The following is a 144,179-nucleotide window of genomic DNA, read 5'->3' as shown; positions in this document are numbered from 1 at the left end:
TTGGGCGATATTGGAAAAGTATCACACAAATATAGGGAGATATATCATGTGATATTGGAAAGTATGGCATGACAGTAGCAAGTTCTATCATATGATATTGAGAAAGTATCACATGGTTTCTATGTAAAAACCTGCTCGAGCAAACATCAACCATTTTTGGACTTGTCGGATGAGTTTTGAAGGGTGTTTTGGATACCTTATTGGGTTGTGCCCCTTCATAGGTCTTGATAGTTTGATGATTAGGTGTTTCTTGTTTGTTAACTTCCAGAGCTAGTTATTGTTGCATTGTTAATTAGTGACGCTTGGAGATTATTAGTTGATTGGATTGTTTGGTTGAGTCTTCCACTGTGATCTTTGTGATCAATTGCATGTTGATGTTGCAAGTATACATGCTTAATACCTTTTAAAAAAATGTACTGACTTTTATTTGTCCTTTTTCCAAAGATATTTGGGTAGGGCATTACATTTCTACTCCCTCCTCTCCACATGAAAGTAAGGTCGGGTAGTGACAAGTCCAAAAGAGAAACACTAGAGGAGGTCAGAAAGTTGATGTGGGTATTAAGGTTAAGCAAGGGAGACCCCCCATTAGAAGCATGAGGAAAAAGAAGATGGCAAGGCATATTGCTAGTAGTAGGCAATCAACATTGGATAGCTCTTCAAAAGGTAAGAAATGAAGTTTTTTTAATGGAATACGAGAGGGCTAAATGGTCCTTAGAAATAGTTTGCTCTTAAAGAAATAATTGCATTGTTGAAAATTGGTCTTCTCCTTCTCCACGAAGTTAAATGTCTTCATTGGCTTTCTCTAAATTGGTAGAAAGAATATAGCTTGGAGATATTTCTAATTAAAATGAAGTTGATGGTGCTTAAGGGGGTGTGGCTACTCTATGGAACCCTAGGGTTGTTTTTGGGAATTTTTTAATGAAGAATAAAAGTTTTATTGTTACTGAACATTTTTATAGAAATACTAATTGGTGTATATTAAATATTTACACTCCCACTAAGGAATACTTTTTACTTGGGAAGCAATCTCTAATTTTATGACTAATAATAGGGGTAAGAAGTTCTTATGCATGGGTCATTTTAACTCCCCACTTTTCCCTTCTAAGAAGCTAGGAGGTGTGAATAGTTTCACATAAAGCATGAAGGATTTGGCATATTTTATAATCAAAATGATCTTATAGATGTGTATATGCAAGGGACCCCCTTTACCTGGTCAACTAATAGGAAAGGAGAAGACCTAATAAAAGTCAAACTAGATAGACACCTTGTTTTAGAAGACAGACAACATCTAATAACATCTACTTTGACATCCCTTCCAAGGACTGTTTCAGATCACTCACCAATATTGTTTAACAGGTCTGATGGTCTTTTTAGTGATATGAAGTCATTTCGATATAAGATAATGTGGAAAACACACCCTGACTTTAGACAATGTGCTAAAGAGTGGTGGGACATTACGATAGAAGGAATTGCTATGTATAGGTTGGCTGCAAAATTGGAGAATGTGAAGAGGAATACCATAAGATAGAGTAAAACCTCTTTTGGAAATATCTTTAAAAAGAAGGGGGAAATTGAGGTAAAATTGGATGAGCTCCAAAATGCTATGGCAGGGGGGGATGATTATGATGAAACATTGGAGGAAGAAGAAGATTATAGGTCACAATACAAAGAAATCACATCAAAAGAGCATATGTATTGGAAGCAAAGATCTAGAATCCAATGGATTATGGAAGGGGATAAGAATGCCACTTTCTTTCATAGAGTGGCTTCAAAGTATAAGAAATGAAATGCTATTATATCTCTACAAGTAAAAAATATAAAGACTATCACAAATTAAGATGATCTTGGGAGATAGGTTGACACCTTCTTCTCTAAAGCCTATATTGGTTGGTATAGGAATGTGGATGTGGCAAAAGAAAGAATCTTATTCAAGCCCTACCAAGTGTGTTGAAGGAGGAGGATAACTAGTTCATAAATAGTCTTGTTATGGAGGAAGAAGTGAGGAGGGCAATGTTCTCAATGAAATCCTATAAGGCCCCGAGACCATATGGGTTCCCACTTTCTTTTTTCCAACACTTCTGGGAGACTGTCAAGGACATACCATGGGTTGTAAGGGATTTCTTTAGAATGGGTAAGATATTAATGAGGATTAATAATACTTACATTGTCCTTACATTGTCCTTGTTTGCAAGGTTTTGGATCCAAAGATGCTGATTTCAAACCCATTAGTTTATGTAATACAAAAAGTGTTCTCTAAGATACCAATGAACAAACTTAAACCTTCATTGGGAAACTTCATTGGCTCCCCCCAGAAGGGATTTTCTTTAGGAAGATGTGTTCTGGATGCTGTACTAACCACACATGAAGTGATCCACTTGATGAAAAGAGTAGAGTCCCTGGTGATGAGCATTACTTAACACATATTTTATTTTTGTTTTTAATGATCTAAAATATATCTTTTGAATGATAATATGTGTAATTGATAAGCTTTATATGCACTTATACTTAGATTATTGACATTTAAAGTTGTTTTTGAACTAATAAATTAATATTGATATTTGAATGATAATGCATATTTTTCCTTATCTATTATTGAATAAATCTTGTGAATTTGTGTCATTACTATGAATATTTCATGTTTTATCATTTATGAGGTGATTAAAAATTCGTAGACAGTTGTTTTTGAAAATGGTGAACTTTGTGGATATGAAGTTCAAGTAATGGAAGCATGAATTCCAAAATTGAAGGGAACAGCTGGACCAACTGAATGAAATCATAGTTTTATGAGTAATTGATACACATCTTAATGTGTTTTAAACATTTGATCTACTTTTTTCTTCTACTTCATTGTTGTAATGGCATAACTTCTAGTTCTATCCTTTCTAGTCATCGATCTTAAACATCTGGAGCTATAGTTTTTGAATTACAAATAAAGAATATTCACTATAAATATTCCATTGCTACTTTGTTTTAGGGGGCAACTGTAGTACTCTATTTTTAGCAATAGGAAGTTGGTTAAGAATGTCAGTTTAGGAAGTTATTTTGCAATCTATGGTGTTTGTTTTGTAGTTAGTGAGTTGTTATTTTGATTTCAAGATTCAAGCCTAGATAATTGAAGAAATAATTTGGATCTTATTCATGTGTTTTGAATTCATTTGCAATTGGAAATAGTGTGCACACATTTTTGAATATGGATACTAAGGTAGTTTCTATGGATGTATTCCTTGAAGTTTATCATTTTCAATTCAATATCATAGGGATTCTTCCTATTCTTATTAATTCAAAATGGGTTAAAGTAGGAATAGTTCTTGTTCGTGCAATTTCTAGAGTTATAAATATAGTTAAGAATTGAATCACATATGTTAGATAGATTATTTAGATTGAATTATCATTTTGAATTTGTTAGGAATTAGAAGTACCATTTCTTTGTTGACATGCTAGACTAGGAAGTTTTCAAAGAATGTTGTTTCAAACAAGTTAATTTAGATATAGTCTAAAGAATCCTCACTGTTACTCTTAAATATTTGAAATTTAAGGGGATGTATGTACAAGTTCATTCTAGGGTCACAATTGAGGATAAGAAAAATCTTTAGAAATTATGTTAGAGTTAGACTAGATTAGAAGAGCTCCAAATTGCTCCAGATAACTTCAAAGTACCAAGTCAGTCACTAGCTTTAGTACGAAACTCCCCAATCATTGAGCCTTAGTCATTCACTAGCTTTAGTACAAAACTCCCTAATCATTGAGCCTTGTCAAATGATCCTTATAGAATATAGTCTTCTACACACCCAGGTCGACATTGGAATTAAAACTAAATGGTGCAATTTGACAATGCAACGACATTGCACATCACCGGGTATATTGGCCCTCAAATTTGACATTTCCAAAGCTTATGATAGGTTTGACTGAGCTTTTTTTAATGAAGTCCTTGAGAGGATAATCTTTAGTAATAAAGTTATTGGGATGATTAAAACTATGATATAAATTTTCAATTGTTCTATTCTTGTCCATAGGACTCCTTGGGGATCCTTTAATGTTGGTAGTGGTCTTAGGTAGGAGGACCCCATATCACCCTATCTTTTCGTCATGGTTTCTGAAGTTATGAGTAGATCTTTCTCAAGAATGGAAATTTATAGAATTTATTGGGAGTTAAAGCTATCACCTCCTTACCTCCAAAATTCATACAAATTTTTATGGATGATACTTTCTTATATGGTTTCTCTCTAGTGGCTAATGCTAAGGTTTGGTGCAATCTATTGGATCATTATGCTCCTCCTTCAGGACAACATATAAACTTTAGCAAGAGTAAGATATATTTCTTTAACATAGATCAAAACCTTCAGTTGCGTATAAATAATATATTAGGTTGTGAGTTTGCTAGTCTTCTTGATACCTACCTCATTGTTCTGTTGATGTTGAAGGAAGTCTCCAACCAATATTGGAATACTATAGTTGAGAGAATGCATAATAAATTAGTTTGTTGGAAGGATATGTTATTGAGTAGCACAATGGCAAGCTATAATTAGTTACTATATCTCTACAAGGGGTGCCATTGTACTTTCTCTCTCTTTTCAAAATATCCCAAGGAATGGAGGAGAAACTAGAAAAACTTCAAAGAAACTTCTTATGGACTGTGAATGAAGAAAGAAATAGACTTATTCTTGTCAATTGGGAGATGGTGTGCAAACTTAGAGACAAAGGAAGTTTTCAAATTAGAAAGATTGTGGATCTTAATAAAGCTCTAATTCTTTCGAATATTGAGTGGATATCGGTTGAGAATTATGATAGATGGTCTAGAATTATGAAGGCAAAGTGTCTTGGCAATGTCCCCTATGTGTATTGCTTCATCAAGAATGACTAGCCATTGGATTCCAAAATATGGAATAAAGTGATGAAAAATATTAAACTTCTTAGATAAGATAAGATAATTAAATTATTAATGTCCAACAAAAGACCACAACATGGGTCTATGGGGTTGGAAGCTTACAACCAATAAGATAGCAAACAAATGGGGCACCAAACAGTGTCCACAAAATAACAAACACGATAAATGAAGAAGAGAGCATCAGATATCACAAAAAGGATTAGGTATCCATCCTTAAAGGGAAAATATCCAACAACAACTGATATGGATGGTGGCTACCAGGAGCCCTGTGGTGTCACTAAGTGCTATGAGAGGAGTGTCATTGGTGAAGAGGTCCACTGTTGGGTCTCACTAATCTGAAATGGCCAGTGTTAAGGAAACTACACGGTCACTTCACACCCCGAGACAGAGCTAAGTGTGAGAAGAAGGTTATGATAAATTGTGGATGGATCTAGGTCATGGGGAATGATAGTTGTAAAGTGTGGTTGCAAAGCTATAAGGACTCACAAAGATAGAGCACAATGCAATGCTGATATGTGTACTTGAAGAAATCTGAGAGGGATCTACATTCTCTAAATAGACAATAAAATCTCCCTCTAATCTCATAGTATATGGGGCATCTAAAAAAGAAATGGGTCTTAGATTCTACCTTCGCTAAGGTACAAAGTCTACAAACCTGATCCTCTCTATCAATATGGTGATCGACTTGGAGTTGATGCAAGCCCACCCTAAAATAACCAAGGGAGATATGAAGGACATGTCTCCAATGTCTGTGTAAGTAGTTAGGGCATACAATAATCTCATCCTAAATATCTAAGAAGTGCTCGATGTAGAATGCCATCCTTAGATGTAGACCCTCAAGAGGATCAACCCAGGTTCAGATAATATATTGCTTGTAGATGTCAAGTCTGACATATCTATTCAACTCCTGCCGAGAGAAGAGGAGATGAGTAGGAGTGTCCAATGAGAACTAGTAGGAAGGGAGATGATCAATATCAATCCAACCGATCTCAGTAGGATAATAGGCTGAGCATACCAACAACGAGCTCTAGTGGCTGGATTGGAGTCTACAATAGCAACTAAAGAGCAGTAGGCTAAGTAAGGGTATCTGTGTTGGCCTTCAATCGAGTTTGCAAAGCCATGTAGACAGTGTAGAAACCTGATCAAGTCAAAGATGTCTACCAGTCTAAATGGTTGGGCTCCAAACTTAGCCAAAATAACACTGTGGGGGGTAGATCTACGACATGTAATAATCTGATGAAGGACCAGAGTCTGGGTATGCTTGATTATGGCCCAATCCAAGTCCAAAAGGGAAGGCCCCTGTACCACCAAACCATAGAGCACTATGGATATTACTAAGGAATCCAGGAGGGATAGCTTAGTTGATGTGTCCTGAAAGTGGTGTCTGAAGCATTGTCTCTCAAGCATAGCAAGGGAACCCAACACTTTGCTGATTCGAGGTTGCATGGTTGATCTTAAGCTAAAAAAGGATCTATAAAACTTAACTGCAAGGTATGTGTAAGATGATGTAATCTCAACTTCCCGACCCTGAAAGTGAGAATGGAGATGTGAGGTCTTTAGACCATTGAAGACTATAACACGAGTCTTCTCTAGGTTCCTAACTAGTTGTCTCATGTCACAAAAAGATGCAAGTCTATCCAGAATCCTCTATAGACCCTCAAGAGAAGAAGCAAAAAGAACCACATCGTCAGCAAAGAGAAGGATGAAGATCAATACCAGTTGTAGATGATAGTCTTCACTAGGAATCGAGGAGTCACTAAGAAAGGCCTCTAACTCATCAATGTTGATCTTGAACAAGGTGGATGAGAGAAGGTAGCCCTGCTTCACCCCAATGGAGCTTTGGATAGGGTCAGAGAGGCCCTCGTTGGTCTTGAGTCTACCTACCACTGTCTCATATAACCTCATGATAGTCTTTAGTAAGATCTTTGAAATACCAATACCTCCAAGTCTCTAAAAAAGGGTTGCCCCAAGGATGGAATCAAAAGCCTTACAAAAATCCACAAAAAAATAATAGACTTTCTTCAAGTGGTGTCGAGCCTCCTTGATAATAGCCCGTAGTGTCAAGATATGATCCATGGTCTGGTAGTCTGCCCTAAAGCCTACTTGGCCCTTAGCCCTACAATTTCTCCTATCAAGCTCACTAGATAAAAAAGTATTCAACGTTGTTGCATAAAGTTTGGAAAATGTATGCCCAATCATGGCGGTCCTATAGTTTCTGGGATCGAAAGCCAACTAAGACTTATGGATCGGGTAAATAACATGTCTCGACCATGAGTCCAAAAAACCAAAACAAACCACTCTATTAAAGAGTGTAAAGAGATAAGGGAATATGATCATGGTAGCCTAAAAACCCTCCTCATCAACTGCCTTGCTGCATCTCATAATTCTGATGGCCTTGTAAATGTTGGAGGTGTAGAACAAGTGACAATGGGGGGTGGGATGGGAAGGGGAGTGAGCTCACTCTGGATGTCATAGAGCATGGAGACATGGGAGGCAAGGAGGTGAAGGTCGAGGTGGATTGTGGTTGGGGATGCCAAGGGAACATGATGCGTCAAAATATCTTGGGACAATGTATAAGCATGTCGCGGAGAGATTTGCACTGTGAAGGAATAAATAACTGCTTCTTATGGTGAAGAAAGTGTTTGTAAGAGAGTTTTATGTTGGTAAAAGTGGGGGAATGAGTATTGAAAGCCTAGCACAAGGAGCAATGAAAATTTTTACAGGTATCATCAAACCACTAGTTCATGGGAAAAGTATTCCGTCAAGCAGATCTAGGGGTGCGAGGAATGGAGTGGTGGGGCATAAAGAGAGAGTAGACTCCCAAATCATGATGGCAAGTGAGTGAAACATGGTGGACACCTCACTGTGATCTGTGAAGCTAGTGAGACAGAGGAATCTTCTTAGATGAAAGATGAAGAGGTCTTGATCACTCTCATCAAAATAGAAATAGGTATGGGGGTGGATCTAAGAAGGGGGGTTAGAGATGGGTAGTAGAGGGTGAGAAGAAACATAGACTGAAAGGCTAAGGAAAGAATGATCAACCAAGGGAAGACAAGAGATGGTAAAGTTGTGGATGGAGAGGAGAAGAAAAGAAAAAATGAGGATTTGGTCAACCACACTCGTACCCCCACTATGAGGCCAACACATAAAAAGATTAGAGATCGGGAAGCAAAAGAGGCCATTTAGAATTACTAGGTCAAAGGACTCATAGAGCTGGAGAAGGTGGTGACCATAGCAAGAAAGAGGCCCATTGTTATCCTCAAACAAGTGGTGAAGCCCCATACTAGTAGGATCATTCTCTGTAGTACAAATCAAGTCGGACCCACAGTCATACTAGGGGGTCTAGAGATCTCTAGTTGATGCATTAAAATCTCCTAAGATGTGTCACCCATAGCCCCAAACTTGGAGATGCTCTTGCATAGGTCTATAAAAGGGTTCTCGTCCTCAAAACTATGCATGGCATAAAGTGAGGAAGATGACAAAAAGTAGAAAAAAGCAATGAAGATATCTCTTTGATGGTGGCTGGTGCCTTCAACATGGATCTACATAAATATGGCATAAGTTTTAGAAAGAACCAATGTGGCAGTACTGAACATATCATCTCTAATTGAACATGCAATCCCATAAGAACCACATACTCCTCCGGAAGCACAGACCTCCTCTCTAGAAACTGAAAGCCATTAATACCCTGTGTAACTTAGAAGGGGTCGTGTGAGACTCTCATTAGTCTTGGTAACAACCAAAAAATTAGTAGACCCAACTGCATCATGAAGTAAGCCCGACAAAGACCACAGGACCATTTCCATTCCAATAGTTGACAAGAAGAGAGCCAATGGGGGGCTTACGCCTGCCCAACTATTGGTGATCAAACCATCATTTGGCTTGGGCACGTCTCACTTCCCAACCACTAGGAGGCGAGTCACGAATAACTGCTTTTAGATTCCTTATAACTACCCATTTCTCGTTATGCCTTGCCTCCACAATGAGACTCCTAGAGTGCTTTAGTTCAACTACCTATGATTTTGTGAGGTCCTTGTCAAGAAATATCTTAGTGGGAAGAGGGAAGAGCTTCTTATTTTCCCTGAGGGCTTGTAATCGATCGACCATTGAGAGAAACCTAAGAAAAGGGGTGTCATTGTGTCCAAACCATGCTCTATCTTATGTAATATTTAAAATACCCAGTTGCTCACTAAGAAATGAGTAGCCTGCAAGGAGAGGGTCAATGGAGGATAGAGGAAGACCTCTAGCCCAAAGCTTGAGTTCCTGGAAGCACCTAACCTGATCTTTTTCCAACTTCTCTTGGACAATTTTTTTGACCTCAAGAAAAGGTGTAGTGCTGGAGTTATTGCAAGTAGAAGCCTGACATTTAATGCTGCTCTATTTTAGTCAAGGTTTGGAAAGGTTTAGAGAAAATTTGCATTGGTTGTTTGGGAAAGGCAATAAAATAAGGTTTTGAACGGATAACTAATTAGGAGGAAAGCCTCTTTCCTATAGAAAATCTACTCATCTGGAGGTGATCTTAAAGAAGATTTTTTGGGAGAAAGTGATTATTTTACTAGAAAAAGAAAATAGAGAAGCATCCTAGAGGTTGTCCCTAACCACTTAAGATCTCTAGTTGATGAACTGATGGCAATTTTGGATTCTAATAGGGTCACTTAGTTCCTAGGAGAAGATAAGTTTTTTTAGATAAAACGACTAATGGGAATTTCTCTATCAAGTATGCTTATTGTATGTTGCTTGATAGAGATCAAACTACCCCTTACTGTGGAAAGGTTTGGAATAATCAACTTATCCCCAAAGTGACTTTTTTTTTGGTCGACAACTTTACATGGAAAATACTCATTATTGATAACCTAATAAAAAGAGTGCTTCAAATCCCTGATAGATGTTATCTTTGTAAAAAATAGGAATGGAGTATACAAAAACATATTCCTTCAATGTCTTTTTGCTTTAGGAATATGGAAATCTATGCTACAAAAGTTTCCTGTGGAGTGGGTCTTTCAAAATAATCTGTAATCATTTATTTTATGTTGGGATTGCCCCTTCTTACATCCTTTGATCAGACTGATGTGGAAGATGATTCCTCCTCATGTGTGTTGGGGAGTTTGGAAAGAGAGGAACAATAAGATCTTCCTTGATGTGGAGAACAAGGAAGAATTGGTGTTTAACATTATTTTTAAGTTGTCAAAGGAGAATTTTGAAAACAACAAGTGGAAGATCCCTCAAGTCCCTCCATTAGTAAATGACTAGAAGATCTTTATGCAGTGGAAACTCATGGAGTCCTTTCATAGGTATGACAATCCAAGTACTCTAGCAAGGAGAAATACTAACTAAAATCCACTATCCATCCCAAGGTGAATCTAAAATTTGATGATGTTGCTAGGAATGGATGATCTATAGGTAGAGGTATTGTTAGGGACTTAGCTCTATCTGGGTAACTTAGGTCATATTTTAAACAATGTGGAGGAAGCTATGACACTCTTTTGGAAGCTAAAGTTGATTGTCAGCTTAGGGTGGAAGCATGTCAACCTAGAAGGTGAGTCAATATTGGTGGTAGAAAACATTAAAAGGAGGTATGGATTCAAGTTGATCAATAAATAAAATCATGGGAGATATTTAGAACCTCCTCACAAAGTTAGATGGTTATGATTTACAATACACTAATAAGGAGAAAAATGCAGTGGTTGATTCCATGGTGAGCTATGAGTTGCATGTCCAAAGTCTACAGTGTTAGAGGCAGATGGATTCCCTCCCAATTGAGGCTCGAGACCTTATTAAAATGGAGAAAAATATTAAACCAAGGGAATGATAAATAATTTAAAAAATGTTTCTTACTATTGGCTTATGTGGGTAGTTCTTAGATTAAGCACAACATTTTTTGAACTTGCATTTAAACCACAAAGTGATTGAAGGGTGGAATATTAATGATGATATGGGGAATTGGAAAATGTACTCTATTGTCATGATGAGATTTAATGGATGGGCAACAAAAAGATTACAGGTGGTTTTTTCAGAAGAAGAAATGGTAGGAGAATTAATTAACTACTCATTAACCTTTCAACCTTCTTTATTAAGCACAATCTTTAGAGGCGTGGTTGTGATTCAAGCAATGACACAAAATTCAGTACAAATGTGTCTACCTTTCATCAAAGGGACAATTTTTTTAGATGCAAGTCCTATCATAATTATAATAGCTTGTATATTTATTTTAACTTCATTACATGGAAAATAATGAGAAATTTATTTCTAAGGTATAAAAGAGATAGTAGGGGCATTTCTAAAATTGGTAGCCTAGATTTTTTAGAGAATTTTGATTAGAACTCTGAAATGGGTAGTGACATGGTGCGCATTTAGCCATCCAAGATTGAAGACTATGCATGAAAAACCAATACTTGGATGGGTTTATATGAGGGAGGCCTGGTTCCTTTCATGGAAGCCATGGTAGGGTATGATGATAATGTGTTTCCATAGTTCGTTGATTCTTGCAAGGACATGCGGGTCACCATTAATGTCATCTCCTTCCATGTGAAAAAGGAGATTATTTCTATAGATATTGGTTTATCTATGGATGGTCAGAAGTGGAATAAGGTTATGAAGGTCACTAATAAAAAGAGTCTAAATAGATTCTTCTAAAAAGATGAAGAGTCTAGATCCATGAGCATAATATCACACAAGAATTTATCAAAGTAGTTACCAATCTTGAATTTCACAATACATTCCTCACTCACCAATAACTTACGCTCATCCTCGATCCATGAAACATGATAGGGGTTAGGGTGTCTCAGCTTCTACAATTGCAACTTTGTAACCAACTCTTCTAACCCCAAATTCAATGAACTGCCACTATCAATAATCACTTGCAACATTTTCCTACCATCTTGTATATGGTTTTGAAAAGACTCCTTGGAATAGGTTCCTCATCATCTCTATCATTCCACAAAGTTTTGCTTACCATCATTTTTTCTCCAACCTCATATCCACTTAGTAGACATATAGATTATCCATAAATCAAATTCTACTACTACTACCTTTATGTTTCTTTCTAGAATTATTACATTCAAATTATTACATTCAAAGGCTCTATGACCTTCACCACATTTGAAATAAGTACCACAAAAATCTCGTCTTCCATAACTAGCTCGATAAGAAATACCTCTCCCTCGGTAAGAACTATCACCTTTCCATTTGATTTTCCTTTCTCATCACCTTTCCATTTGGATTTTTCCTCATCTTGTACAATACTGTCATATTTGGTACTTTCTCCATAAGATCTGCCTTTGCCTCTAGGAAATCTTTCACCACTACCTCTTTGTCTTTGTTCATGCTTCTTTGTAAATATCTCCTTATCTTTCAAGAAAAATTGATATGCTTCTTCAACATTATCGTATTTCACAAAACTGATCTCATCTTGAATTGTTGTTTGAGAAAACCATTCAAATATCTAGGCACTTTCTCTACCTTATCATCAACATGTCCATATCTATAGTCCAATCTATAGAAATCCTCAGTATACCCATTTACACTCATGTCCTCATTTCTTAAACTTTGCATCTTCCTTAACAAATTCACTTGGTAATCAATGGGGAGAAACTTCTTCATTTTGTTCACCATCTTCAAACAGGTTCCAATCATCTCTTTTCTTTTTCCTTGCCTATCAATCTACAAATTTTCCCACCAAAGTGAAGCGTGACCTTTCAATTTAGTAATTGTTAATTCTACCTTCCTATTTTTAGGATTGCCTTCAAATTCAAATAATTTCTCCATCTCATAAATCTAGTCAAATAAATCATTGGTGTTCAATCTTCCATCATAGCTTTTAACTTCAACAACAGGATTTGAACATGCCCTAGTCAAAACTCTTAATAATATATCTTAATCCTCTTCAACTTCAGGTTCCAGATTAGGCTCCAAGTGCTCCTTAATCATCACTCACGTCATCAAGATATACTCCACTTCTTTGTGTTGTATCAATAGTATCTAGTCTAACTACAATTTATCTCAACATATCCATAATCACATTATCAAAATTTCCTCTACCTCAAACCATTTTGACAATAGGTTTTTGCAAGATCATAACCCTCTGCAAGTTATAGGTCATGCTCAGATCTGCCACCCTATAACCAAATTAACTAGGGTTCTCCACGATCTAATTCTCACAAACAACCTTGGCTCTAATACCACCTATTGCAAGGTGGGGGAATATATTAGGACTAAATGGCATGCCAAACAATCAACTTGCCTCACATCTAGATAACACAACAAAAGCAACACACAAAGAGACAATGCCATAACAGAGAGGGAAGCAAAATGTTTTATTCCTCTTGAAAGATGGTTCTTTTAGATCGAAACTAAGACTTTATTTATACTCACCAAAATAGCTTACAAAAGATTCTAGATCACCATATGAAGAAGGTTGACCAAATAACGGTCTATGCACATCCCAATGATCGATCCAATACATTAAATGTCTAACAGAAATTAAACACATAAGTCAGCTCTCAAATAAGAACCAAATAGACAACTCAGTGAAAGACAATATCTAACAACAAAAACAAACTCACCAAGGTACTCAATGAATACAAAACAGGAACACTCAATAATAGAAGAGCCCAAACAACTCAACAAATGAAGACAAGAACATATCCATCGAGAAAATAATGACAAAGTCACCGAGTAGGGTCACAAGCATAATCGAGCAGGATAGCAAAGCAACCCAAGATGCTCTTGCATCAATATATAAATTCCATTTTTGTTATGGGGCATTCTCCATCTAACCTTTCATCTGATTAGCCCTTAGGTTGATCCCTTACTTAAGTTCTACTATGATTCATAGTTGATCCAGTAGATCATATATGACATCAATGTCTATGATTTGGATACACATTACTTCGTTAGGTCTTTCCTGCTGATTTTTCCTATATCCTTTAATTTTGTTTTAGGTTTCTATAAAATCCTTCTTCTTGACCAAGATCAGAGTTAGTAATATAGATAAACTAAGATTAAATGTACTTGATATTACTTTGTGGGTTTTTAGGTGTTAAATATAATAAGCTAAATGATTTATTCTTCATTAATATGCAGATAACATAAACAAAAGATATTCCATAATACATATTTCAAAACATAAATACCTATATCCTGCAAATCAAACAAATAATACCAACAAAGTATGGATTCCCCAAATTATAGAACCAAGATAATGTAAAGGTATACTTGATAAAGGTCTACATGTATGTAAATATATTTAGGTCTCTAGTACCTAAGTTGTCAGATTATAGTATAAATATTATATTAGTTCTTTAAAAATAAGATGAGTGTCAGCCACTAAGTTGGCTAGTTTATTAGCTAATTCATTCCCTTCTCTATAAATATGACCTATTTTAACATTTCTAAAGAATTCAAAAAGTTCAAGACTGATTTCTAATTTAGAATTTAGAATATAATTTGGAGTTTCTCTTGCTCTTATCACATTAATAATAATGAGTGAATCACCTTCTATCTCTAAGTTAGGAAACCCTTAATTACTACAAACCTTGAGATCTCTATAAGAGATTGAATTCCAATTGTTGTTAGATTCTATTCCTATAGGTTTTATGAATTTTACTAATATGTTTCCTTGACTATTGTATATAATACCTCTATACCCAGCTATACCTAGATTCCCTTTCGATGCCCATCAAATTTTAATTTAATCCAACCTTCTTGAGGGGGAGTCCATTTACAGTTTTCTCTAGAAGTTTTACTTGTTTTACCCCCTTTGGCTACCAATTTTGAGACTTTAAGCCCAAACCATTCTTTCTTGATTTGTTCATCCCACCAAGAAAAGCATCCTTCAATTTTTTTTCTATTTATTACCCTATTTTTCATTACCTCTACTATCCTTGCTTCCATTTTATTGATAAGAAAAGGAATTTTCATCCTCATTCCTTTGAATAATCTTATATTGTCTTTCTATAATTCCTAGGCACTATTGAGGGATATATTCTCCAAATGATATTATAAAAAGAGTAACTACATGGATTAGGCCATGTTTTAAGGAAATTGGTGAGTTGTTGTAGATTTTTTTAATTTCCATCTTAACTTTTGTTGAACCCACTACCAACATTTTTTTGAGAAGGGGCATTGCCAAAGAAGATGGTCCACATCTTCTTCATTGTTTTGAGGGCCCTTCAAAACTAACCTTCATGAACTAGTTTGTAGTTAAATTCATATTTTGCATTGTTTCCCATTGGAATAAGCATGTCTTTTGCAAACAACTTTTATCCCAGCAGAGATGTATAGAGAGTTCTAGGTTTCCTGTAGGTATTTCTATGTAATGCTTAAGAGTGTCCCTCTAAGGTCTTTGAGGATGTTTTTAACTCTTTGATATTTAATTTTTTGTTATAATGGGATATATTCTCCCCGAGAGCCTTCCCAAAATAGTGTTGAATTGTCCCTTCCTACTCCCCAACTTATATTTTCTAATATAATATTTTGACACTCTAGCAGGAAGTTCCACACTTTGCAGCCCTTAGGAGGATTCTTTTTTTCTTAATTTACTTGTTGGATCATTAGGATACATATATTTATTATAGATAATCCTTTCCCATTTCTTATTATGTTCCTTATATAAACCTCATAATAGTTTGGCCCCTAGTGCCAACTTTTGCAAACCTATATCCTTCAACCCCACCTCTCCTTGATTGTGTGGTTGGCAGATTCTATCCCATGTAATAAGAGCAAATTTACATTGATAGATTGGAACAACTAACAAAAATGCCTTAGTCATTGTTGCTCATCTTGTGCTGGAGAGCCATTCTCCTTTCCAATTATTTATCCTCCAATCTAGATAAATATTGTATCCTAAGATTGAGAGGAATGGGCCCTTTTTCTATAGTAATATATGGATCTATACAAGGGAAACAATCTTTATTCAATTCTAATACCCGACAAAGTCTAGTTTCTAACCTTATTGGGTGTTTCAAAAGAAAATTTCAGATTTTTCTCCATTAACTTTTTTCCCAAATTTTCTCTGGTACCAATTGAGAATGATTTTGTATTCATTGGCTTCTAAAATATCACTTTAAGTTGGGAGTATGGTATCATCTAAAAATTGATGATGGTATCATCCCACTTAGGCCTATAGTGGACACCATAGGATCCCCAATGTATCGCTTGGCTACTTATCTGGCCAAGTTAATCTCTCTGTTGGTGGTAAATTTTGACCCCTTTGTTAAAGACTCAACCCACTTTGTGCACTTCATTAAGGACACCCATCTAGATAGTAATGATGTCTTGGTAAGCTTTGATGTGGTCTCGCTCTTCACTAAGGTCTCTATCCCTGATTCCATTGAAATCGTTAAGCGCAAGACCAATGCAAAGATTGCCAATTTGGTTGAGTTATGCCTCAGATCAACCTTTTTCTCCTTCCAAGGGGTCATCTATGAGCAAGTTGATGGAGTTGTCATGGGCTCCCCTCTCTCCCCCATCATTGCCAACCTTTATATGGAGCATTTTGAAGAGGTGGCCCTTTGTTCATTCCCTCTTCAATCTAAGTGGTGGAAAATATATGTAGATGATATTAATGTTTGTTGGCCCCATGGGCTAGACAAACTAGAAGAGTTCCACTAGCACATCAACAGCATAGCGCCTTGTATTTCATTCACCAAAGAGCTCGAGTTTGGTAACCAATTACCATTCCTTGATGTTCTGCTCATCAAGAAATCTGGTGGCTCCCTTGGTTGTCGTGTGTTTAGAAAGGCCACCCAGATTGACCTGTACATAAATTCACCCTCCCACCACCATCCCAGCCATAAAATAGGCATTCTTAAGACTCTGGCTTTGAGAGCCCATAGGATTTGTGATGATGATGACTTAAACCTTGAGCTCAACCATCTCCACCAGGTCTTCAAGCTTAATGGCTATTCTTCCAGGCAAATTTTCAAGGCCCTCAAACAAGCCAAGTCCCTCCACCTTGCCTCCTCAAATCCTAATCCTTCTCTCCTCCCCCCTCGTGTTTTGCATGCTTCCCTTCCTTTTGTGGAAGGCATCACCCAAAAAATTGCCAAGATATTATCAAAAAAATGATTTGTGTGTTTTTTTCAAACCCCTCTCCAAGTTTAGGAATCATGTCCCACCTATCAAAGGCCCCAGAGATATGTATTCTGACTCAGGGGTCTACAAAGTGGTTTGCTCCTGTGGCGCACCCTATATTGGTGAAACGGGCCACTCCTTCCATACTCGTATCAAAGAGCATGTGGCAGACATCAAGCATGATAGGGTTTACAAATCGGCATTAGCCGAACATTCTTTTTCTACCAAACATCACATATGTTTGGAGAATACACAAATCATTTCCAATGAGGACAACTATTTCAAAAGAAAGCTTAAAGAAGCCATCGAAATCAATAACCACCCCATCAACCTTAATCGCGATGATGGTTGGATTCTCAACCCCTCTTGGCATCCTATGTTGATCTCAATGGATAGACATCCTTGTTGTACTGGTTAGTCTCTTTTTCCCCTTTCCTTCCTACTTGGTTGCTCTCCCTTGCCTTGTTTCTTGTCCTCTCCCCTCCTCCTATCCTTAGGTCCCCTCCCCTTCCCCTAGGGTGGAAACATCATTAGTGTCATCATGGTTCTCCCTCTCTCCCCCTTGTTTCTTTCTTTTCTAGTTTGTGTTCGTCTCGTCTTGGGTGGTGGGGGTTCCCCCCCTCCCCCCCTTTTTCTTTTTCTATTCTTTTAGGTTCTTGTTGGTGCTCTTGTACTCCTTCAGCTCTTGGGTCCTCTTAGTTATGTGTGTTGTGCCCTCCACCTCACTTTTTAGCCTTTTTCAATGCACTTTCATCCTAGGTACATATGTTAGTGTTCCTCTTTTCCTTTTGTTTCTTTCCCATCTTTGTTCTTTTTATTGCTCTCTTAATTATTTTCTTACACGTACACACACATATATACATACATACACATGTGTGAATAGATATATATACATATATATACTCAAATATATGTGTGTGTGTTAACACACAATTTTTTGTTGTTGTTGTTATATACTCATATTTTTGTGCAGAGGTTTGTAACACATATATAGATAGGCTCTTTCATTTTCATTTTCATTTTTATTTTTATTTTTATTTTTTCTTTTCTTTCATTTTGACTTGTGTGCAATGTTTGGCGCATTTTTTCTCATATTCATAGATATGTATATATATCTATATATACTTATATAGATATATCATACATACTTATTTTTAGGTAATATAGACACACACACACACACACACACACAGATATATATATATATACTACAATTGGATATATTCATTCAATATATATAATAAATATATACATGTTATATACATTTGAAAGATATATATATATATATATATATATTTATATATATATAAGTATATATTATATATAATATATACTTATATATGTGTGATATTTATATACTTATGTATATGTAATATTTATATATCTATATATATATATATACATATTATGTATATATAAGTATATAATATATATAGGTAATTTATATATATATACACCTTCTTAATCTATATGCCTGCTTCACTTGGATTTAGATCGGTTATTGTTTTTTCTCTTTCCCTTACTATTAACCTTATTACTTGCAATTGTGAGATGCCTTCTTGTTTAGTCTTTCACACCATTTGTTTTATTATTATTATTTTTCTAGCTTTGGGGTGTGTGCAATCCCTTTCTCTTGGTCTCCTTTATTTGGTGAGTCTATGCTAAATCTGCAACTTACATTATTTTTCATCTCTTGTTCTCTCATCCTGATGATGGATCACATAGTGTGATTCGAATTGTTGATGGCAAAAATCTCTACACAATCTAATCCAGAAATTAAGTATCATAACTATTATGGATTGTGGAAATCTGATCACATTAATAGATACCCTTCATAGGAGGGAAATTTGTTTCAAATCCAAATAGTTGGAGATGTTAAGGATTAAACTAATGAAAAAAGTTGCAGATTTGGCTTTCCTCAAAAGATGTCGTGACTTACAACTCATCCCCTCTTTTGTCAGTATCAGTCACCACCTGTGAAGTGGGTACACCAAACATATCTTCTTTTGCATGAGTCTCTCTCTCCTTAGATCTGTTATCTAGGCCACGAGGAGGTCAATCAACATTCTAAATGCGAGGTTGCTCCCCCTTCATCTAGAATTTTCTTCCTCCTTACTTTTGGATCTTTCAATACGCCTTGACACATCAACACATGCCAAAGTGTTGGGACGTCAGAGAGAAAGCATCACTAGGCAGAAGAAGAAGTTCGAGGTGCTAGCTCACAAGTTCCTTCTCAATCATGGGTTCTCCAATCCTTGCACGTCCATGGGATCTCCCACCAATGTATATGGCTCTATGTAGCGCCAACCTACCATATCCTATGCTTGGAGTGATATCTTGACTCCCAACTTGTATGCAGTGAACCAGGTGTCCACCTCTACTATCTGAGAGGCTCCTACATTGTAGACCTGACCTCGACAATCCAATGTTACAGGTGTTGCAACAGGGAGCCTCACAGTGTCTAGCTCATTGCAAAATTCTCCATGAAGGCTCATGTCTCTAGTCCATCCGAACTCTTGTGTTGTAGTGCCTTTGGCATCTCAACCCTTTGACATTCCTTTGAGCTAGGATCAACATGGCTTCCCTGTGCAGGCTGAGGTTTCTCAATGGTCAGTTTCTTCCAATGGCTCTTCTCTAGCAATCCCAAGCACATTTTCTATTGAAGTGCCCTCCACGTTCTGCATTAATGGTGATCTTGAAGTCTCTCAAGTGGTCGCTGCACCTCAAGCCCCTCTAAGCACAGTGCCTCATCCTATGTCTAACGTTGATGTGACCCTCACATCATGTCATTCTATCACCCCTGATCTTTCAGTGTCAGAGGCAGTGTTAAACCATGTTAGCAATGACCTCCCTATTGTTTCCACTTGCACACTTGTTTCCCCCTCGAGCCCCCCTTCCCCTTGCCCACTAATTAGGATTAGGAAGGCAGGGATCGAGGCTACTCCTCCAACCACGCCATCTCCCGCCTTAGTTTCTTCACCACTCATTCCTCCTAGACTATCCTCTCCCAAGCTTTGTCCTCTCTCGTGCCACCTTAACCCACCTATCTCTTCTAATTTTGTGCCCAGTTCGGATTGCAAATTGGTTGTCAACTTATCCGACGCCACTCTCGACCCCCTTTCTTTCAACTTTTTGAAGCAGGGTCTCAATTTCGCGATGGCACCTCATATCATCCTGTGGGTTGACTTCCTCGTAGAAATTGAGAATGCAATCCGCACTCTCCCCAATGATGTTGCTGAAGTAATCATGCAGGATTGTGTAATTGCCCTCAGACATGCCAAGCCACCTAGGCACAACATCCACAAGGATGAGCTTCTTACTTTTAAAAGCTTGATGTGTCATAATGACCTAGCAATCATCAAAGTTGACAAGGACAATGCTATCGTCATTATGAATAAGCAAGACTATGTCTCCAAGATGTTAGACCTTCCCTTCGACTTGCATAGCTATAAAACCTTATCTCATAACCCTTGTGGAAAGATCTTGAAAAAAGTCAAAGCAAGTGTCTTGACCTCGTCCTTTGATGATGACATCAAGAAAAGGCTGGTTCCTTCATAAGAAGTCACTCCCCGTATCTACCGGGTCACAAAAATCCACAAGGGTGGCATCCCACTTAGGCCTATAGTGGACACCATAGGCTCCCCAACGTATCGCTTGGTTGCTCATTTGGCCAAGTTAATATCTTTGTTGGTGGAAAATTCTGACTACTTTGTATAAGACTCAACCCACTTTGTCCATTTCATTAAGGACACCCATTTAGATAGTAATGATGTCTTGGTAAGCTTTGACGTGGTCTCACTCTTCACTAAGGTCCCTATCCCTGATTCCATTGAAATCGTTAAGTGCAAGACCAACACATAGATTTCTAGTTTGGTTGAGTCATGCCTAAGATCAACCTTTTTCTCCTTCCAAGGGGTCATCTACGAGAAAGTTGATGGAGTGGCCATGGACTCCCCTCTCTCCCCCATAATTGCAACCTTTATATGGAGCATTTTGAAGAGGTGGCCCTTTGTTCGTTCCCTCTTCAACTTAAGTGGTGGAAAAGATATGTAGATGATACTAATGTTTGTTGGCTCCATGGGCTAGACAAACTAGAAGAGTTCCACAAGCACATCAACAACATAGAGCCTTGTATTTCATTCACCAAAGGGCTCGAGTCTGGCAACCAATTATCGTTCCTTGATGTCCTGCTCATCAAGAAGTCGGATGGCTCCCTTGTGTTAGGATTAAACCATAGACAAAAATAACAATTTCATGCAAATGTAATCAATAACAGAAACTAATAGATCACATAGAAAAGAACACAAGGCACCAAGATTTAACGTGGTTCACCCAATCCCTAGGCTACGTCCACCAAACAACAAGTTTGATATTATTATGATCTAGTGATTACAACCTGATTACAATTCGTAATCCTTTACAACTCAATACTGTCACAAGAACCAATTTTGCATCACAACTATGAAACAATCCCTAACCCTAAACCCTTTTATACAAGTATTTTATGCCATTTTAGGGTTACAACATGTCGGCCATATGTCGGCCACACGTTGGCCATGGCCCAAATTTTTTTTCCAAAGAGTTTATGAAGTATGTACAGTACTTTCCTGATCAGTCACCACAATCTAACACCTTGGTCATCGTGTGTTTAGAAAGGCCACCCATACTAACCTATACATACACTCATCCTCCCACCACCATCCCAACCATAAAACAAGCACTCTTAAGACTTTGGCTTTGAGAGCCCATAGGATTTGTGATGATGATCACTTAAACCTTGAGCTCAACCATCTCCGCTTGGTCTTCAGGCTTAATGGCTATTCTTCCAGGCAAATTTACAAGGCCCTCAAACAAGCCAAGTCCCTCCACCTTGCCTCCTTGAATCCTAATCCTTCTCTCCTCCCCCCTTGTGTTCTGCATGCTTCCCTTTCTTTTGTGGAAGGAATCTCCCAAAAAATTTCCAAGATCTTATCAAAAAAATGGTTTGCGTGTTACTTTCAAACCCCTCTCCAAGCTCAGGAATCATGTCCCACCTATCAAAGGCCCCAGAGATATGTATTCCAACTTAGGGGTCTACAAAGTGGTCTGCTCCTGTGGCGCACCCTATATTGGTGAAATGAGCCATTCCTTCCACACTTGTATCAAAGAGCATGTGGTAGACATCAGGCACGATAGGGTTTACAAATTGACATTAGCCGAACATTCTTTTTCTACCAAACATCACATATGTTTGGAGAATACGCAAATCATTTCTAATGAGTACAACTATTTCAAAAGAAATCTTAAAGAAGCCATCAAAATCAATAACCACCCCATCAACCTTAATCGCAATGATGGTTGGATTCTCAACCCCTCTTGGCATCCTATGTTGATATCAAGGAATAGACACCCTCGTTGTACTGGTTAGTCTCTTTCTCCCCTTTCCTTCCTGCTTCGTTGCTCTCCCTCACCTTGTTTTTTGTCCTCTCTCCCCTCCACCTATCCTTAGGTCCCCCCCCACCTTCCCCTAGGGTGGCAACATCGTTAGTGTCATCATGGTTCTACCTCTCTTCCCCTTATTTCTTTCTTGTCTGGTTTGTGTTCGTCCCATCTTGGGTGGTGGGGGTTCTCCCCTCCCCCTCCCCCCCTTTTTCTTTTTCTCTTCTTTTAGGTTCTTGTTTGTGCACTTGTACTCCTTCGGCTCTTGGGTCCTCTTAGTTAGGTGTGTTGTGCCCTCCACCTCACTTTTTTGCCTTTTTCATTGCACTTTCATCCCAAGTACTTCTGTTAGTGTTCCTCTTTTCCTTTGTTTCTTTCCCATTTTTATTCTTTTTATTGCTCTCTTAATTATTTGCTTACACGTACACACATACATACATACATACACATGTGTCAATAGATATATGTACTCATATATATATATATATATATATATATATGTATACATATATGTATATATATGTATACATATATGTATATATATGTATACATATATGTATATATATATGTATATATGTATATATATATATGTATATATGTATGTATATATATATATGTATGTATATATATGTATGTATGTATGTATATATATATATGTATGTATATATATATATTAACACACAAATTTTGTTGTTGTTGTTATATACTCATATTTTTGTGCAAAAGTTTGTAACACATATATAGATAGGCTCTTGCATTTTCATTTTCATTTTTTCTTTCCTTTCTTTTTGACTTGTGTGCAATGTTTGGTGCATTTTTTCTCATATTCATAGATATGTATATATATGTATATATACTTATATAGATATATCATACATACTTATTTTTAGATAATATATATACACACATATATATTACAATTGATATATTCATTCAATATATATATTTCATATATATATATTTAATATATATACATGTTATATACATTTGTAAGATATATATATGCAATATATATATATATACACACACACACACACACTTGTATATATTAAATATATACTTATATATATTATATATAAGTATATATTATACATATTATATATATATAATATAAATATATATTATACACATTATATATGTTTAATATATACTTATATATAATATATATATAAGTATATATTATACATACATACATATATATATATATATATATATATATATATATATATATATATATATATATATAACATATTCATGAAGATATATTATATGTAGATAATAAATACTTATATATATGTAATATAGATATATATACACTTATCTATATTTATATATATTTATAATATATAAGCATATATATACTTATCGATATTACATATTTATATACTTATATATACGTAATATTTATGTGTGTATATATATATATATATATATATATATATATATATATATATATATATATATATATATATAACATATTCATGAAGATATATTATATGTAGATAATAAATACTTATATATATGTAATATAGATATATATACACTTATCTATATTTATATATATTTATAATATATAAGCATATATATACTTATCGATATTACATATTTATATACTTATATATACGTAATATTTATGTGTGTATATATATATATATATATATATATATATATATATACACACCTCCTTAATCTATATGCTTGCTTCATTTGGATTTAGATCAGTTATTGTTTTTTTCTCTCCCTTACTATTAACCTTATTACTTGCAATTGTGAGATGCCTTCTTGTTTAGTCTTTCACACAATTTATTTTATTATTATTTTTCTAGCTTTGGGTTGTGTGCAATCCCTTTCCCTTGGTGATGAAGGCACGCTCTGCATACCACTGACGAAGGGCCACACTACCCTTACCAACTCACAACCAAGAATGCAACAATATGAAGACAATTTTATTATACTTGAAAATCCAATAGTAATTACAATAACATTTTTGGCAAGATCTCTCAAGATCCAATCCAAACCCAAGCTAGTCCAGATCCACACTCTGGTAGAAACCTCTAAGATCTCAACTTGTGCTCGTAAGCCACCAAGCAATCTTCTTGTTTCTAAACTACATCCACTAGCTCTTCTCCAACTTTATCCAAGATTCAAGTGTAAACTGCCTCGCATTCGGTGCTCTGTCTACACACTCACAACTCCATCACAATCCTGCTGTAAACTATCTCACATTCGGCGCTCTGTCCACAGACTCAGGAAAGTTCACTCTTCACTTCCTCCTCTTTCACACCTTGAAGCCTTCCAAGCTTTCCAAGCTTCACCTTCTTGAGCTTTTCCTTCTCAAGATTCCACTTCTCAAGCTTCCACTTCTCAAACTTTCACTTCTCAAGCTTTCACTTCTCAAGCTTCTACTTCTCGAGCTTCTCCTCGAGCTTCTCCTTGAGCTTGATTAGAAATGCTCATATGCCTTGCTTAAATAGGCACTGACCACCCAATGCATGACTTATCCACAACCTTCTAGAATTCCTCCACAACCTTCTACAACTACCACAACTTTATACAATATTCATAACTTTCTAGAATTCTACCCACACACCTCGATAAATGGAATGACAACCATTTTTATTTTTTATTTTTTCTATCATGCCACCTATGCACCTCGAAAATAGAAATCCCCTTTTCCTTTCTTTTCTCCTTTTTTCCCCTTTTAATTTTTTTTTTATTATTTCTCCTCTAATTTTCATCACTTTCCCTCTCCTCCACAATTTTTTTTTTCCAATTTTTTTTTCAATTTTTTTTTTCAATAATTTTCCCATGCAAGATGCTCCTGCATCACTTGGTCTCCTTTATTTGGTGAGTCTATGCTAAATCTGCAACTTACGTTATTTTATATCTCTTGCTCTCTCATCCTGATGATGGATCACGTAGTGTGATTCAAAACATTGATGGCAAAAATCTCTACACAATCTAATCTAGAAACTAAGTATCATAATTCCTAATATTCTTCCTTATGAGTGTGCCTTTTTAATACTTCTTCCAAATTAGTCAATCATGATGACAAAGAGAAAGGGAGAGATAGGGTCACCTTGCCTCACTACCATTGAAATATAAAAGTATCTTTTTAGGGTCCCATTTATCAAAATAGATATTTTTGGTGTGGAAATAGAACTAGATATATTAGATTAATCCATCTCTTAGAGAAACAAAAGGATTCCAAACATCTTCATAGAAATCTCCAATTCACCCTATCATATGCCTTTTGAATATCAATTTAATTATCACACTTTCTTCTCTCCTAGAACTAGCATATTGAATCATTTCTTAGGTGATGACTATACCATCTAAAATAGACATACTAGGCACAAAACCTATTTGTTCTTTAGAGACTATCTTACTTTTGAGGGTTTTTAATCTATTTGCAATTGCTTTAGACAAAATCTTATAAATGGTGTTACATATAGCCATAGGCCTGTAATCTCCTACTAATTTTGAGGATTTCTTTTTGGGTATGAGGGAAAAAAAGGTATTATTAGTTTCTTTAAGAAAACTCCCTACCCTTCAAGCATTCTTTAATGCTTCCCATAGTTCATAGCCTAAAAAGTCCCAACATTTTTGGAAAAATAAGGCCTAGAATCCATCTAGTTTTGGTAATTATTGTGGTCTCACAATGCACGCCCCATTTCTCCTAGAAATGGGGACCCCCTAGTAAATTTTGTGTCTCCTAGACTCCTAATCTAGAGTTTGGGTCACTTTTGGACTCCCCCAAGAGTCTGGGTCAATCTCCAGTCTCTGACTAGAGAAGTCTGGAGAGTCTAAGTGTTGAGAAATTGAAGTTTTTCATGCTTTTCAAGTGCTTAAGTGTGCACTAGCACACATGCGCACTTACTCAAGGTGCACAAGTGCACTCAGTGTGATAGTGTGAACTCATCTTCTTCTAGAGATGTGCACATGTGCATGTGCATACTTTCGGAAGGTGCACATTTGCGAAGGTGTGCACCCTTAGAGATGCACATTAAGGAGGGCCCAAGGTCTATATAAGACCCTAGACCCTCTTCTTCCTTCATTAGCTCTTTGACTCCTTAGACATCTACGCACCTCCACACCTTCCAAAAGTGTGCTCCTGAGTCTTCTCTGCACCTACCTGCAAACAGAAACTAAGGTTAGCAACACCAAGAAGGTGCACACATGTGCACCTCCACAAGGTGCGCATATGCACACCTTCTCAAAACCTTAGAAAAAAGACAAAAAAAACCTAAACCTAAGGAACTTAACCTAAGACACTAAGAAGGTGTGCACTTGCGCACCTCCTCAAGGTGTGCATGTGCACACCTTTTAAAAAACACAAGTAATGCAAAACATAAGGCACTTAAAGGTGCACACATGCACACCTTTCAGCACATGTGTACCTATGAAAGGTGCACATATGCACACCTTTGTATTAAAGAAAAAACCTAAAAAACATTAAATATCTCCTTCCTTCAGTTGCCATGTATTAAATTGGCTAAATAGGGGCCAAATCAATGCACCACCACACCTGTAAGGGTGCACTAGGTGTGTTGAACTGCATAATAGGGGATTTAGTTGTTTTGGGTTACATTATGATTGGTTTTGATCTATTTGGGGTCAATTAGGGTATGTTTTAGGTCAAATCTTAGCTTTTGAAACTAATGTCTCTTTTCTTATGTAGATAAAATGGCATCATCATCATCTTCAGTGCCTGAAAAGATAGCTTTGAAACCCATTGTATTCACATACCAAGGTACATCAAGGAAATATTGGTTTCAAGACGAGCATGCTGAGATCAGAGATACAAAGCTTGACCATATAGATTGGAATGCATTCCTTACCATGTGCAATTGTGTCAACACTGATTTGATCATGCCTAGTGAATGGGGCATCTCACATCTTACATCCATCTAGTCTTCAAAACTTACAAAGGCTCTTGCAGAGAACTATGTGACCAAAGAGAAGGTCATCAAGAGTGTCAAATGAGAGATAGTCTTGGACCTCCCACCAAGAAATATCAAGAAGGTATTCCATTTTCCTAAGGCATACTAGTATTTGAAGATTAGCTATGATAGAGCAAAGAGATGGTATCGAGAGAATGAAAAGGAAGCTAAAAAAACAATTCAATCATCCTTCGTAATAGAAAAAACACTAGTAGGTCGCAGAGTTGGCAAAGTGGACATCACCTAGGGTTATATGAAGGATGACATTGGGTATGAAATTGTGCTTTTAAGCAGAGTCATGGGACTTCTTGCAGCAATACACCTTCACACCAAAATGGTTCATTTTATTGATACCATCATGACGACAAAGATATCAATAGATTGGGCTACTATCCTTAGTAATAATCTGAATGAGCAACTCATAGTCATGAGAGTCGATCTGATATTCTATATATCATACATGGTGTACTTACTGGCAGCAAGGACCAAAGACTACCGAGGACTTTACAGAAAGTGGAGCATGCACGATGCCAATGCTTGGCCCTATGTGGTATATCCAGAACTGGTCAAGAAGAAACTCATAGAGCAGAGTGTGGAATATAGGGTGGTGAATGAAAACTTCATATTTGCAATCATCAGATTCATTGAAAGTGATTATGTAAAAAGGATGTTGATAGAAGTAGCGGCCAGGATCACAGAGATCGACGCATATTACATCTATTTCAAAACATTCACCTACCTAAGGGTAGTCAACACATTGGAAAACCAGAAGAAGTTCCCAAGATATCCATCAGATAGGCTTATCTTGTTGGAGATTGCACACCAACTCATGTCTGCATATGATAGAATAAGAAGACAACACAAAAAGGCATGAGTATGGCCTATCACAACCGATAATTTTGAGGTCAAGTAAAAGAAAGATATTATGACTTTTGATTCTGAGTGGGATCAGTATCCCTTGGAAGAGTAAAACTCCCCTCACCCCTACTTTGACAACATAGGGATGGTACAATATCTAGTAGGGAAGCAGTTCATGCATGAGGATGCATTAGAGGATCATTGGATGAAAGCAGTAGACAACAATGATATCCGAATTAGGGATTATTGTGAAATGACTCTATATCTGGTAGAGAAGGTCCTAAAAATGAAGATGCTACTAAAGGTTGTAGAAAAAGATACTAAAGATATCTTGGATCCTCTATACAATAGGGACAAGATCTATGACATGCCTATAATGAATGCGAAGATCATAAGAGATGAAAATGTTGACATCAATCATAGGGCTAGACATATAGTCTATTTGAAAAAGGAATGGATAAAGAATCCATTTAGAATGGATTCAATTCCTTAGGCTACCTCCCTACAAGCCACTACATGGCCAATGAAAGGAAAAGGCATTTTAGTTATAGTGCCAACCTTCCCTGCTTAGTCCCTAGTGAGGTTGGAAATGATACATCAACATGACAGGGAGGTTGAGTACTTCAAGGCAGACAAGGGCACAAATAAGAGGAAAATAGCACCTACAAAGGAAAAGAAGAAGAAGACTCGAGAACAAGAGCCATAACAAGAACAAACACAACCTGAACAAGTAGAGCCTCAAGTTGAGCCTGCAACTCAAGAGGCTGAGCAAGTGCCTCAAGTGCCTCCACAACAAGAGAAGGTATAGGAAGAACGGGTATAGCAAGAGGAGGAAGAACAAAGGGTGCCACTAGCAGCCACACAAGAGGAAGAAACCACCCCCTCAGCTCCTAAAAGGGAAATGATTGAATCAACTGTGGCAACACTAACACATAGAAGGAAATTGAAAAAGAAAAGCACTCTGTCACCATAGGTGCCTGAGACAATCCCAAAAGTTGACGTAGAAGAAGAAGAAGGGGAGCAGATTGAATATGTTCCCTTGAGTCAAAGGAGTTGCTCAACTCAGGCAACAGAAGAAGAGAGAAGAAGTTCAATAGTGATGCCTACATCTACTCCTAAAGAACCTATTCTTGTATCGACATGATATGATAAGCAACAACAATGGATAGTTGACATAGGGGGTCAAGAAACCAATGTCTTTGATCTCTCCAATTTTGATTTCATGCCATTAGGTATTGAGATGGTGGAAGAAAAGATAAGAGACACTCCCAAGAGTAAACCCTCAGGAGATGACTGGAATCAAATGTTGCCTTCACCTCAAGGACCTCTAGGCATCCAACCACCACCATCTCAAAACTTAACATTTTTGGATAAAGGCTCAATGACTCCAAATCCTCATATCACATAAACTAAAGAACATGTGACAAAGGCAAGAGAGCCCCAAAAACTACATGCTGATGAAGTATTAGAGGAAGGGAAAATACCTGAAGAGCTTCAACAAACTCCTCATGATATAGAGGCTATGACCTTAGCCCAACTAAATACAGAGACGTGAACTCTAGATCTTTCTTAAAAAGAAAAGACTTTAGAGAGGACTGATAAGGGGAAGGGGCCTATAGTGGAAACAACTTCTTCAACAAAATACATGTCCCCCATGGGCACCACACCAGCATGGTTGAAGAGAGAAGTCATGTTCTACCAGAAAAGGTAGTCAGACTTGACAGTTGAGGAGGGAATGAAGATATTAGTGAAAGCACTTAAGAAGCTTGAGCCACCAACGGGTGATGCACGAACACTATTCTTCATAATGAAGAACCAATATTAGGACTTACTTGCACATATACGCATTCCTCCTCCACCTGTTGACACCAAGGAACTAACTCCTAAGGATTACCAGATCAAGGAGATCATGTTGGGAAGGCCCACGAGAGACACTGCAGAAGTAATGATCACTATAGGCATGAAGGAGGTGTTCATACATATGGACCAGGATGAGTCCGAGTTGATATCACTCAAGAAGCAAAATGAAATATTAAGAGGCTATTTGCATGAAATTGTAGGCCCTATAGAGTATCTAGAGATTACTCTTGTTGCGGCATTAGAGAGGAAAGGAACAAGAATGACAGAGTTGGACCCATTTTTTGAGGCATGTCAGCAATGGTATGATAATTTTGAAGAGAAGGGTATACATATAATACAGGTAAACTTGAACCTGTTGCACCATATTCAATCGAGTGTGGATAAGTTGGTATCTATAGTAAACTAGGATTTTAAATTAATGAATGAGGTACATACCTGGGCAAAAGAACTATAGACCTTAACATCAATAAAAGGTCAAAGGTATCATATGCTCATGGAAGTATATACAACTGAGGAGTTGGATAAACTTGATGATTGGATTGAAAATTTATCAGTTGGCAATAAAGTCATGAAGGGACTACATGCGGATATAGAGAAGATAAGGGACCAAACTCAATAGCAAATTTTGGAAGCGAAATGGTATTACAATGCCACTTGCCTTGAGATCTTTGAAGATGAGTCAAAATCCAAGCTCATTGTGACACAAGAAGTAGTCCAACAATTTCGAGGAACACTTGAGAATTCTTTTTCAGATGAAGACATAAGGCAAGCATTCAAAACTAAAGAAGTATTGTTGGAGCTAGATACAAAGCTTAAAGATTTTGCGGATACTTGAATTGAAGTAAGTAACTACCAACAGTTAGTAAAGGATAAATACAAAGCTTTAGATTTGTCAAAAGTTTCCCAAGTAACTGAGATAATAGAGAAATTCAAGAGCAAACATTCAGACATCATTTTGGTCTAAAGGGGAAGAAAACCCAGATGTTGGAAATGTAGTTTTGACACTTAAATTTTTTTTGGGATTCTTGGAACCTATCATCAAGTTGCATAGGTGCGCTTTTCACAGAGGTGTGCGAGTAGTTTTGAAGAAGAAGCAGTGCACCAACAGTTAACTAGCAGTTCCTTATTTAGAGCATTCCATGCACCAGAAACACATTTTGATGGTAGTTCAACCCCTAGAAATTCCTAGAGAAGGCCGAGCTCACATTTTTAGAGCTTCCAGAGACTCCTAGATCATCTTGCAACTGAATTCTTCTTATCTTCTCATTTTTTTATTCTTTTGTGTCATGAAAGGCTCATGCATGCACCCATTAATTGATATAAACAAGAGTGGAGACCTACTTAGCACCATTTACAGAGTTAGTTTGTATATAATTAGATTTGTTTTATTAGTTTTTAGCATGAGTTACATTTTAAGAACTCTCTCCTTACAAAAAGGGAGGAGATGTTTTCTTATAAATAAATGGATGTAATATGTACTCTAGGTCGTTATTTTGATGCAATACTATATGTTATTGGTGCTCTCATTTTGAGTGTAGTTATTCTTGACGGAGTGTTTTTATTTTTGTGAATGCATGTTCATGAATAATAATGGAGCCAATGGTTTTATTGTGTTGTTATAATTGTGTGACCTTTTAGTTCCGATTTTTTTCATATGTTAACGAATTCTGTTGACGTAATGAATTAGAGAAAGATCACCTATTGTTCCTACATAGCTTCTTGTCTCGCATGAGCACACTTTTCGTGGCCTTGTGATTTGATGAGAAGTGAAACATCTTTCGGTTATTATTGAGTTCCCATTGACTATTGCATTAGTGGAATTGAGGAAGCATTGCTCCTATTTTTATTGGTTTCCTGCCTAATATTTTCAATGATTTAACTCGCAGATGTGTTGTTACCATGGTTTATGTCCATTAGGAATTTCCATTTCAAGTTATTTGTTTTAATCTCTTGTTACCGTTTCTTTGTTATTTGCTTTGCTAACACTTGGTCAAAATAGGAATTCATATAGTTGCATCGATAAATTGCATTTATCATAAAACAAAAAATACAAAAAATATCTCTTTTGTGGTTACTTTTCAAACAAAAGATCAAACATCTTGTCCGAAATTGTTTGAACTAGCAAAGGCCTCCTCGTGAACATGCACATTTATCTTCAATTAAGCGGATTCCAGTAGGTTACAAGATCGTTTGAAACCTTAGAGTTGATCCTAGATTATCTTTTCAAGATAGGAGTTCAAAAGAATTCCTGCCATTAAGTATCTTGCAAAACAACAACTCAACAATACTTTATGCGAGTGTAGATCAAAAAGGGCTTTACTAATTTCTTCAATTGAAAATCTTTTATTTAGAAAATTATTATCTTATCCTATTATAATCTTTGGGATATTGCTCAAGATATGTATTTTTACTTCTGGATCTAAGTGCAGGGATTTATTGAAGGCCTTATGAAAAGATTCTACAAATACCTTTTTTAGTTCTATTGGATTATCTATAATTTCTCCATTTTCATCTTTGACCTTGATTATCCTATTCATTATTCTTCTTTCTTTAGAGTTGTTATGAAAAAATTGGTGTTTAAATCACCTTTAGCAAACCATGTCTCATGAGATTTGAGATTTGTCACTAGAAGATATCTTTCTTAGCTAGAAAGCTTTCATGTTTTTGTAACAACTCCTTTTCTCTAAAGTGGTTATCCCTATCCATACCTTCTCTTATATATTTTTCTTTAAGCTCTACTATCTCCATTTCTATTTCTAATTTAACTAAGAAGATATTACCAAAATGTTCCCTATTCCATTCTAAGATTCTTTGATTGGTGAGTTTTAGTTTAGACACAAAGAAAATTAATTTTGATCCTTAGAAACTCCTTTCTTTCCACCATATCGCCATCATCTTCATGAAACTCTCATGTTGGAACTATATTTTTCAGAATTTGAAAAGAAAATGTTGAGGCTTCTTAGCTTCTTCGATTTTAAGTGCTACATGTAGATGATCTAATCCTCCTATCATGAGGATTGAGGCAGAAAAAAGGTAATTTAGTGAGGTTAGATTTCCTTTGTATAAGAATTTGTCTATCTTTTTCTCTCTAAAACATGATCCTTCTTGTTTATTATTCTAGGTATAAGTCTCATTCTTTCTTTGAATGTCAATCATACTATTATACTCCACCCATTCTCTATAGTATCTTAATGATTGCGGCTCATAGTTCACACGTCCCCTTTTTTCATTCTCATTAAAAATTGCATTGAAATCTCCTTCTAGAATAACATGGTTGTTGTCAATTTGGTTGAAATTTTTGTTGATTTCAGTCCATATATCTTTTTTTCCCAACTATATAAATGAGTCCATATACATTTCTAAGAAATAACTTCAAGTAACTTTGTGTTGTTTTCACCCAACCACCTTGCCAATCATGGTTATTGATCTAGGTTTCAAAGCTTACTTTCTTGGGATCCCATAGAATATCTATTATGCCAGAGGCCCCCTTGATTGATTTAAATCTCCTTGTCATAACCCAAGTTTCCATTTTAGACTAACTACCTCTTCTCTCGACAATTTGGTTTCTTTTTTTCTTGGAAGAGTACAATATTTGATTTAAATATTTTAGATAAATGTTTTAGTAAGTGTTATTTGTTTGGACACTTAAGCCCCTCATATTCCATTTTGTAATCTTCATGACTCATTGAGAAGACACTCTCCGTTCTCTAGTTGGAATAATGAAGTGATCTTGGCTTATTTTCAATATGACCAGCTTGAGAAACTAATTGTGTAATAGATTTCCTTCTCCTTCTCTTTGATTTCCCAATGTTCGGCTTGTCCTTGCCATTGTATATCCTTTCCAAACCCATGCTAGAACCATGATTTTGAAACTCATTCCTAGGTTCTTCACTTTCTCCTACATTATTGATATCTTGTTCTAGGGATTCCTAATCTATTCCTTCTTGTGACTTCAACATTAATTCTTCTAATGCAAGATTCTCGTCTACAATTTTTTCATTGATTTCCACGACCTCACAAATTGTTTCTACCTCCATAGGAACTAGATTTTATTTTCCATTGTTCTTCTCTTAATAGGACTCCTTTTGTGATTTGTTACTCTCTTGATCATCTTTTCTTTTCTTTTGATGTTAAAATCCTTGGTTGTTCTTCTTATCTCTTCTTCTTACTATGCACCTAATGGTTTTCTCTATTTTTTGTATTTTGATTACCTTCCTTTTTGTTATTGAGTTCATACCACAATTGAAGTTCCTTCCTTACTTTGCCATGTGTCTCTATGATGGTTTTAACTAGGTCTATTAGGTAAGATAGATTTGATTCAATTTTATCTACTACATCTTCCTAGTTTAGATCTATTTTCAAAGTTTTAGATACATTAATGGGTCCATTGACACCACCTTAAATATTTGGCATATTATTTCCTAAAATTTCTTATTACGGGATTGAATGCACTTCGAAGCCTCCCCCAGTTTCTTTAAGAGTTTTATAGAGCTAAGGATAACAAGGTTCTTGGCTCATCTAGTAAACATCATGTTGTCCTCAAGATATCTCCAAGAGATGAGAAGTTATTAGATTAATTTAATCATCCTAGGATCATCAATCAGACCTAGGTATTTTCTTGGAAAGATGTCATAATTTGACAACTCTGTTGATAATTTAATGAGTTTGTTTTTATAGACTAGGCTATTTTCTATAAGGATCTTAACTTCTCCTATATCGTATCCAAGTTCTTCAGGGATTCTAACTTTCCACTCTAACATTTTTTTTGTGTGCAATACATACATACGTACATACGACCACCAAGAGAGGTATCCCACAATTCCTCTAATTTTTCCCTCCCATGTGTTGTGCCATTCCACATTGACATAAGCCATTTGGCATGAAGCATGTCTAGGATTTCAATATTTTCTTCGCCAAAATTAGCAATGGAGGGGTTTACAACTACAGTTAGAGAAGGAGGTCGATGCTTTTGTTGATGAAGGTTAGCACCTCTTTTATGGTTGTTTTCTTCTATTTGAATCCTCATCGACAAGCTTTTGAATTAGCTTTGGATTCTTCCCTTCAATCGTGGGAAAAATATAATTTCCTTCTTGTAGCCTAAGCCCTAGTTTGATGCAATTTTCTCTAGTTGCAAAGGGCGAAATAGTTCTCATTAAGGGAACTATCTACATTCCACTAGAGTGCTTTGGCGTTAGATTCATTGCAATATCTTACCTTCGCATTAGGTTGTTACCATTTAAACAGTTACAACCATAAAAATCCATATTCCTCTTTCTACCTTTCTTCTTGAAATCATTCCAACCTTTCCTATTTATTCCTATATGGTTAGGTCTCCATTTTTTATATACTGCCATATTCCATTCATCGGCCTTAATCCTTCCTTTATCGCCTAATCTAGGGTTAATAATTTTTTATATTCACATGGTTTTCTATTTTTACTGATTTATCCTAACGCATAGTTCCTTTCTTCACTGTTAGGCTTTTATTATTATTAACAATCATATAATATATTTTAAGATTATTAACAATCATGTAATTTGTTTTAAGACTTGTCTGAATATTGGACGAGTTTATGATTGGATTTGCTAAGGTCTATTAGGCACTTGCCTTAATTGATTTTCTAAAGATTTTGAATCTACCAGCTATAGAAATATGCTAATTTCAAATTGATTTTTACCCTATGTATATTTGATCACTTGTTTTATTAATCAGTAACTATAAATTCACAACTTATATTATTTGTAGGTAATAATTTAAAATACTTATTAACTAGATCTAGAAATAAATATTTGTTTTCAAGAGAATACTTGCACTAACGAGAAGAGTTGAGTCTTATATCATGTGATCCACAACAATTCCAAGAAATTAATTAATGTCTAATGTAGGATAAAAATCTTGTCAAATGGAGAAGAAAATTGATGTTTAGGTAACCTCTCTATTCATTGGTATTGCTTATCTTTCTAAATCTATTTTAAATGTCTTTTGTAGAGTACTATGGATTATTTTGGGTCCTTGTCGATCATTGCTATCTTCCAAAATCTAAAAAAATATTCTCACTCTTTGGAAAGAATAACAATGGACTGATGGCTGTCAATGAATTTGTTCTAGATGTACAGAAGACCAAAAATTGGAATCTTTTTAGAATCAAACCCTCAAGTGTTGCAATGGAGATATTGGAGTGCTACAATTTATATTTATTGACTTCTAGTGTATTTCTAGTGTGCTATCACTGATGAAAAATAATGTTTCACTACCTAATCTAGATGAATTTTGTTGTCAAATGCAATTCAAAATAGTGTAAACTATTAGAATATCACTCCCATCATGAAAGGTTTAACATCACATCATGATTAGAAGGCAATGACTCAAATAATATAATGACTTTTATGTGCACCACGATATTTGTTTACAAAGGTGTTGAGGCTCCCAACTAATTTGGATATGACTCATTAGTATATGGAAGGAAAAATGAATTTTCTTATCTATATCCTATAATGTTGTCACTATAATGAGTCATGGTGAAGTACAATTCAAATATTCTTAGATTCCTCTAAACTCCTTAATGTGTTTTGATTGAAGTTGTTGATAGTTACATAGTTTAGATGTCATAAACTTGTAATGACCCCTATGATTTTGCTAGCGGTATGTATATAAAATGTTGAATGGTTTCCCTACAATACTCAAGAAATTCATGTCTACAACATTACTTATAGAGATATTTTAGATATCTCCTAATCCATGACTATTTTTCTTTATTGCCTTTATTATGGTTGTGCTTTATCTTCTATATATGTTGCTCTTTATCCTTTTCTCCAATGTCCCTTTCTGATTTGATGATTTACTATTTTTTTTAATTCTATGCGATAATAGGAACCTGACTCTGCCACTATTGTAATGTCCTCATTGGTAGTTTATTAAATAGGGATGATTTTGCAACTAATTTTCTAAAAACTTTGAATGATATTACTGATGAATGTTTTACTTATAAAGTTAAATAGTGGAGTTGCTTCTATTTCTAAATTTTAAGATATGCAATATTTATCGGTCACAAATTTCAGTAATATTTCTATAAGAATCATGGTTGTATGTAAAATTATTCCTACTAATCTACAAATGTACAAGGCATCTCTTGATATAGCAATATTGATCATGCCAAGCACTTCCTTCAAATGATTGTTTTTACATCTTACCCACCATGTTGAAATGATTCCCTCAAATGATGGTTTTATCTTCTTACCCACTATGTTGAAACGATTGATTCTGAATGCATTATATATTTTGTTTCACCAAAAGGTTGCATGCTTTAAAATTATAAGTACATTATGATTACGGTACTTATTTATATTAATTCTTATTTTATTATTATGATAACATTATTAATTAATTAATTTCTTTATTTATTATATTAAATGTATGTATTCAATAATTGCATTGCTTATTGACTATAATAGATTATGTATATTTATTTGTTTATCTATTTATTTAACTTAATTGTTATTATTTATTATTAGATCGTACTCTAGGAAGGGGTATTACAGTAGGTAGATACAAAGTTGTCAAAAAGTTGCATTGCAACTTTTAAGCAAATTAATAGTGCAACTTACCTCCCGAACGGTCATTTGGTTCAAATTTTGGTGATGTTGTTAAGAAAGTTGAATGGTGTATATTTACACCTTAGGAGGTTGAGGCATTCAATGTTGTTGAAGTTTGTCTTTGATTCAATAAAACTACTTTGTTTCCCTTCAAAATTTGTAAATTTTTGCATTGTATGGCTATGTACATATTGGATGATTGGTCTAATGCATATGAATGATTCAAGAAATGAATTCGCTTTACTCTACAAGTGGTTTGAAGAAGATCCACGATGATTTGTGAAAGTTATTGTCATTTTTGTAAAACCAGTCACCAAACCCTGCCTTCCTAGGGTTGATACTAAAATGCTCATAACTAGACTTCCCATTGTAGAAAAATTATGGCCTTTGGAGGAAAGTTAGGCCCACATATGTACTGTAAAATGCCTCAAGTCTTAAATTGGGAGATGAAGGCATCTAGAAGAAATGGTGAGCCCAAGGCCTAACCTTCTTATGTAGTAGGCAAGAAGAAACGAAGAATTATTGGACACTAAGACTAAATACAAGAATAGACCCCAAATAATGGTGGAATTGATGTTTTCTAACCTAGATAGAATTTCTCCAAGGCATTGCTTCTATAGAGGAAGTCATCGTAGTAGGACTTGTTTTGTAAATTAGGCCTAAATGCCCCTTTTAAGCATATGTGATAAGTGTAATTTACACAATCAATGAAGGAACTGATATTCAAATTTGAAGTATATTTTGTAAATAGGAAAAGGGTGTCTAAAAATATAATTTTTTTAGGCCCTTGGCTAGAAGGTTTGGGAGTTATGGTCAAATTAATTCCAAAATAGGGTTACAAGGAATAAGCCACCCTTAAAGAGCAAGAACCATCAAGTAATGTTGTGGGTCTATTCCAAGTTTTATTCATGGTTTTCTAAGACTATTTTAAGACACTTATTGTTAGAAATAGATAATATTGAGAGGTTGCGGGTGAATCAGTATATTACAAACTTTTTCCCACAATTGAATATTGTTAATTACTTTATAACTTTCATAAGAAAGCAAACCAACAATGTTGAACAATAAATATAACCATGCACATAGAGAACTCATAACACCATTATTTGTTAACTAGGGAAACCATAGCCAAGGGAAAACCTCGGTGGGGATGATACCTACTAGATGTTTCACTAAAAAATAGGATCTTGTTAAGGATATTGACCCTGCTAGGAGTCTATGAAGTACATATAGTGTCTCGAGTCCTTGTTAGAAGCCTGAGTCCTGATAGGAGTTACTACAACCCTATTAGGAGTTGGTAGAATAATTACAATGTATGCAAGAAGAGCCCATTGCCCTAACATGCAATTATACAATTCAGTTCCTTCACAAGATAGGTATACATACAATACTTGCTTTGTTGTTGTAAGTTGCACTTGCTCTAATCTTACATCAGATTTCACATCACATAAGGCTTCCAGATAGTTCTCACAATAGCTCACATGTCACATCTAATCATGCAACTTGCCCATTATCTATGCAATATAAGATCTTTACAAATACCTTGCACAATCATAAAAATCTACATTGTTAGCGTTCATGTCTTCACACGCTTGACATAATATAAAATTACTTATGGAATAATATCCATATAGTTGACTCAACATAACTTAGTAATTATTTTGTAACCAAAATAATTCCTAAAGCCGTACAATTGTGTTTACTGCCATGCTCTGTTCCACACCGTTAAATGCCCGCACTGTTAATCTTCATATAAATTGTGTCGTATTGTCTATACACACATGCACATTGGTACACGTCATCATGACAATGTCAAAAACCTTTCCTCAACTATGCATAAGCTAACTCTTTGCACATCGTCCATACTCTTAAGATTTGTACTCTGTGTTGTCGCAAACTGTCTACTACTTAGACAATTTTCTATCTCTAAAAGCATAAATGAAATGTTGAATGTATGTTTCCATAAATGACAATCATCAAGACATCTAACTGACCTTATTGCCAACACTTATGGGGTCTAGTGAACACTTGTTCAAACTCTACATGAACCAAGTGGTAGTTACCCTATGTAGAAAGATTGATGGAATGCATGGTGTAATGCCAAGATGGAGTGTTGATGTGAGAAGTTGTATCACCAAAGGTTGGAGGTCATTATACCTTAGAAAGTAGTGAAATAAATTATCCAAACCAATCTCATGTGTGTGTCAAGTGGTTGTGAAACCTACATGAAGGTCAAGGGTCTCTAGGGACAAAATCGATCAAGAGTTGACAAAGAACTTTGAGGGGTTTGTGTGCCATCAATATACTCTCTACGTCAAACACTAATTGAGTTCATCTTGGCACAACAAGGGAAAAACCGAATTAAAGAAGCAAGGTAGAAACCAAGAAAGACTCGAGAGACATAAAAAGCATAAAGAACATGGTAATCTCTATTGGTCTCAATACCTAGAGTATGTGCCACTCGGACCCCAACATAGGAGCATAGGTCAACTACATGCTTGGATTTGGTCAAAAACACACTAAAATCCAATTTCTGGCAATTTTCAGCAAAAGCAAAAATTAATGAAATAAATCCAACAATGTATTTTTTGATTATAGCATAAATCCATTGGAATATTGTAATGCTCTCTTCTCAAATAAGGATTCAATAATAAATAACAAATAATAATAATACTATGAAAATTATTACATAATGATAATACTAAATTATAATAATTAATTATATTAAAGGAGAGTAAATGTATATGCCAAATTGAGAATAAAATACAGGATATTTATTATTAGTGACATGGGAAAATAAATCGCATGGTCACAACACCTTCAATGCCACCACAAAGCCATTACAAGAATCCTTAATAGTAGAAGACATTAAGTAATCGCATCATCAACAAATATAATGCAGAATCAATCACTGCTACATAGCTTTGACAACAAATCATATTAAGGCATTCATAATTGCATAGTGGTCTCTAGTTCCTAATACCTAATATTATTGGGTTTGTCTTAATAGTGGAAATCATTGTAACAATGTCACCATATAATCATAACTATTGCATGTTTAATTTCATGTTTAAATGGATATTATTGGTTTGTTGTTATGTAGATCATTATTATCTCCAAACTAAATGCCTATCTTAGAGAGGGAACAAACCATAGTTTGTCTACCACTAGTTTCATAGAGAATGTATACATCACTAAATACCATAATATGCCCATCTTACAAGTAATCGATATGACTAGCAAAGACAATGACTAAGCAGGAAATCAATTAAGTTTCAAGTCAACAACTTCAAAAAAAAATGAATAATGAAAATAGAAATTAAATTGGAGAACATATTGGTTATGAAGAATTATGTAAAATAAGCAATGCCTTTCTCAAATTTAAAGGTCACAACCTTTCAAGCTTGCAAAGATAAATAAGAGAAATCAATTCTTTTTCTGGGGTCATCACAAAATTACTCATCAAAGGAATACACTTGAAGATAACAGTTAGGTATGACATAAGATACACTACCAATCAAATACACATATTGAACTAATCATAATTGACTTTCATGTTCATGGAATATTTATAAAATATCCTAGGAAATAGAAAGTGTGTTTAAATTATATTGCCAACTCTCAAACAATAGAGATAAGGTATAACACACATATCAAAGATCACCATTGCATGGTTCTTATTGCCCAAGAAGAAAGATGAATAATCCACATATAAAATTATTACTATATGTAAGTTCCAAATTTGTTGAATAACCTTGATTGGCATTCTTCAAGTTATATTATATCACTTACCTTTCTTAGCTAAGTCGTATTATCAATATATGTTTCACAAATCACCAATTTTACATTATAAACTAAGTATTTGAAGAAGAACGATCTTACAATTAAATAATAATAGAATAGTCCCATAATATTAAGATTATACATGAGGGAACATTACAAATATCTTAAATCCAGTCTATCTTTGCAATCATGAATTAAGCATGGAACACTTCCAAGAATGCCCACTCATTTGTGCCAAGCAATTTTTGAATAAAATCCAGATGACAAACAAAATGACAGAAAAACAAATAAATAAAATTCAGCATTCACAAAAATAAATGAAATTAAAATCCAATTCATGTTTTGCCCAACATCCCAAAAATCCAATAAAGATCGGAGTTTGGATGTGTACGCAAAATCTAGCAGCATAACATTACCAAAACACAATTTTCATAATATGCAATCACATGAATTCATACCCCATTTTCATAATATGCAATCACATATAAATTCATACATGCCCAAGGTGATGAAAAAAAGAAAAAAAGTGGGGAAATGTTATTTCTCAACTCACTTAATCGTTGCAAATGATTTCACAAGTTTAAATGTGATAAAATAAGAAAGGTGAGATAACCTACTGCTCCCAAAGTGGAGAAAAATTGAATTGAAGAGAATTATATATAACACTGCCAAATTGGATGAAACCATCAACAAAGCAGTGCAATTTCAACATGAATCCAATGAATCACTCCATGTGAGAATCCAATGGCCAATTCAAACACTATAAGCAAGTCATTGATTTTCTCCACAAAAAATTGGAGCAAAATCACTAAGTCTCAAAATAGCACAAGTGAGGAACAATTCCAGTTCCTCCAATATAAGTCACTTTTTTCCAATGGGCCAAAAAGGACCTAAATAAATCACTTACCTAAAATTTAGTCAAATTGTAGACTTTTCCCAAGTCACCCCAAATTAATTCTAATTAAATGGAATTCAACTATAGCAAATTAGCCAACAACCAAAATTTAAATAAAATAATTGAAATCCCCCAAAACATTAAAATTAACATTAATAAATAAATCATCTTCTGTGACAGCAATAGGAACTCTAGTGCACAAACACACAACTAGTCTTTCTCATCATGCAATGTGAATTTGGATTTACAAAACACATACCAAAGGATATGATATAACAAGTATGGATGCATTGTTTATACATGGACAATATTGACTTGGTATGAAAGGCCAAAATTAATATCACATGTGCCTAATGTTGTGGATATAGGCACATACTCGATTCTTGCAACTTAGGGTGAATATGTCTGGTACTTATTCACTAAAATGTGCAAATATCATGTGCAAATGTTTACAATATATATAAATAGTCGAAGCACATATAACATCAATGAAAATACCTAAATTAATCATAGTGAAGGAGATCGAGACATCATGTAGATCTCGCGGGCAAGTGACTACAACTTTGTCACTTCGTACCAACACCAAAGGCAAAATGCATAGTAGTGGTGCAGTAAGGAAGTGCACAACATATAATTACATTAACATTGCATTTGAATTAAAAGTATTTAAACAAATCATTTCTAGCAATATGAGCATATATCAATGCAAATCCTCATAAAACACCCAAAAACATATAAGGCACAATATAAAGGAATTAATGAACATAATCCTAACATTTCAATCCAATACTCTCGAATGCAAAACATCTTATATATTTTCATTAAGCACCATCATGCATATATGATCCAAATAGTATTTACACCAAGTATGCTTTGATACATTTGTAATCCAATGTTTGAGGCTCTATTACCCATTTATAATGATGGGGTTGGAGTGGCACTACAAGATGTTCTAAGGCTACACAAAATGGGAAAAATGGTTCAAGACCTAAGGTATTGTTTGAAACCCCTTAATTATCATTGTGCATGATGAAAGGAGTAACCAACTATGATGGACAAGTTAAGATTTTGAATATACATATTGGAAACTCTATTTAAACCATAATCTCTAAAGTGAGAACCCTATAAACATATAAACAAAAAGTGTAGATACCAATTTAAGAAATGATACATCACCCATGGTCAGCCATTTACTTAAAGATGTTTATAAGTCAATGAATCACCTATAGTGTCCCTAGATAAAGAAAGAATATTAGTTCAACTTCCCAATGAATTTGATCTTGTAATGGCCTAATTTTGCCCCCTTATGTAAAATTTCAATTTAGCACCCTCACCTTAGACTAAGACTAAAAATCTACGTCATCTACCTACATCCACTCTACATGCCTTCTCACCATGTTAGAAGCTTGACCACACAACCTAAATGACACAAGATGCATGTACACCACAAAGATATCCATGAGGTGCACACTCATATGTAAATCCACAAATGTGCAAGTTGTTTGTGTGGTATTACAAACTACCACTTGCAACTGTAACACCCAATTCCACTACCCACCAACACAAGATTCAACCTTCCAAGTGTTTAACTCCATTTGGCTCTCTCTCGTCTCTCTTAGCTCTCTAAGGGTTTTTAGTCACACACTATCATGATTTCAAACTCTCTTGGCTTCTTGAACATCTCTCACTCTATCAGGAAGCTTCAAACATGGGTTTTTGGACATGTTCTTGGTCTTGGAAGCTCCTATCTTCACTCATGTATCCATTTTTCAGCTTGTGTTGATGGGAGTATATTCGTGTCTTTTTATCGTATCAATACCATCTTTATTATTATCTTGATATTTATCGATGCATGTCTATATATTATTGATTTGGGTCTATTTGGTTGTTGTAGAGGTGAAAACACCAAAGAAAGGATCAAATTGGACAGGCCTCTAAACAACCCCAACATCTTTCTCATTAATGCATACATTGTTGTGAAGAAGCAAGCTCAACATAACAACTCCAATGAACATTGAGTCTGATGTTCATCCTTCTCTTTTCTTTAATCGTTATATTCATAGCATAATAGTAATCTTTGTTATCACATTAGTTTGTTATTTTTTATTTCATACACTAGCTTAGTATCTATTGGTTTTATTTAAGTCTAGGCATTATCTTTGTACTTTGTTCATACGGGATGATAGAACACCATGATGTTCTCTTGAACTTGTGTTGTCATTCACGACCTGCACTAGGGTTTAGGGCAGTAAGCTTGTAGAGATTAATGTTTGTTTGTCCTAGTTAGCTCTTTCAATTCCAACAATTTAGATACTTTTATCATCTGGTATGCTTGAGTTAGTAGGATTTATTTCCATTAAGAGTTTGTTTAATTAAAGGTCATTTGTATTTAACAACTTTATACAAAAAAAACTACATTCAATCCCCCTAGCCTTCTGTGCTAGTTGAAGTGAGGTGACACAAGGAAAGGTCCATCCCTTGAGACTTTTTCTAGGTTGATGTGTTTTTTCCTTCTCAACATTTTGGTGAACCTAACATGAACTAGCAACCTTTTTATCTTAGTGATAGTCCAGTCATGAACATGGTGGATTCCCCACCTATCCAGAGTGTGCTCAAGATAACCATCACATTCACCCCTCTAGATGAGTCCTACAAGAAAGAGAAATATCCCCTCTATGTCTTTGCCTCAATCAATGGCATCTTTATTAGAAGTATCTTGGTTGACCATACTTGCTAGGTAGATGTAATCAAAGAGGAGGTTATCTTTGTCAATGGTTTTAAACTAGGGAAAATATGTCAAGTGTCCCTCCATCGTCAAGATGCATGATAGTTTGTCCCTTCCTTTTTTGGGGTCCACTTTGATGGTCTATGTGGGACCCAAAGTGGTCTTCTCAACATTTGTGGTAACTCCTAAATCATACCTCCTTTGAGTTGAATTAGGTCTCCCATGATTGACCTCTATGGGAGTCGTCTTGTCGATTATTCATTAGTGTCTAAAGTTTTTTAACGAAGGGATGATTTTCACTATTTAGAATATAGATTATAGTCCCTTGGTGTCTTAATGGGGCTTCTCCCTTGATCACTTTGGGCTTGCTTTGATAGGGAGCTTGTAACCTTGGCGAGATATAATGTTTATTATCAAAAATATAAGTTGGGGAGCTAAATTTAAAGTCTATAGCACCTCTCCCACTCAACCCTCTCATGAAGCTTAGTGTGCTTCAATAATTTTCCCTCCCTCATGAAGGGCTTGTGATAAGTGACTGCCCCATGGGAAGCCTCCTAGCCAGCCTCGAGCCACACAACATCTGACGGTGCATTTTGTTCTTGTATCCACATCTAAAATGGATAAAAGAAAGGCACACATGTTGTCAAATCTTGAGGTGAGTTTGCCTTCTCCTATCCCTGTCATTCTAGACATACCTCACCCTACCATTTATGGCACAAGTAAGAGGTCTCATAAAACCAAACAATCTCCTCTTGCACCTACTCATCCATTGAGGGTAATGCTTGTTCCTCCAGTTATCCATAAAGCAAAAAGATGAAGCTTTCTCATGATTGAGCTAGTAGTTCCTACATTAGCTCCACCTTGTACTCCATTGGTAGGGTTGTTAGCAATAACATCAATGCCCTCCCCCATGGAGCAGGATGGTGATGTACCCTCATAGGTCTTAGTTAGGCCCACATCTACATTGGAACTAGCTTGTGGGAGAGTGTAAGCATTATTGATGGAGAGGGCTTTGTTGCATGAGATTGTCATAAAGGAAAAGAGTTTGTCTTTTCAGCCTATGTTTGTTGTCACTTCAGTCTCCACATCTAGCTTCAATTGTAGTTGTGTCAATTCCTCTCCTAGCTACTAACTTTGTCATGCTTTCCCTTACACCAAGAGTAACCATTAGGCCTCACACCAAACATGTCCAAGTGTTCATCTCTCCTTTGCAGGAGTTTCCTCTAATCACCACTTTTCCAAATGTCCTACAATTCCTTGAGTCAGTGAACATTACACACCTATGTTGTATCCAATGTAACAATGTCCACTCATCCTATGTCAGATCCATCTTAGGACTACCATGCCAATTTCCCTAAAGTCTTGAAGGATGGTACAATTGATCACAGATCTTCTCCTCCCTCATTTAGAAGTTTTAGTCGTCCATACCCTAGAGTTCAAGTATTGCAAATCTCCTCTTAAAGATCATTTTTTGTGCTTCTCCTTGCAATGGAGCAAGCTCTTACTTCTCCTAAGTTTATCTCAGTCCCTTTCACAGAGCTATGCATAGTCTTCTTTATCTTCACATCCTTGTGGGTCTCCTGCAAGCTATGAGGCTTGTATCTTTAACTTGTTGGAGGATATTTAGGTGTTGACATAGATCTTTACACAATCCCTCTCACTCACCACAGCTAAATTGTTGGATGATAATGTTGAGGTTGCTTCATTCTTAACTCTTTTTGTTGGTGGGGTACCTGGGGCTATTGTTGCAAGCATGTCATGGCAATCGTGGCATCCCTCCCATATGATCAAGATTGGGAGAATAGTGATTGGTTGATAAAAAGTCTTCAAGGTTAGTACATGTTTCTACATCTTAGGAATAGAGTGTGTTTATTTGTGCTCCCCCATACTTGTCTTTCAGTGATCTTCCCTACCAAAAGACCCTTGTACTTTGTAGGTTTCTGGAAATAGGTGGTTTTTTGTTGTGCCTTCTATTTAATATATTCTTCTTCTTAATGTATCTTTAAATTTTGACATTGACAGGCAATGCAAAGTGATGGGGAGCATTTAGGCACTCCTATGCTAACCCAAACTTTTGTTTTCATTTGTCTTTGTGTGGTGTTATTCATATTTGAGCCATGCTTGGAAGTGATGAAATATCCCCTAAGAGAATGTATCCTTTCTCTTCTGGGTTCTATCACCAATCCATCGAATCCCCCTTATCTTTGCAAATGTTGTGGGAATCATGTGTCATCCATCAGGAAGTGGCGTTTCATGGCAACATCTTGTATGTTGGAATGCCACAATGTCTCTTCTCTCCTTGGAATGTTTAATGTTCCACTCTTCCAAGCATTGTCCATTTCAAGGGGGTTGTTTTATATATGTGTGTATATGTCTGATTTGATTTTTATCTAACAATCATGATGTCTCTACACCACAAGTTTTTCTCACAAAAACTTCAAATTTTGATCTTAGTGTATGGTTTTGTGGGGGCTAATCCACTATCTTTGTGTCTCGGTCGTGCCCTATCGTATGCCTATCTAGCTTACAACTATGGGTATTGGAATGATCTTAAGCTTCCTTATCACACACCTATCTAGCTTACATTACACATGTCAATGCATGTGTTTGAAGCCACCCTATCACATGTTTATCTAGCATTCACTATGCATCTCAATGCACCATCAAAAACCTCTCCATCACATGTCTATCTAGCATTCACTATGTATGTTGAAGCACTATCAAAGTCAGCCTATCATATGGCTATCTAGCATAGAACAACTTGCCACTCATATTGGCATACCGTCGATGGTCTCGAGTGTACATGTTGTCTTCATCATCTAGCACAATCAACTACAACTTGTGTGTTGGATACAAATTAATAACAATTCAAGGTTCCCTATCTAGGGGCAATCCCATGTAATGGAATCTTCGCAAGTTATGTTAGTTGTTTCTTACTTTAGCTTGCATCTTTCTGAATGGTATGATATGTTCACTAAAATGGGGGCAAAATATAATGGCCTCAACTTGCACCTTTATATAAAATATCATTTCACATCACCCTCATCTTAGCCTAAGTCTCAAGATTCACGTCATGCACTTGAATGCCCTCAAAATCTTAGCCATGTGCTTGAACAACACAGGATGTGTATGCACCATAGAGACATTTGTGTGTTGTGCACTCATCCATGAATCCAAGAACGTGCAAGTTGCCATTAAGGTGTTACAAACTACCAACTTGCAATTGTAACACCTGATTCCACCACCCACTGATGCAGGATTTGGCCTTGCATGCATTTCACCTCAGTTTGAACTTCCTTTGGCTCTCTCATCTCTCTTACACTTCTTGGTCACTTGCTCGTGCAATTTCAAACTCTCATCTTCTTGAAATGTCTCTCACACTATCTACAAGCATCAAACATGAGTTTTTGGATAGGTTATTGGTTTTGAGAGCTCTTATCTTCATTTATGTATTCGACTTTCACATCGTGGTGTTAAGGGGAGTCTTCACTCCATGTATGTGTCTCTGAGCATATCAATGTCATCTACATTATTCTCTTAGCATTTATCATTGCATGTTCTTTAATTTTTGTTATCTATCACGAACTTGTGTCTATTTAGTTATTGTGGAGATGAAAACACCAAAGTAAGGATCTAACTAAAGTAGGTCTTCAAACAACCCCAACACCTTTCTTGTTCCTACAGTGTAGGTTTTGTGGAGAATTAAGCTCGACATATCAACTCTAATGAAGATTGAATATAGTTTTAATCCTTCCTTCTCTTTTTTATCCTTGTATTCATATAATAGTAATATATGCATTAGCTTAGTATTTGTTGTTTTATTTAATTTTGAGTACTATCTTTGTACTATGTTTATACATGACGAGAGCATGTCACATTGTCGTTTTGCACCTGCGTTGTCGTTTGCAACCTTCATTGGCATCCAGGGAAATGAACTTGTAAAGCCAGGATTTTTTCCATCATAGATAGCTCTTCTAGTTCCAATACTTTAAAATATTTTATCATCTGGTATACTTGAGTTATTAACATTTATTTCTATAAAGTGTTTGTTTAATTAAGGTCATTCACATTTAAACACTTTTATAACATACCCTTTTTTTGGGTTTTAGTTAACAACTACCATAACATCCAAATACAAACACAACTTCACATTCATGAGAAGGCAATTATAACAATACTATTCGTGTGAAAGAGACTAATAGTTAAAAATCGGTTTAACTGAAATATCATAACTAACAACTGAATGCATCATCAATAAATATAAATAGAGGATTTAATTTTTCCATACCTTGAATTCCAAAACCGGAATCCGCCTATGGCACCATCTGCAAAACCCAAGTTAGACCACATTTACCACTTAGGGCACAAATAGTTATATCATTGTATCGTAATGACAAATACCATTTAGAGCATCAAATACCATTGTATCATCCATTTTCTTCCTTTTTGCTAACTAGAGCAATAAGATATAGTTAAAAGATATGTTCATATTCATTATTCACATAAATTAAGGATACTTTAAACAACCATCAATTAAGCCTATCTCATGCATACATATACATTTCACGATCAATAGGGAAATCAGTTGATTCAATTGTTTTCCAAATACATTAAAGAGGAGCTAACTTTTAAGTAGTGAAAGGAATAACTGATTAAACAAAATTAATCTATTTAACATATCTTCAACTTGTAATTTCAAATTCAAGAAAATAAAATACTAGTTACTAGCAGATTTTGAATGCACATCTTATCCTAGTCTTGAGCATGTCTTGGCAACTGGTGGAGAGGAGAAGTATTATCAAGGGCTTTTACCTCCCAGTCACAGAGCCTTGAATATCCCCACACAATCTCAATCGAGAAAGGCACTCCCTTCCCTAGAATTAGGTCTAGGACACCACTGTAACAAGTGGATGTCAAAGTAACAAACGATCGCTCGACTTGACAACAAGAATCCTTACAAGGACTTCCATGAGCTATTTTTATATTTACTTTCTTTTCAAGTATTAGTGCTGATGTTATTTCCTTCTTTCATTGCAGGATTCTTCCCACTCTTTCCTCCCTTAACTCGATGATGATGGTCCTTCATACTTGGGGGAACATTTATGTTAAATCTTTGTGTTTCATGACCTCTTATTCCTTTCCCAAATATCATGCCCTTATCAGCCTATGGTGTCATAAGATAGTATGCTTTTAGTTATGCTTTTATCATACAAAAGAGCTTTCCATCTCAAGGACATATTGACTATGCCCTTGTATGGTTCTTCTTATGCAAATCATATAGAATGCAACACAATATCACCCTAGCAAAGCTGTTACATCCCAATTTTTTATCCAATTTAAAATGTTCATATAGCTGTTGAGGTTCACATGAAGTTAATTGATGGTTAAATTTGTTATAATCCTGTGAAATGGTAAGATGGTTAGTCGTTATAATTTCATATGAAGATAACATGCTAGTTGATTATTTATCATGAATTCATGGAATTGAAAAGGTGGTCAGCCGTTATGATTATTTATGATTAAATAACTTGTTATAGTAATATGATTTAACTGCAGAGAATTTCCTTGTAGGAAGCACATTGAAGGGGTGGAAGCATTGTCAGAAAAGAATTGGGCACATGAGCATCACCATCATTGGGAAAATAGGTATGAATCATGAATCACCATGGTTAAGGACCTAGCGACTTGAACATTATGATACAATCGATGGAACTGCATGAGCTATTAAATAAACATTTAAAACATTAATTATTTTAATTAAAAAATAATATGTACCTCAAAGGTTTTTGTTTGATCTTTTCCACCACATCATTATATACATATGTATGTACGTACACATAGATATAAATTAAAAATGACAACATAATATTATTTTTATACAAGATCTTATCTATTTAATATTTACATTTAAATGCATGTACAAGAAGATAAAATAAATCTTCCAAGATGAAACATGTATTTAAATATACATATTTAAAAGGTACAACCTTGGATAAACATTCAATCTGTGCCATCTTAATAAAATATATTTACGTGCAAGTAAATAAATATGTTTATATTATTCTTTTGATTTGTAACCTTTCAATTTTTTTTTCATATTTATTCAACTCTTTACTTGAAACCGATTGAACACTTGGCATATTTATGTGGCGTCCAAGAGCCAAGACGCTTCTTTTATGTTGCGACTTCTTGGAAGCCAAAGAGACATTTTATCTCTTTATATTATGGAAGTTGTGAGAGACCATAGAGTCTCATTCCTCACAAGATATCCTTCTACAGATTTCCCTTCGCTCTTTTCCTACATATTTTCCGCCATAATGATTCTCATTTCGTCTATACTCTTGTTGAATACATGATTGGAATCACTCTAAGATTGCATTCAGAGTTCTTTCCGTGAAGGTGTCAGTTGATAGCATTTAACCAAGATTCATGTTACTTTCTGAATTCTTTTTATTGCATCTGACTTCTTCTTTTTAGCACCCGTCTTCTTCCTATACTTCGGATACCTCTATAGAGTGGGCCTGATTGATAGTGTCCAGCAAGACATCATTCTATTCCATATTTTTTTACTAGGTTATGTGGTGATTATATTCCAAGCATTACAATATGTTTTATTAACAGTTATTACTGCAATCTGATTATTATAATAGTTAGATACAAGTCCAAATTATGAAGCAAATCATCCTTGTTTATAATATCATCAGTTAAGATGAATAAAAGCCAAGTATCCATGACATGATTTCATATTTATTTATGTCGTTGGAAGTCAAAATTAAATGATATTATTTTGCAATGCTTATAACTACTTTTCTTAGATCACATAAATGTGATAAGCTAGAATCATATAATATTCTTTTATTAGTTGAGGATCAATAGAAAGAGCAGGTTGCTCTAAGATTCAAACACCTGGGACTCACCTGGTTGTACAACCAAAGAAAAGGGTGAAGAGGTGAGATAAAAGAATCTGCAATAACATGAAATAGAATCAGATGTGACATAACAATGTTTATCATTTTAAAAAGGAATCATTTAATAACTCATGCATGATCATGTTTATTGTTTTCTCCTATTGTCAAGTTGAGTGGTGTGATTAGATACCAGGATGCTCAGTGGCTAACAAGGTGTTCCATGCCTATTCTTGGTAGGGAGGGCCTTTCTAGTTAAAGAAAGTGTGGGAATAAGTTTAAGGTCCGTGGTTGGGTAGTTAAGCCCCTGACCATGTTTTCCCACTCCACAGGATGTCAGGACGTGCATCTAATAAAGATAAGTTGAGTATTCAAACATTTATTGATAACAAGTATTTTACTTTTGTGATGTTTATTCAAGTAAGAAGATAAAATGGATTTGTTATAGATCATCGTTTCAGATATTAGCCTTTATTCAAAGCAACCTTTCTCATCAATATAATTTGTAACCATTTAGATCGGTTGACCTTCCAACTAAATATGAAATATATCTATAGGATTATTATTTCAATCTTTCATTTATAAGAATAATGATTATGAGCATATCTTCTAATCTTATGTTATTACCACAGTTAAGCAATTAGAAGACAATGAATGATACAATGGTATGTGACGCCCTAAATGATACAATGGTATCTAAAGCCCTAAATGATACAGTGGTATCTGAAGCCCTAAATAATATAGTGGTATTTGATACCCTAAATGATCCAATGGTATTTGAAGCCCTAAATGATATTGTGCTATTGACGCCCCAAATGATACAGTGGTATCTGATGTCCTAAATGATCCAATGGTAATTGATGCCCTAATTGATACAGTGGTATGTGATGCCCTAATTGATATAGTGGTATTTGATGGTAATCGTCATTTGATTTTGATATAGTGGTATTGGATGGTAGTCGTCATTTGATCCTAATTGGTATTTGTGGACTAACATGGGCGTTGTAGAAGCATCCCTAAATTGATTTCGATTTTTGAATTCCATGGTATGTAGATTTTAATTTCCAAAGTAATTTCATTGATGGTGTTTTTCAATTGATAGTTATGAAATTTATGTTTAACTGATTGTAATTGTTAATCTCATTCATATGAACGTTTAACTGATATAACTGTCTTCCTATGAAAATGAAGTAATAATTTTATTCCTTTGATATGTTAGTTGTTAGTTAACACTCGGGGAAAAGTTGGTTGTTACAAAAGCTTGTTGGTGAGTAAAAAGTTCATCATGAAACTAAATACGCCTAGCTCTGTACTTGCAGACAAAAAATTAAGCTAATAGCAAAGCTAAGAAATTTGGCATGTATAGGAAAGATAAACACATTAAATACATTGGAATTCGCAAAGCATGACATGATCCCTCATGATCAATCTGATGAATATGGAAATTTGTAATGTAACCGACACCAACACCTCAAGACAATCCAAATGAATAATCACGAGCTTAGCCCACAAGCTTCGACTCTAACAATATATATCTCTCGTAATCACTTTCGTGTGAGCTCAAACATGTAACACTATTATGGTGTTCATAGAAATCTGAAATGCTTGGAACAAATATGCAAAGAGATAGAAGAGAGAGGAGCCTCTGCGACACGATCAAGAGCATAAATAAAAACAAGTATCGACCAAGATGGAAAATGACCTCCCGTGTTGGTTCGGCTAGACCAAAATTGAGGTGGCAAGAACACTAAAAGACTTTTAATTTCAAAATATCAAAAAAATATGATGGTCTAATGCCATAAGGTGATGGATACACAATAGGTGGTTGCTCCAATCAAAATAATTAAATAACCAAAGTTCAAAGTCAGGAGAATATTGTAGATAAAGGTGGCAACACACGCCTAACCCATGCCTTAGTATAATAATATCATTCCTATGTATATTCATGTTTCCCTAAGTAATTATGATTTGTGTGTGTGTTTGTGCACGTGTGTGTGCATGCAGGTGTGCATGTGGGTGTGTGCGGGTGTGTGCGTGTGCGTGTGTGCATGTGTGCGCCCGCGTTGTGTACATATGTACATATCTCTTACCCACACAAGTATGAGTATAGGTGAGATATTACTATACTAAGACATGATAACTTGCAAGGTACACAAAGATCAAAACACAATGAAGGTAATATTCTTACTTAAGTTCTTTAGAATGTTTTTATTTGTTTATCAGAATAGCTTGTGGTCATCCTTTGTTCTTCTTGCTTGTCTAATTGTTTCATCCTTGGTCATGGTGGTTTAGGACCCCCTCTTATTTGCTCAATGGTAGGTGATGCCCCTTGTGCCCAACTCCTTTTTGGAAATGCTTCCCCCCTTCGACGTGCTCCTACATGGAAGAAATTCTCCATGATAATGTCATATTTCCCAATATAACCATTATAACGGTTATTATTCATAAACCATCATAACGACTAACCACAATGTCACTTTCCATAAATTCGTGATGAATAACCAACTTTCCAAGATAACATTAAAATATCATCATAACGTTTAACTAGCATGCCAACTTCATATGAAATTATAACGATTAGCCATCTCACTATTTCACATGATCATAATTTATTTTACCTATCAACTTTCACATGAAACTTTAACGGCTATATGGATATTTTTTAATTGGGCCCAAAATTAGCGATGTAACAACTTTAAACCTATTTAAAACAAGACTAATTTTAACCCCCCTAGCTCTATGTGCTAGTTGAAGTGAGGTGGTGTAAGGGAAGGTCCATCTCTTGAGACTTTAATCATTCTCAAGGTTGGTGTACTTTTCCTTCTCCACAGATCTCAAGATGATAGTTTGTGTATATTGTCATGATGCAGGAGCATCCAGAGGTATAAGGGCAATCTTGTGTCACCCAAAAAAATATACTTAGACTTAGTTTCTATTTCATGTGTTTTCACTTTTGGATACCCATTTGGGTCAAATAAAGGTTCCAACTCTCACAGTTCCACTATCAGTGTTCGTGTAAATCCTGAAAAAATAGGAGTATGTAATTGAGCCATCATTTTGGTGAACTAGGAGGTGTAAATTGGCTAGATGAATGTAATTATAATTTAGAGCATTCCAAAAAAAGAATCAGGTCAAAAGGCCCCACGGTTTGAAAGTTATTGCAGTTTTTCGGGTTGTGGAGACCTCTTAAGAATGCTTCAAAGTTAGGTTAGGGGCATTAAATGACCTCGAAAAGGGCCAAAAAATGGGGGGACGAGCGAAGCTGGTCCATAGGGCTATAGAGCGCTTCAAGAGCTTTCCGAAAATGTAAACGGTTCGTCAATCGGAGCTACGGTTCAAAAGTTATGCCTCTCGAAAGTTCGGTTACCATTTCTGGATTCTTCTAGATTTGCGTCGACTTCTAACGCAGCTTCTGGAACCTTCTATTTGGTCGGTGGATGCCTACTAGCACTTTCTAGAATGTACTCCTAGTCCTTAACCCTCCGAGGTCTATTTAAGGAGATTTCTGGCATTGTAAAAGGTAGTTCGGAGTGGAGTTTGAGAGGAGGTACTGAAAGGAGAAATTATCTCCAGATTTATGCTATTATAAGCCCTTAGGGCATGTTTTGAAGTTTATTTTCTCTGTACTGTTTGTACTAGCTTATTTTCTCAATTAATATAATTTCCCCTTTTCTGTTGTGTCCATTCTGTGCTTGGGTTGTGTCCCCATCATGTCACCATCAATCTAATACAAACCAACTTTCAACAAACTAAGGAGAGGACCTTATTTACAAAAATAACTTTAAATTAAGTATAAAGTTATATATAAGACCCATACACCACCTTTAGTACCTTCCTAATCACTACTCTCAACAATGAGAACCTTGGATTCAAAATTGTAAGCTAAATAGCTTTATAAATTGGATGACACACACCTTTGTAAAAAAATATAACTCGATAAAAGGCTCAATATGATAAAATACTTTATGGTAAGAAGTTTTATCAAGGCTAAAAATGATAAGAAGCTACTAAACCTGAAAATCAATGTCAACAAAATGACGGCACTGACTACGGTGCAACTTATTTGCACCCGCCGGCTGCCCCAACTTCTATCGCTGCCCCAACTTTTGCACGGATGACCGCATGTACTATCCTTACTGACGACCATGTTGTTGTTTGTATTTCTTGATTTTATTTTATTTTGGGTTCTGTGCCTTATAAAAGCAAGCTCAGAGGGTGAAGAGTGAAGAAACCCATGTAGTTTTAAAGCAAATTTTCTAAAATATTTTTGTTTCATTTTCAGTTTTTACGTTAATGAATATTCTAAGCTCTTTTAATTTGAAACCGGAAAAACTCAATTGATCAAGTCGATAAAAATAGATGATTTTTTTTTTTAATAGTAAATTTTTTTATTATAAATATTAGATAAGAGGTGAATTAGATTTAAAAATAGACAATCTTTTTTTCAATAGTAAATAATAATTTTTTTATAAAAAATAGATAAGAGGTGAGTACAATTTTTTTAAAATAGTAAATAATAATGTTTTTTTATAAAAATTGGACAAGAGGTGAATTATATTTATAGCTAGATCTCTTGTGGAAATTCCACCTTAAATGTATCAAACTAAAGGGGCAATTGATAATTGTATTTTTAATAATTTTATGATATGATATTTGATGCATCCGATTAGTTCCTATCTCCATCTTACTTTTTTGAATTTTCTAGAAGACTCCAGTTATCACAGATTAATGGAATGTTCAACCTTTTTGAATTTTCTAATTCCTTCCGAGACTACAGTTATCACAAGAATGTTCAAGCTTTAAAAGGGCCAAACAATAATTTGTTTAAGTTGTTTTAAAAAAATTATAATTTTTTTAAAATCAAAACATTTTCTTAAATCATTTATTTTCAAAAAAAACATGTAATACATTTTCTATACCAATATTCGCGTTACAACTTTTTTAACTTCATTATTTTCTTATACTCAAAGTTCTAGTTCAACTTCGTCAAATACAATGTATTACATAATTTTTTTATGAAAATAAAGAAATAAAGAAAATATTTTTATTTTAAAAAATTGTGGTATTTTTAAAAATGTTTAATTTCATATACTAGAAAATAATGAAGTTAAAAAAGTTGTAATGCGAATATTGGTATAGAAAATGTATTACATGTTTTTTTTGAAAATAAATGATTTAAGAAAATGTTTTGATTTTTAAAAAATTATAATTTTTTTAAAACAACTTAAACGAATTATTGATTGGCCATTTTAAAACTTGAACATTCTTGTGATAACTGTAGTTTCGGAAGGAATTAGGAAATTCAAAAAGGTTGAACATTCCATTAAAATGTGATAACTGGAGTCTTCTAGAAAATTCAAAAAAGTAAGATGGAGATAGGAACTAGTCGGATGCATCAAAGATCATATCATAAAATTATTAAAAATACAATTATCAATTGGCCCTTTAGCTTGATATATTTAAGGTGGAATTTCCTATAAATCTAATTCACCTCTTATCTAATTTTTATAAATTATTATTTACTATTTTTAAAAAACTGTATTCACCTCTTATCTATTTTTTATAAAAAATTATTATTTACTATTGAAAAAAGATTGTCTATTTTTAAATCTAATTCACCTCTTCTCCAATATTTATAACAAAAGAATTATTTACTATTAAAAAAGAAAATCGGTTGATCAATTGAATTTTTCGGTTTCAAATTAAAAGAACTTAGAATATTCATTACGTTCTAAAAAAGCCTGAAAATGAAACAAAAATATTTCAGAACATTTGCTTAAAAACTACACGGGTTTCTTCACTCTTCACCCATGGAGCTTGCTTTTTAAGGCACAGACCCCAAAAAAAATTAAAAAAATCAATAACCACGAACAACAACATGGCCGTCAGTAAGGACAGTACATGCAATCTTAAAGTCAAGACCATAGTTCCGTATGAAATCCTTTTGGTGGAGGTGGGTTCCTTTCCATTAGAAGTCGCCGCATTGATCCAAATGCTAAGCTATTTAAAGAAAACCCAAGGTCTAGAAACACATCGTTGGCCCAAGTTGGTAATAGAAGAAAAACTTGTGAGGCGGAAAAGCACATGGATGAAACAAAATGACAAATGGATGCAAAAATGGGATATCAACATCCAAGCTTGCCCGGATAACATTACAGAAATAAAAAAGTTTGTCAATGAAAAATTTCGCAATATTCTGTGGACAAGACACAGGGAGGAAAAAATCTTATTACATTAAAGAATTTAATCCCACTTCTAGTCATGATGAAAAGGCCTATATAAGGGCACCTATTAACTAGAAAGCAAAAATGTTGATGGCACAAATTAGAACTAGTTCACATCAGCTGCGATGTGAAACTGGTAGATGGCAAGTTCCAAAGGAAGAGTGGGCAGACAGAACATGTTTATTCTGCAATATGGGAACAGTGGAGACAGAGCAACACTTTGTCATGGAATGCTTGGCTTACAACGACATCAGATCTGATTATACAAAAATTCTGCAGAACAAGGACTTCAACTATTTATTTGAGGAAGATCAAGTGAAGAGAACAGCGGAGTTGATTATCAAAATTCAGAGAAGAAGAGACAAGTTAACCAAAACTTTGCAACTGACTAGTTTGGCCCCTGACTCGGGAGGGCGATTGCATGGGTCCCATAGACTACTTTAGTCTCGTGGACGTCATTAAAATCTATCATATCATATCATATCATGCGGTCATCCGTGCAGAAGTTGGGGCAGCGTAGCCAGTGCCAACAAATGACTACCAAAATCCAACAAGAACAAGAAATATTATACGTAGCACTATGTTACGGAAAACGAGCGATGCCAGTGACATCCCTTCCTTTGGTAAATAGACATATCAGTTCTATCCACTTAAGTGCAAGGGCTCTCAAACAATTAAGAAACACTGAAAATCTACAGGACATAACTTTCAGGATTAATATGATGTCCTTGAATAATAAAGAATGAAATTGGAAACAAACATATTTGTGGGACTGACTTTTTATCAAAGGAGTAAGTAAATTTATTTATTCATAATTGTTTTCCAGAACATGAAGTGAATGGTATTACCAGAAATATTTGTTAGTGCCTATTTCTTTGCATTCTCTGCATCTTATTTTTCATCTCCTGAACCTTTTCAAGCATACCTTCACTTCGATAAGCACTGATCATGGCAGTGAATGTTATTTTGTCTGGTTGGCATCCCATGTCCTCCATTTGATGAAACACATGCTCCATTTCTGTCATATTTCCTGCCCTTCCGTAGGCACTAATCACAGAATTTAAAAAAGGAGTATCCGGAACTATTTTATAATTCTCCATCTGTCGTAGAATCTTTGGGATCTTATTAAAGATGCCTCCTTTACCATATGCACTGACAAGAGAACAAAGAGTTATCTTATTTGGCTTAATACCTTCAGTTATCATCAAATTGTAAAAGTACTCCATTTTTTCAATTTCACCAACCCTGCCATATGCATCAATTGCTGCATTATATGTTACAGTTGTCCATGAGAAATGAAATTTCTGCATTTTCTCCATCACAGCAGTCATTTTATCATATAAACAATGTTTACCATATGAGCTTATCATTGTGGTGAATGTTATTACATCAGGCTGAATCCCAATGCCATGGAATGTTTCATACCATTCCTCCATCTTCTCAATTTGTCCTCTATCACCGAAGGCTTTGACAGTAGAATTCATTGTCCATACATCGGGCTTACAGTCCTGACTTTCTAACATGAGTAAAATGACGTTTTCCATCTCTTCAAACATGCATGCTTTCCCAAACCCACGAAGAATGGTATTATAGGTAACGATATTTGGCCTAACTCCAGCTCTTGACATTTCAGAAAGTAGCTTATCAACATGTTCAAAATGGCCAAGTTCAACACATGACTTCATTAATATAGTGTAAGTATAAATATTAGGTTGACAATGAGGAATAGCCTTCATTTCCTCCAGAACAGAAAATGCCTTGTCAAGAAGACCATTTCTTCCATATGCAGCAAGGAGAGTCGTATAGACTTCAACAGTTATATGACAGCGTTCTTCAAGCATCATTTGATAAAGAATGCAAGCCTTCTCAGGTTGGTTGCAAGTGCCAAGCATGACTAGAAGTTTTATGTATGTTTCAGTGTTTGGTTGATACCACTGTTGCTCACGCAGCAATCCAAATACCTGTCAATACCAAACTGAAATCACAATTAGAAATAGAACTATTTGATGAAGAAACCATATTAACAGCTGAAAATAGCAAAGGTATAGTAGACAAGCCACTTTTCAGGATGCAATTAATTCAAATAACTCTTAACAAAATCAGTTGAAATCTATGGTGGAAGGCATTTCCAGAAGAGGGACGGTCGGATGGCAGGGAATGCCTTTCAGGGACAGCAATATCTGTGTGTGTCTGTGTGTATGTTTATGTGTGTGTGTGTGTATAGCTCCCCATCCGTACCCTTAGATGCCCTCAAAAAGGGAGAATCGTAATCAGAATGAAGATTACGGATTCTTCTAGTTTTGTTGAGTTATTCCTCTACTTGCTGAAACATCTATAATTCCTATATCAGTTGGGTTCTCCACTAATCAATGACAACGATAGGACATCAATAATGGACATGGATGGGAAGGCAATGGAATAAGCTTGACTGGGGTTCAGTGGATGAATGGGAGAGGAGGGGAATGAAGCCTATTGGTCTTGATTTGGGAAATCATTGTTTACAAGGGGCCAGCTAAAATTGGACCTTCCCACCCTATGCATGCACCGGAACTTTAGCCCCCCAATGCAAGGTGGGTGGGGAGCTATACAGTTGGTTGGGTGAGCCCTATAGCTTCTAAGGGTCCTATTTTAAAGGGCGAATAGGAGGGACCCATCCAACTCCTCATGCTCCCCTCTATACCTTAAACACATAACAGAAACAAAGGAATAATAGCAATTTGCGAGAACAAAATATGGGCTTCTTATTATCGCCGCAAATGCGGAATTATAGAATTCAGAATTACAATATGCTAACCCACATGGGTGCCTTTATTATAGTAATCTACAAGAAAAAGCTGTGAACTACCACTCAGAGCTGACCTAGACAATCTACGCGCATTTCTTAAATAGGCAATCTTATGCCACCCAGAAAGGTTCTAGACACTAATACTTAATACCTAGGGCCGACAGACCTTAACAATACATATAGACTCGGCCACATACACCTTTGACGTTTATTTTGTTAGTTTTGGTCGGCCCAACTTCGGAAGGCCATAACTTTTAAACCGTTGCTCTGATTTTCTATTATAACCCCTTTTCGGAATCCTCAGCTTCTGATCTATAGGCTCGAATTTGTGCAAGCACCCATCCATCAAGTTTTCAGGCCTCATCCGGCCACGTTTAGGCCTTCAAAACTGAGCCCAAAGTTTTTGTAACAAAAATTTTACACCAAAAATCCACAATAACTTCACCGATACGTATGATATGGCAATGAGTCTCAACTGGCAAGCTGATATGACTGAGATGAACCTCCACCTCTGAAATTAGGACATTCCAAGCTCGTATGACTGACTTACTAAGTAGCAAGCCTCCACAAACAACAACTTTGCATTAAGACAACCTTTATTCAAACAACTGAAATGAAATATTGATGCAATATTGCTCTTACACCTAGGATGTTCTTTTCCAACTGACAATAATAATGAATAATACAATATCAAGAATTTTGAAATTGAATCTTTTTGAACAATGAAATCAGAAATTCAAATTATTTATGTTAACATTAAGTGTTACATTATTATTAATATCATTAGCTATGAATCTTAATCATGACATATATATTGATATTTGTCGTGGTTAATTTAATTTTTGTTATGCTTCTGTCATGATCTATTTAATGCTGCTGTTGTTGTGCTGTCATGTTATACCACAATTATAGTGCTGCTGTGATAGACTGAACAGTATTTTTTTATTTATTATGAACGAATCTTGTTTAAACATAATAAAAAAGTTGTTTTTCTGTTTGAGACATCTGACTGTCACTGGGACAGTCAAGGAATGCCTTAGAAATCCCCGGCCAACTCAGGGATGGCCGAATATCCCTGTAGTGCCTCCTATTTCTGTAACAAATTTGAGAAGCGTTACAAAAATTTGAAGATGTTTTGGGATGGCTACGGTACATCCCTTGTCCTACCAATTGGGTACACTGATGGAACAAAAGGTAACAATCAACACACAACAATTCTGCTAAACTTTGTAAACCTGTTAGAGAAGGCATCCAATGCATCGCTAGGAAGAGGATGGTTGATTGCAGCAAAAGCAGACAACAACTATAAAAGGAACGCCTTTTCCATCGAGAGCCATGTGAGGAAGTATGTCATTGACCTAAAGAATCAAGCAATGATTGGACAAGAGGCATCCTCCATGTTAGAATTGGGTGGAGGAGATTCGGATGTAGACAAAGGAAAATAACTTATGGGGTCAAATGACAAAGGGGTGCTTGATCTCAAGAGTTTCTCTAAGAATGAGACAAGTTCTCTAAATAGTTATTCCATAGGATGATGGAAGATTATGTGGTAGTCCACCACAAGTACATGTTACAAATTAGGGAGATAGAGGAAAATGGTGACAAAGCTACAAGAAAGTATGAAGAACACAAGGAGTGGCGAGGGTGGAGGGCACTGGATCACAATTTTGAGTGAGATAAAACAATAAAGTATGAGGAGCCACGAATGAAGAAGGTGAACCTAGGTATGAAGACAACCCAAGAATTATCTTGGTCTGCAATGATTAGGAGCCAATGCTGAAGGCATAATCTTTAAGGTAGAGACAAGTGAATGGGCCTCTTTGACCCTGATCTCTCTAAAGGAGACAAGACAAATTCAAATATGCATCGACCTCAAAAGCTTGAGTACAGTGACTATCAAGGACCCGTTTACAATGCCCTTCACTGACATAATCCTAGAAGTTGTTGGTGGTGAAGTGTACTTGTTCATGAATGGATTCTTGAGGTGCAATTAGATAAGCATCGTTAAAGAAGATAACTTTAGACAACATTTATAGTCGAGGATGAAGTATATGCATACAAACAAATTTCATTTGATCTATGCAACACTTTGAGAAACTTCCAAAAAATAATCCTATATATCTTCAACAAAATTTCAGTAGGGAACTTTAAAGCATTTTTGAATGATTGGTCAATCTATATCAGTAAAGGAGATCAATCTAAGAGCACTTAAGGAATGCATGCATAGACGTAGAAGAGCATGACTACATTTAAATCTAAGGAAGTGCATATTCATGGTGCCTTGAGGTAGATTGATAGGCCACATAGTCTTAAAGAAGGACTAATCACTTACACAAACAAATCAAGGGTGATCATGCATATGGAACCACGTGAAAACACCATAGGAGTAAAATCATTTCTTGGGCATTTTGGAAATTATAGAAGATTTATTTCAAAAAATTGCTCAAATTTCCTACCCATTGGACATACTAAAAAGAAAAGGGCAACCATTTACATGGATCGATGACCAAAAGAAGGCTTTCAATGAACTTAAGATTAATCAATGCACTATGCACCAATCCATGTCTATCTCAACTAGAACAAAGAATTCCACATACATTTCGATACATCAAATTATACAATCCTAGCCACACTCACATAAATAGGATCCAAGGATTAGAGTACCAAATGGTCTTCACTAGTCAATTGTTGTTGAAGGAAAAGAAGAATTAAAGTAAGACTGAGAGGGAAGCAGTTGGGATGGTATACTCCATACACAAGTTCAAACATTACTTGTCAGTGATACCAATCACATTTTATATTAATCACCAAGCTCTCATGTACTTGGTGATTGAGGTGATAATCCAAGATCAGGTAAGTAGTTGTCTTTTACTGTTTCAATAATTCACATTCAAAATAATTGTTAGGCCAAGGAAGGGTCACACCATAGCCTACCAATTATCATGAATCAAGTTGGGAGAGCCACTGGAGTGAACGAGGATTTTTTGAATGCTTGCCTATTTTATTTTGCAACACTACCTCCACAGTACAAGAGCATTAGAGAATACTTATCAACCCTCCACCATCTTAAAGGGGATGCCACCAAGGGAAAGAACAAAACGTAACTTTGAAAAGTAAATCATTCCAACTCTTTAATGGTTGTATAAAATAAGTTTTAACCAAGTTTTCAGAAGATGTGTAATGCAAGAGGAAACACCGGGAGTACTCAAGGAAGAACACAAAGCCCTTGTTAGAGGATGTGGGCATGTTTTTGGACTTCATAACAAGGAGTCATTGAACAGAATATGGAGCAAATATTGGATTCATTTTAGGATGAGCACAAAGATGAAACAGAAAGCACTATAGGCAAACACATTGAAGAAACTAGATAGATAGATTCCTACATTGGACAATGGCTCCACAGGGAGCAATGTATTCTCAGTAATCACTCATCAGACATGAACTACTTATTGTGACAATTAAGTTGGGAAGATTTGTATTATAGGTGTAATGATAATCCATCAATATGTTGTTCTAAAGATTCTAAAGAGAGGTGGAAATTGTGTGTGTGGAGCATAGTTTCAAAAATCGCCGGAATCGCCGATTCGGTGAGTTGATTTGACCAAGCTGATTATTTTTGCCTCTTGAATCAGAATCGGCGACTTTTTTAGCATGATTTAGGCGATTCGTGCCAAAAATCGCCTAAATCTGCCCTAAAAATCGGCTATAAGTTAGTAACTTACGAGTTTATTATCTGCCTGTCAGTGATTTGTTTTTCTTGTTAGAAGAAGAGAGTAACAAGGGTATTTACAATTGAAAACCTTTGTACTACAATTGTGATAAACCACACGATCAGATACACACAATAATGATACACAAAATGACCCTCTGCTAATAGTTATCAGTATCACCATAACATCAACAATGCTCTACTACAGTATCAAAGCTAGCCACTAGCAGTTCAAATTCCTCACCAAAGAAAATACATCCCACTGAGATATCAAAATGTCACTACAGGAAGCCTCGTCTATTACATAGCAGTGACACTTCATTATATTAGCCATGTACACAGCTGTTACAATATTGTTGCCTTTCTGATGACCAAAAGTAATGCAGACATAAGACAGCCACACATGCACATGCCATTATGCTAATTGATGATACCCAAGAATAAGACACTTCAACCATCCAAACATCCAAGGTCTTCATAAAATAATGGGACTGATTGAATGAGGTCTTTCAGCCACTGAGCATATGTAACATCAATGATCAAACGCTAATGGAGATGACAATTTAAGATATAAATAATCATCACAGATGTATATAGGGACAATCTAAAGGCTTTCTTTAATGTAACCCACAACAAACACATTGCCTTGGCAAGATTACTGGGTGTTTTAAATACTACTACTATATTGATGAAAATTTGATTGTTAAAAAATGCCATATTTTGTCTTCAGCAAACCTGGAAGTTACACTTTGTTAAGTTTTTTGTGCAGCACAGTATGTTGGTTTCATAAATATGGGAAGGGTAATGTTTAATAAAAGAAGTCTGGTTTAACTTGAATATTTTATCTTCTTTGGTAGGATCTTTTGGGATGATTTGATTCCTTCGCCTGAATCTGCCCTAAAAATCTAATTTTTTAAAATTTTGTTTATAGATATTGATATTGAATCACTGATAGACATACGTTTCAAACTTTCATGGATCTTCATCTTAGATTCTTACATACATTTATGATTTGATGTCTTACGGATCTTCATCTTACATACATGCTATGATTTGAATAATTATGATCATTTGATTTCTATTTACTTCAGCTAGCCTACAATTTACATTTTACATAACATAGTTACGTATGTGATGGATTTTATGTTCCATGTTTATGTATGTTAAGTTTTAACTTCTATTTGATGATGTTATAGTGTGTTTAAGTTATATTCAATAAAGGGTGCATGAAATAAGTTTTAAATTGTTAAAATATCTAAATTTAAAGGGTTTTTTCAAATTTGCCGATTCATGGCTGATTCATGGCCGATTCCCGATTCGATTCAGCCTTGCCGATTCCGATTCTTGTTACTTTGGTGTGGAGAGACTGTAATGTCCCCTCTTTAGCAATTGTCAGCTATGTTGCCACTAGCCTAGTTTTGCATGGTCCCGGGGGCTAGCGAGGAGTTCAGAGGGATCTTGGAGTGATTTGGCCTAGTCATTTCTAGTTTGAGGCCAATTGGAATTTGTTTTTGGGGTCTTTAGATGGAATTACTATTTATAGTAAGTTGACTAGGCATATTTCTAATGATTGGACTTGAAGCTTTCTGACAAGCTATCACTTGCTTCATTTCGAGTCCAATTGATATAATATTTTAATGCCTGAAGTTTATGAAAGTAGCATTTAAATTAAATGTTAAAATGATAGTGTTACTTTAATATTATTTATATTGGGTTGTGTTTGAGAGGGGATGCTCGAGGGAGACATAAGATGTTATTTTATATTATTATTTTTTAAAACACTTTATCCCACATTGCTTGTGAAAAGTGGGTCAACCCTATGAAGTAGAAATAAAAGGAGCGCTAGTGGTCATTGTTCAACAGGTTGAATATGAGATGATGTGTGAGTTGCAGATTCGTTCTTGGCATTAGAGGACGTTTATCCTCTCTTGTGACAGTCTAGATGCCATTCCCTTAGGGTTTGGCCTTTGGAATCCATTGTCATCAGCTTCATTATTAGGTAGATTGGGCATATTTCTAGCTATAGGTAGATTTGATGTTTTGCTCATATCCTCTTCATTACTCATCCAACGCTTATGCTAATTTGAAGGAATGATTTTATGAAGATATTGGACTGTTTGAAAACAAAAATATTGTAGCAGCATTGTTCATGCGACACTATTCATGTGGCACTATTCATGTCACTGTAGCAGTAGGTTTAAATAACATTTGCTAGAGCATTATGTCAATAATATTGGAGCAATCAGTGAGTTGATAATCTGCCATGTATTTGATTTTATTAAATTCTGAAAATAACATCTTATCAGCAGTAATACAATTTCCAATTTGCATATCATTATACTTTTTTTTTATTCATGTTGTGCTATTTTCAATTCCATGCAAGCAAATAATATAAACGTCCCATTTCCAAAGTCATAAGGGGTTAAATTAGTAAACGGAGGAATAAGGAGTTGAATGCAAATTGTTTGACAAAACTCCTATCAGCAATTGTCTTAATTTTTGGGCATTTAAGGGTGCCCATTACAGTGGTATCAGATCCTAGTTTTCCTGCCATCCTGTGGAGGCATTACAAGAAATCTAGAACAGAAAGGGAGAGGGAAAAATGTTTGACAAAATGTCAAAACACTAAAATCAAGAATAAAACAGGTTAAGAAAGTATGTTTGAGCATGCGAGAGGGGCCTTATAACTTCCGCAATAGAAGAGTAAGACAAAATAGCATTTCGGACTTGCAAAGTGAAGAGTCTAGTTCATCCGTGCGGTTGGACATAGAATCTAGTCATATAGATACAGAGGACATTCTTTGATCAGGACAGCAATATGGGTGACTGAGATGACAAGAATATAGAACTAGGTGGAAGCAGGAATACTAGTTCAAATCAGGGTGAAGTAATGTTCAGAAAATTACTGGATATATTAGAGTAGGGGAAGCATATGCAGCAGGAGCAGAATAGGTGAATGGACATGATGCTACAGCTTATGGCTAGATAGATGGGCCTCAACGTTAACCCAGGTGATGCCAACAATGGAAACAATAACAATGAGAGCAATGATAATAATGGAGGCCAAGGCAACAACAATGGTCCTGAGAATAACATTAATGATAATAATAATGGACATGGCAACAATGGGAATGATGTTAACAACTTTAGACACGTTGTACACCCAACTTGGACAACGAGTTTGAGACCTCTTGTACCCACCTTCCCAACCAGAGATCCAGTTCAACCAGTAAATGAACCCCATATTACCGAGTTACATGATTAGTCCAAGAGGGACTGGGAGGTTACTAGACTGGAGTTTCAGGCAGATATTTCCCTCAAAGATTATATGGACTTGAGGATGAGACACATGCCTAGAGTAGGAGGGAGGAATGAAAACTTTGAGCTGAGAAAGAAAGTTGGAAAACTTTCTTTACCTTATTATGATGCTTCAGGGAAGATGACTTCACGAGCTTGGGAGTAGAAGGTAGATACATACTTGTAGCTGAATCCTATGCTTGAGGAGGAGGCTATCAAGTATGCGGCTATTCATTTGGATGGCCCAGCGCATGAGTGGTGGCACCATGGCATGGTAACCTTGGGGCATAATCAGATCACATCTTACAAGGAATTCACTGAGAGGCTCATAGATAGATTTGATACCAAAGATCCTGTGTTACAATTTAAGGAGTTGGCACAACTCAAGCAGTGGGAATCAATTGAGACGTATATCAGTGAATTTCAGAGGTTAGTTGTGTTGGTCACAAGTATTTCAGAGAGGAGATTAGTAGTGTTGTTTATGGACGGACTATCAGATCCCTTGAGGGGTTGGGTCAAGGGACATGACCCAGCTACATTATAGGAGGCCACTAAGAAGGCTCGTGACATAACACTTTCTTCTTTTAGGAGAAAATTTCAGCCTAGGGATTCACATACGAAGAAGGATAAGAAGGACAAAAAACCTTTTCACAAGGTTGCTCAGCCAAAAAGGGATAATAAGTTGGATAATGACACCCTGAATGAGTTGAGGAGAAAGAAACTATGTTTTAATTGTAGAGAGCCTTGGGACTTATCTCATAAGTGCCCTCTCAAGGCTAAGGCAAATCAAATGGAGTATTTCTCAGCAGAGGAGTCACAGTCAGAGAGGGAGGATCAACACTTTGATTCGGATGACGGTAGCACTACAGAGGAGAGCAGCATTCCTAAGGATGAGAGGTCGTTGGCACGTTTAATAGGGGCTCAAAAGGCAATCACATTTAAGGTCAGGGGTACCATCTAGGGGCAAAAAGTAATAGCACTCATTGACACTAGGGCTACACATAATTTCATAGATGCACAATTGGTAGTCAAGAGAGGTTTACAGACTGAAGAGCATGTTGAGTTTAGAGTCATGGTGGCTAATGATGACAAATTATTATGCACTTAGAAGATATCTAATCTTCACATTAGGTTTGGAGATGGCTATGAGTTGGAGGATTAATTCTATGTAGTAGACATAGGAGATTATGATGTCATCCTTGGCATGACATGGATGGCCTCGCTAGTTGAGTTCACACTCAACCTAGCAAAATTGGAGATGAGATTCCAGCATAAGGGCAAAACTATTGTACTTAGAGGACTTTCAGATGGGGCTAAAGAGTAATCTCTTTGAGAAGAATGCAAAGACTTTTTCGGCATGATGATGTAGAGTGGGCGGCAGAATGTTTCACTATGCCAACTTCACAGGAGCCACAAGTGAAGAGTCATCCACCAGATATCTAGGAGATACTTGACAGGCACACTGAAGTATATGGCAAGATTTCGCATGGGGTTCCTCCTAACAATGGGATAGAGCATATTATTGAGCTCGAGGAGGGAGCCAAACCAGTTATGATTACTCGCTATCGTCGTCCTAAAAAACACAAGGATGAGATAGAGAAGGCAATTAAAGAGTTGTTGGGGCACGTTAGGCCTAGCAAAAGCCCTTTTGCTTCAATAGTAGTTTTGGTAAAGAAGAAGAATGGGACAATGTGCATGTGCAAAGATTATAGGGCACTAAATAAGAAAACGATTAAAAATAGGTATCCCATTCCTAGGATTGATGAGTTGCATGGGGCATGCTTCTTCACCAAAATTGATTTACGATCCAGAAACCAATAGATCTAGATGAGAGCAAAGGACATTGAGAAGACAACGTTCCAATGTCACTATGGCCACTTTAAGTTTATGGTTATGCCCTTTGGGCTAACCAATGTGCCCGCTACATTTCAGAGTTGTATGAACCAGGTATTGAGGAGGCAGTTGAGGAGATTTGTCTTGATCTTCTTTGATGACATCTTGATCTTCAATAAGACCTGGGAGGAGTACTTAAAGCATTTGGAGGTGTTAACTATTCTAAAGAGAGAGTTGTTGCATGCCAAGGAATCTAAATGTGAGTTTGGCATGACCGAGCTCCTTTACCTTGGGCATATCATTAGTGCAGATGATGTTTGGGTTGATCCCAAAAAGATTAGAGCTATTGTAGATTGGCCTACTCCCACAAACCTCGCACAACTCAAGGGGTTCTTTGGTTTATGTGGTTTTTACAAGAGGTTTGTTAGGGGATTCTCACAGATTGTCGCACCCTTGACGAATCTCACCAAGAAGGAAGTCTTCACATGGACAGAGGCAGCACAGAGATATTTTGACCACTTCAAACAGGTGATGTCATGTTGTCCAGTTCTAGCTCTACTTGATTTCACGAAACCATTTGAGCTTCAATGTGATGCTTCAGGAAATGGGATATGGGCAGCATTGATACAGAAGAAATACCCCGTTGCATTCGAGAGTGGGAAGTGCTGAGGAGTTGAGAGGAGCTATTCTATCTACCACAAGGAAATATTGGCCATAATGCATGCGTTGGCCAATATCCGATCTTATTTGGTAGGTGGGCATTTTGTGAACAAGACTAATCACAATAGTATTAAATACTTCATGGGCCAACATGATCTTAATGACCGGCAACAAAAATGGGTTACCAAATTGCAAGCATATGACTTTGACATAGAGTTTGTCAAAGGTAAGAAAAATGTGGTGGCTGATGCTTTATCTCGAAGACCTCACTTATGTGCTCTGGTAGAAATTTTAGGATATTGGAAAGATTAGATTATAGTGGAGTATGTCGGAGATGATTGGACTTCTGGGATAGTCGCGGGCACCATTCAGGATGACAAGTATGTAGTGTTGGATGGATTGATCAAATTTCAGGACAAGATTTATTTGATTCCTACATCACAGTTTAGAGAGGACATCTTGAGGGCATTTCATAATGTGCCTACAGTTGGACATCCTGGGGTCTTCAAAACTTATAGGCGGGTCCGTGAGAGATTCGCCCAGAGGAGACTCGAGGATGATGTGCAAAGATATGTGAGAGTGTGTGGTGTGTCAGCAGAATAAGAGAGAGCACACTTTTCCCGCAAGGTTGCTTCAGCCTTTGCCCATTCCTAACAGGAAATGGGAAAGTATTTCGATGGACTTCATCACTAGGTCACCACAAGTGCAGGGGAGAGATTGCATCTATGTGGTGGTAGACCGCTTGACAAAGTTCACTCACTTCTTTGCTATTTCATCCACTTACATAGTAGCACAGGTGGCAATCTTTTCTTCAAAGAGATATTCAAGTTACATGGGCTACCTAGATTCATAGTCAGTGACCGGGATAGTAAATTTATGAGTGTTTTTTAGCAGGAATTGTTTAGGTTGTGTGGTACAGATCTTACACCCAGCACTAGTTCTCATCCACAGATAGATGGGCAGACAAAGATTGTTAATAAATGGGTAGAGGGATATTTGAGGAACTATGTGAGTGCACAATAGAGAGCTTGGGTCAGATAGCTGCATATGGGAGAGTATTGTTATAACACCACATATCATATGTCCATCAGGATGATTCCTTTCATGGCACTATATAGTTATGAAGCTTCTAGCTTCATCGATTTAGTTTTGAGGGACAACAGAGTGCCCAAATCCAAAGACTTATTGCAAGATACTCAAGATATCCTAAGAGTGCTCAGGGAATACAGCAAGCTCAGAATCAACACAAGTTGTATGCTGATCAGCATAGGATAGAGCGTAGTTTTGAGGTAGGGGATATGGTTTACTTGAGGCTACAACCATACAGACAGTCATCACTCAAGAAGAGCGAAGTCGAGAAGTTGAATCCTAGGTTTTGTGGTCGCCTATGAGATTGAGCTTTCGGAGGGCAATCGAGTGCATGTTGTGTTTCATGTGTCAAGGCTTAAGAAAGCCATTGGTCAAAGAATTGTGCCTTCTACAGATTTCCCACTGTTGGATGAGGAGGGGAAGCTTGTGTTGGTCCCTAAAGCTATTGTGAATACCAGAGAGAGGACTCTTAGGATCAAGGTAGTTAAGGAATACTTGATAAAATGGAAAGACCTGCTAGATGTGGATGCTACATGGAAAGGTGAGTAGGTGTTACAGTAGACAGGACTGAGATCGCTTGAGGACAAGCAACTTCTATTAAGATAATATCTTTAATATCTTTATTAAGATATTATCTCCTTTGTTAAATACTTTCTATAATGGTCAACTACTTGTCTGTAGTTCATCTTTCAGTCTAGATAGGAATGTTTCCTATCCTGTCTCTTTTGTCTTCAGTGCAGATAGGAATGTTTCCTATCCAGTCTTCAATTTTGTTTCTAATTTTTGTTTCTTTTAGAAACAACGTCCTTGTAATTCTTTATAAGGAACATGTTTGTTTCTCTGTTAATCAATCAATCATCTGGAAATCCGTCAATCTGCCAATTCTTGAATCTTGTAACATGGTACCAGAGCCAGTGCTTCAAATTTTTTCGAAAAATTTATAATTTCTATTGAAATTATTTGTTATATTTTTTCAAAATTATTTTTGAGATTTCACCAAGAACCCGGCTAGGGTTTTTGCAAATTGTGGTCCAATTCTGGTCGACTCTAAAAATCACATTTTTTTTGGCATTTGATTTTGGAAAAACACGAGTTTTGTTTTGAAAAATCACAGCATCAAATCATGGATTTTCTGGTGATTTTTTTCAAAAACGGGTTTGTCTCATTTTCGTGCTTGAGCCTGCAAGTTTGTGCAATATTGTGAGTTCTACACACCACAATAGTCATCTTTGCTCGTAACCTAGTGGTCTGCAAAATCCGTGCCTGTATCCTTGGGAAAGCTCGCGATTTTCTTCTGCAAATCGCGTCCAAATCACGCGTGTCTGAAGCAGCTCATGTCCATATATTTTCAAGCTCATTTGACAGCAAAATCACAATTTTAGGGTCAAGGATCAGTTCGTTTTGTCTCCATTCTTCATCGTTTGTGCTCGCCCTACAAAAAAATCCACCATTATTATCAAGAAATCTGAGTTTTTTCAAGCTTTTTTCAAACAGGGCCTGTTTTCGAAACCCTAATTTTTGGGGTCAGAAAATTTTTTTGTTTTCAAATTCTTGGTGGGTTTTTCAAGATCTCAAATGGTCTTCATCAGATTTTTGTGGGTGTCTTGTTTTTCATACCTCAATTTTTGAGCTGACGGATTTGAAATCCGACTTCAAATTCCTTTTGGGTTTTCCGTCTACTCTTTTGGGTACTTGTCAATTTTTTCTAGGTCAGCCTCAACATTGCCTCGAACTTCGTGCAAATAGCATCTTTGACTAATCTGATGTTGGAGGGCAGTTTGCGATTCAATGGCCACAATGATAACCACTGGAAGCAGCATATGTTAACCATCTTCGAGTATCGTCATTTGGATGAGCTTGTACTAGGCACAAAGACTCGTCTGACCTCCGACCAAGTAGAACAGGACAAGTTTGATGATCGCAATCGAGAGGCTGTTATGCTTTTTAAGCTCTCTGTTATTGATGATCAACTATCACAGATTCCTTCCGGCAAGTCAGCTGCAGAAATCTGGAAATATTTGAAGGAGCTGCATGAAACATCTAACAAGAGTCAGGCATTCTGAAGAATCGGTTGTTCTCCATTATGATGGATGAACGTATGTCCTTGCAAGAGCATTTGACAAAGATTAAGGACATTCGTGATCAGCTCGAAGCTATTGGTCAGAAAATGGAGGAAGAGGATATGGTAGTCATCACTCTGAAAAGTCTACCATTGTCCCATGAGCACTTCATAGAAACACTCAACATTACGTCAACTAATGTTGATCTAAAGTTTCCAAAATTATGCACCAAACTTCTGCAGCAAGACCGTTGGAAACAATAGTTTGGCAGTAGTGCTTCTATAGCCTCCTCAAAGCAGGCATTTGCTACAAAATCCTTTCAATAGAACATCAGCAACCATCAATTTTCTCAGCCTTTCCAGCATCAACCTTCTGCTCAATCTCTAGATGACTCTACAAAGCAAAATGTACAGTGTAATTACTGTCACAAGTTTGGCCATATGAAGTTCGAGTGCCGGAAACATTTGGCTGCCCAAGCAAGGCAAAATGCTTCCCAACCAACAACACAAGTTGTTGAGCTCCCTGATCAAGGCGAAGCTGCATTTTTCACCTTCTGAATTTGTTTCTGTTTTTTTGGGTTTGTTAATTTTCTCCTCAAAAATCATTTCATGTTGTCTGTAATACGCAAGGTTGCATGAGATTCTGGGTTTTACTGTTTTTTCCACAAAAACGAAGTTTTGTAATTGCAATCTGTTTTGAGTCATAGCACTCTTCTGGCAAAGCTTCTTGGTTTCAGCATTCTGTAGATCCAGGGAGGGTTTTAGTTATCCCAGAATGTTTCGACATCCGTACGTTGACCATTAAGGGAGGGTATTAAGATAATATTTTTAATATCTTTATTAAGATATTATCTCCTTAGTTAAATGCTTTCTATAATGGTCAACTACTTGTCTATAGTCCGTCTTTCAGTCTAGATAGGAATGTTTCCTATCTTGTCTCTTTTGTCTTCAGTCTAGATAGGAATGTTTCCTATCCTGTCTTCAGTTTTGTTTCTAATTTTTGTTTTTTTTAGAAACGACATCCTTGTAATTCTTTATAAGGAACAAATTTGTTCTTCTGTTAATCAATCAATCATCTGGAAATCCATTAATCTATCAATTCTTGAATCTTGTAACAATTTCAAGGGGGGCAGACTGTAATGTCCCCTCTTTAGCAATTCTCAACTATGTTGCCACTAGCTTAGTTTTGCATGGTCTTGAGGGCTAGCGAGGAGTTCAGAGGGATCTTGGAGTGATTTGGCCTAGTCATTCCTAGTTTGAGGCCAATTGGAGTTTGTTTGTGGGGTCTTTGGATGGAATTACTAATTATAGTAAGTTGACTAGGCATCAGAGTTGGCATATTTCTAATGATTGGACTTGAAGCTTCGCGTCGAGAGCTTTCCGTTCATTTCGAGTCCAATTGATATATTATTTTAATGCCTAAAGTTTATTATAGTAGCATTTAAATTAAATGTTAAAATGATAAAGTGTTACTTTAATATTATTTATGTCAGGTTGTGTGTTTGAGAGGGGACGCTCAAGGGAGACATAAGATGTTATTTTATATTATTTTATTTTAAAACACTTTATCCCACATTGCTTGTGAAAAGTGGGTCAACCCTATGAAGTGGAAATAAAGGGAGAGTTGGTGGCCATTGTTCAGCAGGTTGAATATGAGAAGAAAATTGATGTGTGAGTTGCAAATCCGTTCTTGGCATTAGGGGACGTCTATCCTCTCGTGTGACACTCTAGACGTCATTCCCTTGGGGTTTGGCCTTTGGAATCCATTGTCATCAGCTGCATTATCAGGCAGATTGGGAAGATATTCAATTGCAAACTAGGCTTCCTATCACTGTTTGACACTTAGACGAAATGCAGATTTGAACAATGCCCAAAATGAAACTTCATGGAATGACAATTTATCATCATGGGAGGCATGCATATACTGAATGCAGAGTGTTAGAAACATGAAACACTTTCATAGTCCTCAAAATGACAGTCGGGTACTCATGCATTAAAGTGCTTATAGGGGCTCAATTTGACTCAAAATGGTACTCAAAATAAAAAATGCATTTTTGAGTGCCATCGGTGGCTTTGTCTGGGGATGCATCTCTCTTGCGGGCATGGCAAGGATTCAGATCTCTGGAAGAAGCAAACCACTCCAAAACTTTCTCTCGAACAACTTTATTGAAAGCAAGAAAACTAATCCTAAACTGTACAAATGATGACCTCGAGCCACAGAACTTCAACAGAACATCTTACCTCTGTCATAGACCTGATTTTCATGAGGTAAGCTGAGATTATTACTTCCATCAGTTTCACCAATCAGATTAGCATCTTCAATCAATTCATTTGCCAAAACAAACTCTACATCTTCTACTATTCATGTCACTATAGCAGCAGGCTTAAATAACATTTGCTGGAGCAATATGTTAAGAATATTGGAGCAATCTGTGAGTTGATAATCTGCCATGTATTTGATTTTATTAAATTCTGAAAATAACATCTTATCAGCAGTAATACAATTTCCAATCTGCATATCATTGTACTTTATTTTTGTTCATGTTGTGTGATTTTCAATTCCATGCAAGAAAACAATATAAACGTCTCATTTCCGAAGTCATAAGGGGTTAAATTAGTAAACGGAGGAATAAGAGTTGGATGCAAACTGTTTGACAAAATTCCTATTAGCAGTTGTTTTACTTTTTGGGCATTTAAGGGTGCCCATTGCAAAGATTGTTTGAGGATGTGAATTACAAGGTATTTGAACTTCTACAACTGAATTCAATGTGGGGCAATTGCAATGGTCTCTTTGGGGCTCACAATGCTCGCTATTATCCAAACAGTTTACCAAGGTCATCAAAGAATTTGAATGGTGCTATGTACAACAGCACAGCCATTTAGATTAGTACGAAAAGAAAGAGATTGAGCAGTGGAAGAATGCCCTTTTGAAGATCTATAAATGCTCAAGTTGGTCCCTGGATATAACAGATGGGTAACTTATGAAACCTCACTTTCTGCTTGCTTTTGTGATTTTTTTATGGTTAAAGCATTTCACAATTGCCGATAGATAGACATTAGGAAAAGGCGTTGGACTATACTTAAATGGAAGAAACAAGTATATATTATTTGTTCATTTTGATGTTATGTAATTTGTATATTCACTGTGGCTTGTAATTTGGAAATTGGTGCCTCGTTTTTTGTCCAATAGTAATTATACCATTATAATCCTCTTGGCATTCCTATGAACTGAACTAAATCTTTTTGAGACATGACATGTTGAATGACAAGTTGAAATCAATCTAATTCAGCTAGCCATGGTGTAGGTCTAACATAGGGTCAAAAGGGATTACCTGGATCCAAATTTCAAGCTTAATCAATATGGGCTAAAACATGTAATTATAAAAAAATTGGTTGGGAATCACAGGGCAGGGTAGAAAACTTGAATGGATTTTGATGATGAATGAGGTTCTCTTTTTTTATGTGAAGCCAAAATTGATGTGAAATGCTGAATTCCACAGGGCTGAAAACAATTTATCAGAATTTAGGGTTGCCTAGTCCACTGTGGAAACAACCACTATGTTTGAATCCCTTTGAACTAGAAAATATTTCTGAGACTCAAAACTATAGCGAGCATGCATTGCACAACGTACTGTAACTACTACAGTTTTATCTTTTGTGTATTATTTTCAAAATTATTATTTTATCTTCTTAGTTATAACCAGCAATGTTGGGTAACGGATCCATTTCATTCTGTCTTTTTTGTCAAGTTCTGTGTAACAATGCAGCTATTTAAATTGAGAGCTTGCATAAAACTGGTAAGTTTTGCACACTAGAACTACTTAACTCTAGTCATGGAAGAAACAGTACATTTGGGTATGACTGGTTTGAAAGATGGAAACTTGTATCCTTGAGACTTATTTCAAATATCATTTAAAAAGGTTTTGAATGAAAGTATGGTTATGCTAATTTGGAAAGGAAATAACATTTTGAGAATCGCAACAAATGAGATCATTGGATTTGTTGATAATAAATAATCCAAACTAGCCTAGAAGAACTGAGGAAGTAGCAACTATAGCTACTAAGACATGAAAAGTCAAACATGTTGATGTCATGTTAGTGAATAAAGTTTTTCTTATTTTCTGACTGTTAATTCATGATATAAAACCTATGCTTAGGGATTAAATGAACGATCAAAAGCATACTCATTGTTTGCGACTCTTGATATGTTTGTGAATTCCTTTATGAATAGGATAAAGAAATGAAAGAGGAAGACGGAAATAGGATGTAATCATGTTAATGACTTATAACTTCTAGATATTGCCACACATTGTCTTAGTTCTCCTTCATGTAATTCCTTAGCAAATATCATAGCATTTATTGTACTTATTATGTACTCATAATTTGATGAAGTGAATTTTTGTGTAGAATACCTGAAGAAACATTGAGTTGCACGGAATATCATATATGTGTGAGATTGTATGATTTTCACTTTCTTTATGGATATTTCCATGGATGAAGATGGTCACATGCCTATTTTTATGATGAAGGGTCGCTTTGATACCACTAATGAAGGGCCACACCACCCTTACCAACTCATAACAAAATACTTAAAAACATGGAGATAAAAAGAAGACAAAATGGTTCACAAATCATGACTTCATCATACTTGAAAATCCTTACAACATCAACAAGATGATATCATAGGTATGGCTTTAAAAAGAATCTTACAATTTCTTCAATATGAGAGAACTCCCAAATAAGAGCTTCCAAACTAAGAGATTCTACAATAATATCCTGCACCTTATGATCTTGCAAACCAAGTGTTTACACACTAAGAGCTTCCACCACAAGAGCTTCCATCCAAAGATCTTTCATTCCAAGAGCTTACACTTGAAGAGCTTGATTACAAATGCTCATATGCCTTGCTTATATAGGCACTTACCACCCAAAATATTACAAACACAACCAATGTGGGATAATGCAACTACCTTACAATAAATATTAAATTCCCCCCCCAATTACAACTAAGCACCACTATGTGGTCCAATTAGAGCATTACATTGCCTTTGTGGGACACAACAAATATTTAATGCATGATTAAAGGAACTTTCCACAAACTTCTAAAATGCCACATATACACCTCGATAAATGAAATGACAACTATTTTTTATTTTTATGCCACTTATGCACCTTGGTAAATGAAATGCCTTTTTTTTTCCTCTTTTTGCCCCTTTTTTTATCATGCCCCCTTTTATTTTAAGAGAAAAATGATACACTTGTACATGATTAATCGAATAAGAGGTTTGTTAGCATGAATGCTAATAGTATTTCTGTGGGGGGGTATGCAATGCTAGAGACATGATTTGAAGCTTATGTGTTGCATTCATGACAAAGTTTGTCATTGATGTCAACGTATACCATTCTTGTGAAGATTTCCAAAGTTGCAGAGGCAGATGTGTTCAGCACAGTCAGAGGATCATGAGTTGTGTCGTGCACACTTAACTAGATGTTTATAAATGCTTGCAGATGCTACAGCTAACTGCACAGACAGAAATATGGAAATATGACATAGTTATGCGATGCTTTTAAAGATCGCTTTCAAAAAGAGTTTCTAGAAAGCAGTTAATAGTAAATTATATCTTTTAACAGAGATGTAATCTGGTTGAGCGAGCTTATAGGAAGGTTAGAAACATCTTGAAGGTGACAAGGTTGAGATGACAAAATCAGACATGCAGTTTGACCCTACTTATTGAAGACTATTCAGAGTATTATTTCCTGTGAGCCGACTATTGTAAAGATCATTGTAAAAAGAGCATAATTGTAATATAATGTGTAATGTAATATCTTAAGGATGTCCTCTATTATTATTGTAAATTGGAAAAGCCTCAAGGCCGACTCAATACTTGTTTTAGGACTTGGTATAAAAGAAAGATCATTTCCTTTTGGATAGGTATCCAGTGCGGATATTTTTGTAATCAGCAAGATCATTTTGTTGGCTATTAGAACTTGGATGCGGAATTGTATCTGATCAAAGCAAAGATTGCATTACTTCTTGAATTCAGTCTCCTTGATCCAAGTGGCCTCCGCATCTTCTTGTCCCTGCCATTTGATTAGATGCTCATAGTAAGTTTTCTGTCTGATCTTCTTGTAGGCCCTGGAGTCAAGTATCTTCTTTGCCTTTTTAGGTGGTGTAGGAGTCAAGTTTAGGTCCTCTACCTCCTTTATGACCTATGTAAGGTTCTGGTCTGGATCTGGAGTAGGACCTTTATAAAGGATCGGATCTGCAATGTTGAAGATTGGAGACAAACCAATATCCTCAGGGAGCTCAACCTTGTATGCATTGTTGCCATATTTTGCCAAAATGGGACATGGCGCTAATCTTCTCATCTACAACTTATGTGGTACTCCCTTCTATAATCTAGTTTTGTTCAAATGAACCATAACTAGATCTACTACCTAGAATTGAACATCTTTCTTCCTTTCATCCACCTTCTGCTTGATCTTTGTTATGTTTTCTTGCAGAGTCCTTCTCGTTGTTTCATGCACCTCTTTCATGGAGTGTGCAAAGTCTTCAGCATAACCACTACCTTTGGCTCCATCCTTTAGGTCTCTGAGCTCAAATATGCCTCTAGGGTGTAGGCCATAAACTATTTCAAAGGGACTCTTGCCAGTAGTCCTATTCACAGTATCATTATAGGCATATTCTGCCTGTCCTAGGAGTTGGTCCCAAGTCTTTCCATACTCCTTTGTAAGACACCTCAATAGGTTTCCAAGGCTTCTATTGACCACCTCTATTTGGTCATCTGTTTGAAGTTGATATGTAGACCCAAAAGACAAATTAGTTCCAAAGTTTTGCCACAATGTTTTCCAAAAGTGACTCATGAACCTAGTGTTTATGTCTACGACTATACTCAAAGGTAATCCATGTTAGAATATATAGTCTACCAATATAACTGAGAGGGGGGGTTGGGGGGTTGGGGTTTGTGAATCAGTTATCCAACTATTATCACAATTATCAACCTAAATAAAGCTTAATCATGTGAGCATGTTAGTTTTTTTAGGATTGCTGCTAGTGTAATGGCACTATTGGTGTATTTTGTATGTGTGTTCCAAATGCAACATCCTCTTTAGATATATATATTGAGAATAGGTAAATGAATAGATACGTCCCTTCATGGGACATGTCTATTTGTTAATAAGATAATTAATAATATATTTAATCATTTATATATATATAACTCAATTATATAATTATACATATGTTCATCTGATAGAAGCTATCAAACATTAACACTCCCTCTTAGCTAGGGAGGATGAACAAAAGACAAATATTACACCATTAGTAGAATTACAAATTTTAAGGATATATCATTTGATACCTCAAAAGTTTTCCACCATTTGATATTGCATTTGGCATCACAAGTATTGGCCTCCTAGAATATCAATGATATTTACCAAGTACTCAAAAGGTTTTGATATCACATTTGATATCAAGAGCATTGGCCTCCCAGAATTTCAATGATATTCCCCAATTACTCAAGAAAGGTGTGATATCACATTTGACATCACAAGTATTGGTCTCCCAGATTATCATACAATATTCACCAATTACTCAAAATAAGATTTGATATCACATCTAATATGAAGAGTATTGGCCTCCCAAAATATCAATGATATTCACCAAGTACTCTGAGTAATGGCCTCCCAGAATGTTGAGATGCAAGACATTCACCATATATTCATTGTTAGATCTCATAATACAAGTTATTGTAAAATCGTCACCTTACAACAACTTCTCCAAATACAAGTGACGATCATTTGGAAGTCGTCACTTCCTCATGATATACACAGGGGGTAGGCCCATTAAAATCGCATGGTCACAATGTATGAACCAAGGTCCTCTTGAATGTGAATTTATTGATCAATGGAGAATCCATCATGGATCACTCCCTCTTAATCAAGAACACCAAGATCACTAATGGTTAATAACATCCTCAATCTTCTCCCTCTCTTTCAAGGTTGCCTCTAATAACATGTCAGGCTCCCTCCGAATCTCAATCTCCTTCCTGCCATAACATTCTTGGACAAAATGATCAAGACACATAGCTCTTATAGTACATAATGAATTTCAAAAATAGGAGAGACAAACATAATGCTCAAGAATAATAAATGGTTCTCCATAATAAGACCATTATAATGAAATATAGATATTTTAACATTTTATTTCCTTAATAAGACCACATATACTTATATTTTTCATATTTTAAATGCCTAGCATATACATTAATATATTGATTAGAGCAAGACAATTATAAATATCATGGAATCATAATATATTATGAACTTACCTTTATGTCTCCTTTTTGTTTTATTTGAAAATGGTATTTTCTTACCTTTGTTTTCTCTTTTTATAGGACTTGACAAATCATCCATATAAATTACCTTTCAATGCACGATGAATAGGCTCAGCTCGTTTTCCATGGTAATATACAAACGTATAAGTTGTCAGCTATGTACTTTCGCTTGTCCAAGGCTTATATGGTGGCGTCCACATCACCTTTCTCATGCTATCAACTTCCACTAGTCTTTGTATTACATTTAAGGGATTTCGTTTTCTTTTTAAGTTCTCAACTTTCCTTCACCCACTTTAGGGCCAGTCGGTGCCTGATCCCTTTAACCTTTGCGTGATTTGTCAAAATTATGACCACTGTATATACGTTAATACTTCTCTTTTAATATCTTTGTGTAACTGCATACCACCATCCACCTAGGATATATATATTGCTTGGTATTTTCCCTTTTGTCAATGGTATTGTCAAATTAAACGATACTTCTTTGGCATGCTAGTCATGTTTGGCATACACTTGTTTTTGGATGCTCGTGATTAATCGTGCCTTTCCCTTCACAATATATGTTCATATTTTTATTTAGCATATGTCTGAGTCTCCTTTAATCATCTGACTTAGAAAGTCACCAATTTCTATTGAGACTCCTTTTACATAATTGTACGCGTGTCTTTTTATCAGTGACACAACCAAGTAGTTTTATGCATAGGACAACTCCTCCAATTATCTCGTAGTCTTGTTTAATGTATATAGGGTTCCTTCTTTATTACCATGTTGGACGTGAAGTCAATCTGAGATATTCATTGATTCTTCATAGATATTATGTAAAACTCTTCATATACTGTAGCGTGTCAGCAAGCATCATACTTCTCCGGATTTATATTTAAAGAAGTGATAAAATTTCTCACAATTCCAAACTTTACTTCTACAATATATTGGAGGATTGAAGTTTACATGAAATTGAGTTACCACAGCCTGAGACACCCAACAATCATCCATGTACAATAATATTGAACAGAAATGTATTAAAATGCAACCATTGTTTTTCACGAGTCATTTGATCTGCTAAAAAAATCAGAGTGATGGGAAACCAAGCTCATTCTATTATTTATCCAATCCATGTCTTATTATTCTATAGTGCATATATGATTCAACTATAGGTTTCCATCAATAGCTTAGCAAGTCCATAGTGAGGTCCAACAATATATCATAATTTTTGGAACGACTTGTAACTTCTATTGTCATATTTTGTTTATCCTACACTTGCAATTTGGCTCTGATACCATGTTAGTTTTCTTAGGATTGCTGCAAGTGTAATAGCACTGCTGGTGCATTTTGTATGTGTGTTCCAAATGCAACATCCTCTTTAGATATATGTATTGAGAATAGGTAAATGAATAGACACGTCCCTTCATGGGACATGTCTATTTGTTAATAAGATAATTAATAATATATTTAATCATTTATATATATATATATATATAACTCAATTATATGATTATACATATGTCCATCCGACAGAAGCTATCAAACATTAACAGAGCAATATAATTAGAAACCACAACAAGATACTCATGCACAATAACACTAGATATGTTAACAAGGGAAACCTTTGATCAGAGGGAAAACCCTGGTGGGGATGGTACCCACAAGATGATGTGCTAATATAAATATTCCTTGTTAGAGGATGGACCTTGTTAGGAGTCTATAACAACATTCAGTACATATCAGCCCCTATTAGGAGACTTTGAATCCCTGTTAGGAGATTCCAACCCTATTAGGAGTTGTGCCAAGCCTGTTAGGAGTTGTGAAAGGCAGATGGACCCACTGTCCAAACAGCTCCAGGGGCAAGACCAATGAACCCACTATCCAAATGATCTCTATATTATTCCTTGTAGAATAATAGAATTGAACTGTATTGCTCCTTCTTCTTACTCTGTCCTGTCAATCGACCATTGCTTCTTTTGATCTTGTTACCAAATCACAAACCCCGCATCCAATAATCCCTTGGATCACTTACTCGCATTTACCAAACACTCAGCTCCTTTTCACACTTTTTTGAACACTTCGCACTCAATCACTTCGGAATATGATCCTTTACAACAAAAGAAAATACTTTCCTTTATACCCTATCTTCAAAATAATTCCTTGAGTTGGCCTTGAGGCTTTCCCAATTAATTATAATAAGATAATTAATTAATTCGTAATTACAATAGCACTATCGGCTCACAATCTATACAACTTATCACATGCACTCGCTGACATCACCATCAGATTGTCTTTTGTCACAAACTCACAACGCATCTCCAGATTATTTCTCTGTTAGAAGATATAATGCAATCACCTGAAACCACTTCTCAGGTACTTTCTCTGTATTGCTTACTATAAATCAGGCATATCTTTTGTACATCTTCGACTTACTTTACGCGTATTGAACCTTATCATCAAGACACAAAGTGGAACATGTCCTTACCCATGCATCACCAAACAATCAAAACGTTGTCCATATGACCTTGACCTATGTTTGCTACTCTACTAGTCTTTCACAGACTTACTACTATGTTGACATCAATGACAAACATAGTCATAAATGCAACATGTCAATGCTCACCAATGCTTAGGATACTCCCCCAAAGGAATACCATCAGCATTCATGCTAACAATCCATGTATCCTCACCACTTCCTTGAACAAATGTGCTATGTGGAAAGCATCATGAATTGTCTTGAAAGGAACAAAATGGGCCATTTGATAAATCTGTCTACTATGACATATATACTGTCAAATCCTTGCTTTGTCCTTGGCAACCCTACAACAAAGTGCATGCTCAAACATTCCCATGGTCTACTTGGGATGGGGAGAGGTTGATAAAGGCCTACATTGGAGGATGAGCCCTTTTCTTTCTGACACTGCACAACACTCCACATACCTCCTAACATCTAGATTCATTTTAGGCCAAAAGTAAAACCTCTGCACTAACTCTTGGGTCTTAGTGACTCCAAAATGCCCACTAAGTGCAGCATTGTGCTTCTCTTGAATCACATTTTCTCTAATTAACCCTCTAGGGACACACAACTGACTTCCTTTAAATTACAATTCACTTTGCAAAGTATATTAAAAAAACTCACCATGGAAGTGATTCTTGGGTTCTTTGCATACCTTGTATATCTCTGCAAAGTCTTCATCATCAGCGTATAAATCTTTAAAACTTTCAATACCCATGCTCTACAATTGTACTTCTTGTATTGTCAGTAGTCTTCTACTTAAGGCATCTGCTACCTTATTCTACAGTCCCTTCTTATGCTTAATGTTGAAAGTATAGGCCTGCAAATACTCCACCCATTTCATATTTTTATGAATGAGCTTGTCTTGTGAATTCAGGAAGCTCAGTGCCTGATTGTCTGAAAAGAGCACAAACTCCTTTGGAAGCACATAGTGCGTCCACTTCCTTAGTGCTTGGACTAGAGCATACATCTCTAGGTCATAAGAAAAGTACTTCTTCTTAGCATCACTTAACTTTTCACTGTAAAAAGCCACTAGTCTTCCCTCTTGGCTTAGAACAACACCAATAGCCACATTGCTAGCATCACACTCAACTGTGAACAACTTCTCAAAGCTTGGTAAAATCAAGATTGGTGAGTGGCAATATTTTTCTTCAACTCCTCAAATCCACGGTTAGCTTGCTCATTCCAAACAAACTTAGTCTTCATCCCTCCTTTTATAGTATCAAGCATAGGAGCACAAATAGCATTGAACTGCTTAGTGAACTTCCTATAATATTGGGCTAAACCATGAAAACTTCTTATCTCTGTTGCAATCCTTGGAGTAGGCCAGTTGAGAATGGCCTCTGCTTGGATCCATCTTTAGATTGCCTTGGGATAATACAAACCCAAGGCACACTAGCTCTCGTCCCATGAAATCACACTTCTCCAAGTTTATCATCAACTTTTCCTTATTTAGCTTCTTGAAAACAATCTGCAGATGTCTGAGATGTTCCTCTCTAGTCTTGCTAAAGACTAGTATATCATCTAGATAAACTACTACAAATTTTCCTTTGTAGTCTTTTAGGACTTCATTCATGAGCCTCATGAATGAAGATGGGGCATTGGATAGTCCAAATGGCATGACAAGCCATTCATACAGACCTTTTGTGGTTTTGAAGGTTGTCTTCCACTCATCTCCCTCACTGACTCTAATTTGGTGGTATCCACTCTTTAGGTCAATCTTGGTAAAGTATTTGGCTTCTCCTAGACAATCCATTAGGTCTTCTATCCTAGGGATAGGGAACCTATACCTAATGGTTATCCTGTTTATAGCTCTTGAGTCAGTACATAGCCTCCAAGTTCCTCCCTTTTTAGGTGCTAAGATAGTGAAACAACACAAGGACTAATGCTTTTCCTAATGAAGCCTTGGTTTAGGAGTTATTGAATTTGCTTGGCTATTTCCTCATTTTGTTGAGGGATCATCTTATAGGCTGCTTTATTAGGAAGGGTAGCTCGTGGGATAAAGTCAATTTGGTGACTGACAGCTCTCTTAGGGGGTAGGGTTGATGTTTTTCCATCACTTACTATACCTCTATACCTCTGCAAAAACTCCTGCACTTCCTTTGGCAATTTTGTCTTCTTCACTGTTTTGTCTGTATTTCCTTCTTTTGGTTTCAAAACTAGTGCAAAACCTACTCCCTCAACTTCCTCTAAGGTTTCTATGAACTTTTCACTGACCATAAGAACATTAGGGCCTGATGACTTCAAGTACATAAGCATCTCTAATTTTTGCAACCATTGCCTTCCATGTGGCAATGGGCTTCTCTCCTTCCTTCTCTCTCTCATCTTGGATAAATTTCCACCAAGTGAGTGCAGATCCTCTTAGTCTAGCCTTAGCAACTTTAACCTTCTGAGCTTCAATTATGCCATCACATTCAAAATGATTGTCTAGTCCTTCTATCCAATCTAGGACTATCTCAGGTTTCATCTTACCACTAAAGATTGGAATGCCTTCTAGAGCCTTGTCACTTAAGGCCTTCAATGCTTTAAGGAATGGTTCTTCTGTGAATACAGGGTCTAGTTTAGGGACCTCATCCTCAACTGCAACCTCCTTATGTTTTCCTTCAACCTTATCCTTGACTACTTCAATCTTCTCATCCACTTTTTGCTCCAATTGAGCTAGCCTATCTCTAAGCAACCTATTCTCATTTTCTTGCTCATCTACCTTCTTTGCAAGCTCTGCATTTGTCACTAATGCAGACTTACCAACTGATTCTTCTTCTTGAAACACTCACCACAACCCTAATCTCAACTAAGCTCTAATACCAATCTAATAGGATCTCTCCAAGGTGTGCTTGCACAGTCACTATCTAGGACTACACTAGTCCTAGCCTTCTCAAGATCCTAAGCTCACTTCTAGGACCTCACAAATCTTGGCAATCCTGGCCTAAGACTTCCCTAACTCAACTCTATGAGCAACTTTCCTTGTGCTTCACCTTGAGGGATAACTCGACGCAAAGCTTCTATCCTTTCACAAGGAATTTTTATATTAGTATATCATTTTGTGGGTACCATCCCCACCGGGGTTTTCCCTCCAATCAAGGGTTTCCCTAGTTAACATAGTTGATGTTGTTGTGCATACTTGTCTTTCTATGGTAGTTGCATCTACCATTTGCATGAATCAGAATTAATAAAGATATTGAAAGTTGTTTTAAGCATATAACTGATTCATGCCTCCCCACCCCCCCCCCCCCCCCCCCCCCCCCCCACCCCAATTATCTTGGTGGACTTTACTTTCTAACAAGGTTAAGGCACATTTCTTTTTGAGTTCTTAGATATGAGGTGCTCTCTTAAAGAATTTGTGCACGAATGCATTCTTGTGTTTCTCTATGAATGAGATAAAGTTATGTCATTTTACCTTGTGGGACAATATGTTTGAGATGAAAGTTGAAATCTTCAATTGATTGAACTGATTGTGAGAAGATGAATGCACAATGGTTAGACAACAACTCAGCAAAGCATACACACAGCAGTTGTTAGAAGGTCTGAGGCAGATAATTAAGGAGCGTACAAAAATTCTTGCATCATGATTGAGGAAAGTTGTATTATAGCTCATGCAGAACTCACCAAAGATAGAAATGAAAGGGTCAATTATTATTAGCAATAAAATTATATTTGGTGTTATTGCAAATTAAACTCAAGCAACCAACATGTATTCTGCAGATAAAATATGCAGCAATATATTTCTTGATCATGCTCGATGAAATACAGCAGCGATCAAAGAAAAATTTCAATGGATATATATGGAGACAGGATAAAATACAGAAATACCTACAGCATCGATGACCACAATGGACAACAATTATGGCAAGTTTATATGTGATAAATGAAGACGCAATCATATAAGAAAAAGAAGTATATACAACGATAAAGTACAGATAGCAGTGGTTGATAATTACGAGAATGATAAATATATTTTCAAAACAGTGACATCAGAGAATTGAGATAACAAATATGCCTTCATAGTTCAGCAACTCCAATATGGTCAACTAAAATATAGGAAACTAGCAGCGTTGTATGGTTCGTCGTTGAGGGAAGACATTTAACACAACTCATCAAGCACATAGAAGGCATCTCAGATTTGACGTAAATTGGGTATCTCCTAAGAAGCCATAATGCTCAGCGATGTGACATGTAAGCAAGGAAAATGCCATGTCATTTGCTAGGGACAAAGTGAGATGCGATTTTATAATGAAGTGATTTTAATAAACATATGACTTAATCAAAGGCCATATCAGCTTGTATTTAATTAACACAAATTGAATGAAATAAAAGACAAGGATCTTCCACATCACATAAGAAGAAATAAATCTATACCGCAAACATTAAATACTGGAAACCCTTTGCATGCGCTGAAATTGGAGCATCAGAATAGGGAATTTATCAAATGTTTCACACAATATGTGAAGCATAGAAAAAGCATATAGCATGTCACTTCATTAAAAATTAAATAAAGTCCATGTATGCTTGGAAATTTTTAAACAAATACTATCTATTAGTTAAATTGAAAGCTCATGACAGTCAAATATATGCAGAGAATCAAGATATCACCTCATAGAGTGTAGAATGAAGACAAAACAATGATGATTGAAAATGCCTCAAAAACTTTAAAGCAAGTGCAACACCACAAACTTTGCCAACCTCATCCCACCTGTGCAAAAAAGTGAGCTTTGAAACAGTGAGAGAATGTCCATTAAAACACACAAGATTTTTTCCATTATTGCAGCTGTCATTACTCTTACAGCCTTGCATACAATGAGTTTCTCTCATATACAACTTGCAGGATCAAATAGAGGGTTTTCTCTATTGTGGGGTGACGACCAATGTCGGATATTTCTTTTTAAAGTCTATGGTTCAAATGCTCAGTTCGATGTTTATGCCGTGTTTGAATGCGCTAAGAGGAGAGAGAGTTGTTGAATGCATTGTCCCGCTACTTGTTTGGAGAATCCAGCTCATCGCAAAGGTCCACTGGATTGGGCAATTTGAGCAAGCGTGGAGGGAGCTCAGTTGTGAGAAGGGCGAGATCACCAATGTATGTGGAACCTAGGGATAAATCCACAGTCGATCACATTCACTCATGTTACTGTGGAATTAGATAAGTACATTTGTGTACAAGAACCTGCTCATGCCAACAATGTTGTAATCATTGGAGACTATTTGGTCCTGATTGCATCCTTGGAGCAAGATATCTTCCATGAATGGGATGATGTGAGAAGGGTATCTTTTGTGTCAAAGGGAGTATCTAGAATATCCGCTTCAGTTAACTTCTACAGATCTTGTTCATATTGGTTTAGAGGGAGTAGACCATGTCAAGATAGTTTCTTTATTGATTAGTCAGAGGACTATGACTCATGGGATGGAGTCGTATCCACATACGCTAGAAGGCCTTTATGTTGACACCTAGGTTGTGACATTGAAATTTAGATGGGTACTTGGTGAGCTTGGGATTCACCAAGAGTGATGCAGACTCTAACCTTGTATTTCATGATAGGTCAAAGCATGTGGAGATCAAATATAATCATATTAGAGATAAAGGAATAATATTCAATTGAGGTACATTAGCGCTTAAGGGAAAACGACTGATATTTTCACTATCTAGGACTACACTAGTCCTAGCCTTCTCAAGATGCTAAGCTCACTTCTAGGACCTTACAAGTGTTGGCAATCCTGGTCTAACTCTATGAGTGACTTTCCTTGTACTTCACCTTGAGGGATAACTATCATTAAGGGTGCTTCAAACCTTCACTTTTCCTTGGATGTCTCCAAGGACAATTTCACCATAATATCATCACAAGTGTTGCAGGGGGTGTATTCATCACTATGACAACTACTTGGCTCCCAAATGACTCCATTAGCACAGGGCATCTAGGCTTTTCCTATCGAGTTCAAGATTTCCTATGGTTTTGGCCTAATAGGCCTAATTAATCTATTAGCCCTAAACAGAGGATTTTCCCCAATTCTTTCTCAAAACTTCCAAATTACCCCTAAAACTAACTTGATATTCAGATACCCTTTTTTGAGACCTTGAAGATTTTTGAGGTCTTAGATTCCTAGGTCATTTGTACAGTGGATTCCTATAATGTAGGGCTACTAGGGCTAATAGGGCTGAATTTGTGTTGTCCTCTAATTTTGGCTTCGAAATCTACCTAAATGGATTGGCCAATGCCTAATCTCACTACTAGGTGTTTGTGGGACTACTATGCTTCTAAAAGCATGCTTGGTTTCATGCTCTTCCTCTTACGATGATGTTATAAGTTACGGGTGGTTGTCCAATGACTATCAAATCTTGTTGTTAATGTCATACAATGGTTTACAATAAAACAATCCAAAATGCATACCTAATACAATCTACAAGCAAATATAAATACCCCTTCGAATAAACTCTCAAGGGTTTACAAAAAAGTGTCGACGCGACTCACTCCTATGAACAAAAAAAGTAAAAAATGAGCCTTAAAGGAAATTAAATTAATTGTTAGGACTAAACATACCAAAAATTATTATATTACTTTATTTAATGATATCAGGGACATCACAATCCTTGCTTGAAAATTGCTTGTCCTCAAGCAATTGTAGACTTGGATGCTTCTGAATCTACTTGCCTTCCCAGGTGGCATCTTCGATGCGAAGGTACTTCCATCACACAAGAAACTCCTTGGGTGACCTAAGCCTCTTCTCCCAGACATCGATGATCTCTATCAACTCCAAAATTACTTTCCTTTCTCCGTTAATAGGAGACAGTTGTTTTGACACACTATCCTACAGACTTCTTTAGACATGACACATGAAAGACATTGTGACTCTAACTCAAAGTAACAAGAATCAGAATCGGCAAGGCCGAATCGAATCGTGAATCGGCAATGAATCGGCAAATTTGAAAAAACCCTTTAAATTTAAAGATTTTAACAATTTAAAACTTATTTCATGCACCCTTTATTGAATATAACTTAAACACACTATAACATCATCAAATAGAAGTTAAAACTTAACATACATAAACATGGAACATAAAATCCATCACATATGTAACTATGTTATCTAAAATGTAAATTGTAGGCTAGCTGAAGTAAATAGAAATCAAATGATCATAATGATTTAAATCATAGAATGTATGTAAGAATCTAAGATGAAGATCCATGAAAGTTTGAAACATATGTCTATCAATGATTTAGTATCAATATCTGTAAACAAAATATAAAAACAAGGCTCCAGCTCAAGCCTCAGACTCATAGTCATCATCATCATCCTCAACATCATCCTGAAGCTCGGCTGCAGCCTCAGCCTCAGCCCCTGAGTATCCAATCTGCCTAGTAGCAAGGCGTCTAATGTAGGTCCTAGAGGACTACTGAGCCATATCTCCCGCATGTAAGATGGGCTCATGAACGTCGCTAGGGCCTGTGCCTGTGCGTGCACGTGTGCATCTACCAATGCCTGAAGAACGTGCTCTAGCTGCCTCAGCCTCTATATCCACCTGGTCAACCCACACACGGTCTTCCTCAGTGAAGACTGGATCCACAACCTCTGTGAGCCACTCTGATTCTGGATCAATCTCCTCCAGAATGATCGGAGAGGAGTCAGTGCCCAAAATCTGTCTGATCCTAAGACAGAGGTTGTAATGAACAAAGAGAATATCATTCAACTTCTGCACTGTCAACCTGTTTCTCCTCTTCGAATGGATGTGCTCGAACATGGACCAACTGCGCTCACATCCAGAAGCGCTACTTGGCTGACTCAGAATACGAATGGCAATTTTTTGAAGTTTTGGGGTTGTGGCCCCAAACATTTGCCACCATCTATCTGCAATAAGGGAAAAATTGAAAATAGAAACAATTAGTCTCATTTACAAATTACAAGTTAACTCTAAAATTACATAATCAACTTTAAGATTAGAATCTAGATTCATGAACATTGAATATATTATTTAATTTTTACCTGGTTGTAGTGTTGTCTGAGCATTTATGGCCATCCTGCCAGAGAAAAGTGGCCCCTCTTTATTGTTGAACTGCTCTAGCTCAACATTCGTAGCAGCGCTATCTTCATCGCTACTCAACCTCTGAATCACTGTGTATAAGCCAGTGAGAACCTCTGCATCCGCCTTGAACTCAGGACGGAAACGATATGCCGGATTCAGAAAGTAAGCTGCTGCATGGATGGGTCGATGGAGCTGATTCTGCCATCTCCTATTGATGATGTCCCAAATAGGGCCATACCTCTCCTGCACTCCTGCATATTGGGCTTTGATGGCCTCCTTGGCCCTATCCATGCCCTCATAAATGTAGCCCATAGAGGGCTTCTCCCCATCAACAGTTCGTAGCAAAGCTACAAGGGGCTCAGTGACCTACATATAAAGTAAAACAAAAACTTGAGTCAAAACTTAAATATAAAATAATATAACTTAAAGTAAAAGTAAAATACTAAATGTTAAATTGCAATAAATTTACCTGTAGGATTTCTCTAGCGGGTTTCCAAAAACCATCCTCATCAAATATGCAATCCGCCACATCTATCCCTACAGTGGTCGTAGCATAGGAAGAGGAAATCCACTCCCGCCCAACAAACATGCTCCTCAATTCATCCCTTGATGTGAACAAGGACTGCAAGGTGATGAAATTCGAGACAAACCTCGTGATACCTGGGCGAGCTAACTCCTTGCCTTCTGTGTACTTCCTCATTGTGCTAAGGACAATGAATGATTATAAATGAATTTGCATATGTTTTTTGCCCTTTCCACACATGACTTGACAAACTCAAGTTTGCCAATTTCCTCCAACATGAGGTCAATGCAATGTGCCGCACAAGGGGACCAAAATATGGTGGGGTGCCTCTCCATCAAAAGTTTACCTACAACAATTTTAAGTCAATTAGAAATTCAAATTTCAAAATTCAAATAAATTTATTTTCAAAACTTGAAAAGTTAAAAGTTTACCTGCAGCAACATAACTTGCTGCATTATCCGTCACCACCTGGATCACATTTTGTTCTCCCACCTCTGCTATGACTTCCTCAATAGCCTCACATAAGTATGTGGCATTTATTACATGTGCGGAAGCATCAATGGATTTGATGAACATGGTATATCCTACAAGTAACAAAACAATGAATTAGAATATTAAAATTAAATGGATCATCAAAAAATTAGCATTCAACAAATCAAAATTTACAATTATGTATGTAGGAAAGTAGAATGATCAATTACCTCCATAGGATACAAGAAAATTGAGAAGTGTTCTATTCCTCCTATCTGTCCAACCATCAGTCATGATGGTGCAACCCTTTGCAATCCACTCCTTTCAGTTCTCCTCGAGCTCAGCCCTCATGTCCTCTACCATCTCATCCAAGAGGTATCCGCTCAACTCAGCCTCAGTTGGGGCTTTAAACCCCGGACCACAAATAGCAACCGCATCTATCATGTTCTGCCAATAAGGAGCCCTGTCACAAATAAAAATTTAGATGTCAAAGACTCAAATTATAAAACAAGTAAATATAATTAAAGTTTTACTTTTATTTTTAATTTTAACTTTAAAGAAAACAACGAAAAAAGAATCCATTACCTAGCTGCAATAAATGGAATGTTGCAAAAGTACCAAAATTTGCATATCTCCTTTCTGGCAGCATCATGAATCTCCTTGTTCAAACCCATGCCCTCAAGCGTGGGTTGGGAACCAGGAGTAGTGCGGGGCACAAAGTAACTATCCATTCTGTTTTTCCGCACTCTAGGCTGCAATAGGTTGGTGTGGGACTCTGTCTTAGTATGTGACCGACTAGCACTAGCAAGAGCAGAAGAACTAGGATAAAAAGGAGGCCTAGAAGAACCCTCTCCAACACAACCTACAGATGCAGAAGCTAATGCAGATGCAGATGTGGATGCGGCTGCGGATGCGGATGCGGGAACATGGGAGCCAATACCCCTTAACCCTTCAAGTTGCATTTTCCTATTGGCTTTGTCTTTTTCAATTTTTTCTAATGCCATTAAGCAAGTGCGTTTTGCCTCAGGAGTTTGCTGAGTGCAAATTGTAACATCGTGCCCAGATATAGCAGCAATGTGGTATTTCAATCTATAAATACCCCCAGAAGTTATTTTTTCTTTACAAAAATACATTTTGTTTGATATTTGGTTCTTCTAGGAAACTCTTCGTTATATTTCCAACATTCATCTTTTCTACCCATTGCGAATTTGCGAAAAATGAAAGCAAAGGCTGCTGCAATAAAAATTTATATGTAAAATATCAAAGTTTGAAGCTAATAAAAGCTACAAAACAACAAACCCTAGTTTGCAACTTAGTAAAAATAAAGAACATTCAAGATCTAAACTAAAAATCTTGAAAACTATAAAAATTTAACAAAAAATGCATAATACACTAACATGCAAGAAAAAAAAAGAACACTTACCTCTTGCAAATGAGTTGAGGAGTGTTGAGATTGGCTCCTTAATGCTCCCAATGCAATTGATGGCCTCCCCAAATGGATTGCTGATCTCTTTTGTGCTCTTTCTTCTTGCCGGTTAGAAACCTATGGCTTTTCTTTTCTCTTCTTCTCTCTCACTTTTCCTCTCTTCTACTCATGTTAAACAAATAGAAGGCCCTTTAGGGTTATAACAAAGAGAATAGGTCAAAAACAAAGTAAAAAAAGCAAGCAATTTTTTTAAATTTTACAAGTTTATACTTTATTGGCCGTGGGCGATTCATGCCGATTTTTTCAGGCGATTCATGCGATTTTTTGGATGAATCGCCTGAATCGCCTGATGAAATCGGCAATGGCGATTTCCGACTCCAAAAAAATTGCCATTGCTGAATCTAATCGCCGATTCAGGCGATTTTATGGCGATTCTCGTTACTTTGCTCTAACTCCATTCAAGAAGCTCCAATTCATAGGCAATTTCACCTACCCTCTAAATCACTATGTAGGGTCCAACATAGCCTCAAATTTCCCTACCACACATCTTCAAGGAAGATTGTTTGTATAGTTAAAGTCGGAGGTATACTAGATCACCAACCTCAAAACTTTGCTTAGTTCAATGTCAATGCAAACATCTTCTACTAGTTTTGGGCCCTCTATATGTTATTCTTGAGAGATCTCAAGACATGCAAACTCTCTTGTAGCCAGTCTTTGCCCTCAGTGTGCCACTATCACCCAACACCAAATCCATGAATAATGAAGGTTGACAACCATACAATGCTTTGAAGGGTGTCGTGCCTATCGACATGTGATAGGTGGTGTTGTAACAATTGTAATGTTCCCAATTTTTAATAAAATATTTTAATAAGTTTAAATAATTAAATGTTCCTAAAAATTAAATAATATCACAAGGACTTATTTAATTAATAAAGGGACCCAATTTTTTTAAAATTATCCTCAGTGTTTGTCATGGCAGCATTCTTTTGTAAACTCTCGGTAGTTTTCTCAATAGGGATATTTAAGTGTGACATATAGGTAGTTGTTACTATGTGATTTTAGATAATTTCTTTGTATTGCAAAATCTTGTCGGAGTTCAGTTGTGTTTGCCATTTCAAAAGTGGAAGATCTTCCCTACTTGGCTATTACAGTTTCGATGGGATTCAACCCTCACCCTATTCTGATTCTCTATATTACGTTGCTTCGGATCTAGCACATCTGGAGTGTCATCTTTGTCTGCTAATATAAATTCCATGTTCGGTGACAATTTGAATACATTTATTTTCCTTGGTGAATATCTTGTTTATATTGGGCATCCAATTAATAGTGTGCATATGTTTTGGGCATCTCAATCTTCATTTCCTGGACCTACACCTACGGTCATTTCCAAATCATCTTCGGGCCAAGATTGCCTTCAGATAGAGATCCCCTTCGGACCAAGATAGCCTTCACCTTCAGACTGAGATTCCCTTCGCACCGAGATACCCTTCGGGTCAACACTGCCTTCGGACAGAGATCCCCTTCGGATTGAGGTGCCCTTCAAACCAAGATAGTCTTTGCCTTCAAATTGAGATAGCCTTTGGACCAAGATAGCCTTCGGTCAAGATTGCCTTTGGGTTGAGATTGCCTTCGGACAGAGATTGCCTTCGAGCCAAGATCGCCTTTGGGACATTAAAATCCTTCGGACAGAGATTGTCCTCAGGCCGAGATCATCTTCGGAACATTACACTAGTATCAAAGTTGATGATTCTATCAACCTATTGGGAGAATTGAGAGTTTGGACTTGGATCACACTAGGCACCCAACGATGCCATATGGTACATATCTCAATTTTCAACTAATTGGAAGGCACATTTGTTTGTCAAATACTCCAAGAACACTTTTGCATGCAAACTAATGAATGGCAACATTTAGGATGATCAATCCAAGGTAGTCGATGACATCACCTACTACGAAGACAAAGTCTATTTGTTACCTTTGTCCAAGATGAAGAAAAGAATTCTAGAAGAAGACACTTGCACAAATATCGTTGAACCAACACTCAATGATCAACTTGATGGAAATATGTGTTCTACCAGCAACCCTCCGAATAAGCAGTCTCTACCCGTAGTTGTTTAGCTTCTTGGTGATGCGAACTTGATCAAGGATTATTTGTTGGAGCTATCTTTACAGTTGGTTGAATATGGAGTTTACCCTTTGGCTGGCCCTAAGGCATACATGATTGTCACCTCTTTGTGTGAGGGGCATCGTCATGGAACTACAAGTTGTACCTGAGCTATGAGATCCTATGGAGAGATTTATGAGCATGATGGTATGAAGACTTTGGATCTAATCATTAAGGTACCTCAATGAGATCCTAATGACTTTGGGCATGGCCATGTTTATATCAAAGTGGCGTAGCGAAAGCTTGATGGATTTTTACTTTTTTCACCTACATTGTGTGTGTATGTAATCATGATGTGGCATGAAGACTTCAGTAGATACAACTACCTATGCTTGGTTTGGGATCCTAGAGCTGCAACGAGCAAACCGTTTGATGAGGGGTTACTTGATGCAAGCAATTTTTGGGCGAGGATTTGTAATGTCCCCAATTTTTAATAAAATGTTTTAATTAGGTTAATTAATTAAATGGTCCTCAAAATTAAATATCACAAGGACTTATTTAATGAATTGATTTAATTAATAAAGGACCCCAATTTTATTAAATTATCCTAGGTGTTTATCATGTTGGCATTCTTCCCTCACGAATTTTCTCCAAAGGGGTATTTAAGTGTGGCATGTAGGTAGGTTTAGTATGTGATTTTGGATTATTTCTTTGTACCGTGAATTCCTATTGGACTTCAATATTGTTCGCCATTTCAAAAGTGGAAGACCTTGCCTACTTGGTTATTATAGCTTCAGTGGGATTCAACCCTCACCCTATTCTGATTCTTTGTATTACTTTGCATTGGATCTAACACATTTGGAGTGTCATATTTGTCTACTAATATAAATTCCATGTTCGGTGACAATTTGCATACATTCCTTTTCCTTGGTGAATATCTTGTTTATATTGGACGTCCAATTAATAGCGTGCATATGTTTTGGGTAGCTCAGTCTTCATTTCCTAGACCTACACATATAGTCATTTCCAGATCACCTTCAGACCGAGATACCCTTCGGCCAAGATTGCCTTTGGACGGAGATCCCCTTCAGATCAAGGTTGTGTTCCAACCAAGATAGCCTTCACCTTCAAACTGAGATTTCCTTCAAACCAAGATACCATTTGGGTCAAGATTGCCTTCGAACAGAGATCCCCTTCGGATCGAGGTTGTCTTTCGATCAAGATTGCCTTCACCTTCAGACCAAGATTGCCTACAGAACATTATAGTACCTTCAGACTGAGATAGCCTTTTCCTTCAGACCAAGTTTGCCTTCAAATAGAGATAGCCTTCGGCCGAGATTGCCTTCGAGCCAAAATTGCCTTTGGGACATTACAATGCTTCGGATAGAGATCGCCCTCAAGCTGAAATCATCTTCAAAACATTACAACAATACTCACCCAAATGTAGCCAATGACCCATGGCTTTGCTATGTTGAAACATAGTTCCTGAGATATCCCTCTAATCATTTGTTTACCCATCTGTCTATGACCAATAACTCTTTCTTGGGGACAACTCTATCTTTGCCAACCGAAATAACTTCATCCAAAAGGTATTAAGGAAACGGATAACTCTGTCACTTACTATGTTTTGTCAAAGTCCATGCAAACAAAAAACCTCACAAAAAAACAAATCGACCACTTGAGCCACCTAGTAACTGGTGGAGATAGTGAAGAAATGAGCATGCTTGGTCAAGCGATCGACTACGACAAAGATGCAAGCCTTTCCCTGCACTTTGGCAAACCTAAAGATGAAATCCATTGAGATGTTATCCAAGTTCTAGCTAGGGATTAGCAATGGTTGAAGCAATCCCACAAGTAAGGTGTGATTGGATTTGTTCTATTGGCAAGTGGAACATTCTCATACATACTGTAGGATGTCATTCTTAAAGCCCTTCAGTGAAAACCATTCTTGAATATGTCTATAAATCTTCAGGTATCTCACGTGTCCGACTGAAGGTGAGTTATGCATCTCCTTTGAAATTCGTTCCTTCATCATCGACTCGGGGACCAAATAGATTATACCCTTGTAGTAGATGATGACATAAACCACCCTGTACTTGTCATAATGAACTTGATCATCCATCAGCTGGCACGCAAAAGTATTCTTGGAGTACTCAACCAACAAATGTGCCTTCTAATCAACTGAAAACTAAGACAGAGAGGAAATTGCAGGCCTTCTTGATAAAGCGTAAGCCACAATATTATTTTTTCCCTTTACATACTTAATGTCACAATCAAATGCTTGGATTTTTCTCACCCACTTATGTTGTCGTTTGTTCAAATCCCTCTGCTCCAAAAAATATCTGAGACTGTTTTGATCCATTTGCATGACAAACTTTGCTCCAACAAAATACTGTTGAAACTTCGTCAATGTGTGCATGATGGCAAGCATCTCTTTGTCATAGATGGAGTACAGTCACTTAGCACTTGAGAGCTTCCAACTCTTGAATGCAATGGGGTGCGATCCTGCATCAACACCACCTCGATGCCTTCTCTTGATATGTCGCACTCCAAGATGAAGGGTGAGTAAAGTCAAGTAGTGCTAGAACCAAGTAGGAACTAATGACTTTCTTCAACTTGTCAAAGGTGTGTTGCACCTGCTCATTCCAATGGAAGGATCCTTTCTTCATCAGGTTTGTCAATGGTGCACTGAGCTATGAGAATCGCTTCACTAATCTTCTGTAAGAACTACATAACGCAACGAATCCACACAAATCTAAGAGTCTTGAGAGGTGGCAAGTCCAAGATGGCTTGAGTTTTCTGTTGATCTACATGAACCCCCCGTCCACTAACAATATGTCCCAGGTATAATGTTTCTGTCATTCCAAATTCACATTTGGATCTTTTAGCGAATAATGATTGTCTCCATAATTCTCAGCACTTTGTCCAAATGCCTTAGATTGTTCCTCCCATGTCTTACTCTAAATGAGTATATCAATCAAATAATACCAGCAGAAACTTGCACAATTACTTGTTGAAGATGTGGTTCATATAGGATTGGAAAGTGGTCGGAGCATTGGTCCACCCAAACGGCATGACCAAGAGCTCATAATGTTTGAAATGGAAACAAAATGTTGTCTTCTACGTGTCTAGTTCTCTCATCGAATCTGATGGTAGCCAAAGCGGAGATCTATTTGGAAAAAATGGACTATGTTGTGTAACTCATCCAATAACTCATCAATCCTAGGGATGGGATACTTGTTTTTGATAGTTTACTTGTACAATGCATGATAGAGCACACACATCCTAAGGGATCCATCAAAGACGCGAAGGGGCTAGAACTGGATCTAATGCATCCTTTCTTGAGGAGCTCACCGATCATCTTCTCTATCTCATCCTTGAATTTCTTAGGATGGTAGTAGGGTGTAGTGATGACAGGCTTGACTCCTTCCTCTAGCTCTATGATGTGCTCAAAGTCACAGTGTGGAGGTATGTTAGGCGGTATGTTAGTGAAGACCATGTTGTGCTTATCCAACACAGTCTGCAGCTCATCATCTTAGTAGAAATTTTGTTGCCTCTATATAGGTTTTGTGGAGACTAAACAACACACCACCTAGACTACATCATCATGTCTAAAGATTGCCTCCATCCATCATGTAGATATTCCCTTCAAGCTGCCATTTGTCATTTCCCTCAAAACTACCTTTTTGCCATCCACCTCGAAGGAGAAATTCGTCCTTTTAAAACTCTATGTATACTTATCTAGAGTCTCCATCCCCTAAATGCCCACTATAACCTCCATGTCATTCAGAACCACTACAAAGAAGTCACTTCTTACCATGTGGTTCCCCATGGTAATGCTTAGGTGTGGAACTAGATGGGTATAGGACACAATGTTTCCTCCTACCACCTTAACTTCAAACCCTTGGTGTGCCTCTATACGCAAACCTCTTCAATTCACAATGATGAGTTGATGAAGTTGAGTTTGGCCCCACTATCGAGCATGACCCCCACTATCGAGCATGACCACAACCCTTTGTCCCTAGAGAGTACCCAATACGCAGAATATTGTGCACCTTAGTGTACAATCAAGTGCAACTATGACACCGCCTCCTTGAACCAATTTAGCAATCTTCTCCACACAATATATGTTAACTTCCTTAGAGACTTGTTGACCCTCACCTTCAGCCTCAAGATCCACATGCTCTTCCTCATAGTTGAAAATCCCCTCAATGTAATGGATTTTTCCTTTGCCCAGGTATCAGTACCTTGGTTTCCATGGGTCCTTACAATTAAAACGGTATTTCTTTCTACTGAGCTCCTATCCGGTGGCCTCATCCAATAATTTCTTCTTTGGTTGGGCTTTGTTTTCTTTTTCTTGGGATGTGAATAATTCCTAGAGGAAGAAGAGGAGGATATCTCGTGCCTTCTTAATTGCTTCAATGAGGGTGACAAGATTGAATCCTTTCACCCAACCTTTTAAAGGTTCCATCAGTCAATCCATGAATAGCACAATCTGACACCTCTCTGAGATGTCCATTGCCAGTACAGAAAGCCTTTGAAACTTTGCAATATAATTGTTGGCTAACTTAATTCGCTTTATCTACGCCAACTCTTGCAAATTAAGCTCTGGATCTTTTCTGGTGAAGTGATCTATGAGCCTCTCAATGAACTGGACACAAGAGGTTATTTGATCATAACTAAGAGTAGTCATTCCATGATGCCACCACTCATGCGTGACTCCTTCCAAATGAAGCACAACAATTTTAATCGCTTCGTCCTCAGGCATTGGGTTGACAGAGAAATATGTGTCTGTCTTTAGTACCTAGGCCTGTGCAGACATTGATCCCTGTCCATCAAAGGATGACAGTTTTACCTTGCCTATCTTCCGTTTGAGGTCATCATTATAATAGCCACGATCATTGCTGCCTAAATATCGTGTATGTAAATCTACATAATCTCTCAAGGATGTCTCCTTCAAGATTCGTGTTCCTCCAGTCTTGCATTAGTTGCTCTTGCATTTCTTGGAAAGTGGGCTCTCGCTCCCATCGAGGTGCTTTGACTCCTAGCAAGAATGTCAACATTGATAGTTGAAATGTGAAGGAAGATTTTATCTCCTTGTCACTGAATTATCGTTGTTCACATTTTGTTCTTCATGTGTTTTCCTTTGGCTACTTTTTGCAACGTCTCCTCTGTGATTCATTGATGTTTTTCCCCTTTGATTGGGGTGTCATTGAGTTTGGGTTTGACTTATGGTGAAACAATGTCATGATTGCCTCAACAAGGTCTTGTCGTTCCCCCATTCTATCCACAGAATGTTGTTTCCTTCTCCTTGTAGTGTATACTTGCATCCACTACCAAACAAGCTAGCAAGATCACCAACTCTGATACTAATGTAATGTTTTGAGGGTTTGATGGTCGTACGGCTGAAGAAGTTCGATTGTCAACTACACAAACCCAATTGGTGAGTATAGATGAGTCTGTATGATCGAGGGTCATACAATGATGTCGTTGTATGTTAGGGGTCGTCGTATGGTAATTGTTAAACTTTGTTGTTAATGTTGTATGGTGGTTGTATGTGGAATGTCATACAATGTCAAGTCTAATTGAATCTTATACACCTGCAAATAGGCTCTTGTATATGTCTTATTGTGGTGGCAGAATAGGAGATGTTGTTCGTTCTACTATTTTTGCCATACAATCACCATAAAGTGATAGGTGTCGTACGATCAGGTCCAACTACGCCGATGATGAAAAATGCATAGACAATGATATTGCCAATATTAATATTATGATCATCGACTTAATCCAAAGAAGAGACAAAGGAATTTCTATTAATAGAAGTACTACATATTTGCACAAGGAACACCAAACAATTGGAGGATAGGTAGATGGTCTCTACCATGCTAATGATGCCAAAATAATTAAATTCAAATAATGATAGAACTTCGGATTTGTCGGATCTGAAATAGAGAGAGCAGAACAAAACACGATGAAAAGTTACTCCCACCAAAACTATATTTGCCAAGTAGAGAAGATCTTTCACTTCCCAAATTGCCTGCACTTCAAATGGAATTTGCAATAAAATAAAATAATCCAAGACGCATACCTACTACAACCTACAAGCCAGAATAAATATCCCTAAACTCTTGAGGGTTTACAAAAAAGTGTCGACACAACTCACTCCTATGGACAATAAAAATAAAAAGGGGCTTGGAAGATAATTAAATTAATTGCCAAGGTCAAACATACAAAGCATTATGATATTAATTTATGTAATGTACCAAGGACATCACAGATGTTAGCGTCCAAAGGATGAACCAAAAGTTATTGAGAAGGATTTCTCCCTAGCTAAGAAGAATTATTAATTTTATTGTAGCTATGGTTGGATTCCTTCATGACGACATAGGTAACATAAAGGTTGTGATAATATTGATAATATAATAATTATATTATATAATTATTATATTGTATAACTATTAAATTATTATATTATTATATTATATAGTATTATTATAGTGATAATATTGCTTTATTAAATTATAGTATAACTATTATATTGATATTATAATTATATTATATTATGTATCATAACATAATTGGGGCCTACTGGGAAGTGTAGTGTCCCTTGGTGAAGGAGCACTACCAATATGTATAAAGGAAGAGTGCAACTTCCTCTTTTGGCATCAAAACAAATAATCTGCTTATGGAGAAGCAACAATACTCATGGAAGACAATCGTGAATTTCTATGGTTGGGAGGGCAAATCAATCCCTAATGTTAAACGAGCAAAGAAATCATTAGTCAATCAGTCCAAAATCCATGTAAAGGCATATTTCCTGCATAAGGACCTTAAAATCCTTATAGAAATTTATTTTCCTCACTAATAATTGCAAAATCCTAAGGAAAATCAATGTTTCTTTATAAAAATACACAAAATCGAGACATATTATGAATTTCCCCACTTATTGTGATCAAAATCGAGACTAATTGTGACTTTCCACACTTCTTTTGATCAAAATCCGAAGATAATATGAATTCCCCCACTTATTGTGATCTAAGTATGGACTTATTAAAAAATTCCCCACTTATTTTGATCAAAATTTGGACACATCATGAAATTCCCCACTTGTTTTGATCAAAATCAGGACATATCATGTGTTACATCCCAAATTTTGCCCTAAGTTTTAAATTGATCATAGCCATTGGTTTAACGAATTATTTATTTCCTGATCATGTGAAACAAGTTAGTTAATTATAGATGTTGTATCAAATTATTGCCTTCTTGATCATGTGAAACAAGTTAGTTAATGATAGACGTTGTATCAATTTATTTCTTTCCCGATCATGTGAAGTGAGTTAGTTAATTATATCCGTTGTATCAATTGACAATGAGTTATTTCATTCATGATCAAGTGAAATGAGTTAGTTAGTATAGATGATGAAATCTATAACTGTCATTAGATGATCGATAATTTTTTTGAATTAACGATTAATATATCTTTGAATTAATGTGTTGGCGAGAATGTTTTATTTGGGGGATTGCAGGAAGAAGACTGAAGAGAGGGGAAGCGTTGCTAAATAGGATCATCGGAAGGGGATGGTCGATTGGTCTAGTCATCAAGATCGATAGGTATGACCTAAGACTACCTTGGAAAGGATACGAAGACTTGACAACATATTACATTATGGGACCGCATGAGCTATTAGGAAAATAATATTTTAAAAAAAAAAACTTAAATAATCTAAATTAAGAATATAAATTCATACCTTTAAAGATTTATGATTGGAATCTCTTATTTTATCATTACTATACATCCTTAAGAATACAAACATATCTATAAAAAAATGAAGTGACACCAATAAATTATAACTTTATAATTTAATGCTGTCATTTCACCAATCTATATACATAAACATATGTAAGAACACATAATAATAATTAAATAAGAATTAAAAACTCTTCAACTCTTTCTTTTTCTTTTTCCCTCTTTATTTTCTTTCTCCTATATTTCAAATTTAGAGGCATTCGAAAGGCCTTCTTGATAACTAAAGGAAGCCGAAGAGCCAAGGCCGGCCAATTAATATCATATCATGGATCATTTTTGGGACAACCTTTCTATAAATTGCGTGATCTCTTCCTTACATTGGCAAAAGCTAAGCAAGCCTCAGCTCAACCCGATATTCACAGCATACCATTCCGTATTGAATCCTTTTTTCCTCCTCATCATCCGTCAACCAGATCAGAGCAAGGAAGCCATGGTAGTTCATCTATTCCAGCCGCGGAAGAAAGGACTACTTTGCTATAGGTTATGCTAAGTTCATCTTGTTATTGTTTGTTTCGTCTCTTTCCTCTTTATTTGATGAATACCCAAGTCTGAGTTCTATTATTGATCTTCTATTCTTGTTAATGCTATATCTGCTATTGGACCAGAATACTTGGCTGAATGTATTAGAATATAAATTCCTTAGTTGGAGCCTTACAAGAAGCCGATATCATGTCATTTGTTTAGTATCATAAATCATGAGATTGTTTTAGTTATATGGAGGATGGAAAACCATAATGAAACCCATGAGATAAGGATCCTGTCAATAATATTATTTTCTTTTCTTTTCATATAATTAGTAGAAATATGAATGATGACATTATGTTCAAGCATCGAGCAATTCACCGGAAAGAAACGCCATCAATGGTGAAGAGGTGTAAATCAAGATAGAGTGGATATAATCTCTCATGCACCTAGGAATCACCAGCATGGAAGCCATAAATGGCGAAGAGGTGAAGATAACCTGCAAAAATCAAGATTTTGATCAGATAATTAAGTAACAAACATATATAATAGCTCATGCATGTCCTAATAATGAAATGTTGTCAAGTTGAGAGGTGGAGATTGGGTTTACGAGCCCAACTTTGAAATCCTTGGCCAGAGTAGAGTTAGGCAGATGTGCCAATCATGTGATCTTTTTTTTGTTTGTCCAAATGCTTCAGTTATTTAGGAATAACTGATGGGACACTCAAACCACCAGATTACTCTGATGGTTGGACTTCAGAACATCCCAGCCCGATCTAGAAGTAGGGAGGGTCATTCTATTAAGTTAGACTGTGTGGGGATAAGTATGGTCCGTGGTTGGCAGGTTAAGCCTATGTCAATGCTTCTCCTCTCACCAATGTCAAGGCTTGAACAACAAGACAAAGGGAATTCTCCATCATATTTGTATGTTCTTTTGCACTTTTACCCTTGGATTGATGGAAGCATAATTAGATAGTGTAGAATATATGCATGAATATATTAGATGCTTTAAATGGTAGTTGCTACTTTATTTTTCAGTTGAACATGTTAGATTGATTTTAATGATATCAAAGTAATCATTTATTTATTTCCTTTTACATACGATGAATTTAAAATGTAATTAGATTAGGTTGTAGTTACTTCTTTCTAGTTATAATTAGTTAATGGAAATTATTGTCATGTGAATGGGATTAGTTGATAGTTAAATACTGTTTTAAATTGGTTGGGAAAAATTCATATGTTACATATGGTATCAAAGCGCTAGGTTTGACACTGAACCTAGGGCACCCTACCTTCTTGAAACCTGAAAGATTATGGACTGACTACAGGATGCAAGTACGTAAAACACCCCGTAAGAAGACACGACACCCCATCTTTCCCTATCTCATTAAAAATATGACTAAATATGACTACACCTGCTGTTCTATCTCTCGAGACAACGAAACTCTGAAACAAGCAATTCTGCAAATGAAGAAAGAAAGAGTCCAGTGGACTCCTGCTAACAAGGCAACATATAGAAACAAGCTGATTCAAAACTGGAACGCTTGGCAGAGCAATCCCCTTTTATAGTTTCATAGATCCTAGATGGTGCAGGATATGTACCAAACTGAACCAAAATTTAGAGCTGCAAAGCAAGATTAAATGTTATGTTGATGTAAACATCCTCAATAGAGGAAATTTTGTAAATAAGGTTGCTCTGAGTGAAGCAACGAAATAATAAATTAAATTAGGTTATTTATCATGTGATTGTAAGACTTTTCTTTTGTAAAAATCTCTTCTTTTTCCACATAATTGACACAATTGTAAATTATCAAGTGGGAACCATAAACATAAAAATGAACAACAATGAGAACGTTGTAAATCAAGACATAATACATGAGAACCCTCAATCTTCAAATGAATTGCTACTCCAGATCTTACAGGAAATGCAACTAAAGTTAGAAACCATGGAGAGAAGAATAAGTAAAATGGTAGCCCAGATAGGGCAGAACCGTGAGGAAACTCAAACCTCACCACCACCTAGAGCCGAGACAAAAGTCTTAGAGCATAACAAAACTCCCTCTCCCAAGTGATAGGAGAAACAAAAGAAGAAAGAGATAGCGGCTGATTTATCTGCGGACATTAAGAAAATAAAACCACCTAAGTTTTATGGTTCTAAGTCCGAGGAGGAAGCAGAAGCATGGTTAACTGAGATGGAACAATATTTTGAGATTAGGAATTTCTCTGAAACCTCGAAGGCAGTTTGGGTAATATATCATTTTACTAAAGAAGCTGGAACCTAGTGGGGAAACACCAAGGTTGAACAGAACATTAGAACCACTGAGATCACTTGGGAAAAATTTGTGAACATATTTCGAAAACGTTGGCTGCCACAGACCTTTTATGATTAGAAGCTCTTAGACTTCCAAAACTTAAAACAAGGAGACATGTCAGTACATAAGTACTGGGAGAGGTTCACTCAATTGCTAAAATACATGCCACCTTATCAGCAAGACACCAATTTAAAGGTGAGGAAATTCATTATGGGATTGAACAATAGGATAGGAGGAGCTATTGATGTTCTCGCTCCCCGAACCATGGAAGAGGCCTTAGAGAAAACTGTTCGACAAGAGCACAAGATCAGAAAGGATGACTCCATCCAAGACAACAAAAGGAAGACAACCTAAAATTCAGATGGTGCTGATTTCGGGTCTCAGAAAAAGCGATTTGAGGACTACAAAAACAACAAACCAAAATTAAAGGGCAATGGGGCTAAGGATGCCAAAAGAAATTATTATACGAATAAAAACAACAGGAATAATGAAAAGAAAGGACCACCAGGAGGATGTTTTAACTGTGGAGGAGATCATTATGTAAAACAGTGTCCCAGTAAACCCAACGTCAGCTAGCCACAACGACCACCTTTACCACAACAACAGCAAGTCTTCCAGCAGAGAATTCATGCAGCTCTGGATAATAGGTAGACAGAACAACAGACAGGCCCCATTGAAACTCCGGGTAAGATCTATGGAAACCTTGTGTCCATATTAATTGATACTAGCGCATCTGAATGTTTTATATCACCTAGACTGTTAAGTAAGTTTCCGAAAAGATCTAGTTTTATGGCAAAACCATGGACAGTCGAGTATGCGAACTAGTCAAAGGCTAAGGGAGAGCAATGCCTCTTTGAAGCTCAAGTTGACTTTGCAAATTTTTCAACGGAACTAAACTTATATGGAGCACCCCTCGGGTCATACGACACTATCATAGGAATCAATTGGCTCAGTAAGCATAAGGCCAAAGTAGATTGTCTTGCCAAAACTGTAAACTGTGTGGATGATCAAGGTAGACCAACAAGCATATCAAGGATCAAGCATGAAATTAGATCTAAACAAATTTCTATTATGCAACTTAAAAGATATGGGAGAAAGGGTTGTGAGATTTTTGCAGTTAGGATTGAGGATACAAGGGAACCAAAAACCACCACTTAAGGAGATGACTACATTTATGAAGATGGAGAAATCAAACAAAAGTTAAAAGAGTCCTTCGAAGAAAAATAACCTTATTTGAAGAATTATCAAGATGTGTTTCCTGAAGAACTTCTCGGACTACCCCCTTCCCGAGCATTTGATTTCACCATAGAATTGATACCAGGAGCGGAACCCATATCTCGAGCACCATATAGAATGACAACTACAAAATTAATGGAATTACAAATCCAACTTTAGGATATGTTAGATAAGAAGTTGATCAAGCCAAGTGTCTCACCATGGGGAGCCTCGGTGCTGTTTGTAAGAAAGAAGGATGGAACCATGAGATTATGCATAGATTACAAGATGCTTAATAAAGTCACCATCAAAAACTGGTACCCATTGCCAAAGATAGATGATCTTTTTGATCAAATGAAGGGTGCGACAGTATTTTCAAAAATTGACTTAAGGTCAGCTTACCATTAGCTTTGAATAAAGGATGAGGATATACATAAAACCGCATTCAGAACCAGGTATGGACATTACGAGTTTACAGTGTTGCCTTTCAGGTTAACCAATGCCCCAGCAACTTTCATGAATTTAATGAACAACATATTCTAGGATTCTCTGGACAAGTTCGTATTGGTCTTTATAGATGACATCTTAATATATTCTAAGAACGAAGCAGAACATCAGAGGCATTTAGAAATAGTTCTACAAAGATGAAGAGAACACAAACTATATGGAAAATTATCTAAGTGTGCTTTTTACCAAAAGGAAATTTAGTATCTAGGGCACATTATATTAGCTCAAGGTATAGCAGTGGATCCGTCAAAGATAAAAGCAATTAAGGAATGGCCCATACCTAGGAATGTATTTGAAGTTAGGAGTTTTATGGGGTTAGCAGGGTTCTATAGAAAGTTTGTCAGAAATTTCTCAAAGATAGCCTATCCTATCACTTCACTTCAAAGGAAGGGAAAGAAATTTATCTGGACAGAGAAGTGTCAATCAGCCTTCAAGTTTTTGAAAGAAAAACTAGTAGAAGTATGAATGATGACATTATGTTCAAGCACCGAGGAATTCACCGGCAAGAAATGCCATCAATGGTGAAGAGGTGTAAATCAAGATAGAGTGGATATAATCTCTCATGCACCTAGGAGTCACCGGCATGGAAGCCATAGATGGTGAAGAGGTGAAGATAACCTGCAAAAATCAAGATTTTGATCAGATAATTAAGTAACAAACATATATAATAGCTCATGCATGTCCTAATAATGAAATGTTGTCAAGTCGAGAGGTGGAGATCGGGTTTACGAACCCAACTTTGAAATCCTTGGCCAGGGTAGAGTTAGGCAGATGTGTCGATCATGTGATCTTTTTTTTATTTGTCCAGATGCTTCAATTATTTAGGAATAACTGATGGGACACTCAAACCACCAGATTACTCTGATGGTTGGACTTCAGAACATCACAGCTCGATCCCGAAGTAAGGAGGGTCGTTCTATTAAGTTAGATTTTGTGGGAATAAGTATGGTCCATGGTTGGGAGTTTAAGCCTATGTCAGTGCTTCTCCTCTCACCAATGTCGAGGCTTGAACAACAAGACAAAGGGATTTCTCCATCATATTTGTATGTTCTTTTGCACTTTTACCCTTGGATTCATGGAAGCATAATTAGATAGTGTAGAATATATGAATGAATATGTTAGATGCTTTAAATGGTAGTTGCTACTTTATTTTTCAGTTGCACATGTTGGATTGATTTTAATGATATCAAAGTAATCATTTATTTATTTCCTTTTACATACGATGAATTTAAAATGCAATTAGATTAGGTTGCAGTTACTTCTTTCTAGTTATAATTAGTTAATGGAAATCATTGTCATGCGAATGGGATTAGTTGATAGTTAACTACTGTTTTAAATTGGTTAGGAAAAATTCGTATGTTACATAATAAAATTTCCCACTTTAATTGATATTTTCCTTAAAAAAAACTAAGTGCTGGGGATAAAATCTAGAGATAGTATGAATTTCCCCACTTTGAATGGCATTTCCTTAAAAAAATTCCAAAGGTGGAAATTATCCAGACATGGCTCAATTTTCCCCCAACTAGATTCCAAAGTTTGAAGATGAATATGAAGAGTACAAAGGCAAATTTCCCTTTGGTTTTGTACTTAGCCAAATTTTGGAAGGTGAAGTTAGAATTATTGAGACCCAATGTAACTTGGAAACTGAGAAAAAAATGTAAAAGTAGAATTCATCCATCCACACATGGGTCATTTTTCCCTGGGGAGTGATTATGGAAATCGACTTTTTTTGTAATTATGGAAATCAACTATCCACTCACAGTTCGAATTTCTCCTTTAAGAGCAAATGAGATGAAGTTATTTCAAAGAGTGAAAAGTGAATGATATTCTTACAATGATCAATTTCCCTACTTGGGATAAGCAGAAATAACGTGCGGATGTCACCCTTTGATCCATGGATGGCATGTTTGAAAGGATAATGTGGACTTCGTCAATTTTTCAGAGATCCATGCATGGATTAATTTTTCCCGTAATGGCTTTTCTTTTTAAATAATAAATAAATTAAAGATGGGAAATTAATTAAATAAAGGAGGAAGCTTCTAGAGGGTGGGTATTTTATTAATCCCACATTGCTTGTGGGAGGTGCATGCAAAGCTAAATTACCTTTATTAAAGAAATGGCAGTTGCAAAATAAATGCAAGAAAGGGCTGGCAGCTGAGTTAATTGACCAAAGTGAAGCAAGAGAGGGCTGGAATAAAGTTCAATCCAGCAAGGGAGGGCTGGAAATCGAAGAAAGAGTTAGATTTCACCACTGGAGGAGCTAGCTGGAGGTTGAACTCATACAGTGAGTAAGAAGCCATTGATAGTTGCAGATATCAATCTGAAGACTCCCATACTTGAGCAATTTTGGTAATCAATATTTCTCAATGGCCACTAAACCATTTAGCAAGCTATTGCAGGCTGCCAGGGGGCTCAAATCTGAGTTTTTAGAGATCATTTTTAGAACAAAGGGTGTGCATTAGCAGGTGTAATCTGGAGGTCATCCAAACAGGGGCGATCTTTTTTTTAAAATTGTATAAATTTATCAAGCACTTGAATCTCTTCATGAATGTTTGTTGACTGATTCTTGGACCAGACCGCACATTTTGCAGACATTAGTTGACTGAAAATAAGGTATATGCAGGCCCAAATATTCAGATTTCTCATACTGGGGGTGATTTTTGGGAAAATCATATAAAATAATCTAAGGACTGAAGCAGCCCAATCTTGTTTGCAACCTGATATTTGATCAAAAACTGACCGTTTCCAACCAATTTCAGTCATTGGGAGGTTAAGATTAGGGTTCTCTGAACAAAATGTCTGCAGAGAACCTCTGAAAATAATTTTTTCTTGTCTAAATCTGGGTTTATTCATTAAACATAGTCTGATCCTATATGTATGGCAGACATTTGGGCATTGTTTTAATCATCATTTGAACCATTTTAAGGTCTGAAAACACAAGTTGCGGACCTAGAGTCTGCAGACTTCAAGTAACCGGAGTGATTTTTAAATAATTTGCTATTAATTCTCAACTTTACTAATTCAAAGGTTTGATAGTTTTGAGTCTTCATGTGGTCCTTTGGCATCCAAATGACCAATTTTGCCACTCAAAACTCATTCGAAAATGTTAATTCTGTAACTTCTAATCATGCTGGTCTGATGGTACAGATCTGAGTATGAATTCAATGACCTACTAATGATAGGCTATATAAATATTTGTCTTCTCTTAGTTGAAATTGGTGTCTTCCTTGGATAAATTTGATAAGTGTAAACTTAGTCAAATTAGTTAGTTTAAACACTAACTAAAGGTCTTGTCCTTTGGGCGCCGATTTCAAGGAAACTAATCAAGGCCGACCTAGATAGGGACATGTCTCTTGTAAGACATGCCCTTTGGTTGCATATTTATATAGGGTGAGGTTGTAGTTAAAGGACACACAAAAGAACATAAAGTCTGGTCCTTTAAGCAAGTCTTCCCTATTCGAACACTTGCAGATATAAAAGATTTCAGAATAATAAATATATTATTGACATTTCTTCTCTCAAGTCTATAACAAGGAAGATCATCTTCAGCAAGCATAGGAGAAGGTTTTATCTCAGATTAATCACATAGAATTTGCAAAAACTTTACATGGTATCAGAGCTCTGGTAGTTAAACCTAGGCTCTGCAAATTAAACAATTAGACTTAATATATCTAGCATCATTCTTCTATCTTCAATGGCATACACAATCAGACCCGAGGACAGGTTTGATGGGAAAGAACACTTTGATGCTTGGAAATTCAGAATCATAATGATTCTTAAAGAAAATGATGTAAAACAGTTCATTGATTCAGCATCCAAACAACCTGTTGCTGAACCTAACAAAACTATCTACCGTAAAGGAAATAGGAAAGCCATGTAGATCATATTAGATGGAGTGAAAAATGAAATAGTACCGATGCTAATAAAACATCAAACAACATTTAATATGATGAATGCATTATTAAATGCATATGAGGTCAACAATGCAACTAGAGTCCTCACACCAAAAAGGCAACTAAATCATATACAGATAAAGAAGGGAGAATCAATGAATTATTACCTCCTAAGGGTTGCCAGTCTAAGAGATGAACTTGAAGGTATAGGAACCATAATTGATGACAAGGAACTAAAAGTGATGGCTATAGATGGGTTACCAGATTCATGGGAAACGTTTGCACAAGGAGTAAGTGCTAGAGACAATCTTCCTGACTTTAATACACTTAAGGGAGATTGTCTTCAGGAAGAATCTAGAAAACTTAAGGAAGGGGGAAAGTTGAAAATTGAAGATGAAGAACTTCATGTTCTCAACACAAATTCCTATAAAGGTAAGAAGAAGCACTTCAAGAAGAAAAAGGGTAATCAAAAGAATGACAAACCTAAGAATGATCTATCCAAAATAAAATGCGAAAAATTTGGACACTATAGATCTAATTGCCCTAAGAATTCTAAGTAGCAAGTAAATTGTATTAACATTACTAGGAAAGAAGATAACTATGATCTTGAGAATCGTGTATTGTATTCGGCACTATCAAATGAAGTCTCAAGTAAGGCATGGGTGATTGATAGTGGATCATCTCGACATATTATAGGATACTAAGAAGCAGTAGACCCTATATCAAAAAAAGTTGATGGCGAAGTCACCATCGATGATAATTCAGCACATTTCGTCAAAGAAATTGGAAATTGCACCCTAAAACTAAAGTCGGGTAGTGTTCTATATCTCAAAGGAGTACTCTATGTACTAGGAATAAGAACGAACCTAATCTTTGTTACAACACTTGAAGATGATGGAAATAATGCTGCATTCATGGACGGTAAAGTATTGACCTGGTCTAAGAACTCTTCATTTAAGAAATCAAAGTTGATTGGTCAAAGAAAGGGATACTTGTATGAATTAAGTATAGAACCTAGTCGACCTATTCAAGCCTTAATTCATGAAGCTGCTGATATAAACAAAATATGGCACAAAAGGTTAGGTCATCTAAATTTCAAAACCTTATCAACTATGAAAAGGATGGTAATTGGTTTACCTAAGTTGAATAAAAATCACTCAAGCATATGCAAAGGATGTGCTCTGGGTAAGAACACCAAAAGTCCATTTCATGATAGCACTAGAAAAACTAACAATATTTTGGAATTAATCCACTCAGATTTATGTGGACCTATGTCTTTTCCTTCTCTTGGAGGATTCCGGTAGTATTTTTTTCTTTTATAGATGACTTCTTTAGGAAAACTTGAATTTACTTCTTAAAGTGCAAAGAATCAGAAGAAATCCTTAAGAGACTTAAAGAATTCAAAACCTTAACTAAAAACTTATCAAGACACAATTAAAACTCTTAGGATTGATAATGGAGGGGAATACACTTCAGACTTATTTAAAGAGTTCTGTAAAGAAATAGGAATTAAGAGGAAGTACACCATTCCTTATAACCCACAACAAAACGGGGTAGTAGAAAGGAAAAATAGAACAATTATAGAAGCAGCAAGACCTATGATATTTGATCAAATCTAGAATATTATCTTTGGGTGGAAGCCTCTTGTGCTGTTGTCTATATTCAAAACTGGAGTCCTCACTCCTACCTTAAAGATAAAACTCCTCAAGAAATTTTTACTAAAGTTAAACCCAATATAAGTAATCTTAGGATTTTTGGGTACTCTGTATATATACATGTTCCTAAAGAAAAAAGAACCAAGTTAGAACCCTCCGAGAGGAAAGGTATTTTTGTTGGGTATAGTGAAACATCTAAAGCATATAGGATATTCATACCTGGTCAGAAAAACATTGAACTTAGTAGGGATGTAATATTTGAAGAAGATTTAACATTCAAAAGAGCCCTAAATTCTGAAGATCCCTCTCCCTTAGTTCTGAAGAAAATACTAAGTCTGAGTTTCAAAGGAAGAACATTGAAGAAATTGAAAATGAAATTCAAGATCTTAATCTTGAAGAAACTCAAAATCCAAAGAAAAGATCACTTTGGGCCATTAAGACAGTAGAGGAAGCATATGAGTTCGTTGCACCATCTGGAACCTTCAGAGAAAGCAAAAGAGCCAAAAGATTTTCTAGAAACGCAGCAAACATGAGTGGTTTTTCTAAATCAGAACCAACCAATGTTTTAGATGCTATTAAACATCCAGCTTCGAAGGATGTCATGATAGAAGAGTACCAATCCATTATGAAGAATGATGTTTGGGAAATTGTTCCAAGACCTAAATTAAAATCCGTTGTTTCTTCTAAGTGAATTTTTAAAATCAAGCATGTTGTAGACAGTAGTATTGAAAAATAAAAAGCTAGATTTGTAGCCAGGGGATTCTCTTAGAAAGAGGGGATTGATTATGAAGAAACTTTTCCTCCTATTGCCAGATACACCTCTGTAAAAACAGTCCTAGCTATTGCAGCATCGAAGGGATGGAAAGTACATCAGATGGATGTAAAAACAACATTTTTGAATGGAAAGGTTACAAACGAGGTATATTTGGAGCAACCTAAAGGATTTGAAACTCATAACTCTAATTTTTTTGTTTGTAGGCTCAAGAAAGCTCTCTATGGACTTAAACAGGCTCCAAGGGCATGGTATGAAAGAGTTGATAAGTATCTCACCGGCTTAGGATTCTCCAAGAATGAAGCCGATCCAAATCTATATTATAAAAGGGATAAAGATGATATGATAATTTTGATACTGTATGTTGATGATTTACTAATAACAGGTGATGATCATCTCATAGATCAATGCAAGAAAGATCTAATCAGAGAATTTGAGATGAAATATTTGGGATTACTTCCTAGGATTGGAAGTATGGCAGAATTCTGACATCATACTTAATCAAGGAAAGTATACATTAGATATCTTGATGAGATTTGGAATGTCGAACTGCAAGCCTATGTCTTCTCCAGTGGAGACTAATCTACATAAACTTAAGCAGCAGTAGAATCACCTTCCATAAATTCTACTCTCTACAGACAGATGATTGGGTCCCTTATGTACTTGGTAAACACAAGACTTGATAATTGCTATGTTGTTAACGCCTTAAGTTAGTTTATGTGTGAGCCAAAGGAGATTCACCTAGTTGCAGTCAAACACCTTATGAGATGCTTACAAGGCACTTTTAACCTTGGGCTCAAATATGAGAAAGTTGACTTGGATTTACATGGATTCACAAACTTAGATTAAGGTGAAAGTGTTAAAGATAGAAAAAGTACTTCAAGATGTTTCAACTTAGGATCAACGATGATATCATGGATATGCAGTAAGTAATCATCAGTAGCGCAAAGTTCCATAGAAGCCAAATACATTGCAGCACAATGGCCTCTCGGGAAGTAGTTTGGCTTAGAAAGTTACTTGTGGGATTATTTGGTCAAGCCATGAGTCCTACGATTATTCATTGTGATAATCAGAGTTCTATCAAGCTTTCTGTGAATCCAATTTTTCATGACAGGTCCAAGTATATTGAAATTCCTTACCATTATGTTAGAGATATGGTAGAAAGGAATACTGTAAAATTAGAATACATTTGTACTGCAAATCAGACAATAGATATTCTTACCAAACCTCTCTCTTGAGTGAAGGTAGATCAATTCAGGAAAATACTTGGTATGGTTGAATTATGAAACATTTTGTATTTTTTAAATTGTTATTAATAATTTTTATTGTCAAGCTATTGACTATTATGGGCTTCACCATTTGTATTCATTATTTAAGAGGTGACAATCTCTGAGATAATGAACACCTGTATAAAAGACATTATGAGAGATGGCAATCTCTTAGATAATGTGCTGAAAAGTAGATAACTATTGTCAGATCTAGATGAGTTCAAGATTATTGTGATGTAGACATTTCTATGCCTATAAGTCACAACTTGGATAAAGGAAGAATTTTATTATTCTCCAGAGTTTATCTTGTGAACGGGTAGATCTTAACTCAGGATCATATTTGTGATATAGGCCTGCCAGTACTATGAGTCAAAACTTGGATAAAGGAAATTTTTTCCAGATTTTATCCTATATATTGCATTCCATGCAATATCATTATCACTAGTATGAGTGATAAGTCATATCACAGGTATAGTAATATAACATAGTATCATGTGTTCATGACACCCCATACTTAGAAGATTCAAATAGATATAGAGTATCAATCTATGCTTATTCATCTTAATTGATGATGCTAGATATGTTATCTATCAGTATGATTATGAAGTTAAGAGGGAGTGTAAATTCTGTAACTTCTAATAATGTTGATCTGATGATACAGATCATACAGATCTGAGTATGAATTCAATGACCTATTAATGATAGGCTATATAAATATTTGTCTTCTCTTAGTTGAAATCGGCATCTCCCTTGGATAAATTTGATAAGTCTAAACTTAGTCAAATTAGTTAGGTTAAACACTAACTAAAGGTCTTGTCCTTTGGGTGTCAATTTCAAGGAAACTAATCAGGGCCGACCTAGATGGGGACATGTCTCTTGTAGAGACATGCCCTTTGGTTGCATATTTATATAGGGTGGGGTTGTAGTTAAAGGACAAACAAAAGAACATTAAGTCTGCTCTTTTAAGCAAGTCTGCCCTATTCGAACACTTGCAGATATAAAAGATTTCAGAATAATAAATATATTATTGACATTTCTTCTCTCAAGTCTATAACAAAAAAGATCATCTTCAGAAGGCATAGGAGAAGGTTTTATCTCAGATTAATCACATAGAATTTGCTGAAACTTTACAGAAAATTGCAGGTTATAGGTATCTCTTCAGATGTAAAATAGACAGTGAATGTGATTTTGAAGCTTAATAAAGTCATAACTTCGATTTGCAATTCACACACTAAGTCATGGATTTGATAAGGGGTAATTTCACAAGTTTTTAGGACTGAATTACAGGGCTTATCTTCAGACTTAATCATCTTGTCCTCAGAATTCAGATTTCAATGAGGAATCAATTTTCTCGTTTTTGGCTAAAGCTTTGATCAACTTGTAATGTTTTAGCACTTTTATCTAAACGCTCATGCTAGTTATTACTTCCATTGGATTATATCACTAAGTAAAAGTGTGGAATTCATTAACTACTCCATGGATTGATGCAAGGATTGCAAGTCTGAAATCTCTTTTCCTTAAAATTCTTAAATCCTTACTAATTTTGAGCCTTGAACAGGGAAATGGCAGAGAGTAAGGGGATTGCAGCCAGGAAAATATTGATCAAGATGCTATCCAAGGGCTTCTATCCGGAGTCTTCAATGGCATCCACATGGGAAAAGGTTGCAGACACTAACATGGAGCACATTGACATCAAGAAAATGAGGAGAATGTATGGATATAGGGATCGTCTTCCTCCCAAGATAGCAGCTAACACAATGAAGAATGGACTCTACTAAGTTGCAGGATTCTCTCAGCAATCCGGTGCAATGAACTCATGGTCAGGTGTGCAAGGACTTGTGATTCAGACACTAGAACAATCAAGGCTAAAGGAAAGGTGTTTGCATTTTTTAACGAGAAAGTAGTAAGAGAAACATTTGAAATTCCATATCATCCCAGAATGCAGATTGGGACTAAAGAACAAGCTAAAGCATTATATGAAGGGAAGTCAGGTGCTTGTATAGACATTACTAACAAGAATTGGATTAGTGAGCCAAGGAAACATTATTCCAAGTTACCAAAGAAGCTAATGACTGAGGATTTCAGGGATGAGTACAGTGACATAATCTTTATGTTCAATGGAGTTATAGGGAAACTTCAAGGAGCTTTCTTTAACACTTGAGTGTTCTTATTCATAAAAGAGATAGCCACAAGAGAGGTAATGATGAATTGGGCAAGAATGATAAGCGACAACATAGATGCACAATCGAGAAATTTAAGGAAAACAAGGCAGTTAAATATGAGTTCCTACGTAATCTACCTGTTGGCGAGGAATATTAAGTGTCCAGGCCTCATTTGCAAAGTTGTGTTTGGAAATGGAAAGGATCAATTTAAAGTCTAGGACTGTCATCCTGCGTTGTGACTGCATGAAAGGGCATGTTACAAGAAGATCAATGGCATCTTCATCATGAATATTATATGCACACTTCAGGAAGTAACACACAGAAGGTTACCCAAGGATGCTATTGCATTGATTGAGTAGTATGGATATAGGTATACCAATTCCCTGCTTTCACCTATATCAGGATCCAGGGGTTTCCTGCAGAACCATATAAACTTCTTAAGTATCCTATAAACAAAACAGTTTTGATGGAGGTGGTTAGATAATTTTCAGAGTTTGATCTTATGCAGAAGGAGAAGCACAGACAAGGAATACCTTCCTCCATCACTTTGGGGAAAATGCTTGAGTTCTTCCCTTCACTATAGGTAGTTGAGATAGCCAGTGCAGGGATACAATTCAACCAATTGGGTTCATACAAAGAACAGAATTATTTTGATCCATTCCAAAGGATCCTTGCCTACAAAGGCATGAAATACAAACACAAGGTGGACATTGAAGATTATTGATCAAGACTCAAATCTAATGGATGAAGACTCAAATCTAATGGATCGAGCAGTATGGATATAGGTATACCACTTCCCTGCTTTCACCTATATCAGGATCCAGGGGTTTCCTGCAGAACCATATAAACTTCTTAAGTATCCTATAAACAAAACAGTTTTGATGGAGGTGGTTAGACAATTTTCAGAGTTTGATCTTATGCAGAAGGAGAAGCACAGACAAGGAATGCCTTCCTCCATCACTTTGGCGAAAATGCTTCAGTCTTTCCCTTCATTATAGGTAGTTGAGATACCCAGTGCAGGGATACAATTCTACCAATTGGGTTCATACAAAGAAAGGAAATATTTTGATCCATTCCAAAGGATCCTTGCCTACAAAGGCATGAAATACAAACACAAGGTGGACATTAAAGATTATTGGTCAAGACTCAAATCTAATGGATGAAGAGGCTGTGAGGAGAAAAATGTGGTCTAGGATGATAGTGGATTTCATGAGATGATGTAGGGTCTTCCCTATTCCTAACTAGGTTAAGGATGATGGGAACATAGTTCATCCTAGTCATGGGTATGAGAAGAGCAAGTCAATTGAGCCACCTAATTTCTCACTAAAGGAGGAACTTTCAGATTTGGGGGTCCTGATGAGAGCAGTAATGGATAGATCAAAGGAATGGATTGCCAAACAAAAGAGATTAATGAAACAAGGTGCCACCTTCACCCATGCAAAGATGTGGAGTGAGGAGTCTTCTTCCAAGGACAATGAAGGAACTATCAACACTTCAAGATTTGGAATCCAGGATGCAAGACAAGCTTCAAAGGAAGGGGATAATGTGGCAGGAACATCACAAGCATTGAGTGACAGGACTATCAGTAGGGAACCTATGAGCCAAAGGCACAAGTCTGCCACATCTACTCCTATTCCTAGTCCTTCATCAACTACAAAGATAGAGGCACAAACAATGGATAATGATTCAATGTAGGGTGGAGATACAAAGATTCTGCTTCAGGATAGTCAAGAGGTAGCTTCATCCACGCATTTTGTATAGAAAAATGCACAGATATTGCCATTCTCCCCTACAGTACAATAGGTAGTCAATTTGGGTGACGACATGAGAGAGCTTGATCCTAGCACTCAAGAGATGGAAGATGAAATCATTTCAGCGTTGAAGATATTTGATTAAAATGAATAGATGGGTGAATGTATGGATCTACTTAAGGTTCCTAGACGGCTAAGAGAAAGCACGAAGAAAAGGAGAAAGGTAGAAGAGTTTCTCCCTATAGATGACATTGATACATTGTTTAGCAGGACTGGAAGAATTAAAAACCTAGGCCAACTAGGAAGGTTCATAGGATTACCAAGGATGACTCGAGATCTCGCAGTGTGCATTTGGTTGTTCTCATTGGTGAAAAGAATGAAGATAAGATTACTCCAAACGATGATCATTTATGCTCATTTGATGTAGGGCCCAACTGAGGAACAGGAATTTCAGGAATGGAGAGACAATGTGGATACTATTGAGGAAATGGTAAAGAAATTGACAAAGGAAAGAGATGAGCTAAAAATGGAGATCCTGATAATGAAGTGTTGTTATGTAGAGCCTAAGTAGACTCGGTAGGTTAATGTCTCCCTATTTCATTCAACGCAATTTCTCCCCATATTATTCTATGAGGGTTTGGGGGCAGTGCCCCCAAGACGAGGTCAAGGAGTAGTGCACCTTGTCGGGTCTGCAGAGCCCCAGGTGTGTTCCCTGTCGTAGTATACGGTGGGGTCGAGGGGCAACACCCTTAAAAGCTCAACTAACTTTATTGTTATAAAAGGCTTCGGCTGCTATTTTCTATTGGACGACTTATTCTAGCCCTAATTTTGTAAGTGGCCAAAAGCTTGTATGAAATGGCTTAGGGTTGAGATTTCATTATGTATGATGAGATTGTAGCTTCTTGCAGTGGTATTGAGTTGTAAGGGATTGCAGATTGTAATTAGGTTGTAATTACTAAATAATAAGAATATTGGACTTGCTATTGGTGGACGTAGCCCAAGGATTGGGTGAACCGCGTGTTCTCTTTTATGTGGTTTATTATTTTTTGATATTAGCTATATTTGCATGTATTTATTATTCATGTCTCAATTAATCCTAATATGAAGGAGATCATAAACAAATATGTGAATCCATTAGGGCACAAGAGAACTACACCTGTTCTATATGTTCCCACTATTGCTAGCTACAAATAAGATAAGGTTCTGAGAGAGGGGGGTGAATTAGTACCTTAACCAATTTGCTTTTAAACACTTGCTTCACCTTAATTGATAGTCAACTTTAAAAAATTACTAGATAGTGTCCTTTATAACTCCTAACGATACTGGTAGTTAATGTATCTTAACAAAAAAACAAAATAAACATCCACACCACAAACTTGAAACGCATAACACACTAATTTTGGTATCACAGAAAACCCTTGGTCAAAGGGGAAAATTGCGGTGGGGATGATACCCACAACTCATCGTTGCAGTAACAAGGTGCTCAATTAAGAGCTTACAATAATGCCATCTTTTGAATGACTACACTTTGTTAAAAGTATCTAATAGCCTGCTAAGATTATCAACAATCCTATTAAAGACTACTTTGTTAAGAGATTTAATCCCACTCTTACAGTGTTCACCCGATTAAGGGATTTAGAAATAAGTTCAAAATAAGAACTATTAAGTCCTGCTAAAGACCACCTTGTAAAAGGATTTTTACAATCTTGTTCATTAACTTGCTAGGTAAAAACAACAAGAAATTGACCTTTGTTTTCCTTTCCTCTGCTTAATAGGCATGTTGCTTCTAACACTAATTGTTCTACCTCCAATTGCTTATTGTTTTGTCTCTACATCGATAGCTTGTTTGTTCAATTTTTGTTCCAATAGCTTGTTCTACAATATTGCTCCCGATAGCTGCTCCATTTTTTTCTTTTTTTGTTCTTCTCGTTTTTGTTTTTTTCATGCTTACTATTTTCCATTGCCTGACCTAATTAGGGTTTCTAGATTCTTCCATAAGCTTCCTTTTACCTTTCTTTCTTGTGACATCAATAAACCTTAACGTCTTCGATAAGCTAAGCCTTATAGAGTCCCCAATAACATATTAGCCTTCGATAGTGATCTTCTACTTAAACATATTAATCCAATAAAGCATATTTCCTCTATAGACTTTATAATGTAATTTTTGAGCAATGACATCACAAAAATCATACAATTAGGTTACTACAATTTGTCAACGTAAAAACAACTTCTTAGAGTTTGCATTGTGCTTGTTTTGTTGTGAAGTGATGGGCAAGGATATTAGAGATCAAGCCAAAACTTTTCTTACTAAAATGGTTCAAGCACATGAAAGGACCACAATACTTATAAATAAAATGTAGGAATTGGATGAGATGTGGAAGGAATTTCAGCTCATCAAACTTAATGTTATTCCTTGTCTCAAGGCATTAAGGACTATCCCCACATTGACCCTTTCTTAGGAGGGAGTGCATATGACTTTGGCCATTCATATCTCTCATTAGTTACCAAGAGGGCTAATATGAGCATGCGCACACATAGTGTGAGGATATTAACAGTCCTATCTCAGGGATACGTTGAGGGTTCTTATTGCAATCAAGTTGTTTGGTCTGGACATTGATGCTTCCCATGAGTTGAATTTAGTTGAGTCGAAGGCAGGGACAAAATCAATTTATTTCTGAGATATAGACTCTCTTGAGAAGAGTCACTTGAATGGATTCCTCTTACTTATGATTCTTATGAATGATCTACTGTGGCACACTTCGGATTGGGATGGCACATTAGACATTTGCATGGAGAAGTTGGAAGCTTTGCAAATACAACATTGCAACCATCCTAGTATTGGCATGGAGGAACTTAGAGCAATTTTACTTAAGTCCATTGACTTTGCTAAAAGGGAGAAGCAAGGAGTATACATCTTGGATGGTGAGTTCTATAATGACTAGGTGGCTTCCTTGCTTCCTATTGGTCCTCAAGCCATTGAGTTGTTTCATTGGATTATTTTGTGGTGCTTCATTTTTTTGGCTATTTTTGGTTGCCCTAATTAGGATTTGTAATGGTTTAATCTAGATCATTGATTCTAACTCAATCCTAGCCATTCATTATAATTGAGGTTCCTATATAGAACCCCACCCCTCTCATTTGTAAGGGAGGTTGTTTGAGAATTGTTGCTAGTATAATGCCAAATTTTCTCTACTTTCCATTGTTGTGCCTTGCATGGTAAATTGTTGTGATCAAGTTTGCACTATTGCATGGTGATCTGCATCCCTCGCTTAGAATAGATTTAATTTCAAGTTGTTAGTATAGAATTTCCTTAAAGTAGTTTAGTTCAGTTGAATTAAAGAAAATGTGTCTGTTTACTTGATTGACTCGAACAAATCTAGGCCATTGGCCTCTTGCTGATTGTGAGTGTGCCTTGTGTGGTTAAATGATGATTGAATGCACTTAACTTCAATTGGGGTTGAACCTTTAGTTTGCATCCATTTGATGAATTTAAAGAGGAGATATTTATTTGAAAAACATTTGTGTCTACCGTAGAAGCTTGCACTAGGTGGGTGGAGTCCCAGGCAAGACTACACATAGTAGAGTCCCAAGTCCATCAGTACTTCCTTGCATTCATGAGTAGAAGTAGAAGCAGGAGTAACAAGAGTTAGAAAGTTTAGGTTAAAGTGAAAAAGTTAAAAACCAAAAAGTATATCTTCATTGCACATTATAAAGCCAAACCACTAGATTCAAGTTGACAAGTCTTGAATGAACTAACATAAGTCCTCTTGATGATCTAGCAAATCACATCATTTCAACAGAGCAATTATCCACAATAGAGGGAACCATGAAGTAGCCTTGTGATCTTACCTCGCAAGCTTAGCATAAGAAGTGACCTTACATCAAGAGAGAATTGAATAATTGGCGTTTCACTCTGAAACATTGAGTGTTTGCTTTTGTATGTTGTAGTGGACTAAAACTCACATCAATAGATACCACTTGTTATAGTAGATAAACATCAAGGTACAATAAAAAGGTGATCCAATATGCAGAAAAAGGGGATACCACCACCACTTCTACCTACACTCCTAGCGCAATGTGGCAAGCAATGAATCAACCCACCGAGACTCCAATTGTGCAAGTAGAAATTGTTACATGGGATCAAAACAATAGGAGAAAGATTACCATAGGACAGCAAAAATGTAGGAAAAGGTATGATCGTACTCAATTTGCAATCTAGGGTACTTTGGTACACATTGTAAGAAAGACGTATAATTTGTATTTTTGGAGGCACACTACAAAATAAAAGAAAAAAGAGAAAATGTATAGGATGGATGCAAAATGAAAGAAAAAAAGCAAAACCAAAGGTAATAGAAAAATAAAATAAAAAGAACCTGCCAATGAAAATAATTTTAAAAATGGAGTGACTAATATAATAAGGCCAAGGAAAATTAAATTAAAGGGAAAACAAATTGGGAAGTGGTGCAAAAATAAATTTTTATGAAATTGTTGGAGTTAGAAAGTATTAAATTGTTCAAAGGAAAAATCATTTAAATACCAAGGCCAAAAAATAAGAGCATTAGAGTGATGCTTATTAAAACATTACAAACAGAAAATATAAAAATGATCTTAAGAGTAACAACTATTACAAATTTGGCCTTTAAAAATTATATTAGATGACAGCATAAGGAAAATCAAATTAAAAAGTATAACTAGTGAAGGAAAAAGGGAGATGTAAAATTCCCTACTATAAAATACAATTGGAGAGAATTAATGTCATATAACAATCACAGCAATACCATCTTTCACCTCCAAGGATATCATTTCTCAGAGTACGACACAATGCATTTCCAAAAGCATCATTTTTCAGTGTATTGTGTGCCTTTTCTCAGCTTGGTTATCAATCTGCCAGTACGTCTATTCTTGTGCCTTAGGATGATGCTTCTCTTCAGATGGATGTTAATGAGACTGCAGCAGAGAGGAATGCTATGTTTCATTGTCATGTGTCTGTTGAGGGAAAAGCAATTGCCGTTTTGAGCCTGTATATGTTTTTTTAACATTCCTCCATCCAGTAATGTGATACTAATAACTTACCAACCTGATTTGGTGAAGGGGAACAAATTTCTTGTAATCTTTTATTAGTGGTGCTGCTAGTTCACTGACCAATTCCCTTCCAAGATTCTGATGGCCATGATTAGGCTGATAGTCATAATACTTTTCCTTCTGCAGAATCTGTGCTTGCTGCCACACTAGAAGGATATGTCAGTACTTCGATTACAGGTCATCAGTGGAGTCCAAGATACATAATGAGCTTCCTGCTGTGACAATCAAAATCATGCATTTGAGCTCCTTCCAACGGTGTGCCAAAGATTCCTTACAGTCTTAGTATAGAATTGGGTAAAGTGCTTTAGAATTACATACAGCAAAGAAATAGTTTGTGCATAAAGAGTCAAAGTTTGAATACAAGAAAGTTTCATCCAATGCTTTTCTTCAATGATCTCTGGAGATGAAGCATACATAGAGTTCTCTGGTGCTATTCCTAGAGTGAGATAGCATAAGTTTTGATTGCGGTACTGTCATAGTTTGATGGATCATATGCCAAATAAGAACAATATCAATAAAATTAAGTGAAAGCAAGTAGCTCAATCTCAAAAATCACCATTGAAGAAGTAATTAAATTCATTTTGTGCTACTCATCCCTCTTCAGCACTTGAAAATATGATACAACACAAGTAAAGGGTCACTCCATCATAACCAAGGTTAATGCCTACTGAGAGCAGCTCACCAGCTTCACTAATCTAAAAAACACAATTTTGGTGAAGCATTTCTCCACTCAATAGACGAAAAGCATATTATATATATGAATTGGGTAGTGAAAATAGGGGCCTTTTTTCCATTGTTGCCAGGCTGGAAGCTGGACAAATATGGGCAATGTGAACTGAAGTCAAGAAAGGGAAGTGGACCTATAAAACTCAGCAGCTAACACCCAAAAAACATCTTTCTGTCTTCTTATTTATGCTAATAATATGATTTAAGACTACAACACATGACAGATGGAAATTAAGAGGCCCAGATGGATCTCAAAAAAGACAACATGACATTGCATTGAGCAATTCAGTATGCATACCTGAAGAGCAGATTGCCACTGCTTGGCATGAATCCTATCAGTGAGTGCCTCAAGAAGAGCCTTTGGATAGAGGAGTGTTTTTTTTTTTGCTGCCTTGGCCTTCCTTTCAACTCCTGCTTTGGCAGCCTCCATTCTGAGAATGGCTGCTGTTGTTCTTCTCCAAGCCTTCTTCGCATTTACAATTTCTTGCTTTACATTTGTACTTGTAGTAGTTTTAGGATCTGCTATCTTCTCACAGACTGGAATTCTGACAGACCTTTTCTTCTCATTTCTTTTCTGTTTTCTTTTTTCATTGGTATTTTTGCAAGGGAATGATGGAGCCTGAGTGTGTGGAAGTCCCATGGAGTGAGATGAAAGAGAGATGCCCCACAATGAATTCATGGTTCTAATCCTGCAGTTGAGGAGATTGGATTGAATTCTCAGTCAACAATTAACTGCATAGAAAAGTGTTATTATAAGCAATCCAAATGCATCTTACATCATATGATAATTTACATTCAGATGAAACATTGTATAGTCTTAGATTTTATACCTGTTACTCTAAATCTCCCCAATTAAATATACCACCATACATAAAAGAAGCTTTAACATTTTAAATCAGTTTTTGAATCAAAGAAAAAATCAAGCATTGTGTGCTAATATGTCAACAAAAGTGCATGAAGATTTCTTTCAAATTAGAATTTTGAATCATCACATTTGACATAAATATTTTTTTTTCTGCTATACCTGGTAAATTATAGGCATGAAATAATAATACAGATGGCAATGTGTACTAGATATAGGAGTACAATATATCTTCTTATTTGCTCATGAATACATTATAGAGAAGAAGACCATAGATGGTCGGCCAAGGATTATAATTCATCCAACAGTACCATACCCTCTTCCTTCGCAGTACACAACATATTTAAAGAACCTGACAGTTGCCAAGAGAGACGTAACCATCAAACAACCGATGCTTGCAGCTACCAAGAGTGACAACCAATAGACAATTAATACATTGATGACAAACAATACATTGACAAATAAGTTAATAACTAATATTATCAAACATAACAATAGCCGTTGTATGCCGACCACAATCTTTTTCAATTATTAAATACAAAGTTGACATATATGAAAAATAACCATAACAGATTTATGAGATCCCTTGGACTTTACTGTTAAGACATGTAAACCTCTTTGTGTGGACACTCAAAACGTGCTGAAAAGTAAAGAGTGTCTCTTTTTTAAATAACATTAAGCCAGTAATAAATGCTGTTTATGGATAAATGCAGCAGGAAATATACACCAGGACTTGCCATAAAAACACAAGCCATAAACCTCTCGAGACCTATATCAAGAGCCACAACAATAATAACACCACCATCATCAAAATACCATCATTGTGAGCACATATGGAAGTAAGCACAGATTTCAGCTGCTCTTATTATGTAGTCCAATAATTTATGTCTGTGCAGGGGTGGGGTTGGCCATTGGAATAAGTCTCTGCAGAAAGTATTGACTCGGTCAAAGGCTTCCCACAAACCTGTTATCACAGCCTTTCCTCCCATATTGTAATGTCCCCATTTTAGCAGGCCCCTGCAGTTAGGCTATGTCAGTACATCATGGCGACCCTCATAAGCTGGCAGTACGTTTTGAGGGTCTCTGAGGCAGACCTGCTATTTTTAGTAAGTCTATTTTGAGGCAGTTTCTATATTTAGCAGTATAGTGAAGGCACTGGTCATTGATCTTCACCAGTAGTGGATTGAGCATATTCATGGAGCTAATATGTCATAAGTTATTAATGAGGCTTTGATTATTAAAGGGACTTTATCTTATTTCATATTATAAATGGAATTGTGAATGAGAAGCCTTATAAGTGAAAAGTGTCTTCATGAAGCCATGTGCTTGAAAGTTACTTATTTTAAAAGAATTAGATGGAAGCTTCTAATTGAAAGGCGTGTTGATGAAGCAACTTTAATGAAAGAAGTATAGAAGAAGCCAAGTGCTTAATAAAAGAGGCTTCATGAAGCTGGTGAATCATCCTATATTATCTATTCCTTTGATAATTTCTTGTGAGGGTTTGAAGCTGAGAATTCTTCTTGAGGACTGATTCCTCTTGATCTAAGATCCAATTTGTTGTTGTTGTATAGCAAATTGGAATTAGTACTGCTGAATGTGAGGCTCAATTCAATTCAGTGTTGAAGTAAAATGAATTGGGATATTTTTGCAATCTGATTGTGGCGTCTTCCATTACTTTTTTTCTCAAGGTGATTTGTATTAGGAAAATTTGCAGCTTTGATCTGCATTGATTGGTGATTATAATTCTGCAAATAAGCGTCCATTATCTCTGTGCTAAGTGGCCATTGGACTGAAATTTTGGTGATTATAATTCTGCAAATAAGCGTCCATTATCTCTGTGCTAAGTGGCCATTGGACTGAAATTTTGGTGATTATAATTCTGTTTCTAGGCATCTTTATTGTCTGCAAATTAGATGCCACAGTTCTGCTATACAAATTTCAAGCTGGGCGATCTTTCAGTGGGTTTGGCATTGCATTTGTAAGCGGTTCAAACCCCTATTGGCTCTCACTGTTAGATGCCATTTGTAGGCAACGGCTGCCAAGTTCGAACACCAACATTGGCTTCTTATTTTGCTGCAAATTACTCACGCCTGAGCATGAGCTTCTTCTGCTGACGCGGCTTCATACTTAGGCTGCGTGAGGTGTTTTTCTAGCTGCTGGTGTGGCACTATCTCAAGCTGGGCGTGATTTCTATTTGGAGAATTTTTCCTTGGTCTATGATCATCATTACTTGCCTGCTGCAAGTTAATTCTCCTACCTCAACATACAGGTTCTTTAAATTGTAAAATTTCCTTAAGTATGTGATAATAAATTGCAGCATTGTTTGCCAGTTCATTATAGTTTCTCATAGCTATTATTTCTAGTTCTTTCAATATTATTTCAGCATTTATATTCAAAAATTTAAAAGCAAATACTCTGAAAAAACTTTAAAAACATAAAAACACAAAGTTCCAAAAAATATTACATATCATCCAGCATTGCCAGTTAAATCCAGCTTGGGCTCATTACGCATATAAAAACCAAAATACTCATCAACCTGATAAAAATCTGCAACAGGATTTGTTTCTATTCTCGAAATATTAATGGTCACAAGAGATGATACATTTTTTATTTGTTCTGCATACAGGTATTTTGATGACCTGAAGGCTGAGAACGAAATCTTATGGACATTTAAACCAAAATATTTTTATATGTGGCCCAAATCTAGGGAGTCAGTCACTATATGTATCAAAATCATCCAAGTCAATCACCTCAAAACCATCTAGGACATCCACCTCTTTTAGGTGAATGTGAAGATTATATTGCACGAAAATTAGGTCATTGAGACACACTTGTATCACCAGGTTGTTTTTTCATGTGAATGGAATGTCCCTTCTTCATGTGAATGGAATGTCTCTTCTTCATGTGAATGGGATCAAATAAGCTCCAATTTTGTTAACCAGGCTCCAAATCTTAAAAGGTCTTAACAAGATGTTGCAACATTTTAAAAATATACCCACTTTATTCAAGAAAAAACACTTTTAAAACAAACTAAAGTGCAAGATTATCTATAATGTGCAAGGCCCCCGGCTAAACATGAATATGACAACCCGCCCTCAATTGAAATCATCAACAAAAGACATCAGAAAAACTAACAAGATCAAATAGGTTGTTATTGATGCAAGAGATATCAAAAATCTTCTTGCAATCAACATAAATCAAGTGCACTATTTGAAGCAGACTCCAAGAAGGGATTTCTCAAACCTATTGAGACCACATACGTGTTATATTTCATTCTCTTGGAGAAAGTTGAGATACAAGAGCCTTTGCAACTAATGGTCATGTTACAGGAATGGAATCAGTGAAATAAGTCCAAGTGCAAGGGAAAATGTTGAATGAAGTGGTGAAGAGAAACACTTTTTAGATTGATGCCAAATGCATTGGATACATCATATCCACCATTTTTTTAAATGATCAAATATGAGAACTCTAATTGTCCAAGCCTTTAGGAGGTATATGAGTGAATTGATAGAATTCTCAACAAAATGGTGGTCATTGTACAAATGATGGACCTCACCTTGTAATACTATAATGAGCACCTATCACCAACGAAGGTAGGAGAAGCTCAATACTCGCATGTGGTTGCCTTTGCATTGAACATGAAGTGGTACGTACAAGGGCCCAGTAGAATTGTCCCTATGGAAAATAGTGGGCTTAAGAGAGGCTTCATAATGACAATTCTAAAGATGTGCGATCAACATCATCCATTGAGAGTGGACCAAATTTGCCATACTAGTGAGCTAAATGAATTAGGCAAAAGGCATAGCAGGACCGAATCTTATTGTGTATTCGGATAGGCCGCAATCATTAAAAATAATGCTAGTTGTTCACCTCCTATCACAAGCTCGAAGTCCCCTTGTTGATGGAGAAGAACTAGTCCACGTATAGCTGCATCTACTCTATCAAGACGAACAGTCTTAACCATAGAAGCGTGAAAAAGCCTGTGGTTGTAGTATCTTAATCTCATGGACCAGAATACACCTATTGTATGTTCTCCTTACATAGCTTCAATATTCATGAACCTCTTGATTTTTGGGTATTGACATTTCGTCAGACACTTCGCCTGTGAGCTGTCTTGTTCATTTTCTAAGTGAGCTTGATTCCACAACAACAGATTAATGGTTCCAAACTAGTGAAAATAATACCCCTTACTTAATCAATTACTTTTCACCATTGTTGTGGAAATGTGAGTAGGTAAATATGAACTTACTAAAGGGGAGTGCATTTATAAATCACTGTCCATACAGACTCTCAAGAATTTCATAAACTGAATAGCAGACAATATAGTGTGTATATTTAAGCTGGCCTCTTAAATTGTGGAATGATAGAGCTCCAATTACACGTGCCGATCGGCCCTTGTCCTCTTGAAACGCTTTAAAAGTTCTGCAGTTTACGAAGTTTGGCCAATACAGGGAATGTTATAAACAACAAGGCATGCTAATGTTGAAACTCTCACCAGCAACCCAGCAAACTATTGATCCATGATTCCTTCAACATGTCTCCATTTTCCAAGTTTCAATATACGTAATCAAATAGTGGCTTTCCTGCTCAGCTGATATTGCTGCTGACGACGTTTCTTCCTGCTCATATTATCCGAGCACCGCTAGGAGTCAATTTGCAACGAGAATCGTCCCCAGCGAGAGAAGATAATATTTGCCCTCAAAACTTAGACTACAATAAGTAAAGGTATAGGTATTTGAAAAAACAGATATCAAGTGAGTCCCACGCCAATATCAAACTCCCACCCCAACAGCAGTCATAAGGAAATTGCCCTCAATGTAAGAAAAACAGCCACGAGCTAATATAATTCTGTATTTCTCTGACAATGTTCATCTCTGATATATTACTAGCATCGAGCCAGAACCCAGTTAAAAAAAACTCCCAAGTGTAAATGCAGAGGTTTATCTCTCTGTTTTTCCAGCCATGCGTTACATATATATAGAGGTATATCAAGAGTGAAAAGGAGTGAAAAGAATTAAGATATAGAGAATTTTAAAATAAAATTATCAATTTTTTTGAAAGTGTATATTATATATTAGTATTTATCATTTAAAATGTAAACTTTAAAAAAAAAAGGAAATTAGTGAACTTTCAATTATTTTATAAACAAAAGTGAACTTTCAATTATTTTATAAACAAATTTTATGAAAGATAAAATTTAGTGAATCTTAAATAATAATTGAAAAAATTAATAACAAACATTTTATATTTATTTCTGAATTACAATGATTATGAATACTATTAATTACATTAAAAATTAAAATATTTACTACTGGAACATTAATTAATGGAACCTATTAAAGTTACCAAATATATAAATTTGGAAAAGTCAAAAGCATATAAACTTGATTCGGGCACTATTATCCACACTAAATAGTGTGTACTTAATTTTCTTCATAGAAAATGAAAAGATTGTGGAGAAAAATGGACACAGCCAATAGAATAATAGAAAATTATATCCAAATTTTCATTTAATAAGAAATTTTATTCGCACTATAGTATAAAGGGCAAAGTTTGAAAACTACACTACTACCAAAACACAAATTAATACAAAATAGTTGATCGAAAATAGTCTCGGGACTAAAAAAATACTCCACTTCAATCCACAATCTGTGGTAATGTTGATGACAAATGTGTCTTGATTTAATCTATATGTAGTCATCATCCACTATTAAATTTTATTTTATTTAAAATTTGATAATGTTCTTTTATGGAGTGCATTGACATGTAGCTTTGTTCAAACAACAATTGTCTCCACCTGCGTCATAATTATATTTAGAATAATTTTCAATGATTTAAGTTTACTTCAAAGATATGTCTTCATTGGGCTAGCCATACTTCAATTGATATCTACAAATTTCTCATTTCACCTACTTACTTTTCCTTTAAAAAATTAACTTTCAATGCTTTTCACACATCATTACATCATAGGCATTCGCTATTTGAAAGAGGCAAAGCTAAATTGATCAATCTATAGGGGAGAGGACCCAGTACTTGAACGTGTTCCAATAGTTGTGAATGAAGTTGTTCACTTAATACCTACACTTACTGACTTAATGTCCAATTTTTTTGACAACATTGTACAAATACTTGTGACTTTAAAGTTGTTAGTACAATGTTAACTATCCAAAATTGAATAAAATGTACCCTTAGTTATAAAAATTAACCAATGATGTGATGCCACATTAGCTATTCAACTATGGGTACCCTTTATGCATGAACATTGGTCTCACTTTTTTTTTGGGTTGTTTTGGACAACTTGGCAAAAAGCATGCTGATGTGGCATCATAACGAGTGATGTGGACTTGAAACCTTAGTTATAAGTAGACGACTCGCCAAGTAAGCTGCTGTAAAAAACTAAGAGCGATTTGAAAATTTTACATAGGATTTTGATAAGCGTGAAGTTAGGGTGTTCAAGTACCAGGTCCTCTGCCCTAGTGTAGTTTTGTTCATAGCCTTTGGTTGGCCTTGAAACAGATCCTCTCAGTTGGTTTTGTATGGTCCTTATTCACCTACCACTTTACATGTCCTTTATGCAACATTCAATCTACTTCATTTTTCTATAATCAAGAATTATGGCACTAAACTGGTGGATAAATTTGGTTGGGGGTGAATTCTCAAGGGCTCGTTGAACGTTGTGGATTTCTTTTGAGAAATTTAGAATGAACTGGGATGGCTTATATACCAGTTGTAAAACTGTTCATTTTGGTAGTGGAGTTCAGTGTAAACTGTATGTTTGGTAGACACTAATTTGTAGTGGGCCCCACTACCAGCACATAGGTGTATGCAACCCATCTTGGGGTCTAGGGTCCAATGTGGAATTATAGCTATCTGACGCATTTATTTCTTCTTATTAACAAAATGATATGTAGGTTGTTAAAAATATATGTAACTATAAATCTCCCTCTATGTAAATAAGTCCAATGTTTATTCAAATGTAGAAAAGGTCATGTTTAAAGGTGTAGAGTGTGAAATTCACTCAATTCAAATCTATCTTTTAATGTATGCTATGATGACTACTATACAAATTTATATTCATTAAACTATATTAATACATGGAAATCTTCTCGACAAGTATCGTAATTATTGATAATTATTTTTGGTTTTGATTGTGTTGAATTTTTTACCATCAATGTTTCGAATCACACTACATGATTCATCATCAGGATGAGAGAGCAAGAGCCAAAAATCAAAGTGGGTTGCAGATGTAGACTAACTCCAAAGATAAAGAGACTAAGAAAGGAGACTGCACACAAACCAAGGGCTCAAAAAAAACTAAAATTGAAAAAGAAATAAAATAAAATTAAGACAAAGGAGTAAATGACTAAGCAAAGAACAAAACAAGCCACAAAACCCAACAAAAGAAGAGGCGTGGAAATTAATTACACCATGAAGAGAAAAGAAAAGAAAACTTGTATAGTAATTGTTTTCCTATAGTCGTAGTGTTGAAGGCTATCTAACGCATTTACTTCTTATGATTTATAGTGAATCCCACTACTAGCACATAGGTGTATGCAACCCACCTTGGGGTTTAGGTTCCAATGTGGAGTTAAAGCTATCTGACATGTTTATTTCTTCTTGTTCATAGAATTTGCAGCAATATGTAGCTTGTTAAAAATATATGTAATTATAAGATTGTCTGTGTAAATAAGTCCAATGTTTATTCAAATGTAAAAAAAGTTGTGTTTAAAGGTTTGAAGTGTGAAATTCACTCAATTCAAAATTATATTTTAATGCATGTGATGAAGACTACTATACAAATTTATATCCATCAAACTATATTAATACATGGAAATTTTCTCGACAAGTATAGCAATTGCTTTTCTATAGTCGCATTGTTTAAGGCTATATGAGGCATTTATTTCTTCTTATAATTTGCAGTGGGTCCCACTACTGGCACATAGGTATATGCAACCCACCTTGGGGTCCAAGTTCCAATGTGGAGTTACAGCTATCTGACACATTTATTTCTTCTTACTCACAGAATTTGCAGTAAAATGTAGCTTGTTAAAAATATATGTAACTATAAAGCTCCCTCTATGTAAATAAGTCCAATAACTATATAAATGTAGAAAAGGTTGTGTTTAAAGGTTGAGAGTGTGAAATTCACTCAATTCAAAACTATTTTTCAATGTATGCTATGGAGACTACAATACAAATTTATGTCCATCAAACTATATTAATATATGGAAATATGTTTGACAAGTATAGTAATTGCTTTTATATAATCATAGTATTTAAGGCTATCAGACACATTTATTTCTTCATATGATTTGTAGTGGGTCCCATTGCCAACGCATAGGTATATGCAACCCACCTTGGAGTCCAAGGTCCAATGTGGAGTTACAACTATCTGACACATTTATTTCTTCTTATTCACAGAAATTACAATGATATGTAGCTTGTTAAAAATATATGTAAACTATAAAGCTCCCTCTGTGCAAAATTCACTCAGTTTAAATTTGTCTTTTGATGTATGCTATGAAGACTACTAGACAAATTTATATCCATTAAACTATATTAATATTTGAAAATTTGCTTGACAAGTATAGTAATTGCTTTTCTATAATCGTAGTATTTAAGGCTATCTGACACATTTATTTCTCCTTATTATTCATAGTGGGTCTCAATGCTAGTGCATAGGTGTATGCAAGTCACCTTGGGGTCCAAGGTCCAATGTGGAATTACAGCTATTTGACGCATTTGTCTCTTCTTGCTCACATAATTTTCAGCGATATGTAGCTTGTTATAAATATAAGTAACTATAAAGCTCCCTCTATGTAAATAGGTCCAATGTTTATTCAAATGTAGAAAAGGTTGTGTTTAAAGGTTTGTAGTGTGAAATTCACTCAATTCAAAACTATCTTTTAATGTATGCTAGGAAGACTAGTATACAAATTTATATCCATCAAACTATATTAATATATGGAAATCTACTCGACAAGTACATTAATTGCTTTCTATAGTTGTAGTGTTTAAGGCTATTCAACACATTTATTTCTTCTTATGATTTGCAATAGATCACACTATTAGCATATAGGTGTATGCAACCCACCTTGGGATCTAAGGTCCAATGTGGAGTTACAGCTATCTATCGCATTTATTTTTTCTTATTCACAAAATTTGTAGCGATATGTAGCTTGTTAAAAATATATGTAACTATAAAGTTCTCTTTGTGTAAATAAGTCTAGTGTCTATTCAAATGTAGAAAAGGTTGTGTTTAAAGGTTTGGAGAGTGAAATTCACTCAACTTAAAACTATCTTTTAATGTATGCTATGAAGACTACTATACAAATTTATATCCATCAAACTATAATATTATATGGCAAATATGTTGGACAAGTATAATAATTGCTTTTCTATAGCCGTAGTGTTTAAGGCTATCAAACACATTTATTTATTCTTATGATTTGTATTGGGTTCCATTGCTAGTGCATAGAGGTGTATGCAACCCACCTTGGGGTTGAGGTTCCAATGTGGAGTTACAACTATATGACACATTTATTTCTTTTTATTCTTAGAATTTGCAATGATATGTAGCTTCTTAAAAAAAATATGTGACTATAAAGCTCCCTTTGTGTAAATAAGCTCAATGTCTATTCAAATGTAGAAAAGGTTGTGCTTAAAGGTTTGGAGTGTGAAATTCACTCAATTCAAAACTATCTTTCAATGTATTCTATGAAGACTACTATACAAATTTGTATCCATCAAACTATATTAATATATGGAAATATGCTCGACAAGTATATAAATCACTTTTATATAGTTGTAGTGTTTAAGGTTATTTGACTCATTTATTTCTTCTTATGATTTGTAGTGTGTCTCACACTCTAGCACATACGTGTATGCAACCCACCTTGGGATCCAGGGTCCAATGTGGAGTTGCAACTATCTAAATGCATTTATTTCTTCTTATTCACATAATTTGCAACAATATGTAGCTTGTTAAAAATATATGTCACTATAAAACTCCCCATGTGTAAATGAGGTCAATGTCTATTCAAATGTAGAAAAGGTCATGTTTAAAGGTTTGGAGTTTAAGTTCACTCAATTCAAAACTTTATTTTAATGTATGCTATGAAGACTACTATACAAATTTATGTCCATCAAACTATATTAATATATAGAAATTTGCTTGACAAGTATATTAATTGTTTTTATATATTCTTCATATGATTTGTAGTGGGTCCCACTACTAGTGCATAGGTGTACGCAACCCACCTTGGAGTCCAAGGTCCAATGTGGAGTTGCAGGTATCTGATGCATTTATTTCTTCTTATTCACAAAATTTGCAACAATATGTAGGTTGTTAAAAATATATGTAACTATAAAGCTCCTTCTATGTAAATAAGTTCAATATCTATTCAAATGTAGAAAAGGTCATGTTTAAAGGTTTGGAGTGTGAAATTCACTCAATTCAAAACTATCTTTTAATGTATGCTTGAAGACTACTATACAAATGTATATCCATCAAACTATATTTATATATGGAAATCTACTTGACAAGTATAGCAATTTCTTTTCTATAGTTGTAGTCATTAAGGCTATTTGACACATTTATTTCTTCTTATGATTTGTTGTTGGTCTCATTGCTAGTGCATAGGTGTATGCAACCCACCTTGGGGTCCAGAGTCCAATGTGGAGTTACGACTATCTAATGCATTTATTTCTTCTAATTCATGAAATTTGAAGCGATTTGTAGCTTGTTAAAAATATATGTAACTTTAAATCTCCCTACGTGTAAATAAGTTCAATATCTTTTCAAACATAGAAATGGTCATATTTAGAGGTTTGGAGTGTGAAATTCACTCAATTCAAAACTACCTTTTAATGTATGCTATGGAAACTACTATACAAATTTATATCCATCAAACTATATTAATATATGGAAATCCACTCGACAAGTATAGTAATTGCTTTTCTATAGCCATAGTGTTTAAGGCTACCTGTCATATTTATTTCTTCTTATGATTAATAATGGGTCCCACTGCTAGTGCATAGGTATATGCAACCCACCTTGGAGTCTAGGGTCCAATGTGGAGTTATAGCTATCAAACACATTTATTTCTTCTTCACAGAATTTGTAACAATATGTAGCTAGTTATAAATATATGTAACTATAAAGCTCCTTCTGTCTAAATAAGTTCAATGTCTATTAAAATGTAGTAAAGGTTGTGATTAAAGTTTTGGAGTGTGAAATTCACTCAATTCAAAACTATCTTTTAGTTTATTCTATGAAGACTACTATACAAATTTATATCCATCAAACTATATTAATATATGGGAATCTGCTTGACAAGTATAGTAATTGATTTTATATAGTCATAGTGTTTTAAGGCTATTTGATGCATTTATTTCTTGTGATTTGTAGTGGGTTCCACTGCCAGTGCATAGGTGTATGCAACCCACCTTAGGGTCTAGGGTCTATTGTGGAGTTATAGCTATCTAACACATTTATTTCTTCTCATTCGCAAAATTTACAGCAATATGTATCTTGTTAAAAATACATGTAACTATTTAAAGCTCCCTCTGTGTAAATAAGTTCAACGTCTATTCAAATGTAGAAAAGGTTATGTTTAAAGGTTTGGAGTGTGAAATTCACTCAATTCAAAACTATTTAATGCATGCTTTGAAGACTACTGTACAAATTTATATCTATCAAACTATATTAAAATATGGAAATTTGTTCAACAAGTATAGTAATTTATTTTCTAAAGACATAGTGTAACGCCCAGCCATGTGACCCAAAAGAAGTTAACCTAAAGTTTTACTAAGTTTTCCAAACATTTTTTTTTAAAGAAAATAACTTAACAACAACAAATATAATATAGCGGAAGCAATTAACATACACTCATACATTAACAACACATAAACAGGTTACAACTCTTAAGGATCCCATGACGATAAATCACATTTAATTTTAATTAACACTAAATCCAATATATAATAAATCACATCAAATAATAATATACAAGTATGAATCCATTTAAATAATATACAATTATATAAGATGTCACTTGGCAATAGTCATATTGCACCATCATCCACTATACAAGTCATAGGGTATGAAGGGCTAAAATAATATACATCATGAAATAGATTACATCATCTCATAAGATCTATGAAATAAAATACAATACAAAAGGTATAACCATCCATAATAGAAATACAAGAACAAATGGAAAGGAACATTGTACAAACACATCCAACAACGACATCCAATAGTCGGATCTCAATGGTATAAGAAAAGCACTACCACCCGACCTCGTGGAACCCAAAAAGGCCCACTCCCACTGTGCTAAGGAGATAGTCTCAAGTTCCAAATTGGATAAAAAACTCACAAATCAAAACCAACATCTAGGTTCAAGGATCACATGAAGGAAAACTATCTCAAAGGTTACCAAGACACAAGTATCAACTAATCCTAGAGGCAACACAAACACATAGGAAATCTATTATGCATGTGGGCAAGTGTCATCGCATGAGCCAACTCTGAGGTTAGCCAGCTAGTCTTTTAATCCTCAGACCCCCTAGTGACTCTATGCGGCACTAGTATCCTTTCGTACTGACAAGGCATACTAATGAAGCATGGTCACAACCAAGCGTCCTCTCTACTCCCATCCTAGCCTATACTAGCACTCGAGACATGGGTGAGGAAAACAATGACTCTTATTAATTCATTTTAAACCCATTTAATGAAATGTTATCACTTATTAAATAACCTACAATGGGTTACTCGTCATCCTCTTTAGGGCCTCAGCCTCCATTGCAAGCCACTTCCCAACATGACATACAGATAAACTACCCTAAGCTCAGTAAAATCAAAAGCTCACAAAAGACCACATACCATACATCAATTCTTAAACAAGCAACTAACAAGTAATGAAAATCATTGATCATATCACGGAGTCCACCAATACGATCATCCTAACAGGACTGATCCAAGAAAGTACACATAAACCAATCCACATCATAACATGACATCACTAAAAAAAAATCATACAAACACCTCAATCCTATACAAGCAACTGGAAAGCAATACAAATACAACTGATCAAAGACTCACAAGTTATATCAGATAGGTCACACCATTCACCTCAATTTCACACAAGAACACTGGAAAGCAATAACAATTGATAGATCAAGACACCTCATAAAGCATACAAGACACATTACCATAGTTGAGTATAAAAGATCGTATACAATGCATCACAAACAAAACTCCCAAGCCTCTGGTAATACAACCTGATTGATCAAAGCTAAGTCAACCCAACACCCAACAATAAAATCACACATTATAAAAAAGAGTACACACAAAAGTAACTTTCACAAAATATTATGTTTTGAAAACACACTAGTTCCATTTGCACTTATAGGTTTTCAAGTTTTTAGTTTCATTATCAAGTATATCAGTTCATAATGTTTTTCGATCTCAATCTGGGTTTCAATTTTCATTTCTCTAGTTGCCAGATTCACTCAAGTTTTTTGATTTCACTAGAATTCCAGATGATTCAACAAATCATATAAAGTTATTTAAACATAGTTTCATAGCTCAATTCATTATCAAACAAACACAAGATTTTATGTTCAAAACTAGGGTTTTAGTTTTCACTTTATCAAAGTATTATAATTACTAAGGTTTTCGAATAATAAAATTTCCTTACTACTACAAATCATTTTCATATATCTAAACCATATAAACACATCCAAGTTTATAAAAGAAAACATTAATTCTCTCAATTAATTTATTTAATTTTTAATTTACTTTAGAATTATATTTAAATAATAAAGTAATAAATCAAATTTTCAAATAATTAAATTTCAAATTTTAACAATACTTATTAAAATTAATAATAATAATAATTATCAATTATTACCATAATAATTTTAAATTTATTAAGCTTTGGAAAAAAAATCTCGAAAAAGAAACCTGCTAAAAATGGAAAATTTTCAAAAATGGAAACTTGCTATTAAAAAAATTCCAAAAATAGAAATTTGCTAAAAATAGAAACTTTCCAAAAATGAAAACCTACTAGAAATGGAAACTTTCCCAAAAATAGAAACCTACTAAAAATAGAAATTTTTCGAAAATAGAAGCCCGTTGAAAATAGAAACTTTCCAAAAATGGAAACTTTCTAAAAACAAAAACTTCCCAAAAATAGTAACTTGCTAAAAATAGAAACTGTTCAAAAATGGAAACTTTTCAAAAAACAGAAACTTACTAAAAATGAAAACTTTCCAAAAACAAAACTGTACTAAAAATGTAAACTTTCCAAACTAGATCTGATAGAGCAATGAAATTTAAACAATTATATTTAGTAATTTAAAACTAGTTTTCTTTTCAAAACCCCTATCTCGAATTTAAACAAATCCATTACGAATCACCCAATTTAAATCAAACAAAGGTTTCTAATCTCAATTTAACAAACCAGGGTTTCAATTTAATTAATTCATTCGTAGACAAAATCAAGAACAAAGAATAGTAAATTTCAACAGAAGGGTTTCAACCAAATCTAAAATTCTAAAAATAAATTTATCCAGACACGAACAAGACAAGAATTCAGAGAATGGAAATCCACTATACAATTAAACCACAAGATCCTACCTAGATATGATGCCAAAATGACAGACACACAAAATAGGCAACAATTCTCTTTTTCTGAACACCTTCCTCTTTGAAATTGCTCCCACAAAACCTGTGTAATTGCATAACGAGCTCTAGATCTCTGATAAAGAGTTCTCCCATAATTTGAGGCTCTGATTGTGCAATTACAAGAGGGAACTTGTTGATTAATTAATGTTTATTACTTTATTACCTTTTACCTTTTCATGCACAACTCTTTTAGATATTTAATTACAAAATATCTTAATTAGCTTTCTCTCTTTAATTAATTTATTATATTTTAATTCATGCATACACTTTATGCAATTTTAATTAAAATAACTTTATTAAATTTATGTTTTCTCTCTCTAGTTAATTACAAGATGATTTAATAGTATATTTATTAATTTAATTAAAATATTATTTAGAGTATATTATTTAAAATAAAACTCCTGAATAATTATTTTAAAATTAAATAAATATAATTACACCTAAATTAGAACCACAACTTTATCTTTAAGTTGAATTCTTTTATTTAATTAATTCATGGAATGTTTTTTAATAATATATTTATTAACTTAATTAATAACGTCATTTAGAGTTTATTATTAAAATAAAACTCCTAAATAATTATCATTAAATTAAATAAATATAAATACGTCAAAAAATAGAACTTAAATAAATTCCTTAAATTTAATTCTTTTATTTAATTAATTTCTCAATTAATTAAATATAATTAAACACTAAATTTTCTTTATTGAATTTCCATTAAATTATCTTTCAATTTGATTTAATTATAACAAAGAATCACAATAGACACACAAAACCAAACACGACAACTCAACTGAAGACAAAGAACAAAATCAAACTCCAAGGTCAAAGTAATGAATTCATGTCATTTGACAAATTTAGAAGGTGAAACTAACTCAAATATGTGTCCTACTTTCTAGGACAATTGGCTTAGGTTAGTATTTGGATTGAAGAATTATCTCCCCACTTATACCATTGAAATACCGTGACATGGTATGCTTATCCTGGCAATTTGGGGAAGTTGATATTCGGTACCTGCAATCTACATTAAATCCACACATGTACAAACACATAAATTCTAAACTAAACAAGAAATGGCGGGAAGTGGTGCATCATGTAGATCCCGACTAGCAGGTGACTACGAGTCCCTTCTTCAACCACATTAGAAACATTACACATAAAGAAAACATACACACACACCATACACATGCAAGTATGGGGTAAGTATCCATAGAAACACATATAAATAGTTCATCTAACTAACATCATTAAATAACTGAAAGTTACTAAATGAACATATATATCATCATCGAAACAATCATGAGATAACTGAAATAACTAAGTAACTCGATATATATATATATATATATATATATATATATATATATATATATATATATATATATATATATATATATATATATATATATATATATATATATATATATATATATATATATATATATATATATATATATATATATATAAAAACTAAATATGAAGTAACATTTAATCGATTTTGGTAACCCAACACTGCTAAACATAAAACAGAATCAGAAAATTGACCTAAAACAATTCGACAACACAACATAAAAGTCAAGTAGGGTTAGGCATTACACATAGTGTTTAAGGCTATCTGACACATTTATCTCTTCTTATGATTTGTAGTAGGTCCCACTGTCAATGCATATGTATATGTAACCCACCTTGGGGTCTAGGGTCCAATGTGGAGTTACAGATATTTGCCGATAATTCTTCCTTGGTGTAGAATATTGAAATAGTGAAGGGAACGTAATCTATTTAGGATAATGTATCGCTGAACTAAATTCTCTATGAGGAGTGAAGAAATATTGCTATAGTGTGGGTCTCTGATTGGTTTACTATGTGTATTTGTGGGGGCTATATTTTGGTTCCATTTGGTAAAGGAGAACATTATGGAGGGTATAATTTTCATATTTATTTAAAGCAATTGTTTAAAAAAGCACCAGGAGTTGTTTTGGATAAGTAGTGTTAAGGAAATTTGTTTCATAAAGTTATTAGAATAAAATTAAGGAAGGGTAGATTTTAGTTTAATTTTGTT

General features: G+C 35.7%; 2 protein-coding genes across 5 annotated transcripts; both read right to left on the bottom strand.

Annotated features, from left to right (window-relative positions):
- Positions 1-58,937: 58,937 nt before the first annotated feature.
- On the bottom strand, positions 58,938-132,375 carry LOC149569725 (pentatricopeptide repeat-containing protein At5g48730, chloroplastic-like). Of its 4 annotated transcripts, none has more exons than XM_089822444.1 (3): positions 130,985-132,375; positions 126,865-127,255; positions 58,938-60,121 (listed from the first exon to the last, which is right to left on the bottom strand). In XM_089822444.1, exons 1-3 carry the CDS (start codon positions 131,059-131,061, stop codon positions 59,021-59,023), a joined length of 1,569 nt encoding a protein of 522 aa, XP_089678570.1. In that variant the 5' UTR covers positions 131,062-132,375; the 3' UTR covers positions 58,938-59,020. The 4 variants fall into 4 exon arrangements, with proteins under 4 accessions (XP_089678570.1, XP_089678572.1, XP_089678571.1 ...); XM_089822446.1 differs by having other exon boundaries at positions 131,299-132,375; XM_089822445.1 differs by having other exon boundaries at positions 131,924-132,361.
- On the bottom strand, positions 92,572-93,829 carry LOC149569726 (uncharacterized). Its single transcript, XM_089822448.1, has 3 exons — positions 93,655-93,829; positions 93,385-93,537; positions 92,572-93,299 (listed from the first exon to the last, which is right to left on the bottom strand). The coding sequence occupies exons 1-3, from the start codon at positions 93,716-93,718 to the stop codon at positions 93,127-93,129; spliced, it is 390 nt and encodes a 129-aa protein (XP_089678574.1). The 5' UTR covers positions 93,719-93,829; the 3' UTR covers positions 92,572-93,126.
- Positions 132,376-144,179: the final 11,804 nt, after the last annotated feature.

The sequence above is a fragment of the Cupressus sempervirens genome, chromosome 3 (genome assembly GCF_028749045.1).
Source record: "Cupressus sempervirens isolate cs-2001-9-10 chromosome 3, ASM2874904v1, whole genome shotgun sequence".
NCBI classification, from domain to species: Eukaryota; Viridiplantae; Streptophyta; class Pinopsida; order Cupressales; family Cupressaceae; genus Cupressus; species Cupressus sempervirens.
Note: the sequence above shows the minus strand (reverse complement) of the source record. Positions and strands in the feature narration are given on the sequence as shown.

Bases quoted from the DNA above. Each gene is read 5' to 3' on its own strand.
- LOC149569725 (XM_089822444.1), bottom strand. From the start codon at position 131,061: ATGCAAAGGCAACCACATGCGAGTATTGAGCTTCTCCTACCTTCGTTG. The intron at 127,256-130,984 runs GTGAGGTCCATC...CCTCAACTGCAG, and splicing joins GCTCATTATAGTATTACAAG to GATTAGAACCATGAATTCAT. The intron at 60,122-126,864 runs GTATGCATACTG...TGGTATTGACAG, and splicing joins AGTGGCAATCTGCTCTTCAG to GTATTTGGATTGCTGCGTGA.
- LOC149569726 (XM_089822448.1), bottom strand. From the start codon at position 93,718: ATGACTGATGGTTGGACAGATAGGAGGAATAGAACACTTCTCAATTTT. The intron at 93,538-93,654 runs GTAATTGATCAT...TGTTACTTGTAG, and splicing joins TTTTCTTGTATCCTATGGAG to GATATACCATGTTCATCAAA. The intron at 93,300-93,384 runs GTAAACTTTTAA...AAATTGTTGTAG, and splicing joins AGCAAGTTATGTTGCTGCAG to GTAAACTTTTGATGGAGAGG.